This window comes from Megalobrama amblycephala, linkage group LG24, assembly GCF_018812025.1.
Source record: "Megalobrama amblycephala isolate DHTTF-2021 linkage group LG24, ASM1881202v1, whole genome shotgun sequence".
Lineage (NCBI taxonomy): Eukaryota > Metazoa > Chordata > Actinopteri > Cypriniformes > Xenocyprididae > Megalobrama > Megalobrama amblycephala.
The window spans coordinates 32221467-32365645 of NC_063067.1; the positions used below are offsets into that span (position 1 = coordinate 32221467).

The window sequence follows — 144179 nt, forward strand, 5'->3', positions numbered from 1 at the left end:
TGTATAAATTAAAGGAGAGAGGTTCAAAGACAGCTGTTTTCCCGGTCTTGCGACCAAAGATAGCCTACAATCATTTTCTGACAGTGTCAGAAATTCAGCATGATCATCGCACAGTGTGTTTGCTGCTATGACTACGTCTACTGACCAGCCAATAAAAATGCGACATGAATCAAAGCGACATGGCGCTAAAACTTAAAACTGCTAACCTCAAGCTCTTTACCCTTCTTCTTTCGCCGCTTCCTTTTATTTTACTGCCAAAGTGTGATTCAACATGTTTTGTTTAACCAGTAGTGCATGCTGATGATGTTTTATTGTTCTATAGAAAGTTGCATCGTAGCCTACAAGTCAACAGGTGTCATCATCGTACAGTCTACATGCATGTCGTACCCAAGTTTAGTAGATCCATGTCGCACAGTGTGATAAAGTAACAATCTAATAGGACTGCTAAAATCGCGCAGTGTATCCAGGGCTTAAGACCTAATGGACGGAGACAATATGCTGTTACATGTGCTGTTCACATTCACGTAACCAACGCGAATATACGCCAAGATGGGCATTTTGACATAACTGTGTGTGTATTTGAACGTTTATGTGTAATAAACCGAGAAAATGTGATACTCTCGAGAGGCGGCTATGTGTGTGCGCTTTGGCTGACTGAAGACAGTCTCTCAGAGAGCGGCAGTTTTTTCTCCGCTAGGACATATATAGCTTACATTTTACCGTAATGTTCTTGCCTACCTCTGTCAAAAAAGTGAAGTAATTGTAATATTTCTATTCTGAAAACCATCCACTCGCTTCTGCCAACATCTTCAGACAGCGACTATGCAGCCAACTGGTGTGAAGTTGCGAACTCACGCGCAACTGCACTACATACGATTTCAAAGAGGCAGCGTTCACTTACCTTTAGACGACAAATTTAGATTTAAAATTCAATATTGATTTAAACAGAACTGTTGAACTAATTTACAGTATGTAACGCAAGTACATTATAATTCACTGTAATTAAATTACCTAAAAATGAACAGTAATCCCTTACTTTACTATTTCAGTGGATAAGTAATTTAATTACAGTAACGCGTTACAGTAACACGTAATACCCAATACTGATCGGAAGAACACACAGGACCGGTTTCAAAATTAAATGTGGGGGAAAAAAAAGTGCTTCTAAAATTTGTGAGGGTGCTCTAATAAAGTGCAGATGTAATGTGTAAGCACTCAGCAACACCATAACAAAAACAGCGATGTACATTGAGAGATGAACACGATTTACAGTTAGGCCTATTACTTTAAAAAATAGCCTAGTTGCAGCAGAATTTAAAGCTGCTGTCTGCGATTTTTGGCCATCTAGCGGTTAATAGACAGAACTGCACGCGCCTTGCGGAGGAACACACACTTTTCTCCGTGTGTGTCTATGGCGAGTCACGCAGTTACTGTGATACTCTGCGGCGAGTCCTACCAGTCTGGTCTGAAATAGTCCGAATATAATCACTTATTATAAGTGTACCATAATGATTCAGGATAAGACAAAAACACGGTTTGGAAAATGGATTCATGTTGTATTCTCATTGTATAATTTTTGTTAATTTTTAACACAAAAAAGTGTTTAACACAAAAAAAGCTTTAAAAAATATTTTGATACAAAAATTCAAATATTTTAATCTATTAGTCATTTACACTGGTTAATACACATTGACCCATTAATGTCCCTTTGATTGCTATGGTTATCACTGTTAACCACTGCAATTTCGAGAGTGAATACCGGGGAGACTGTCCTCCAACAAATCACCTTTTCAACCACATTATTACGACCTATATTTACCTTTTAAAGTACGCCCTCTAGCCGGCGTAAAAAATAATGACAGTGTCGTATTATGTCTGTCGTCATGAAATGACGTATGACTGTCATTACCAATCAAAATGTGTGTTCATTTAAAGGTGCCCTAGAACTTTTTTTAAAAAGATGTAATATAAGTCTAAGGTGTCCCCTGAATGTGTCTGTGAAGTTTCAGCTCAAAATACCCCATAGATTTTTTTTTAATTCATTTTTTTAACTGCCTATTTTGGGGCATCATTATAAATGAGCCGATTCAGGGCCACTGGCCCTTTAATTCTCCTGCTCCACGCCCACGGAGCTCGCGCTTGCCTTGAACAGTGCACAAAGTTTACACAGCTAATATAACCCTCAAATGGATCTTTACAAAGTGTTCGTCATGCATGCGTCGGATTATGTGAGTATTGTATACTGTTATATTGTTTACATTGATTCTGCATGAGTTTGAGGCTATGCTGCGTGGCTAAAGCTAACATTACACACTGTTGGAGAGATTTATAAAGAATGAAGTTGTGTTTTTGAATTATACAGACTGCAAGTGTTTAAAAATGAAAATAGCGACGGCTCTTGTCTCTCGTGAATACAGTAAGAAACAATGGTAACTTTAACCACATTTAACAGTACATTAGACGAAACATTTAGAAAGACAGTTTACAAATATCACTAAAAATATCATGTTATCATGGATCATGTCAGTTATTATTGCTCCATCTGCCATTTTTTGCTATTGTTCTTGCTTGCTTACCTAGTCTGTTGATTCACCTGTGCAGATCCAGACGTTACTGGTTGCCCTTGTCTAATGCCTTTTATAATGTTGGGAACATGGGCTGGCATTATGCAAATATTGGGGCGTTCACCCCGACTGTTACGTAACAGTCGGTGTTATGTTGAGATTCGCCTGTTCTTCGGAGGTCTTTTAAACAAATGAGATTTAAATAAGAAGGAGGAAACAATGGAGTTTGAGACTCACTGTATGTCATTTCCATGTACTGAACTCTTGTTATTTAACTATGCCAAGATAAATTCAATTTTTCATTCGAGGGCACCTTTAAATGCAATGTGTTGACTTTTTACACCATTTGTCCTTTTCCATTTAGCAGAACTCATTTTTTTATTAACAACTACACCCACCCCACCCCTCACTTCTGATTGGCCACTCCACTGCATTTAAAAAAAATCGACAGATATGTCTGTTTGTCACGGTTACTATCTGTCTCACCGTCCCTAAACTCCATTTTCCAGCATTCCTCCTGATCCACACCTGCACCCAGTCAGCTCATCACTTCTCCTGCACTCCCTTGTCTGGTCTCGTCAACCTTACCATGTTGTTTCGCCTGACCCGCTTACCTGTTGTTCCTGTGCTACGTTCCAGTTCTCCCTCGCCATTGTGCCCCACCGTCTCCACGCTCCTCAGCTCCCTCCGGCTCGCCTGGGACACACAAGACTTTCCCATTCCCCGCCCGCTTACTGTCCTCTTGCCTGTGTTGCTTCCTCAACTGTTGAATAAACCTGCAGTTATTTGTACCACTTACCTCAGAGTCCCTTGTGCTGACACTGTTATTGGCTACATTGTTCAACGCTGCAAAACACAAAGCAAACCTTTCATTTGAGTTGCGTATAGAGTACATCAGAGATGGCGTGTTTTTGTAGGCCAACCCGGAAGTTAGCGGTGCACGGGTTCCCTCGATCGAAAGCCTAAGAATGTTGTTCCTGGATCAACATGTCTTACTTGGCAAAATCACGGTGACCAGACAAGACTATAGTTTGAATTATTCAATTTCTTTGCATGACACATTATCCCGAACCTTCCTTTGTGTCATATAGAATGGAAGAAACGGGAGCTCTCAGGAGCGCGCATAAACATCACGTCCTTTGTCTTTAAAGGGATAGTTTACCTGAAAATGAAAATTCTGTCATTATGTACTCACCCTTGTGTTGTTCCAAACCCGTACGACTCTGGAACACAAATAAAGATATTTTTAATAAAATCTGAGCCAGTTCTGTACTCTCCATTGGAAGCTACACAACTACCACTTTGACGCTTTAAAAAGTTCATAAATCTAATACATATGAATTGAGTAGTTTAGTCAATTCGTGATCGCTTTATATGATGAACAGATGGATTTAGACTTTTATTCGTTCATTTTTATTCCTTTATTTATTTGTTTTAATTAAAATAGGTTTAGAGGTTAGGGGAACGTTCTGGAAACGTTAGAATAACGTTGTGAGAACGTCAAAATTACTTACAAATTAAAAAAACAAACTAATGTTCTATTTCCATTAAGAAAAACGTCCTGGCTAACCAAAAACAAACCTTAAAAAAGAACATCTGGGAACCAAAAACTAACGTTCTGGAAACGTTCTGGCCGGTTACTGTATGAGCTGTAAAATATACAGGTGCAACAAATGCCTGGAATTTATGACCAGCTAAACTCTTACGTGTGTTTGTGTTTTCTTTAATGTAATATGTGTAGCATGGACACTAATGCCAGTTTTAAGCGTTCCCCTTTTAAAATAGTAATAAAATCCTCTCACAACATTCTCGTTTTATAGTTTCATTCTAGTCTGTGGCATCGCGTTCCTGCCAGTGCACGTAGATGTGGCGCGCGCTTGATCAGGGGAGGGTGACGCGCTCAGTCAGTCACAGAATGCGTGAAAAAGTTTCTGAGGTTTGCGTGTTGTGTCATCCTGTTCATCTCTTGTGACAAGAGCCCGCTGGAGCTTAACGCTGACTGAAATCAGGTAAGACACTTTTAATTAACAGGTGGGAGAATGAATAATGCAAAGCATTGATTATTTGTTGCGCAATTCTTGATTTTAAAAGCGCTTGTCGCTGCTCTAACTCTCATCCATCACACACGGGCATGAGTTTAATTCAGAGTTAACTGATTTCATGTTAAGTCATGTCTCGAGAATCCACATTTGTTAAACCCAATTAATTACTTTTACAAAAAGAAACATGCCAGTGCACTTGAAGTTAGCTATTTGAAATAACTGCAAAACACCAATATGTCAGTCTTTTCTTTACTTCTTTACCAGTTAGAAAATGAAGAAATAGCTCCTTAAGGTGTACATTTTCTTTTTTTTCTTTTCTTTCTTTTTTTTAAAATGTGAAATAGCTAAGAAATATCAGCCTGTTACATTTGAATAATAATATTGAAATAATAATGCAATATTGAAATATAATTAAATACTAGAAAACAAAACAAATAATTTACATGTTACTAATGGTGGCACTCTTTTGGCATTTTACTCCTATATCTGCAATAATTCAGCCAGTTAGAGTGAAATAATTTCATTTGAATTCATTTAGTGTTAACTAGGCTGGATGGCAGAGCAAAGCAGTGAGCGTATTGTGAACGTTTGGGCTCTTCTCAGGCACACGAGAAAGAAGAGGTCACTCAGGGCAGGGGCTATAGTTTGTTCTCTGAAGTCTGTCTATTCAGGCTGCTGCAGCTTTTCACAGAGAAATAGGTCGAACCTCTTTCATTGTGACCCAACTTGACTGGGAGCGGGTAATTGGCAAATCCAGAGACACTCAAATACCCTGCTGAGACCCTAATATCAGACACAAGCTTTACATGAACACCACAAACATGCTGAAGTACAAATAGATGTATAACACTTCTTCTTTTTATGCATGCAGCACACCAAACCCCTACATTTGAAAATGAAATGAGATATGAGATGAAAAAAATGGGATCCAATCTTTATTTACGAGTTTTCTTTTTTGCAAAATCACCCCTGTAAAAACATGTTTTGTTTGTTAACCTAAAATGGGCTTCAGGTGGTAAAAACTGAATATAAGTCAGAAGTATTATTTATTTACTGATCAGATAAGAACTATATAATATATTATTAAAGGAATACTTCACACAAACATTAATATTCAGATGCCACTTACACATGTTTTTCCAAACCTGTCTGACTTTCTTCTTCAGACATTTTGAAGAATGTCTCAACTGTTTTTGTTTTTTGTTTTTTTTGTTTTGTTGTTTTGTTTTGTTTTGTTTTGTTTGTTTGTTTGTTTGTTTGTTTCATTTGTGCTCCGAAGCTTCCTGATCAGTGTTTTGAAATCGGCCATCACTAAATAAGTCGTTATTTTGTTTTTTTTTGGTGCTCCAAAAATATTCTCGTCGCTTTATAATATTAATATTGAACCACTGTACTCACATGAACTGATTTAAATATGTTTTTAGTACATTAATGGATCTTGAGAGAGGAAATGTCATTGCTGGCTATGCAGGCCTCACTGAGCCATCGGATTTCAACTAAAATATCTTAATTTGCATTCCAAAGATGAACGAATGTCTTACGGGTGTGGAACGACATGAGGGTGAGTAATAAATGACTGAATTTTAATTTTTGGGTGAACTAACCCTTTAACAGATCAGTGATAATGTTTACATAGCTGAGACGCAAGCTCAGAGACGGTCGTTCTTGAGTGCTGCCGTCCTGCAGAGTTTTGCTCAGACCCAACTCACCTTCCTTCATGTAGCTTTAGTAATCCTGAAGACATTCAAGTGTGTTTGATCAGGGTTGTAGCAGGACAGCTGCACTCCAGGACCAGTGTTACTGGTACACCATTGTCACTTGCGAAAACAAAATGGCAGCACCATGGGTGGGTGATCGCAAATGTCATTAATCGGCTGTCGGTGAACATGTCAAACTAGCGATCAAAGACTACAGATTTTAGCCTAGGATTATAGGAATCTTTTAGGATTCTCAAAATTTGTCTCAGACGACCAAATCGTGGCCAAAATCGCACAGTGTGCACCTGCCTTAAGGGGCAGTAATATTATAATAAGATCCCCTTTTTATGTCACAATGGGAGCGAAATCTGAGTGTCTCGTTTTTTCACATGCTTGCAGAGAAAGACTTACCAAAACAAAGTTACTGGATTGTCCTTTTCACATTTCCTAGGTTGGTAGATGCACCGGGGACCCAATTATAGCATTTAAACATGGAAAAAGTCAGATTTTAATGATATGTCCCCTTTAATGCACATGAGTGTGATAAACAGTGCAATTTTTTCTTCATATTTTATTTAATAGGGACAAAATTACACAAATACCACAAATAAGATTTTTTCACTCAAAAACTGAGGTGTGTAAGCTCAGATAAACAAGGCCTACGAACGATCTATTGCAAAAATAAGTAAAAAACCTGTCCTAATTGAAAGAAAACAATTTGACAAAAATATTGAATCCAATATTTGGTGATGATGTAGCATAGTGAGAGATTTATAAGCTATTTTTTGTAGGCCGGTCATTTTTGACCGGAAACATCACAAGTGTTACAATGTGGAAAAAAGCCCACAAAAAAATTACAAAAAGTATTATTTTTTGAGGAAGTTATTAGACTCCCAAAATTTTAGTTCAGTGCAATAACATTAACTATGCAATGCAATAGCATGCAATAACATTTTCGGCAAAATGACTCGAACACAACATGAGGGTTATGGAACCGTTGTAAGTGGACAGAACAAAAATCTGATACATGTTTGGAACAACGTGAGGACCAGTTGACTGAATTTTCATTTTTTGGTAAATAATTCCCTCAAGACAAGAGAGTAATAAAACAACAAAAGAATTCTCAAAGAAAATGTTCTTTATCCATCCAAAAGGTGAAGAAACAACTCAGTTTGTTGGGTTCATTCATCATTAATCTCTATCATTATGTCCTGAAGCCATTCAACTGCCCAGATGCACATAAAAACCATATAACCCTGTAATCCAATTTATCAACATCTATCTAAACTCCACATTTCTCTGTACGTCTGCCGCCACCGGCAGATTTTCTCCTAGGTAATGTCTGTGTTTGGATTCTTGCACCGTCTTAGGGATAAACTCCTTTGTGTGATTCCTGCTGTGGCGAGAATGGATTTGGGGTGATTTTGTAAAAGTCAGTGGGCAGTGGAGACTGTGCTGTTCTCAGTAAACACAGAGTTAATCCCATGAGGCAGTAGGGCTGAGTGCCCACTTAATGTCTATTTAACATGTAGCCGGTCTCCAATTGCACAGGCTATTAATTATGGACCCAACAATCTTTGAGAATGCTGATAAACATATAAAGATGTTGTGGGTCTTTCAAGCACATTATTATGAAATTGTAAAGGAGTTCAGGGTGGTTTCTAGGGCGATAGGTGGTTACTTAATGTCCCACATCACAAGTGAAAGTAATACTGTTTGTATGTACTTTACAGCAGGGCCAGAACAGGGTGTGGGATTGTTTTGCACACAATTTGAAATGTTCATGAAAGTACTTGTAAGTACTTGTAACAAATTACATTTGATATCTTGTGCTAAAAAAAAAAAAAAAAAAAAAAAAAGCCCATTTGGGATAGTAAAAATCCATTTGCAAAAGCACACATAAAATAACATTTGATAAGTTAAAAAAAATATTGTTCCCATTTTTTAATTCATAGATAATAAGTGAGATATCGGTTATATTTGACCACTGAATAGGATTTGTCCCTAGTAGATCCAGAAATATTATACAATGTATTACCTAATGCCAGGTTCAGACTGCAAGATATTTTTGACTACTAAATTCTTGTCGTGGTCCCGACCAATCATCACTTGCCTTCTTTAATGACGTGCATGATGTCATTGAGAAGGTGGAACTAGTGACTGACTTCCAGAAACATGAGCATAAACAAACAATGGCAATGGAGCTTAATGCTAACACCAACCTTTCCTCCATTGCTTAATTCCACCCAGCAGCACAAATATCATCATCTCTCTTTCGTTTCACCATGATGGAAAGTTGTCACAGAAGAGCTTTTCACACATTTGTCAACTTCACAAATGTGACAGAACCCCTCGTGGAGGGCCGAAAAAAATTAAACATGCTAGTTTTTCTGTCGGGACATCGTGATGCATCGCAGACACTGTGTTGGTTGTCGGCCACTGTGACACTATAAGATCGTGCCAAAATCTGGCTGATATCATGTAGTCTGAACCCGACATAAGACACCAAGTGAGCCAGGAAAAAATAAAAAGTTTAATTAGCTTGTTTAAGTGTAAATTCAAGCTCAAAATGTCCTTAATTTGTATAAACCAAAAGAGTTTCCTCTAGGCTGTGTTGTGATGACAAGCATTAACAAATGAAATTCCTAGCTTGTATCTGATATTCAGACAATGCAAGTATTCCATCTTGTTAGTATTCCAAAGTTAGTAAAAAGGAGGGATTTTTGAGCAAAAGCTTGCTTTTACATACGGCTTTCTCTCAGACAGGTCTGGTGTATAGTGCTGACAGTGTCCTGCTGTGGGTTTCATAGTCAGAGCTCTGTGTCCACTGGGGCCTGTTAGGGAACTCTTCCCTCCAGGACAGTGAATGCTAACAATGAAGAGGTTTTTCATTCTTCAGATGAATATGAATCGTCACTGAGCCTCTCTTCCAGACTGTTTGTGAAAAGTGGTTCTTGAGATCTGGTAGAATTAGTTACTTAGCATGGTCTGCATGTTCTGTAGAAATCTGCTTTTGAAATTCTGGATGCTTTGGATATCAATAACACTTTTGGCTAATGTTGGACGTTCTGAAAGCTGGTCTTGTAGCATTCTTCTGTCACATCTGAGGTCACTAGCTTCCTTGTGCAGCTTGATTTATCCACAAGATCTCAGTATATTTGTAAGTATTTGTATGTAAAGAGTTGTACTTTTCTGTTCAGTTCAGTTCAGTTCAATTTATTTATATAGCACATTTAAAAACAACCATGGTTGACCAAAGTGCTTAACAATGTCCAGAAAATAAAAATAAAGAGTCACTCACAAATAAGACAAATACAGTAAAAAACATCACAATGTCACAGCTCAGCTCGATATAAAAGCCAAGGAATACAAATGTGTCTTGAGTAATGACTTAAAAATTCCAACAGTCTGAGCAGTTCTTATGTGTACAAGTAAACTATTCCACAAATTAGGTGCCACCACTGAAAAAGCTCGGTCACCTTTATTTTTTAACCTAGTTCTTGGAACATTGAGGAGCACCTGATTGGATGACCTCAATGCTTTAACAGGAGCATGGACATGTAAAAGCTCTGATAAATACTCAGGCGCCAACCCATTTAAAATCTTAAAAACAAACAATAAATAATAATAATATTTCTGACGTAGTAAACTTGGTTGGTAGCCCAACTGGTATAACACTGCATTTGCAATGGATTCCTGAGAAACTTGAGTCACGATAGAGATCAAAGACTTGTAGAAGCAAGCTAAAATAACATGTTTTTTTTATCTCACATTTGCTTTGGTTAAAGTGCCCCTATTATGGATTTTTTTTTTAAAATTAATTTCATGTAGTGTGTAACATAGCTCTAAGTGAATGAAAACATCCTGCAAAGTTTTAAATCTGAAAGTGCGGCGTATATAAGGTTATTGTCTCTCAAAAGTAAGAGTTGACTCTGAATCAATTAAACGAGTCGTTTGTAAAACAAATCCTAAGCTGTTTCGTTGTGACGTCAGAACGAAACATTAGCATATTGCCCGCCCACTTATTGCGTGTGCAGACACCAGGGAAAATTAATTTTGTTCAACAATACCACAGCAGTATAATCATCCCAGTATAATCAACTGTTTCTCAATCCTCGGGGAGTTTAACGCAGGATTCACAGAACGCTTGGTCTCAAAATATGGATCAATGCCCAGTTTATTTGGACCAGCTTGCTCCTCTGAATCTCAACCTGTAAGTATGATTAATAATTGATGTTTATATTTTCTAGCGATCGTTCAAAATTCGTTTTTGTATGCTATGTTGTGTAACGTACACCCTAGTCTGTATGTCTCCTGCTAACTAGCTAACACGTTTCTGTAGTTCTGCTATTCAGATGTGGGTCCAATATTGTCTAAAAATGTGTTCGATTAATGCAGCTCTTCTGTCTTATTACTTGGAGTAATGATCAAGGATGGAGCATGACTTTTGTTTACAGAGTGCAATGCATTATCAGCTATTCATGTTTGTGCTCAGATAACGTGGAGAGTTTACAACATAGCTGTGGGATCGGTTCGCTTACATAACTTTAAAATAAACAGTTTTTTCCTCTATGTTTTTATTATTACAGTAGTATGGCAGCTCTATCTGTATTGTAATAGGATGTTAAGATGCGTGCACTGTCCACGCTAACTAGTTGAAGTATTCTCTCTGTAAACAGTAAACACCCTTTGTAATGTCAAACAATGATATAGCCATTTTTCTTTGTTAATAGTTATGGCGAAAAAGTCTGTACACATCTGGCCTAAATGTTTATCTTATGTTAGAGGTTTTCAGCTTCGCTTGGCATTTGATACAGCATCTACATAAAGTATAACAGTGACTCTGCTATCTCGTCTTAGAAATAATGCAAACTAAGGTGACACTTATCATAAAGAGCCGTCCTGCTCCAGTTGTGATTGGTTTCTGGTTGATCGAGTACTTCAGATGTTTCATCATCGGACTTGGGCTCGAATTTATATGGTAAAATCGATGCCATTTTTTCGGTCCATACATTGTATACAATGTCTTGCGAATTGATAGCGAAAACGCGCTGCACGCAGTAGAACCAATCACAAAGAATTGGGCCATCTGACCAATCAGAGCAGTGTAGGTCCACGGAAAGGAGGGGTTTAGAGAGACTGATTCTTTAAACTGCTTCTAACGAATCATTTATGAATCATTGAGAACTGAGATGAAATTAAATGTATATTATGAGAAAACAAAAGTGTTTTTTGACCTTGCATGCATGTAAACCTGTTGTAGGAGACTCCCAAAACAATATTAGGAACCTTAAAAAAGGCATAATAGGGGCACTTTAACAGTGTCGGTTAGGTTTGGGGTAGGGTTTAGTGTAGGTGGTAGGTTATTTTCAAATGCAATAGAGTATTAACCTTTTAGCACCACTCACAGGACATTTCCTTTCTGAACTTCTGAACTAAGATACATATGTACAACAACCAACATAATAAAATCGGATGTAATTGAACATGCTTTTAGTGCCACTCACTGTAACATTTCACTTTGAATACATCGCAAAATGTGTAAGAAGCAACATATTATCATTTTGCACAAATGTCACATTTTCCCAATGAAAAGTCTGCATAGGTTGTGATATCCAAATAGCAGTGTGGCTGACAGTATCACGATATATGCAGGTTACCGAACGAAGACAGAAGAATCAGATTCCAAAAACTCCAAAAAGGTTTAATTCCAACTCAAAAAGCAGGCAAACAGGTAGTGCAAACACATAACATTGACTAGACAAAGAGTGCAGGCAAGGGTGCAGTTTAAATAGGAAACAGAAACAAGATAATAAATTAAACACAGCTGAACTGAACTAACTAATAAACGTAACCATGGGGACAAATGAGTGGCGGGAAACTGAACAAAGGAACACAGAAACAGAAGACACAAGGAAAAGACAAACTGAAACTGTGACATTACTCCCCCTTCCCGGAAGGTGCATCCTCACATCATAAACATTGAAGTTCAGAGAGCCAGGGAGGTGCAGGCAGTTCAGGGGGCCACCAGGGCGGTGCTGGTTCAGGAAGCCAGGGAGGTGCTGGCAGCTTAGTGGGCTAGGGCAGTGCAGGTGGCGCAGGGGCCCATGGTCGTGCAGGTAGCCCAGGGACCCATGGTGATACAGGTATCTCAGAGGCCCATAGCGGTGCACAGCTCAGGCCCATGGCAGATTGGCCTCCATGGCCTTGACACTGGGCTCAGCCATTATGGCTGGAGATATTTACTCTGGTCCGGGGCTGGAGCCTTCACTAGACTCTGGTCAGGGGCTGGAGCACTCACTGGACTCTGGTTAAGGGCTGGAGCCTTTACTGGACTCTGGTCAGGGGCTGGAGCACTCACTGGACTCTGGTTAAGGGCTGGAGCCTTTACTGGACTCTGGTCAGGGGCTGGAGCCTTCACTGGACTTTGGTCAGGGGCTGGAGCCATCACTGGACTCTGGTCAGGGGCTGGAGCCTTTACTGGACTCTGGTCAGGAGCTGGAGCCTTCACTGGACTCTGGTCAGGGGCTGGAGCCATCACTGGACTCTGGTCACGGGCTGGAGCCTTCACTGGACTCTGGTCAGGAGCTGAAGCCATCACTGGACTCTGGTCAGGGGCTGGAGCCTTCACTGAACTCTGGTCAGGGGCTGGAGCCATCACTGGACTCTGGTCAGGGGCTGGAGCCTTCACTGGACTCTGGTCAGGGGCTGGAGCCATCACTGGACTCTGGTCAGGGGCTGGAGCCTTCACTAGACTCTGGTCACGGGCTGGAGCCATCACTGGACTCTGGTCAGGGGCTGGAGCCATCACTCGACTCTGGTCACGGGCTGAGCCATCACTCGCCTGGTCACGGGCTGGAGCCATCACTCGACTCTAGTCACGGGCTGGAGCCATCACGGGACTCTGGCCAGTGGCTGGAGCCTTCACTGGATTCTGGTCAGGGGCTGGAGCCATCACTCGACTCTGGTCACGGGCTGGAGCCTTCACTGGACTCTGGTCAGGGGCTAAAGCCATCACTGGACTCTGGTCAGGTGCTGAAGCCATCACTGGACTCTGGTCAGGGGCTGGAGCCTTCACTGGACTCTGGTCCGGGGCTGGAGCCTTCATTGGACTCTGGTCAGGGGCTGGAGCCATCACTGGACTCTGGTCAGGGGCCGGAGCCATCACGGGACTCAGGCCAGTGGCTGGAGCCTTCACTGGATTCTGGTCAGGGGCTGGAGCCTTCACTGGACTCTGGTCACGGGCTGGAGCCATCACTGGACTCTGGTCAGGGGCTGAAGCCATCACTGGACTCTGGTCAGGTGCTGAAGCCATCACTGGATTCTGGTCAGGGGCCGGAGCCTTCACTGGAGTCTGGTCACAGGCTGGAGCCATCACTGGACTCTGGTCAGGGGCTAAAGCCATCACTGGACTCTGGCAGGTGCTGAGCCATCACTGGACTCTGGTCAGGGGCTGGAGCCTTCACTGGACTCTGGTCAGGGACTGGAGCCTTCATTGGACTCTGGTCAGGGGCTGGAGCCATCACTGGACTCTGGTCAGGGGCCGGAGCCATCACGGGACTCAGCCAGGGCTGGAGCCTTCACTGGATTCTGGTCAGGGGCTGGAGCCTTCACTGGACCCTGGTCACGGGCTGGAGCCATCACTGGACTCTGGTCAGGGGCTGGAGCCATCACTGGACTCTGGTCAGGGGCTGGAGCCTTCACTGGACTCTGGTCAGGGGCTGGAGCCTTCACTGGACTCTGGTCACGGGCTGGAGCCTTCACTGGACTCTGGTCACGGGCTGGAGCCATCACTGGACTCTGGTCACGGGCTGGAGCCATCACGGGACTCTGGTCAGGGGCGGGTCTGGAGCAGGGGCTGGAGCCATCACTGGACTCTGGTCAGGGACCGGAGCCATCACGGGACTCTGGCCAGGGCTGTAGTGGGTTTGCCTGTGGCCCAGACACACACAAGTGTTAAAACCATTATGGACATTTTGATGTTTTATGGGTTGTGCTCTAGAATTTCTTTCACTGGAATGGTCTCAGGAACATTACTCACAGGAACAGACTCAGGGATTCTCTCATTGAAATGGACTCAGGAATTCTTCTCACTGGAACAGACTTGGGAACATCACTCCCCGGAAGCATTGTGGCATTAGCATTGGCATGCTGTTATCCTTGAAGCAGGATTTTTTCTCACAGGAACAGACTCTGGAACTCACCCGGAAGCATTGTGACCATTGGCATTGGCAATGCTGTAATTCATCCTTGAGTGCTTGTTATGGTCTAGTCATCTGTCACGATCTGTGCAGGTAACCGAAGAAGACAGAAGAATCAGGTTCCAAAAACTCAAAAAAGGTTTAATTCCAACTCGGAAAGCAGGCAAACAGGTAGTGCAAACACATCTTAACATAACATTGACCAGACAAAGAGCCCGTCCACACGGAGACGCATTTAGCTGTATACGTAAAAATGTTGTATCGTATTGGCGTTTCGTCTAGATGGATCCAGTGTTTTGGGAGCCTTGAATCTGCTATTTTTTGAAACCGGGTCCCAGAGTGGATAAATCTGAAAACGACACCCTTTGCGTTTTCATGTGTACAGCCAATACGTATATTTTGTGAAACCAGTGGCATGTCGACCCTAGTCAGACACCGCTACATCACATAACAGCAACAACAACAACAATGGCGGACTACATGCTTGTGTTCATGCTGCAGAAGCTACTGAGCCTATTAGCTTTACAAATGATTCATGATTCATAAGCTTTATTACTAAGCTTTACTAAAGTTTGTATACAGCGCGCAAAGTTTATGCACATGCTCAAGTCTTCTTCTCCATTTTTAGTGTATCTCTGTGGCAGAATTACAGCACCACATACTGGTCTGGCATGTATACTACATCGTTTTGAGTCAGTTTCAGTGGTTTCGTGTGTACATAGATATTTCTTTTTTTAGATCGAGGAAAAAAAAGATTGGATAGGGAAAGCTCTGGCTTTGTGTGGATGTGGCCAAAGAGTGCAGACAAGGGTGTAGCTTAAATAGGAAACGAGATAATAGATTAAACACAGCTGAAATGAAACTAACTAATGACGTAACCATGTGAACATATAATGCTGATTGATAGAATTAAAATGTAATTCACAGGTAAAAAAATATGTACACAAACCTGTTAAAATTAAATTTGTTCACATTTTTTTTCTCAGATTTGTTTAACTTGGCAGGGAGTGGGCAGATAAACTTCTTTTAATCAGTAATCAACCAATGTCAGTAATTGCAAAATGGTTAAATATTGGCCCATCAATGGGACTGACGAATATTGTATATCAGTCTGGCACTACAGTCTCAAGACTAGATTGAATTATTTTTAACTTGACAGGACGCTAAAAAACAGTTTGTAAGAAAATGCCAATACTAGTCAATGACTAGTCAGTCGATCATCATGCCCTAATCATGTCTTTGCATGTAAAAGTTACAAATTCCTACAAATGCTAATGACATCACCCTGGATTTACCATAAATTTCACTTCTACTGTACCAACAGTCATTTTTACTATATAACTCCTTGTAGTAAGTGTTACACTGATTTTCTGTCATCAAATTGAGTAGATGGAAATGGGGTTGTGACTTCTCCCGCTGACCGCAGCTAATGTAATTACCATCTCACATGGTTTCCGCGGCTTTGCATGGCACTTCTGAGGAGAGGAAACAATATTCTATAAAGATGCCACCCATTGAAGCGAGAGGACAAGAAAGATCTGAGCTCGAAACACACATGCAAATACAAATACACACACATACAAAAGACACCCACTCCCAAGCGTCCTGTACACTCTTTGCTACCCACTTGAAAAACGTCCTCCCCATTGACAGGCACAATAGCCCACATTCCTCCAAAGTGCACATAGACATGGTTTGCTGGCACTTGTAGTGTACTTCAGTCCAATTCAGCCCATCTCACACGGCTCAACAGAGCTCTCACTGTGTCCCGATATAGAATAACCTTTCTCGCTCACACTTTCCTCTGAGGCCACACATCATGGTCTCAAAATAACACCCCCTTTAACCAGCCACCCATCTAACCATATTGACAGTGTTTCTCTTACACTGGAACATGAAGTAAATACACTTTCCATTCGTCCCAGAGACATCCTCCTTCTCATCTCCTCTTTGGCGTGATTCATATGACTCAGTTGAATCCATTGAGGGTACAGAAACAATCATTTGACAGTCACACTCTGGTTCAAATGAAAGACTGTGGATTCAGATGCTATTTATCTCACATATTGCCCAATGGGAGCAACAAAAATGTCAGTCATCACAGAACAGGAAAGTATGAGGAACATGGCTGCTACTATGAGATGTTTTTACAGGTCAGTGCAGGCTGTTAGGTTTGACACGGTTTATATTAGCTCAAGAAAGCTTCAAATTGCATTGATGTTTTAGTGTGTGAAATGAGCCGAATGTTGCTTTTTATTCCTTTCATGAATCTTTTTATCATTTTGGGGCTGTTCCCCAGATCTCTTCCTTTTCTATCAAGCTGAATAAGATTCATATGCTAATGAAGCCCCTCTCTGGAGTCCCTCTTCTCGATCTAATCTCACTAGCACCTCCTGAAGTGTGTGTTGCTCGCAGCCTCTCAACACCTGTATTCACTTTCCTGTCGGATGACAGGCCTCATTCTGGGATAAGCAGAGGCAGTTATTAAACTTTTTTTTAATATGTTTTATTGCTTAAAATTCCAAACAAAATATATGCACATCTAAAATGAAGCAGGAAGAAAACACATTTACAGTGCTTTTACCACAGTTAAGTGTTGTTCTTTGGCGCAATGCAAAGCCAAATAAATACATTTTTCAGCCACATTAAAATATAATTTATGCAGCTGATGTTCAATCATAGCATTTTTTTTAAATATATAAATAAATACTTTTATTCAGCAAGGACCAGATGCAGATCAGATTAAAAAAAATATGTTTAAAAAAAAACCTTAATATTCATCAAAAAAAATCACAGTTTCCATAAAAAGCAAATCATCATATTAGAATGATTACTGAAGGATCATGTGACACTGAAGACTGGAGAAATGATCCTGAAAATTCAGCTTTGTCATCACAGGAATAAATTACATTTTAAAATATACTATAGCAGAAGTTATTTTAAATCTTTCCCAAACCTTTCTGAATGTAATCTATTTCACTTCGAACATGGCTCATCTGATCAGATTTTAGAGTCAAAATAGTTTTTTTCCCCCTTTATTAAACCTTATACATTTAGACATAGACATTTCAAGATGCAAATATGCAAAGAACAGAAGATGAAACTCGTTAAACTTTAAATGTTCAGTAAATCTTCTCTTATACATGCACAAAATGTTAAAAAACAACTTCCTGTCTAAAGCTTTTTTCAGTCATTAAAATAAATATGTGCTAAAGGCAGATAAAGACCAGACTTATCACAACATTGGACCTTTTCATAGTTTAGCTGCTCATTAACTCCACAGACCCTTATGAGGGTCTGAAACTACATCATAATAATGTTTACACATCCATTTTAAAGGCTTCCCTATATGGCATCACCCCATACTGAGAATACCATACTTTTGTTTTTATGACACATAAAGCAGTAAGATTGAGCTTACATATGCATTGGTCCCAGACACAAATTTCCACTTGATGATATGTATTTTTTATATTTTTCACAAAACAGTGAAGTCATATATCACAAGAAAGCTCTTACTCTAAGATATTTGCCCATGTAGTTTATAGTTTATCGGATAATCTTCCAAAGAATCACTCAGTGAAATATGATCACTCTGAGAAAACAAAGAGAAGCATCACATTCCAAATCTGATGACTGCTTCAATCAGTCACAAACAGCTACAAATAGACAACATATACCATAATATATATAATTCTCAGCAGTGTTTAATGTAAGTTAAAAGGGTTTTCTGTAAAATGACACCAGGATATTGCATTTATACCACTGTATATGGGTATGGGAAGACTTTAGATTTGGGTAGGTGGAAATTACATTAAAAAAAAAAGGTAATATTCTTCCCTTAAAGTGCATTTGAATAACTCTTGCATTCAACATGATAGAGACTAAATTATTTTTTCCAGAAATCGTTGCAGAAACAACAAAAACTGTCTGCAGGGTGCTTTCAAAAATAATTTATAAAATAAATAAATAAATAAAATCAAAAAGCGCCTCTTTTTTGGGGGGTTTATTACAGCACAGACAACATATACTATAATTTTTTATCACTTTCAGCAGTGTTTTATGTAACTTCAAAGGGTTTCCTGTAAAATGACACCAGTTTTTTGTATTCAGAGCACTGTATGTGGGAATGTGGGTAGGCCAATTTCAGGCGGAAATCTCCAAAATGGTCCCCGAGCTTAAGGATCACGCATCTTAAATACACTCCTTTTTATCACCTTCATAAATAAAAACTTAATATAACTTATAAATCTCTTCATTTAATTTGTTTTAATTTCAAATGGATTTATTTTGTATTATAATTACAATATTAAACTGTATATTTGATTTAGAATCATAGCATTCCGCAGAACTTTATGGGAACAACATTACACAATAAGTGTGGATCCTTTTTTGCACAGTCCTTGCCTCTCTAAGTCCTCTTTAGGTGAAGTGTGGATGTTGTTTGGCAATATGGTTGCTGGGCTGGGTGTTTTCCTCAACAAGCTGTTACATGTGGCAAAAATGATAACGCTGCTGTAAAGCCTCAGGGATTTCTGATTACTCACCACTCTCATTCTCTCCCACAGAGACTGATGAACGCACGCAGACACACACCCTTTGCATATACAATGCATGCAGATACACGCTGACACACACGTGCATTCAAAGTCAATTTTAAGACAAAAGTAAAAAAAAAAAAAAACCTTTTGAGTTGGAGCGTGTAACATATTCTTCCATTGTCTGAGTAGAATGGTCACTGAGCTGTGCTATTCAAATGCAAGTTTCTGTGATAAAATGAAAGGAAGATTCCAGGTGTAGTGGTGAGCAAATGTTCAAGCTTCATTCATAGGTTTGTTGTTTTGTTTTTTAACAATCGCTAGGAACATTTTCTCAATAGGTGAATCAGGTCACTTTTTCAAACCTCTTCTCACTGATCACAACAGCAGTGGGATAAACTGTGCATCATTTATCATTGCTTTGGCACAAAATGCATTCAATGACTGCATCTTTCAAATGACATTAATTCATTTCTCACTCAAATGCAACCATATTCCAAATCTAAAAAATAATATCAAAACAATTAGATGTAGCTGAACACCTACACAGTGTTTTACCTTTGCATGTGTTATGGAAGCATGAGTTGATTTAATGCATAAAGTGTTTTAGTTTTAGTGCAATTTGATTGTGAAATTAACTACTGTACCAAGATGAAAATAATGAGAATGAAGTATAGTGAAATATGCCTTACAACTGTAGAAAAAAACCCAAGAAAACATGTAGTACTAAACTATATACTACTATACATAACTATGTTTTCAGTGGTGTAGAAAGACCTTACATAACGAACCGTTATGTATTTATTACCTTAGAATGAGCCATTTCTATCTACATACTGTACACCGCAGGTCCCCCTCCATGTCAAGTTGTCATTTTGCACCGGCATGTTTCTACAGCAGCCCTAAACGGACAAACTGCAGAGTGTGTTTCGTCTCTATGTTCGTTGGTGCTTTTAGAGGCAGCTCGCATCGTCACTACATTGAATATGCATGAAGAAGAATAAGTAGTAGTAGTAGTAGTAGTCGTCTGGTTTATTAGAAGCAGACACCGTTCTTTGTTAGAAGTAAGAGGAAACCTCATTGCTTGATTGACTACTCTCTTTTGTCTCAGACGATGATATCTTTGTCTTTGTGTCGGCCACCGTAGCTTCTCTAAAGTGCTTGAAAGGAAGGGGTGAGCACGGTGCTGAGCCGTTGGTTGCAATTCGCAACCTCACCACTAGATGTCGCTAAAATTTCCACACTTCTTTAAAATTAGCTTCTGAAATAAAAGTGAACTCAATGCTTTTGCTTCTATTTTGCTTGCTTTTCTTCATCCCAGTAGTCTTGAAGTTTATACTGACACCCACTGTCCTGGATGCTTGAAGTCTGTTTACTAACTGCTGCCTCTTCACACTGAAGCTGTTTGTTTATCTTGTGTTTTGTTCCTTTTCGTCTACAGTATGCATTTCTTCATCTCATACTACACACCTCATAATGGACATATTCAAGAACATTTTTTGACAAAATTAGTTCTGTCATGACAACTCTCAGGAGATTGGTATGGTAATAGAGATTGGCATGGTAATGGATATGCCTATGTTAATGTATTTTGGTCTAGATCTGCTGCTGCTGCTGCTGCTGCTGCAGAGCCAAGTACCGAGACTTGCTACTGTCAGTACATTCACAGACATTGCTGTGAGCATGTAAGACATGCTGCTGCTGCTGCACATGTAACATACATGAATTAACCACTGTCGCAGATCTATACAGGTGGAGCTGGGGAAGGAGGAGTGTGTCTGAAAACCGTGCTGCAGACTGCTAAAGGCAAACACTGCCTCTATTTGTTTGAATGTTGAGCTGCAGCTCATTGGCCGCTGATGCAACAGCAACCAATCAGCTGTGCTATGTAGATAACGATGTGATTGCTACCAAATGAATTAAAGACCCATTAGCCTGCACCTTCTAGAGTTTTATGCCAGAACTTGGTAATTATTAGAACGATTGGTCGTTATCATAATTTGGTGCCGACCCTTTCCATGCAAACAACTTTTACTAGAAGGCTGATATATACTGAGTCTTCATCTCATGGGAGTATCATTTTATCACTTTAATAGATGGGTTAAATTACACTACTGACTTTTATGGCTCTATTTCAAGTGATCATTTTAACTTTACACCTTCATCAGCTTCTCCTTCTCTATTCATCTTGCTTTATTTTCTTTCTTTTCTCTCCCTCTCTCTGTGTTCACTTTCGGTCTGACCTGACACACTGCAGTCCTTCTAGACCTGCAGTTAATGGGGTCTTTCAGCAAACCTCACAGACTAGAACAAACACACTCATTCATGCGTTTCCAAAATGCTAATGTGGCTGGTTCCCGACACATTTTCAAGGAGTTCCCATGTCATGGCACGGTGTAATTCCTCACATAGAGAGCCATTAGTGCAGGCAGCCTACAAGCTAACAGTGGCCAACAAGACCCTGACATACACTGGCCCTAGTGGCCCCTGGTAAACAGGTGCCTAAATGCTTTTGGCACAGACGAGAAAATGCAGCTCTATTTCTTATGTGCTTGAAGGTTATATTGGTGCAGGGTTTTTTGTTTGTTTGTTTGTTTTAGTAGTTGCTGTGTTATAGTAGAGAAGTCACTACTCTAGTAATTATTCAGCATTTAACTGCCAAAATGACAACCAGTGGTGGCTCGTCAGCGAAGGCAAGGGAGACACAAAATTCACTTATTCATTTCATGTCTCAGAATGTGATTTCTTGTTTGTAATTTCACCATTGTAGCACCATAACATATTACTTAAGTCCAAACCACCACTGCTCCTCCTCTGAACATGCCAAATCTGCTATTCGGAAATCTTCTAAGGCGAGTCTGAGGGGACAGAGAAGGGGAATTTTAAAATCCACTGATGGCAACACATAATTTTCCTTCTCTTTCACATTATTCGGAGAAACTGCAAGAAATTACATTACAAGGGCAGTAGCCAATGATATGCTTTTTTTCCTGTCATTATATTTATTTTACTTTTTTCCAAGATTTTTCTGGAAGTTACTGTATATTGAGTCTGTATGACATCTCTAATTGGTTAGCAACTCTTATATATAACAATTCTGAACCACAATTAAACCGCAAATATGCATTGCCTTATCAGGACTTTTAGAGACAATGCAGCATCACTTATATTAATGCAGTTATTTATTCACTTGTAAGTGTTTACAGAATTTCATATAATTACACTTTTGCATAAAAAAACAAAATACAATGTTATGTGTTCATAAAAAGTTAATAAGTTCTATTCTTCAATAAGGCCAAGGAAAAGATTGCACGCATTAATGATTTTAATATTGAATTTTTAATCAAGTTGAATTCTAAATGTTTAAATACAGCAATTCATAAAAGAAGCATTCCTTTTATTAGAGCAGAAATTATTACTATAATTTAAAATACACACAAAAAATGGAATTTTCTTTTAAACAATTTTTACTCAGAATTTCTTAGTAAATTTCACAAATAATCTGAAAGAAACTGGAAGTAACACATTGAAGTGAATAGGAAATTTTCAAGTAGAGAAACTTAAATTTTGGCAAGACCTTTATTGCTGTTATTATGGGGTGGGGTGGTTAGAGCATAATGCATACCATATTCAAATATTTTATGTACTGAATTAATCATTCTCTTCAGTGTTGGAGATGTATCAGGTTTTAACTCTTGCTTCTTGAGTGAATTTGATTGACAGGCAGTGGTTTCCTGTTTATTTGCTGCACGGATCTGTCACAACATGTTGTGAAGATTATAAGTGAAAAAAAAAATTGTTTGGGTAAATCAAAATGAAATGCTCAGCAAGTTGGGGCAGAACACTCATCCAGATTTTTACAGCTGATGATCTTGGTTTTATCTCGGAATAAGTGTGAAAAATACCATCAAATTCCTAGTATATCTGAGTCACAACAGCACATGAGCACCTAAAATTTGGCAACAATGGAAGAGCTTCTCTGGAAATCAATCCTTGAGGAGCACATTTACCTACACTTCTTTACCTGTATGAGATATGAACCAAACATTCACTGAGAAATCTGATTCTGACCTCCTCATCCAGATAAAACTTTTTTTTTTATATTCTTGTTTTGTCTATGCACACAGTTCAGACCCTTTTAATGAAAAAGGAGAACTAAGAGTTTCTTTTATTGAGTCAGGTTTCATAACCTCTAGCCAAATCTGATATTTCTGCTTTTACGGTTCACATTCTTGTTTCTAAATGCATGTCTGTCATCAGTGTGAACACAACACACACATGCATTGACAAAAAAATAACATCACATGCACACAAACAATGACAAAATGTAAGACAGTCCATCAAATAGCATGCTATGCTTGAATAAAATTTGATAACTCATTTGTGATATGTTATTTGTACTTAAACTAAATATTTTTACTTACCCTGTACAATTATTAATGATATCTATGATGATAAATATACACAATTCCAGTCTGGTGGTGTTGCATTGCCCCAAATCTGATAGAAATTATATTTGAAAATAGGCCAAATCAGATTGTAAAAGATACATTATCTTTGGACTACTTCCACCTTGTAGTGAACATATCCTCAGGGACATGACAGTGCTTGTCTACAATATTTTCATATTCATTTCATAAATCAGGTTCATTGTTTTTCTTTTACTATTATTTTTTTTTTAAAATAGTCCTTCCAGATTTTTGGAAAACATTTCATAAACTAGCTTCATTTAGTTTATGTAAAACAAGACTATCCTTTGCTCCACTTCAGGGTTATCTCAATTTTAGAGGGGCTTTTCCCCTCTACTAAGCCAGAGATTTTGCATTTTAATATTGACTTGCATAAAATAGTATGGAAATGACAGTAGCAGAAAATTGCATAAGAGAGTTTTCTCTTTTCTGGCTGTGTATTACTGGAATGATTAAAGCAGACGAGGTGCAGTGCAGGAGTGCTGACGGCCCAGGATGTTTCTGAATGGTAGTGAGATGAATGGGAGGTTCCGTCACTTTCTTCCTGTCTGTCCCAGATACTTCCAAACTTTCACAGCGTTGCTGTGAGGCACAGATTAAGCCTTCTCTCTCTTTCTCACCCCATCATCTCTCTCTCCATCCTGCCATCCTAAATAACTGCATACTGATAGAAACGTTTGATGCGGTTCACGGAATTTTGAACTTAGCATGAAAAGTGATGTGTTGACTAAACTGTATGTGAACGGAAAGATGTGCTGCAGCAGAACTAATAAAGAAAAATAATACAGGCGGGCAGTTTTAATTGTGCTTTTGGATCTGTAATGTAGCACAGTGGGATTCCAAAGGTTTTGATTCAGGATCCGACGTTTTCTGTTCTGTTAACTCTCAGCAGCCAATATTCAACACAAAAAACACTATGGTCGTCACAACCCTTGTTTTTTATTCAAGTTAACCCGCATGGATTATTTATTCTTTTATCTGGAATTGTTTTGTTCAAGGTCTAGAAGGAAGAAAACATGTCACTCTCCATGATGGCATCTGCATTTTGTTTTTCCATGCATATGTTTAAGGCACGTTCAGCTGTGGTGCTCATGTGAGTGTCGCAGGTTCTAGGCTGTTGTGTACTATTCCATCTTTCTTCCAAACAATCTCTTCTACATTACAATTTATAAGAAGCTAGAATCAAAAATTGAATTTACCTTGGCATAGTTGAATAACAAGAGTTCAGTACATGGAAAAGACATACATTGAGTTTCAAACTCCATTGTTTCCTCCTTCTTATGTAAATCTCATTTGTTTAAAAGACCTCCGAAAGAACAGGCGAATCTCAACATAACACCGACTGTTACGTAACATTCGGGGTGTACGCCCCCAATATTTGCATATGCCAGCCCATGTTCAAGGCATTAGACAAGGGCAGCCAGTATTAACGTCTGGATCTGTGCACAGCTGAATCATCAGACTAGGTAAGCAAGCAAGAACAATAGCGAAAAATGGCAGATGGAGCGATAATAACTGACATGATCCATGATAACATATTTTTAGTGATATTTGTAAACTGTCTTTCTAAATGTTTCATTAGCATGTTGCTAATGTACTGTTAAATGTGGTTAAAGTTACCATTGTTTCTTATTGTATTCGTGGAGACAAGAGCCGTCGCTATTTTCATTTTTAAACACTTGCAGTCTGTATAATTCATAAACACAACTTCATTCTTTATAAATCTCTCCAACAGTGTGTAATGTTAGCTTTAGCCACAGAGCACTATCAAACTCATTCAGAATCAAATGTAAACATCCAAATAAATACTATACTCACATGATCCAACGCATGCATGCAGTATGCTTGATGAACATCTTGTAAAGATCCATTTGAGGGTTATATTAGCTGTGTGAACTTTGTAAATGCACTGTATTATAGTCGAGAGCTCGGGGGGCAGGGAGCGCGCGATTTAAAGGGGCTGCGCACTGAATCGGTGCATAGTTAATGATGCCCCAAAATAGGCAGTTAAAAAAATTAATAAAAAAAAAATGTATGGGGTATTTTGAGCTGAAACTTCACAGGCACATTCAGGGGACGCCTTAGACTTATATTACATCTTGTAAAAACTGGTTCTTGGGCACCTTTAAGCATGAATTCCACAATTTTTTTTAAACTTTTTATTTTTTATTATTATTTTTTAAAGCATTTTCCAGGGGAGTAATAAAAAAATAATATATTTTAATGTAGGCCTATTAAATAAATAAATAATTGAATATTTTCTCAATCATGTCAACTCTCAATAATTTTAGCATGTTCTTGCATATGGCAATGTTAATGTATTTGGTCTTGGCGGACTAGATCTGCTACACTGCTGCCTCTGCTGCTGCTGTTGATTATTGCTGTTGCTGCAGAGAAATGATGTTTTATTGTCAAAGTTCGGGAGGAGCAACGTTCAAATAATCCGTCTAATCACCACATCTTTTCAGCCAGCTGTCAACAATCAGTAATCAATACATCTACCCAATCAGCATGAGTGAAGGCCTATATATAAACACAGTCGACCCATATTCCTCAACAGTTTTTCAGCATCCCTCCACCACCCCGTCTTCTCACACTCGCCTGGTTACTTTCCTAATTAGAAATACGGGGGAAGTGCTCTGGGTTCATACTATTACGCATACTATTTGCTATCTGATTATTTGTAAGTGTGAACTCGTGAAAGTAAGGACTTGCTACTACTAATAGATACTAGGGGTTGCACCAACTAATCGACTAATCGACTTTAATAAACTGCCGTGATGTTTTAAGCATGACATCGGGCCCTATTTTAACAATTATGTGCGTGGTCTAAAGCGCACAGCGCAGGTGCACTTAGAGCGTGTCCGAATCCATATAATTTAACAAAAGGAAAAGTTGTCGACGCACTTGGCACATGGTCTAAAAGGTTTGTTCCTAGTCTCTTAATGAGTAATGGGTGTGTTTTGGGTGTATTGTGCAAGAAACCAATCAGAGTCTCATCTCCCAATCCCTTTAAAAGCCAGTAGCGCTCGCTCCATGGCAGATTCGCTATTTACATGGTGTAATTTGCAAGCAAAAAAACTGAACGCTTCTCTAGCGAGGAAACGGATCTGCTCGTGAGCGAGGAGACTATTCTACGGGACAAGCTGGATTCCACCAAAGCATTTTATTTTTATGCACACAATAATAATAGTTTACATTGTAATCCTTTTATTTTTAATATTTGGCAGGTTTGTGTGCTGCTGCGCTTCCATAAGCAGAATGGAATTGGCATATTGGCACATATTACTAGTGCGCACTTTAAATAATAAAACAAATATTGCGCCTATCTATACTACTAAACAAATATTGTTGATCATTGGCGCAGTCTATTTCAGTTGCTTCAAAATAGTAACATGCCAACAATGTGCCTGAACACACCTCGTTTTCAGACCATGCAAGGTCTCGAGATGCGAGACAACTGAACTTGAGCTCCGCGTTTTCAGAATGCCATGTCATGTGCAATACGCTGCAAAAGAAGCAAGACATGAGCGCAACGGTCATACATGCCTGTCTAGCGCGTTTACATAGAAAAACTATGGAAAAGTAGCGCATTGGAATGGAAAAGTGCATTCTGTGTGAACGGTCCCTTATTTGTTTATTAATGACGACTAATCGACATCGACTCGACTTTAATCACATAAATGTCGACTTTAAAAAATCTGAAGTTGTTCAACCCCTAATAGATACAGACACGCTTATGTGAGCATGTAAAGGCCTATTCACACCAAGAACGATAACTATAAAGATAATGATGAAGATATAGTTCTAAATATAAAAGAATAGCACTGTCCACACCACAGCTATAATGATAATGATATAGAGAAATGATATCATTGTGATCACTTTCAGAATGTTTTATTTTTCCAGCTGTTGAACGATAAAACACTGACAGACATTCAGAATTTATTCTTATTTAGGGCTCGCGCATTTAAAATGGCAGACATCATTGCGGAGAAGTTATTCGCCACCACTGTTTGACAAGTCAAACCACTTATTCAAGGATACTTTAAAGAAAATGGATACAAACAATCGGCCATACCTTCGGAATAAATGGTGAGAAGTATTAATGATGAGATCATTATGCCAGGCTAGCAAACTGTGTAACATAAAATTACCTCAGTGCTTGTTTCGACAGCATTGTCTTGCTTCCTTTGAAGTTGCAGTAAAAAGACTCAGCGTTGTTTTTATATTTCGCTATATTGACGTTGTCACCTAAACTCACTGTTAGATTAGATCAATTACACTAGCTATTCACTCGAAACATGAAGACATCTGAAGACATCTGCTGGTTAAAGCCGTGTAAATGCAACAAGTACAGCAAAAACATGTTGTACACACTTTGAAACCACAGCGCGTGAGCTTAGAATAAACAGACCGTTATCGTTCGTTGGTGTGAACGCAAATATACTTTTATAGTTATTGTTCTTGGTGTGAACGGGCCTTAAGATATGCTGCTACTGCATAAATAGGCATACATAAATCCCGTAGCAGATCTAGGCAGGTGGTGCTGGGGAGGTGGAGGGTTTCAGAGGAACTGAACTAGGTTTTTTTTGGGGGGGGGGGCTGTGTTCTCTTCGTATTATTATATTTAGATGGACAGTGTGCCTAACATCTGGGAAATATTGTATTTTTTTAGCCAATTGATGGGATAATAGGACACACCTCATGAAATTGGGATGTTTGGCCTCCCAACCCGACAGTAAACCATTATAATTATTATTGTAATTCCATTATAAGACAGAGAAAGCCATTAATGTTTTTGGATAAAGTTGCACTGGTCATGTCAGACTTAATGAAAATGAATGAAATGGACTTTTGTATTCTAAATGCTTCTCTATTATGTAACCCACTATAGCGCTTTGTGATTCCGTGGTATTCTTTCTAGAAACAGGATAGGTAGCCACACGCTTTACATTGACTTGCTATGCCTCTGTGTTTGTTTAGCCCTCAAGTCACCTCCCTACTTCTGGTATTACTGGTTCTAGCTTTCCTGTGAGTTGTCAGAGGTCTGGATTAATGTACATGAGTGTTTGTGTTCCAGTGAGTGAGTTCAAGCTTGTTTGATCTCAGTGTTTTGGTGCAGGTGAGAGGGACAGTAGCGTGAGAGGAGGAGAGTGTCTGAAGGTAAGAGTGTCTTTTTTAATGCAGTTCCTAGAATTGTTATTTTATTGTATAAATATATTTTTTGCTTACTATACAGAAAGTATGTATTTTAGGTTTTTTTTTTTTTTTTTTTTTTTGTGAAACTGTGCTATGACACTTATGGTATGTCAACTTTGGAATTTTGGAAATAAACAAGCACATGCCGATTATACAGATGCATAGATGCCTGAAAGAATGTAAAAGGTTAACCAAAAAATGTTCGGAATCTAACATATAGAAATCATTTGCATGTTGAAACATGCAAATGATTTCTATATGTTAGATTCTGAACATTTTGCATATACATACATGCACACACAAACATATTTGTGTGTGCATTTCAACACCTCTGTGCTTCAGGAGAAATGCTGTAAAAGTTTGGAGCTGCACGTACGCAGGATTCGTGACTGATTTGCTTTGACAGTTGATGAACAATATCTGCAAGGTCTGCTAATTAGTTTTTGATTTGTTTGCATTTGTTTGTACACAGAAGTATTTGTATATGTAAGCTTATACACTTTACAAATGTAGTTTACAAAATGTGTGTGTCTGCAAACAAATTATGTAAACTAAAATTAGCTAAGAAAAGGCAAGTTAGCATAATTATTTAATTTACTGTTAACCATCTGTTCTCAAGGTGATTTTAGTGGATGTTTGAAATCAGTTTACACAGTTCTTTACAATATTAACTATGACATTGATAATGAATCCATTAATTACTCAAAATCAGAAAGTTTTGTCTTCATCTTAAAAAGTAGGTCTATTTTTCGCATTTAAATCCTATAACAAATTTTGTAAATTGTTTTGATTGAAAAGTGTGGTTGTCTTTATTTAAAATAAAAAGCACTTAGTTTGGTATTTTGTTATATAACTATAATGTAATGACACTACCATTCAAAAGTTTGTGGTCAGTATGGTTTTTTACTAAATAAATTAATACTTTTATTCAGCATGAATGCATTAAATTGATCAAAAGTGACAGTAAAACATTTATATTGTTACAAAAGATTTCTATTGACTTTCTATTCATCAAAGATTGTTGAAAAAATGTATTGTTTCCACATAAATATTAAGCAACACAACTGTTTCTTGAGCATCAAATCAGCATATTATTAAAATAAAATTATTATTAAAAATTATTCAAATTAAAAATGATTTCTAAAGGATCGTGTGACAGTGGAGAATGGAATAATGATGCTGAAAATTCCGCTTTACCATCACAGGAATAAAGTGAATTTTAAATATATTCAAATAATATGGAAAACAGTTATTTTAAATTGTAAAAAAAAAAAATTGTAACAATTTTTAATGTATTTTTGATCAGATTAATTCCGCTTTGGTGAATATAAGAACATTAAAATAATCTTACTGACCCCAAACTTTTGTGGCTTACATGTCCATATATATTAGTGAGAGACAGACCGAAAGGAAAAGGGAGAGAGAGTGGGAATACTCGCATGGGTTGTAACTTGTCTAAAATGCCTCAAACTTTTCACAAGCAAAACCAGCCAACATGACGAATCTCCCATAAATGGTTTCATGTGTGACAGGTGTATGTCTTGCGTACAGGTTTTCAGTGGGTCGACATACCTGCTTCTATAATTACAGGTACTTGTATGTTGTGGCTTCCACTGTGAATGAATGTTTCTGTGTCAGTGCTAATTAGTTGTCTTTCCAGGCTGCTTGGATTGTCTTTGCTTCCTCTCTGGCATTTTTAAAGCTTTGTTAGTCTAGTCTAAATGTTTTGATGATGTCGTAAAAGATCCAGATCACAGGAAAAGAGTTATGTTTTGTTTGTGAATCATGAGGAATTAAAGAGCATGTTTGCTGTAGACAAAGGTCAAAAGACAGCTGTCACGGCAGGATGTGCTTTGTTTGCAGGGACTGGCATGCTATGAACATGTTGAAGTTGTCAAGTCTTTGGAATTCAGAGATAGTATGCTGGCATGATATTACTGGCCACTTAATGAGAGACTTGTCTTAATTTTATTTGAACATCTGCTCATCATTAAAAGATGTCATGTAGGAGACAATCTATCTAATGCTATTTTGCTGTAAATAAAACAAAAATTACTGGAGTACATTTGACAAGAAAATTCTATTTTAGTTTTTCTATTTCAAAATCTATAGCTTAATTTAATGTTTCTTGTTATTTATTTGTAATTGTGAATTTTACTGGAAATTTCTGAATGAAAATTGTTTCTACACCAATTTTTTATCCATCCATCCATCCATCCATCCATCCATCCATCCATAATTTCTTTAACCATCATCCATCCATCCATCCATCCATCCATAATTTCTTTAACCATTTATCCATCCATCCATCCATCCATCATTTCTTTATCAATCAATCAATCAATCAATCAATCAATCAATCAATCAATCAATCAATCAATCAATCCATCATCCATCCATCCATCTATCCATCATTTCCTTATCCATTCATCCATCCATTTATCCATCCATCCATCCATCCATCATTTCTTCATCCATCCATCCATCCATCCATCATCCATCCATCCATCCATCTATCATTTCTTCATCCATCCATCCATCCATCATTTCTTCATCCATCCATCCATCCATCCATCCATCTATCCATCATTTCCTTATCCATTCATCCATCCATTTATCCATCCATCCATCATTTCTTCATCCATCCATCCATCCATCCATCCATCCATCATTTCTTCATCCATCCATCCATCCATCCATCCATCCATCCATCCATCCATCCATCCATCCATCATTTCTTTAACCATCATCCATCCATCCATCATTTCTTATGTTTTTCCAAACAGTATGTCAGTGTTTATTATTGGTGTGGATTTTTAAGTGACTCTTTCTGCAGGTTACTTCAAAACACCATTAAGTGGCAACAAGACTCTTTATGAGTGAGTCATTTGAATCATTTACCCAACCATTTTGTTAAATAAGAACACTGAATCACTCAGGAACGAAACACTACTGCTGTATGTTGCAGTGGTTTCACTGTTTCTTCATTTGGAACAATTTGGTGCAAAAACAAAATAACTGGCAATACTGTATCTATATTGTAAAGCTTACAGAAAGTTACTCAAAATCAGCTTTTTGTTTATTGAACTGTTGTATAAAATCAATATCTCACAATTGTTTCCTCCTTGTTACTACAATAACTTTTGCTATGCTGTAAAAAGAGTTGTTGGTTTAACTTATAAAATTAAGTTACCTGGTTGCCTGAAAATTAAAAAAAAAAAAAAAAAAAAAAAATGCATTAATGCGTTAAACAGAAACTCAAAATATTATGTTATCTGAACTATATTAATTATCTAAGTTGATTTGACAAAAGAAAAAATGTTATGATATAAATCATGAAAATACTTTTTTACAGTAGCTGTAAGGTGCACTTATCCGTGTAATGTTTACATTGCAGTGTACACCCTATATGCAAAGTGTAGAATGTCATATAAAGTTTGTCCATTGTGTACACTTTGCTTGCTTCGTGTGTACAGTTCACAGTCGAGGGTCATGTGTTGTTGCATTATATATGTTCAGCTGTACTGATGCATACTGTAAGTGAGTGTGTCCTTCACCTTGTTTGCACTTTCTACATGCCATATGGTGGTACAAAAGCATTAAGTACAATAGGTTTACATTAAGTCAAACAGACCACAAAATGACACAAAGCACTAAAAAAAATTATTATACTCCACTCATTAGTCATCAAATGGAACATAAACATAAAATAGCCTTATATGATTGTGACTTTCAACACATGCTTTTTTTATCAAGAAACAATTGTTTCGTCTCAGCACGACACAATCAACATGCATCTGCCGACCCTATAAGACAGCATTAGGAATTAAGACAATAGTCTTCATTATACTAAGAGGATTTTTACTGTTGACACTCTACACGCTATCACTAATCAAAGCAGTTTCCTACTTGCCTGCTTATCAAACCACTCTTTCCTGTTTACTAATGATTATAGAATAATAAAACGATTCCAAGGTTCGTTTTCAATCAAATAGCTCAGTGTCAAAGTCTCTTCAGGCTACTGTGTTTTCATGTCATCTCCAGGCGTGGAGTTGTGTAGGCAGGAATTCCAGCACTTCCCGGACCATTCTTTAATGGTTTGTGAATAGCTCGGCAGATCAAGCTTTATTTGAATCTTTGTCAAAGGTTTAGCAAGCCTCGTATCCCGGCGAGAGGCTTTGCCGACATATGTCTCTTCACTGAATCCCCTTTAGTGCTTTACTGGAGTGCCGGGGTATGTTTTTGGACTCTCTCGCTCTCTCTCTCTGTTCTGTGTGTGTGTGTGTGTGTGTGTGTGTGTGTGTGTGTGTGTGTGTGTAGGAATTAGAGGAGCATGCTGAGAGTTTGGATGCTCAGTCTGAACGCAGTTTAATACTATCACTTCTGCCTCTTGGAATTACTGTCTTGACTGCATGTGTTTGAGTGTGACTTGTAAGTAAGTACAGGGTTTCCTTGTTCTGTTTAGTTGGCTATTTGTTTAATGGATTAAAGTGTGCAGTTGTGTGGTGACAGTGAAGCAAATGAGAAAGGTGTAACCGTGAGCCTCAGCAGTTCTCTCTGATGTTAGTCAAGGATATCGTTCTCTATATCCAGCCTCCGGGATTAATGGATGATGTATCCAGTCATGTGTTTCAGTGAGTTTATCTTACTCAGGCTCATTGTTTGATGAACTTGCTGCACATATTTTTAATTTGTTCATGCGAAATAGATCTGCAAATAATTACAGTATGATTTGCAGTGGATGTATTTGGTGCTGTTGCAGATGATAGATTTAAATGTGACATTTCTGGCAGAATTATAGCTTGCAGTGGTTTTATGGATTTATGCTTGTGAATGGGGTCAGAAGTTTACTCCATGTTGTCTTAAGAAGCATCAGGCACTTGTTAGGGTCTGCAGAGGTCATCGGACTACATCTCTTTAAGCAACGAGATTTGCAGGTCAAAGGTTTGCTATTGACTAGATACAACATTGGAATTCAACAGGGCTAAAAATGTTGATTTTTTATTCCCTTGTCCTTACATATATTGAGAATGTTAAAATAGATTTCTTTCTATTGAAGACTGATGCGTCATGACTTGTGTAAAACAAGACCTAATAAAATAAGAAATGTATGCAAATGCTAATACTTTTATATATATGGGTCAGTGTCATGACGGGTAATTTTTTTGTCCAAAGGCCAAAGCAAAATCTTATTAAAATTATGCGTAGAAGTCGTTGATTTTAAAGTTTCAAAAGGTCATTCCACATAATTTTTTGGTTCATTTGGGAACATTTTAATTAAAAAAAAAAACGTCCAAAGGCCAATACAGCCATTTCATTTGTGATTAAAATATCTTAAAATGCAATATAATGTACTTCAATGATTTCACTCTATGAAATACTTCTTCTCTGCTGTATTTTTTTATTCTGGCATGATCTTCCCTTTTTATAATTGTTGCCAATGTGAGGTATCACCTCCTCACCCCTTATCGGCAACAACATATTTCTGTGCAAAATCGCTTCTCTACACCTTCATACACACACACATATTTTTTAAATTATGCGTTTTAAATAAGTAGAAGTCGTTACTTTCAGAACAGGACGTCCCACCTTTAAATTATGAGACTCCAAACCTTACTGGTACTTTCTGACCTTTCTAATTGGTTGTTATCATTTAAAGAAAAATGTACTAAAAATGAATTTCATTGAGGGACGCTGTGCTGTGTTAATTTCATTAATCATTCAGAGTAACCAATATAAAGGGACCATTTTAGATCAAGTCATGCAGTCAATATCATGTGACAGGATGTGACATCATTCAGACACCTGCAAAGGACCACATGGTCTTGAAGCAAAGTAACTAACTCTCTCTTAACTATTTGTAAAATTCATGTTTTCTCTTGCTCATATGCATGTCCCGAAACATCAGGTCATTCGGTGCAACCGCTATAAAACATGGAAAATGTTGTAATATTTTAAAAACTTGTACTAAATATAAAATGTTTGATTGTCAAAGCTTTTGTTAGCTAGCTAGATATCAGCCTGTTAGCATTGATTGAAAATATCGTCATTCGGTATAACCAAAAGTGTCATTCGGTAAAACCAAATTTGGTTTTACTAAATGACTTTTTGGTGACAAATTTTGTCCATTTTGTAAAAACAATGACAAAAGCAATGTTAATTGATTATAAAAAACCACATAATCTCATTGTTAAGAGCAGAATTTATTAAAATGGCCCCATTCAAAGTTTGTGAACCATTGGTATTTCAGAAATATCCTCCAGGTCCTGCAGATTCTTTGGTTTTCAAGGATTTTTTGCATATTTGAACCCTTTCCAGCAGTGACTATGTGATTTTGAGATCCGTCTTTTCACACTGAGGACAACTGAGGGACTCAAACACAACTATTAAAAAAGGTTCAAACATTCCCTAGTGAAAAAAAAGTATACTAAGTATACTTGCAGCAAGACTAATTATTAGTATATTTCAAGTGTGTTAATGATTAGTTCATTTAAAGTGTGCTATTTTGAAACAACTAATTTTGTACTAAGTATATTTAAGTTGAAATTAAGTAGTATTAAAATACAACTTTAAGTATATTTAGTATACTTATGTGTACTAAATTGGAACAACTTCAAGTATACTTAGTACACTTTAAGTATATGTCTGTGTAGGGACTAATTACATGCTTGATTTGTGATATTAAAGTGTACTTAATTTGTGTTATAAGTATACTTCATTTGTGTTAAAAGTATAATTTTTTTGTTATAATATACTTTGCATTATAAGTATACTTTATTTGTGTTATAAGTATACTTTTATTTGTGTTATAAGTATACTTTATTTCTGTTATGAGTACACTTTATTTGTGATTTAAGTACATTACAAAGCACAAGCAATATACACTGAATATATTATTTTACAGGTAATAGTATATACTGTATGCTCAGTACCTTTGGCTTATTCCAAATATTAAACATTACACACTTTGCAGTCAATAACAATACACTTTGTTATTACTTCTACTTTGTATAATATAGTCAACATTTGAAGCGGATCAAAACCTTTAATCAAAGTTGTCCTAACTTTTTTGATCCACTTCAAATGTTGACTACTGTGCTTTGAATTACATAATCTCACACAATACAGTTGTGCTACTATTTAAATACAGTTTAACACATTTTCCCAAAGTTGAATGCATTTGTTTTCAAGGCCATTAAAATAAATAAAATGTAACAACGTCACTAATGAAGAGACATATTTCATTGACAAATCGAATAGTTTTTATTTAAACTTAGATTCAGCAAAACTTACCATGTTTTTCATTAAAGAAAAAAAAATATTGGACCATGGTGACCCTCTATACACAAATACAAATTACACATTATATTCCATTTTCTGATGAGCTTCTCATTGTGTCTGATGGCACAATGATGACCGCAGAGACTCGTGAAGAACAGCATCTGTTGACAGAATATACCAAAGATATAAGACAGCATGTTCAACACTTTATTCACGTTTACAATAGTCTGTCTAAATCCTACATTGAACCAATGCTATTTCTGAACAGTAAATGAGGATTAGCAGCAGGGAACTGTATCAGTATGGCATGTCGATATTGTTTTCGGTACATAGTCAAGCATAAAACACTTTATGAATTAATATCGTACAGAATACGGGCCGATTTGACCAATCATATGAATGTTTTGGTGCTGCATACAAACATGTGCCATAAACCACCACACACAAACTCAAAAAGGAGATATCAAGCTGAAATATCGCTCTCCGTTTGTTAAAGAAAATAAAATAAAGTTTGTTAACTGGTAGACTACAACTCACCTCCCAATAGCAGCACTTTTCTCCGGTTCTTTCAGGATCGCGTAGGCCATTAGATTAGCCGGTTGTCGTCGCCATCACGGTCAGGCTGCGATGTCACTTGATTGAACTGGTCAGAATCCCCAAGATTGAGCGATATATTGCGCTTTCAGTGTTTTATTAAATAAATTATACATTGCGACAATATACTTCACCTGAGTGACTGAGCGAGGGGATTCAGACGACGACCGTGACGTCAGCAGCTCTGATTGGCTCTGAAGGCAGTGAGCAACAAAATCTGATTGGTCACAGACCAAGTTGAAGAGACATTTGAATTCCGATAAGTTTAACCACTCGACATATTTTTTCGCATTACTTGTGCTGCTGGTGTGTTGTTTAATATAGATTTGTGTGTACGATTGTAAAATGATTCTGCCAGTGTAAACTTAAACATTTACACATATTTGGAAATTGTATAGGCTACACTGCATATACTAAATGGGCTTGTAATGCATTAGTCATACTGAAATAAATAGCACAAGTAATATAATGAATTCCAAGGATGAAGAAGTAAACTTAAAAAATATACTCAAATTTAACATTAGATACACTACAACTTCAGGATATTAAATAATGTATTTTTTAAATATACTTTCAGTGCATTGTTACAATGATCATTTTCAGCACACTGTTAAAATATACCTCAAATATATTTTTATAAAGTGCAAATAAATACACTTTTAAAAAATAAACTGAACTTACACTTCAAGTATATTTTTCTAAAATATATTTTTAGAAAATATACTAAAGTACAATTATTTTAAAGTGTGTTAAAAGTTGCATTGTGAAAATATGATACTAATATACTTTTTATATATTTAATGATAGTACATTTTTTGTTAGTATATTTGCAGTGTACTATAGAAAAGGGGAATATATGTAAAATACAATAAAGTATACTTTTTTTTCACTAGGGTTCACTGATGCTCCAGAAGGAAACACGATGCATTAAGATCCGAGGGGTGAAATTTTTTGAATTTGAATATCAAGGTAAATTGTACTTAATTTTTCTTTTGGGAAACATGCAACGTATCTTCTGTTGCTTCCGAAGGGCAGTACTAAATTGAAAAGCAATGATATTTCAAAAAAATAAGAAAAATCTTCATCCTGTTCAAAAGTTTTCACCCCCTGACTCTTAATGCATCGTGTTTCCTTCTGGAGCATCAGTGAATGTTTGAACCTTTTTTAATAGTTGTGTTTGAGTCCCTCAATTGTCCTCAGTGTGAAAAGATGGATCTGAAAATCATACAGTCAATGGAAAGGGTTCAAATATGCAAAAATGCTTGAAAACTGATGAATCTGCAGGAGCTGGAGGATTTTTCTGAAGAACAGAGCTCAGTTTAACTGCTCAGGACAAACAAGAGACTCATGAACAACCATCACAAAACATAAAAACAGTCATGGATCATCCAGGTAACCACACACAGTATTAAGAACCCATATTATTAATATAAACATCTTTTATGCAAAATATCTTACTCAGGACAGTACTAAACAAAAAAATAACATGCATTTTGTATGAATCTCTCTTATTTTGTTAAAAATATTCACATTTTCACAGGATTATATATCTATATTATATATAATTACATTAAAGTACATACTGTCACAGACACAAACTCCATGATTCCCTCCTCTGGCCATCAGAGGGCTCCCTCACCCAAATAATGACTCTTATGCTTACACACTACATTTCCCATCAGCCCCGTACCTGGCACTGATTATGTTTCTCAGCTGCAGCTCATTTCCTGGCCTATATAAACTCTGTCTCTTCACCAATCCTCTTTGTGAGGTCTTGTATTACTCCGGTTTGCATTTCTGAGTGTTTATTCCTGTTTTGCCTGCCTGTTGTGACCCAGTTCGTTCCCTGTTTATGATTCTCTGCTGCCTGCCTTTTGGACTATTTGCTTTGTTTCTGATCTGTGATTGTTCTCCACCTGCCCCAATCTACAGCCTGTTTATCAACCATGACTGTATCTGCTCTCCGTTACTGCGTTTGCTGGTGTCTGAACATTGCCTGTTTGACCACGATTCTAATAAAAGCCTGCTTATGGATCCCACTAATACACTGTCATTCAGTACTACTATTTGGGATCAGTACGTTTTTTTTTTTATTTTATTTTTTTTATACTTTTATTCAGCAAGGATGCATTAAATTTATTAAAAGTGACAGTAAAGACATTTATAATGTTATAGAATATTTCTATTTCAAATAAATGCTGTTCTTTTGAACATTTGTTCATCAAAGAAAAAAGAAAAAGTATAAAAAATTAAGCAGCACAACTGTTTTTAAAAAGTATTTTAAATTGTAATAATATTTCACAATATTACAATATTGCTTGATGAGCATAAGAATGAATCAAAATGATTTCATGACTTAAAAAATATTCAAAAGAATCTTCCCAAACTTTTGAATGTGCTCTTATTCAAAATAACTAAACCAGGAAATGATGCACCATTTGTCATTTCCTTAAAGGGTTAGTTCACCCAAAAATGAAAATTCTGTCATTTAATTACTCACCCTCATGTCGTTCCACACCCGTAAGTCCTTCGTTCATCTTCAGAACACAAATTAAGATATTTTTGATGAAATCCAATGGCTCAGTGAGGCCTTCATAGGCCAGCAATGACATTTCCTCTCTCAAGCTCCATTAATGTACTAAAAACATATTTAAATCAGTTTATGTGAGTTCAGTGGTTCAATATTAATATTATAAAGCGATGAGAATATTTTTGGTGCGCCAAAAAACCCCAAAATAACGACTTATTTAGTGATGGCCGATTTTAAAACACTGCTTCAGGAAGCTTCGGAGCATAAATGAATCAGTGTATCGAATCATGATTCAGATCGCGTGTCAAACTGCCAACAGCTGAAATCACGTGACTTTAGCGCTCCGAACAGCAGATTCGACACACTGATTCATTTATGCTCCGAAGCTTCCTGAAGCAGTGTTTTGAAATCGTACATCACTATATAAGTCGTTATTTTGTTTTTTTGGCGCTCCAAAAATATTCTCGTCGCTTTATAATATTAATATTGAACCACTGTACTCACATGAACTGATTTAAATATGTTTTTAGTACATTAATGGATCTTGAGAGAGGAAATGTCATTGCTCCCTATGAAGGCCTCACGGAGCCATCGGATTTCAACTAAAATATCTTAATTTGCGTTCTGATGATGAACGGAGGTCTTACGGGTGTGGAACGGCATGAGGGTGAGTAATAAATGACAGAATTTTCATTTTTGGGTGAACTAACCCTTTAAGGTCATATATTATTTTGCTTTTAGCGCAGTACAATTTACATCTTGGAGCTATCATTTTAATAATTTCACAAATGAGTCTCCAGCGTGACTGAAACACTCCCCGGTACAGTCATTATGAAAATATATGGGATTTTAGGGTTTATAGCTCATTATAGCTGCCTAAAATTGCAACATTTAAAAATGTTTAAAATCAGATAAATATATTATTATTATTATTATTTGTATTATTATTAAATGTGGCTGCATGGTAATTTATTACAGTTTTTATTTCATAAGTATTCATCTAAGCTTATGAGTCCTTGAAATTTTTGTACAGAACCGTTATCATTCTGAGGGCACATTTTCACCTTTTGTAAAATCTCAGCAGTTCAGGGCATCACTGTTGTTAGTGCATATAGTGTGCTCATTCCTCAAGTTCGTCTAGGTGTTTTGATTGCTCAAGAATTGCTCTTCATGACAAAGGGGAAGACCTCAAAAATTATGAGCCAGGGGCAAGAATGTGAGATTCTATCACCTCTGGCCACTCTGAGATAAGGAGAGTTAATCTGGGTTGATGCTGATCATTTGTGGAGGCGGCTTAACTCTGTGCATCTTGTGAGTGTGAACGATATTGTGTGGAATGAGCCTGTGGCGCGAGCATGCTCACGGTTCATCGGCCTTCATGGAGGCGTGAAGGCAAACAAGGCACACAAGTCAGCGAAATAAACAACGTGGAATTCTTTTCTCAGCTGATGTCTTTCATTTTAGCCTTGGAACCTTTGTGTCTTGACTTTGCACATGCTGTAAAGTTCATATTTTCTGAAGCTTTTTTGAAGCTATTAACGTTAACTCCCCAGTTCATGTCATTTTAAACCTTTTAGCATTTTCAAGAGAAGTTTATATTTAATGACTCTGACAGTGTCATGTGGTGTAAACAAGTAAAAATAAATAACACATTTTCAGTACATGTGAGCAGGGCCTAAACCTAACCTGCCAATGACTGGTGACTTAAGAAAATTTACTGGACATAAATATTTTTTACCAGCCATGAAACATAGATTAATCCTTACTGAAGTTACAAAAGTTATTCAGTCAAGAGCAGTGAGTGATTGTTCTTTATCTTTTTGTTGTTTGATTAAAATTTTAAACACAGACAGCGGCAGAAATATTAGGCTGCTCTCATTTTAAGACCAAATGCACTGATCCAATATACTGATACACGTGTTTTATTTCTGTTTAAGAAACGATGTTGATGTTGATGTTGATGTCTGTTCAAGCATAAGAAGTCGTGAAAGAGAACTCAATTCAGTATTTGTGTGCTGTCTGAGGCGGGGCTTTCTGGGAATTGAGTTCCCTTCTGCATCTTGTGCTTTCGTGATGATGCAGCACTGGCCTGTCATCTGTCCCGAGTGTTGTTCACAATGTTGTCACAACATTGCATTGCTAGAATTCATAAAAATGTTAACGGCCATCTGGTGACTGACACTGTTTCATATACTCACCAACAGCATTATGTTTATGCTCATTTGGTGCTTGAGTTCATTTTAGGCCCTGCATGTGAGTGTATAGGGGTGTGCAATACTGACAGAAAAAAAAAAAATGATATCTCAAAATTTTCTTGGAATTTGATAATAATTTGACAATATTTTGCTGAGTGTTCTCTGAGCTGGTACCTTAACTGGTTGAGACATGTTGTGGACAGCTGATTTTAAAATTTTCATATTCTTCATATTTGTTGTGCATGGTTGGCTCACAGCAGTGAAAGAATTTAATTTTCCATGAAGGGGCGATTTTTGCCCCCCTAAATTGATTTTCAGGACTTTTTTCCCTAATTCAATAAACAATAAATTCAATGGCACAAAAGCTGCATTTGTAGTGTTTTTACATACATTTGGACAGACTGTTTAATGCAGCTCAGAGGTGTCGTGAATGCATTTATACTGTGATTGTAATTGCATAAAATGCTATGAGTGGAAACACTATTTTTTTCGTTTGCTATTAGAGCTAATGGGAATCAAAAATTATATTTCCTCTCATCTCCCGTTCACCGGAAATGTGATAAGGGCACATAGCTGGCGGAAAGTCATTGTATTGAGTGAGTCAGTCAGTCATGAGTGAGTCACTGAGTCATTTAGCTGATTCGTTCAAAGGCATATTCATGCAGGAATGAAGCAAGTGACTGTCTACACCTGCTCCACATCACATTTTACAACCCAAACTAACATCATCTAGTCATAAAATGGTCAAATTTTGTGATATTTTAAGAAACAAAACACCCTGCAACCCTGCACATGAAGAAAAGAAAAAAAAAAAAAGTATTATGCTATGCTTCTTAATGAGGTTTTCTTTTCAAATATTTTATTCTTTTAATGGGGCATTTTGTTCATTAATTAAGATATCTTGTTGTATCAACCTGGCATTTTTGCCCAAAAAATATCAAAATTGATTTTAATACAGAAATTAAAAACACTAGGTGTTGCATTGTATGCATGAATTTAGGGCTGTCAAACAATTAATCGCGATTAATCGCATACAAAATAAAAGTTTGAGTTTGCATAATATATGTGTGAGTAATGTTTGTAAATAATATGTATAAATACACACAAATTAATGCATATATTTAAGAGAAATATGTTATTTATGTACAAAAAAAATTATTTATATATAATGTAAATTATATAAAAATATAAATAAATACATATACTTGTAAATATTTCTCAAATATAAACATGAATGTGTTTGTATTTATATATACATAATAATTAGACACAGTACACCCACATATATTAGGCAAACTCAAACTTTTATTTTGTATGCGATTCATCGTGATTAATCGTTTGACAGCCCTACATGAATTGTATGTTTAATGTATTTTTAAATAAATAAATACATAGGACAAAAACAAAAAGTCATTAACCTAGTTCCTGGATTTTATTGCAGTCTGTGTTGATGACTTGTATCAATATAATCTCACTTTTGAGGTGAAAATGTTTTAAAAGGTTCTATCTGCTATATCCAAAATACTGCAAAACACTTAAGACTACAAAGCAAACTTCAAAGAAAACAGCTTGCTAAATCTCCTCTCAGTTTCACTGTAGAAGGATTTATGACAATTTGTTCTCTGTTCTGACTCTTGTAGTCATTTATGTCTCTTTAGATCTTTTCCTTGGAGGAGTCAGTGAAGAGCTCTTGCTAAAAGAACAACTTACCAAGGGTGTTTTCGGCGTTTCCTTCACCTTTGTCCTTATCTGCTGGCTGGGATGAGGGGGCTCAGGAGCCTAAGTGTCGGGCTCCTGTCGGCCTTCTTCTCTACTACCTTTGGTCTTTATTTCCCTCCTCACGGTAAGAACCAGGACAGTTAAATTGCTTTCGTATGCTTGCTCTTATAAGTGCAACTTCAACTTGAGGCTATGGTCATTACTCAACACCATTACATGTTATTATCTGGTAAACTCTTCCAGAAAGAAGCTTCCTTTTAGCATAAATGACAATCTCAACAGCTCTTTTATCCTATGATCCTGTTTCCTGTAGTGGAGCAGCTGCCGACCATCACCGCTCAGACCTCGGGCTCTCTCATTACCTTGCCATTTGATGAGAAGTTCCTGTTCAAGTGTGAAGCCAAAGGCAACCCAAGACCTACGTGAGTGATATATCCTGCACTTAAAGGGTTAATTCTCCCCAAAATGGAAATTATGTCATTAATTAATGAAGCTCAAACGTCCTGGTGTGACACGCAAGAATGAACCTCATTGGTTCTCGCTCGTCAAGCAGTTTCCGTTTACCAAATGAGTGCAGTCTATGTAAGTTCGCTGATCAATAGTTATGACGCTTTTCCACTGTGTGGTATTACTTGGCTCGGCTAGCTTTACTTTCGGTTTGCTTTTCCACTGCAGTTTAGTACCGCTTCAAAGTGCGTATAGACTGATCATATAGTTGCGCTGCCTTTACTGGCGTGGATCCGCTCCTTGTCTACCAATGAGTCTATACCTTGTCTACTGGCCACGATACAGCCATTTCTTTTTTCAAGTTGCAAGCGACGGTCATTTAAAGCAAGTCATTTTGCGACCAAATGATACTGCGGTGGCTGTTACCGAGTATTTAAAGGAACAATCCACTTTTTTTGAAAATAGGCTCATTTTTAGTTAAACTGTTGAGTTTTACCATTTTCGAATCCATTCAGCCGATCTCCGGGTCTCTCACTGTTTACCACTTTTAGCATAGCTTAGCATAGTTCATTGAATCTGATTAGACCGTTAGCATCTCGCTTAAAAATGACCAAAGAGTTTCGATGTTTTTCCTATTTAAAACTCGACTCTTCTGTAGTTACATCGTGTACTAAGACCGACAGAAAATGAAAAGTTGTGATTTTCTAGGCCGATATGGCTAGGAACTATACTCTCATTCTGGCGTAATGATCAAGGAGCTTTGCTGTTGTACCATGAGTGCAGCAGGCGCAATGATATTATGCAGCGCCTGTGATCCCCTGTTTGCACAGGGAACATGCCTTACAACCATGGAGACATTTGTGATGGGCGCTGCTTTTCATTTTCCGAGCGAGATGCTAACGGTCTAATCAGATTCAATTAACTATGCTAAGCTATGCTAAAAAGTGGTACCGCCAGACCCGGAGACCGGCTCAATGGATTCGAAAACGGTAAAACTCAACTGTTTAACTCTAGGGGAGTTTTAAAATGAGCCTATTTTCAAAAAAAGTGAAGTGTTCCTTTAAATCTAGCATGTTTGGTGTCTCGTGTTTCAAATCCAATGATAGAGACAGAGCACATTTAGGCCACGCCCACACCGGGGGGGAAAACAATCCAACAGTCTCCATTGACTTTGTATTGCGTGAGGCTGCCTCCTTGTCATTTCTGACTTATAACGAAAAACAGAACAATGCCTTAAAGCTGTTGTGTGACAAGGTGTACAGCAAACAAGCTAAAAAACCCAGAACTAAGTTTTTATAAGCTACCGAACTGTAAAAGTCAGTCTTTAAGGAGACAAAAGTGGATATAGGCAATAAGACGTGAAGCATAAGCAGAAAGAATGGGTAAATTTTAGGATCCTGACACTCTGTATGCCTCAGTAAGCCTATGTGTGCAGTAAACATTTAGTCACTGATAAGTCAAATATCCAAATGTCAGTTTTATATATTATATTTCCTATTGCTGATTACGTTCCCCTCCAGTGGGCATAGTTCTCATAGTAATATGACATGTAGCGCTCTGTCTCAATTGCCTGTATCCACTTTTTAGTCCTTAAACGCTTGTTTTTTGGGTCGACAGCTTTTAAAAGCCAGCAGCCATATCACCCTGTAGCCCAAGACTGGTTGCCCACTGAAGCTAAGCAGGGCTGAGCCTGGTTAGTACCTGGATGGGAGACCTCCTGGGAAAAACTAGGTTGCTGCTGGAAGAGGTGTTAGTGAGGCCAGCAGGGGGTGCTCACCCTGTAGTCTGTGTGGGTCCTAATGCCCCAGTATAGTAATGGGGACACTATACTGTCAAAAAGCACCGTCCTTCGGATGAGACGTTAAACCGAGGTCCTGTTTGACTCTCTGTGGTCATTAAAAATCCCAGGATGTCCTTCGAAAAGAGTAGGGGTGTAACCCCGACATCCTGGCCAAACTTGCCCATTGGCCTCTGTCCATCATGGCCTCCTAATCATCCCCATACAGTGATTGGCTTCATCACTCTGTCTCCTCTCCACCAATAAGCTGGTGTGTGGTGGGCGTTCTGGCGCAATATGGCTGCCGTCGCATCATCCAGGTGGATGCTGCACATTGGTGGTGGTTGAGGAGATTCCCCCTTCAATATGTAAAGTGCTTTGAGTGCCCAGAAAAGCGCTATATAAATGTAAGGAATTATTATTATTTTTTTATTATTATTATTATTAAAAACTTCAGGCTTTTTGTTTTTTTTTTTTTTTTTTTTTTTAGCTTGTTTGCTGTACACCATGTTTTTGTCATTAGTCAGAAAAGACAAGGAGGCAGCCTCACGCAATACAAAGTCAATGGGGATGGTTGGATTGTTTTCCCCGGGTGGGCGTGGTTTTCAGATTATGATGCGTGTCACTCTGTCTCTATGCTGGTAGCTAAGATTGTCTCTGGCCAATCAGTGATCTGCATGTTTACACGTCACGTTTAGTATCGGTAGGGTACGCTTGGAACCTCCTAGGTGGGCTATTTAAGCGAGCCGTACTGTGGAAAAGCGCTAGTAGAATGTCTGAAGTGGACTATCACAGGTAACACAGGAAACGTTAATAATTTCTAATATGACACTAATAAGAAATACACCAAACATACTAAGACCATCTCTCTCATTTGGTGAAACAACCCCCCCCCCCCCCATGTCTAATAGGTGGAATGAAAGTATTAGTGTTACTAAAAGTTGCCTTTTGTGTGATTTTAATTGAACAGGTACCGCTGGACAAAAGATGGGATGGATTTTGACCCACATAAAGACCCTCGGCTCATTAAAGAAGAAAGTAGTGGGACTTTTGTGATACCAAACAATAAAGATATAGCGAAATACCAGGGAAAATACAGATGTTATGCCTCAAACAAACTTGGAACTGCAATATCAGAGGAAGTAGAATTCATTGTGCCTAGTAAGTCACTGCACACATAAATATCCCATCTCACACATTATCTTTGCTGCTTATCATGAAACAAATAGTATAATTTCAGAAATTCTAGTATTATGAACAGGGTTGGGAATCGTGAGAACTTTTCCGGTTCTGGTTCCATTAAAACAACTAATAAAAAAGTGAGGGAAAAATGCACAATACTCAACTCAAACAGTTCTTTTTGTGTTTATTATTCTTGTAAAATGAATTTAACAGACTAATCTCAACAAATTCACTAACACTTTATAATAAGGTTCATTAGTTAACATAAGTCAACTACATTAACATGAACTAATAATGAACTGCATTTCTACAGCATTTATTAATCTTTGTTAATGTTAATTTCAACATTTACTAATACATTATTAAAATCAAGAGTTGTATTTGTTAACATTAGTTAATGCACTGTGAAGTAACACTTCGCCCACCCATCACACCAGAACCGTTTTCGGAACCGAAACTTAGAAAGCATATTATTGGACTTGCACGGTTCCGGTTCTTTACAAAAAACACTACTGGTTCCGGATGAGAACCGGTTCTCAGTTCCCAACCCTAATTATGAATTTCCTCAGATCCGTTCCAGGAAATTTGCATATTCCATGTTCCTTGGCACATTAGCATGATGTTGCTCAACTTGTCTTTAACCCTCTATGGTACGGTGTTGCCTCCAAACATGGTCTATTTTAGTTTGTTTTTAATAAAATAAGCCACAATTAATTGTTCAAACGTTCCGGAATAACTCAAATACTAATCAATAAAATGCAAAAAAGACCAAAACAGACCAACGGGGTCCATTTTGTGTCCTGTTCAGCACATGTGCACAGTCACATCCCAATTTTCCCTGAAAAGTGCTATTACTTGTTTGTAACCATTTAATCACCCACAAAAAATAATCACCTTCCTCAAGTAAAAAAGTATTTTTAAGACTTTCATTATATATCATAAAATGTAGAGAAAATAAGGCCCAGGCAACAGCTGGAATAAAATTACTTTTTATTAAATATACTTTTTCATTAAAAACTAGATAAATTTGTTTGTATCTAGTTAAAGAAATTAATGTTTTCAATAAATATATTTATTTTTTCCTGAAAATGCCAAAGTTTAAATTTTTCCATCGTGGTACATGTTGCCTCGAGGCAACAAACTTATAAAAAATAAAATAAAATGTTTATTGATTTTGTTAGCATAAGCAGGAAAAACAACACAAATAATTTTTTCCTCAGATATCATATTGTACCATAGAGGGTTCAACCTGTCTTTAATCAGGCAGTTTCAATAGTAGGCTACCTGTCTTACAATTAGGTAAGAAAGTGACCGAATTTAAATGCAATTTATTAGTTTGTGTTTATGTGCTTGATCACAGTGTTACCCAAGTTTCCCAAAGAGAAGACAGAGCCAGTGGTGGTCACAGAGGGTGATTCAGTGGTTTTGGAGTGTAACCCGCCACAAGGGACTCCACCATGGCAGCTGTACTGGATGACCAATGGTAATTCAAGATACTTTCCTGCACATCAGTTAGTCAAATATAGAATCCAAAGGGATAAATTGTATGCACTTGCCTGTGATTTTTTTGTTAGTTTGAATATTACTTCTTCAAATCTCATCAGCTGTTACAGCAAACATTATTCTTTCTGATATGTCAATCAACTCCTTGGCCACAGTATAAACAGATGCAGACATATATTTCAGCCAACTATATAACTAGCATTTTACTGGCGCCAGACTGGAGTTCTTAAACCGCCTGCGCTAATAACAGGCTGTTGATGATAAACATGTTACATGTTGCAAATAGTGAAGAATGCTGTTGTTAATAGCCTACTTACTGTAAGCACGAGATATGTGACATTTGAAGAATTTCATCATTTCAGTCAAGCCAGTAAAAGAGTAGATCAGTCGATCTAAACTGGTCGCAACTAAATGCAGAACAAAATGATCAAAGTGAACAAAAATATCAATAATGTATTAAAATGATCATAGTCTGCAATAATCTGGCCCAATAATATACTTGGTTTCTCTTACTTTTTGTCCTAAAACGCAATAAAATCCTTAAGGATTTAAAAACATGATAAAGTTATTTGAGAAGAGAAAAAAATTGATTTCATAGTAATCTACTGAATTTAATCAAGTATCATATACATGTTTTTTTTTTTTTCATTGTTATTACTGTACATGTCTTCACTTCCTGAGCTGAAGATTAATCATGTTGATCCACCTACATCTGATGTAAGGTACAAGAATGTCTGAGCATTCAAAGCTCTACCCATGATGCCTGTTATCTGCTGTGCAGTCTGTCAGATGGGACTATTTCTGGGCGGGTTGCCCTCTTTGATGTCCTGTCGCTCATGTTAATCTAACAATCCTCTCTGTATTATTCTCAGATCTTCATCACATTGAGCAAAATGAGAGGGTGTCCATGGGCCTCGATGGGAATCTGTACTTCTCTAATACACTGGTGTCAGACAGCCATGATGACTACTGCTGTTTTGCCTCCTTTTTCAAGATACGCACAATTGTTCAGAAACCCCGCATGGTCCTGAGGGTCAAGCCAAGTATGTGCCAAGAATCTCTGTAGGGAGTACAAGTAACATGATATGGATTAAAGAAAATTAAATAGAAAAGAGTTTTCTACTATTGTGTGTATACACTGCCATTCACAAGTTTGGGGTCGGCAAGATTTTTTAAAAGAAATTTCTTATTTAAAGAAATACAGTAAAAACAGTAACATTGTGAAATATTATTATAAACTAAAATAACTGTTTTCTATTTGAATATATATTTTAAAATGTAATTTATTCCAGTGATGGCAAAACTACATATTTCATAATCAACTAATCAGTTGGTGGAAAGACCTGTTATGCTGGTTTTGACGAGATGAAAAGATTTTTGAGAAGTGTTTTTAAAACTATTTTTAGTTTGGTACATTGTAATGAAAATGCAATGCAAATGTTCATGACTCTGAAAACCAACTGTGAGATGCACAACAACAGCTGAACAAAGTGTACACGTATTAATAATTAATTAAGTAAACAATTAAAGGATTAGTTCACTTTCAAATGAAAATTAGCCCAAGCTTTACTCACCCTCAAGCCATGCTAGGTGTATATGACTTTCTTCTTTCTGATGAACACAATTGGAGTTATATTAATAAATATCCTGACGCATCCGAGCTTTATAATAGTAGTGAACGGGATCAATGAGTATGAGCTGAAGAAAGTGTCTCCATCCACATCCATCCATCATAAACGTACTCCACACGGCTCCAGGGTTATTAAAGGCCTTCTGAAGAGAAGCGAAAATTATCCATATTTAACAAGCTATAAAGTAAAATATCTAGCTTCCGCCAGACCGCCTTCCGTATTATACTTACAAAGAAAATGTAAAACTCTCGCAGTTCAAAAAGCCTACACTACATCCTACGCCTTTCCTATTCAACTTACGGACAAAGCTTAACTGACATGACGCCAGTTCATTTTTTTTTATAACTTGAATACGGAAGGCGGTCTGGTGGAAGCTAGATATTTTACTTCATAACCTGTTAAATATGGATTTTTTTTTTTTTTTACACAAATGCATCGCTTCTCTTCGGAAGGCCTTTATTAACCCCCCGAAGCTGTGTGGAGCACATATTTATGATGGATGGATGTGGATGGATGCACTTTCTTCAGCTCATACTCATTGATCCTGTTCACTGCCATTATAAAGCTCGGATGTGTCAGGATATTTATTAATATTTCTCCGATTGTGTTCATCAGAAAGAAGAAAGTCATATACACCTATGATGGCTTGAGGGTGAGTAAAGCTTGGGGTCATTTTTATTTGAAAGTGAACTAATCCATCAATTAATTAAGTAATTGCTTATTTGAAGCATTTGTTTTCATATTCATGTATATATATATATATATATATATATATATATATATATATATATATATATACACATATTTTAAATATAATTAAATATATAGAATTTATCAGTTACAGCAATAACAGCTACATTCATGTAAGTGTTTGCGTGTGTCTGAACAGCCACAGTAAGTTCACAGACTTGCATAAACACATTTTGGTATGCTTTGAAATGTTGCCTTGCGAAAGTGAACTGAACCAAGAAGAAAATGCAGCATTGTAAAATTAAGTTCCTGTCTCGGAACAAAGCAAATGATCTACAGGTCTGAAAACGTCCTAAATTTATTGATGATGGTGGTAGATTAGTTCCAAAAACAGTGCTCAGATAGCTAGAAGCAATTCATTAAAGTGGATGTATATTTAAAGATGCACTTGGTTTAAGTGTGCTTTAGCATGCTAATAGTATAACCTTAAAGGTGCCCTCAAATGAAAAATTGAATTTATCTTGGCATAGTTAAATAACAAGAGTTCGGTACATGGAAATGACATACAGTGAGTCTCAAACTCCATTGTTTCCTCCATCTTATGTAAATCTCATTTGTTTAAAAGACCTCCAAAGAACAGGCGAATCTCAACATAACACCGACTGTTACGTAACAGTCGGGATCATTAATATGTACGCCCCCAATATTTGCATATGCCAGCCCACGTTTCCAACATTATAAAAGGCATTAGACAAGGGCAGCCAGTATTAATGTCTGGATGTGCACAACCAAATCATCAGACTAGGTAAGCAAGCAAGAACAATAGCGAAAAATGGCAGATGGAGCAATAATAACTGACATGATCCATGATAATCATGATATTTTTAGTGATATTTGTAAACTGTCTTTCTAAATGTTTCGTTAGCATGTTGCTAATGTACTGTTAAATGTGGTTAAAGTTACCATCGTTTATTACTGTATTCACGGAGACAAGAGCCGTCGCTATTTTCATTTTTAAACACTTGCAGTCTGTATAATTCATAAACACAACTTCATTCTTTATAAATCTCTCCAACAGTGTAGCATTAGCCGTTAGCCACGGAGCACTATCAAACTCATTCAAGAATCAGAAGTAAACATTATAACAGTATACAATACTCACATAATCCGACGCATGCATGACGAACACTTTGTAAAGATCCATTTTGAGGGTTATATTAGCTGTGTAAACTTTGTTAAGGCACTGTTTAAGGCAAGCGCGAGCTCTGTGGGCGGAGAGCACGGGATTTAAAGGGACCGCAGCATAAAATCGGCAGGTTTATAATGATGCCCCAAAATAGGCAGTTAAAAAAATTTATTAAAAAAAAATCTATGGGGTATTTTGAGCTGAAACTTCACAGACACATTCAGGGGACACCTTAGACTTATATTACATCTTTTAAAAACATAATCTAGGGCACCTTTAACTATTGGAAAAACACTTGCGTCACTCATATTTTTTTCTTTCATCAAAATTTGTTTATTTCCTTCCTCCAACCACTTTTTACAATCCAACCAATTCCCGGTGGATAAAATCAAGTTCCTGCCCTACACTTTTTTCACTTAATTTCCTTTTTCACTGAGAAATTAAGATGTTAATTCAGTATGTTCAGCACAGCTAAAAATATTAGCACTTAAAAACCCTAAACCTAACTTATTCTTATCAGCTGTTGGATGACCACTCTGACCCTAAGTACAGTTACTTTGTATTTGCATGTTTTTTGAGTTCTTGTGCTGTGCATTACCATTCGAATGTGTTGAAAATGCCCTTTTCTTTATATTTCTTTTTTTTATAGTAAATTCAACCCAAGGCGATGATGGCATCAGGAGTGGTAAGTCACATACTGTATAAGAAGGTCAAATATTTTGTAAAAATGTTCTGTGTATCAAATATGCAAAAACATTAATTGATCTTCTTTTTGAAGGCTTTTCTTTGTGCCTGCAAGAAGTTTAGGATAAAGCTTTGCCAGGCTTCAGGACTTAGTTTGTCTGCTATTTCTAGAGTTTAGACTGTAGTTCTAGACTTTTCTTCAGTTTAAGTTATGCACTTTTCTAAGAATATCTGTCACTCTGCAAAAGATAATGCCATGTTTTCTGTGAACATATCTTCAATTATGTTTATTTTTCTTACCTCTTTGGCCCATTTATCTTATTCAGACATAGAGGTAGGTTTCTTTTTTATCCATGTCAAGGCCATTTAACATCATTTGTTCCCATTCAGTTCAGAAGAGGAAGCCGAAAATGTTGGTTCCCTACAGTCATTCAACGACTTACCTAAAAAAGGGAGACGAGCTGGAGCTGGAGTGTATCGCAGAAGGACTGTGAGTTCCCTTCTCTTCGGCCACTTAGAGCTTATAAACTCAACACAGCAGCAAAGCATTTCCACTGACAGAGAGAGTGACAGCAATTTATTTTGGACTTTTCTCAGGCCTACACCAGAGGTAGAATGGATCAAGATGTTGGATGATTTACCAAAGCGCTCACATATCAAAAACTTTGGAAAGCTTCTGACTATACCTGCTGTCACAGAACTGGATGAAGGGAAATACATGTGCAAAGCCAAGAATGATCTTGGTGAAGCTGTGCATCATTTCAACGTTGTTGTGGAAGGTATGTTTACAACGTTTACAAGATCTTAAAGGGATAGTTCATCCACAAATGAAAATGATCCCATGATTTACTCACCCTCAAGCCATCCCAGGGTGTACATGACTATCTTCTTTCAGATGAACACAATCAGAGTTATATTATAAAATATCCTTACTCCAAGCTTTATAATGATAGTAAATGCTGCTCATGATTTTGAAGTACAAAAAAGTGCATCCATTTATCATAAAAGTACTCCACAGGGTTAATAAAGGCCTTCTGAAGTGAAGTGATGGGTTTTTGTTTGAAAAATATCCATATTTAAATCTTTATAAACTAAAATATCTAGCTTCCGGCAGACAGCCTACACAAGTCAACTTACACCAAAAGAGTAATCTCTGACCTGACGCATATATATATATATATATAAATAACTCTGATTGTGTTTGTCTGAAAGAAGATATACTGTACACATAGGATGGCTTGAGGGTGAGTAAATCGTGGAATAATTTTCATTTTTTGGGTGATCTATCCCTTTAAGCCTGAATTTTATTCAGGTATTTGATGATTATCAGTTATTCTAGTAAGTAAATCTGTTTGACAAAAATAAATATTCTAGAATATTTGGAATTGCCAGAGAATTTTAAAATTGTGATTTCCAGAAACTGCTCCAGTTGAGTGCAGTTCCTATAAAATTAGTTTAAATATCCAATTATCCAGTAATCACAAACAACAAGAGTCTATGAATACATATTTTAATAGTCTGTTTAAATATATGCAGTTTATATGAAGTCTGTTATCTATTTTATTATATATTTCTCATATTGTTATAACTGTTTAAGTTCTTTATAAATCTTAAAACAATTTATTTACTGCACTAACACACACACACACACACCTACACACACACACACACACACACACACACACACACACACACACACACACACACACACACACACACACACCTAAAATCATTTTTTTAATTAATGCTCAGTAACATAAGAACATTGTCAAGGAATTGCCTACAAATACACATGTACAAAAAACAAAAAAACAAAAACAACAAGCGTTATACAAAAAAAAAAAAAAAAAAAAAAAAAGAAAAGAAAAGAAAAGAAAATGAAACACACACAGAAAATGCTGGGTTAAAAACAACCCAAGTTGGGTTAAATATGGACCAACCCAGCAGATTGGGTTAAAGCCAAGGGCACCTACTATGCCCTCTTTCACAAGATGTAATATAAGTCTCTGGTCTGGTCAATGTTTCAGCATAAAATACCCCACAAATTTGCCCCTATTTGGGGGTGAGCAAAAACATGCCTTTTACTATATTGCTATATTGCTGGCTAAAACAATAAATCCAAAATTGGTTGAAAAAAATGGCTGGGTGAAAACAACCCAATCCCTGGGTTTGTCCATATTTAACCCAGCATTTTTTTTTTTAGAGTGAAAGAAGACTAGACAAAGATACAAGAATGCATACACTATCATTATTGGTACAATAATATACAGACATTGATATATAGGGAAAGCTTTAAATATATGTATTTTCTTTAAACATTTCTTCATAAACACCTAACATCATCAACACTAAATAACATTGTGAAATTGATGTCACTTCCAAACACAGGAGGGCAGTATTGATCTAAGTAGGAAGTTGTTTTAATCCGTATTCACATGTTGTGTGTCCCAGAGCCGCCCAGCTGGCAGGAGGAGCCAGTGAAGAGTCAGTTAGCAGAAATTGGATCTGACATCCACATCAAGTGTTCTGCTACAGGAAAACCACAACCCACAATCACCTGGAAGAGAAACGGCCAGCCCCTTGATGGTGTGTTGAACCCCCTCCTCCCCCACCCTTATCATGCCCATTTGACTGAATTTGTCGGCTCAAAGCCTCTGCCAAATGCTCAATTACTGGCTGTGTGAACAGTCTGTTGTTCCTTTCTGGTTTTTCTCATCATTTAGTCTTTACAACAACAACAGTTGTATTTGTACATTATTTACATGCTCTGGTAAAAAGATAAATTGACAGTAGATCAGTACATAATATACAGCAAAAGTCAATGATGTATCATCCAAATATACCTACAAATATATCCAAATTTACACTGTTTGGTGGCTTTTCAGCAAAATGTAAACCTCTATGACAAACAAAAACACAGAAATATCAAACCATTGTTACGATTTTTTTAAAAACAAATTCACACTTTTAGGGGACATTCACACAGATCGCATCTCTGCATCTTAAAAACGTGAGATGCAGCGCTCAGGAATGGTTTAAAAAAAAAAAAAAAAAAAAAAAGCGCAGTGCAGAATGTGAGGGTCTCGAGATGCCCTTTTGAGATGCGATGCAAGAGAAATAGCCAGACAGCACCTCTCCAAGCTCTTTTTTTAAGAAACAGGTTGTGATAATCGCTTTAATAAAAGTTATATAATTCAGGGTATCCGGACACAGCCGCTATGAGTGCCTCCTCCTCCGTGTTACCGTTGTCATGACAAATCGGGTCCTCCCTCGAAATCGGGTCTCCCAAAACTGTCAGTTAATGATTATTTAAAATACCCAATATCTATATAATGCGTAAGAAAACAAATTAGTACATAATAAAACCAATTGAACGTAATTTCTTACACTTAATTAACTGTTAAAAAATAATAATTTTATTTATAACTGAAATATTTGGACATTTAACACATAATTACATTAAAGGGTTAGTTCACCCAAAAATGAAAATTATGTCATTAATGACTCACCCTCATGTCGTTCCAAACCTGTAAGACCTTCGTTCATCTTCAGAACACAGTTTAAGATATTTTAGATTTAGTCCGAGAGCTTTCTGTCCCTCCATTGAAAATGTATGTACGGTATACTGTCCATGTCCAGAAAGGTAATAAAAACATCATCAAAGTAGTCCATGTGACATTAAAGGGTCAGTTAGAATTTGTTGAAGCATAGAAAATACATTTTGGTCCAAAAATAACAAAAACTACGACTTTATTCAGCATTGTCTTCTCTTCCGGAATCCTTTCCATTGAACTGATTCCATTTAATTGATTCTATTGAATCCTTTCATCTGTCGGCGTTGGTAATGCACTTTTACGTTGCCGTGGTTGTTTTTGGCGATTAGGACATCCTTGTGTCCTGTGTGTCCTGTGCCCTGCGACATGCACACTTACGCACCATTTTTAAAAATATAGCAATACCAAAATACAAACAATGTAGAATAGCTTGAATACAGCGTGCGTCTCCCTCAGACTGTAAACGAAGCTCTGGCGCACCAGATAACACGTCAGCAGCGTCTTACATCAACAGAATTACTGCGGAGTCGTGAACCACACTCCGGAGCAGAAGGGGGTGGTAATGCACCAATAAGCTGGATGCCAACCGCCGTAAAACAGGAAAGAAGAAGAAGCGGAGTCGTGAACGCGGATTGACAACAGACCCGGAAGAAAATACAATGCTGAATAAAGTCATACCCTGCGTTCCAATGTCCATACTATCCATCCTAAATAGTATGTGAGATTAAAATAAGTGTGTCCCAAAGCATAGTATGTTGAAAAGAGTATGCCAAAAGTCCCCGGATGGTCTACTATTTCCGGTAGATTTTCGAAGTGTGGATCCGTGCACACTATAAAGGCTAATATTGCCCACAACCCATTGCGCGTTGGACGAGGATTCAGTTCAGAACTACAAACACGAGTAAAAAGTGTTAAAAAACTACAAAACATGGCGGATATACGCAATCGACGCTGAGAGATTTGAGTGACTAATAATCAGTTTAACCTGATAGAAAATATATATTTAATGTTACCCGTGTTATTTTTCATCTGCAAATACCAATGTGGACTTTTATAAAGATCCGAATGGCCATTAACTTTTAAATGCATCATTATGCATTAATATGAGGAGAGTTCTCCACATGAAAGACCCGCGACTGCAGATCAATGTGCTGCATTTCTCTCCGATACGGTAGGAAATTAACTAAATGAAATGTGGAGGATGTAAGATGATTGACAGGCCAGTTTACGGTGACAGGATGCGACAGAGAGAAAAGACGCGATTGTATGACGTGTTAGTATGTCCCAAAGCTTGTCTACTCTTTTACTACACACTCAAAAGTAAGTACTTTTGTTCACAGAAAGAGTACATACTTTTAGGGCGTAGTATAAGTAGGCGAATTGGAACGCAGCAATAGTTTTTGTTATTTTTGGACCAAAATGTATTTTCGATGCTTCAAAATGTCATGGATGTCCTAATCGCCAAAAACAACCACGGCGACGTAAAAGTGCATTACCAACACCAACAGATGAAAGGATTCAATGGAATCAGTTCAATGGAATCAATTCAATGGAAAGGATTCCGGAAGAGAAGACAATGCTGAATAAAGTCGTAGTTTTTGTTATTTTTGGACCAAAATGTATTTTCGATGCTTCAACAAATTCTAACTAACCCACTGATGTCACATGCACTACTTTGATGATGTTTTTATTACCTTTCTGGACATGGACAGTATACCGTACATACATTTTCAATGGAGGGACAGAAAGCTCTCGGACTAAATCTAAAAGATCTTAAACTGTGTTCCGAAGATGAACGGAGGTCTTACAGGTGTGGAACGACATGAGGGTGAGTCATTAATGACACAATTTTCATTTTTGGGTGAACTAACACTTTAAAGATGATTGTGAATACATAGTAAGTGCAAATGCACGTATAAACTAAGCTATCAGCTAATCAGCTATCTGTATGCTATGCTACATAAGCTAACTAATACAGACATAAATTTTTTGGTCATTATAACATAGTTGAAACAACATTTATCATAACAGCTAAAGCTAAAGAGAGTACCTATTAAAAACAATTTGAACCAATGGGATCGCATGGGGAGACCCAATTTCAAGGGGGACCCAATTTCAAGGGGGACCCAATTCGTCACTACACCGTCAAATAAAACATTTCCCTGCCAACTTGCTACTGTAAACAAAAGCTTGCAACTCTTCTGATTGGTCCACTGTTTTGGAACTGACATTGATGAGTGGCGTTGCGTGCAACTTGACACGACGTCTTAAAAACACGGCGTTCATGTGTGAGACGCTGCAAAAGATGCAAGACATGAGCGTAACGGTCATACACCTCCGTCTAGCGCATGTTTACATAGACAAACAATGGAAAAGTAGTGCATTGGAACGGAAAAACGTGTTCTGTCCCCTTATTCAACAAGGATGCATTACACTGATAAAAAGTGACAGTAAAGACATTTGCGTATAACGTTACAAACACTTCTATTGCATATAAATACTGTAAAGAAAAAATTATTACCGTTTCCACAAAAATATTAGATGGCACAACTGTTTTTAACATTGACAATGATAGGAAATGTTTCATGAGCATCAAATCATCATATTAGAATGATTTCTGAAGGATCATGTGACACTGAAGACTGATGCTGAAAATTCAGCTTTGCATCACAGAAATAAATTATATTTTAAAGTATAGGTAACACTTTATTTTACAGTGCCGTAGTTAGACCTTACTACATGTACTTACTATAGTAATAACAGTAAATTATGCATAATTACAAGTAGCCCTAAACCAGACCCTAACCCTAACTGTAACTCCATAGTAAGTACATGTAGTTATTTGAGTAATTACAATGTAACTACGGCACTGTAAAATATAAGTGTAACCAAACTTATTTTAAAAGAGAAAATCATAATTTTAAATTGTAATTGTAGTTTTGTTTTTTTTTTGTTTTTTTTTTCATTCAAGAAAATGAGCAAAATATGCATCTTTCAAAACATTAAAAAAATCCAACTAACCCCAAACTTTTGAATGGTAGTGTGGGTTCAATTCAAGCCTGTTTCCCCCCAGATTTCCCTTCTACCAATCACAAAGTGCTTGATAACAGAATAATCATACTCGGAGCGGAGCAGAGAGACACTGCAGTGTACCAGTGCGAGGCCTCCAACAAACACGGGACCCTACTTGCCAATACTAACGTGCTTGTCATGAGTGAGTACTTTACTTACCTGTAGACAATGAAAATCATATTGTGATGTTTAGAATGCGATAGCAAGTCAGAGCTATTAATGTGCAGCCCACATAATTTACATATATCAATTAATCATAGCACAAGAAGTGAAGATTGTGCTCCTCACTGAAGCTTTCTGTGCTTTGATTATGATATGACGCTCTTGCTGACATGTAATGGCTTGAGGGTTTCAGCAGCTGTTCATTCGTAATTGACGCAGAAGACAAATATTAAACGTGTGCATGAGTGTGTGTGAAAACTACTTCGGTCTCTGTTTTCTGTTTGTAGCTCTGGCAGAAGAAGAGAGCTCTTTTATATGCTAATAGATTTTTTACAGTTTAATTGTGATTTTGGGAGTGTGCCTCGGCCATATGCCACGCTGGCTGTTTGATGTTTGTCTGTGTGAACTTTTAACTAATGGTCTGTCTTTCTCTCAGATCATCCTCCTTTGATTCTGACGCAGAATTATCTGGAGTACGCAACCATGTTAGGCAAGAGTTTGATGATGGACTGCAAAGTCTTTAGCTCACCACCTGCCACCCTTAACTGGTGAGTTTGGTAACAAGCATTGTGATTCTAACACCGTGTCTTAACATGAAACACGATAAGCCACGAGTGAGGGGTCTCTTTTCTGTTCATCGAAGTCCTAACTAACTGTGAGAAATAATGAGTGGTGCTACATTTTGTTCGTCTCTTGGTTTATATATCTGTAATGGGGAGCACACTGAAATCTTGTTGAACTGAAGTATGTATGCACATTTTACATCAAACTTGCGTTGCGTCGTGCACCAATTTTTATGTTCAGTGAAGACAAAAACTGCACTGTACAAAAAATCACCTTAAAAAAATTGTTCATGCTGACTTGAAATGTTAAGTTTAGTCAACTCAAATATCCAAGTTGTCACTTATTACAACTTCACATTTCAAGTTGTCTAAACCTAAAATTTTAAGGCAGCTTCAATGCTTTATTTTTATTTTTTTTAAGTTGAAACAACTTTTTTTTTTTATGTCACACCTGGTTAGGACATGTGAACGAGTGTTAATTAAGTCAATTGATTGTACATATCATTTAAAAATATTTAGGTCTATCTTTAAGCTTTATGTATTTTTAATTGCATTAAAAATTCAATCCATACAGATATTTCATAGTTTTAACAATCTTATGAACTTAATATGATGCATATTTGCCAGTCATACATAAATGAAATGGGTAAAAATGAGATTTATGTGTTATTACTAATAAACCAAATGTGACCCTGGACTACAAAACCAGTCATAATGGTCATTTTTTTGAAATTGAGATTTATACATCATCTGAAAGCTGAATAAATAATCCACTGATGTATGGTTTGTTAGGATAGGACAATATTTGGCTGAGATACAACTGGAATAGGGAATCTGAGGGTGCAAAAAAATCAAAATATTGAGAAAAACACTAAGAAAAAGTCCTTAGCAATGCATATCCACTCACAAGAATACATTTTGTAAATATTTACGGTAGGGAATTTACAAAATATCTTCATGGAACATGATCTTTACTTAATATCCTAATGATTTTTGGCTTAAAAGAAAAATCAATAATTTTGACCCATACAATGTATTGTTAGCTATCGCTACAAATACACACCCCTTTTCATATCAATTATATTGTAATAAATGCAAGTATTCCTGTATAACTGCCAACCCTGCCGAAAAAAAAATCTTTTTAATTTGCCTAAAATTTGACATTTTTGCTGACCTAAACTAGTCTTCACTGCAATCAATCAATCAATCAATCAATCAATCAATCAATCAATCAATCAATCAAATAAATGTTTTACATATTACTTCATCTAAACATCATATTATATACATACATTTATTAGATGCTAAAGGATTTTTGCAGGGTTTTCAGTACGGTATTATCATTGGTCCTCAGATTATGGCTGAATGCAAACCCAATAGTGTCGAGTGAATTAAGTGAAGGGAAAAAGGGACAATACATTGAGAAAAGACACTGCAAGATCTAGCCCTTTTGAAATGTCTGTTCTCTCCAGGGGATCCTCCTTTTGCACTCATATTTATACTCGTTTTCTTCTTTGAAAAGTTTCCTTTCAAAAACCTTTGGTCAATTTTGAAAGTCATGTTAAAAAAAGGGGGGGTAAAAAAAAAACTAGGCTACATTGGATTCGGTTTTATCAACACAGCATCTGTAGTCATTTCAGTAAAGGCCCTTCCCATGGGCCCCTATTTCAGAAGAACTGTGAAGGGTTCAATGTTTGTTTTGTAGGAGAAGAGAAGACCCCGAGGGCTCTGTAGATGGAGAGAGATATTCTCTCCTGAAGAATGGCTCCCTACAGATTCACAAAGTGGAGATGGAAGATATGGGCCAGTACAAATGTTTGGCGAGCAACTCCGAGGGCACCGCCAGCATCACCACTGAACTTTTCATTAAAGGTTAGCCACCTTCCTTAATCAAAAAGCTTTCTGTTTCCTAGTCATTACTGAAACTAAAGGCCTGCTGTTGATAGATTCAACTAGGATTGTAGAAGCTCCTCAAGACATGAAGGTCAAAAGAGGATCAAATGCCGAGCTGGAGTGCCAGGTGGAGTGCGACCCTACCCTCAGAAGAGAGCTGGAGATCTTGTGGCTGAAAGATGAGATAAATATCCTCTCCAACTTCTCAGAAAGGTGGGCGACCTGATTTCCCAAGCTTGTCCATAATTGTTCAACTTTGAATTCATTGAAGCCATTCTCCATTTAAGTAAATCCTTATTTCAGTAAGGGTTGTGCTGTCAAAACAGGAAGGATTAGCATGCGCTGTGATATTTCTGAATTTTATTTATAGTTTTATCAGTGCTGGAATCATGGATTAAGTACTTACACTTTGTAGTCATGTAACAGAGCGGAGCTAGATTTAATTGTAAGCTTTTATCAGTAATAGTATGCTTTTATGGGGGAAATGTCTCTCCTGAAAATCAAAAGGTACTCCAGCTAATGAGCAGGAGCTTTAACCTTTTTCTACTTGGCTAGAATATGAAGCCCAGCCGGATCTTCTGTGTAAATGCTGTGCCATGTTTTGTTATTGTGGCTACTGGTTATTTGCTTCCAGAAAAATTAAATTGACATTTTTACCTCAGGTCACCAATTAGCAGGCTGTGAATCAGATCCACACCGATTAGTTCCACCCCAACCGCAAATTATTATTGTTTTATTAATTAAAACATTGCAGACAAACACACACAGCGAACAGAAGAGTCGTACATTGATTGTCATGACAACATTTAGCGCCACTCTTATTTGGCATTTCGTACAGAACAAAAGCCACAGAGCTGCCTCTGACAACTTTGTCTACACCGTCCTGAGACACACTAGATCACTTCCATTATAATCAATGGAGATGTCTTCACTATAAGTGGCTGTTTCACTTGACGGATGCCTGGTTTCTATTTTTGTCAAGCTACACAGCAACTTGAGCAACAGCCACTTTATTTTTCCTGTATTTTGAGGGAATTGATTGCTTTGAATTTTGCTTCGAGGTTAGCAAACCCTCATGATATTAAAGTCAATGAGTCTCTTAAAATATCAGATAATTTGACCTTCAGTGATAAAAAAACCCAAGGATAGTTCAGGTTGTAAAATGTCATGTGGTGCAACTCCCTCAAGAATTAATGACTATTTATGAATTAATAATTCATAATACAGTATATATATATATATATATATACATACCGCTCAAAAGTTTGGGATCGGTAAGATTTTTTATGTTTTTAAAAGAAGTTTCATCTGCTCACCAAGGGTGCATTTACTTAATTAAAAATACAGTAAAAAAAAGTAATATTGTGAAATATTATTACAATTTAAAATAACTGTTTTATATTTGAAAATATTTGAAAATGTAATTTATTCCTGTGATCAAAGCTGAATTTTCATCATCATTACTCCAGTCTTCAGTGTCACATGATCCTTCAGAAATCATTCTAATATGATGATCTGCTGCTCAAGAAACATTTAATTGTGTACAGATTGTACAAAATATTTGTGTACAATATTTTTTTTCAGGATTCTTTGATGAATAGAAAGTTCAAAAGAACAGTGTTTATCTGAAATCTAATCTTTTGTAACATTATAAATGTCTTTACTGCCACTTTTGATTGATTTAATGCATCCTTGCTGAATAAAAGTATTCATTTCTTTAATTTCTTTTCAAAAAAATAAAAATAAAAATTCTTACTGACCCCAAACTTTTGATCGGTAGTGTATAATGTTACAAAAGCTTTGTATTTTCAGATAAATGCTGTTCTTTTGAACTTTCTATTCATCAAGGAATCCTGAAAAAAAAAAAAGTACATGCAACTGTTTTCAACATTGAAAATAATAATAAATGTTTCTTGAGCATCAAATCATCATATTAGAATGATTTCTGAAGGATCATGTGACACTGAAGACTGGAGTAATGATGCTGAAAATTCAGCTTTGCCAACACGAGAATAAATTACTTTGTAAAATATATTCAAATAGAAAACAGTTATTTTAAATTGTAATAGTTTTTCACAATATTACTGTTTTTACTGTATTAAATAATTAGTTCAATAATTAATTAAATAAATGAAGCCTTGGTGAGCAGACAAAACGTCTTTTAAAAACATTAAAAATCTTACTGATCCCAAACTTTTGAGCGGTAGTGTAAATATATATAAATACAGTTTACCTTGAAATTTTTTTTAAAAAACTTTTTGAAATTTTTTTTAAAGGATTAGTTCACTTTAAAATGTAAATTACCCCAAGCTTAGCTTTACTCACCCTCTAGCCATCCTAGGTGTATATGACTTTCTTCTTTTTGATGAACACAATCGGTGAAATATTAATAAATATCCTGACACATCCCAGCTTTATAATGGCAATGAACGGGAAACAACGAGTGTGAGCTGAAGAAAGTGCCTCCATCCAAAGCAAAACATACTTCATGCGGCTCTGGGGGGTTAATGAAGGCCTTCTGAAGCGAAGCCATGCATTTGTTTAAGAAAAATATCCATATTTAACAAGTTATAAAGTAAAATATCTAGCTTTCACCAGACCGCCTTTCATATTCATCTTAGGAAGAAATTGTAACTGACGTCACATCAGTTACACTCTTTTTCATATGTTGAATACGGAAGGCGTTGGATGTATTGTAGCGTAAACGTTTTGAACTGCGAGAGTTTTACACTTTACGGAAGGCGGTTGGAGGGAAATTAGATATTTTACTTTATAACTTTTTAAATATGGATATTTTTTGTACACAAATGCATCACTTTGCTTCAGAAGACCTTTTATTAATCTCCCAGAACCATGTGGAGTATGTTTATGATGGATGGATGGATGCACTTTCTTCAGCTCATACTCATTGTTTCCCGTTCACTGCCATTATAAAGCTCGGATGCGTCAGGATATTTATTAATATAACTCCGGCTGTGTTCATCAGAAAGCAGAAAGTCATATACGCCTAGGATGGCTTGAGGGTGAGTAAAGCTTGGGCTAATTTCAGGGTTCCCACTCGTCCTGGAAAACCTTGAAAACCTGGAAAATTGATGACAAACTTTCCAGACCTGGAAAACACATGGAAAATTAGAGAAAATGAAAAATGTTGACCTGGAAAATCTTGTTGTTGTCCTTGAAAATTATTTTTTAGAAAGTTCTTCAGCTGAGAACAAAGAGTTTATCACTGGCCCAAAACAATTACTGTTAGTTGCAGAAAATGCGATGTTCAGGAATGATGAGTTTTGACGTGAGAGTAGTATTTTCAATGATGAAGTTTAGTCTTGTGTTGCCACTTGCAGCAGTTAGCTAATTCTATTAACTGCTCAAATGTATGCTGTAAATAGTAATTGGCAAGCAGCTAATTCAGTAACTTGCTAACTAATATTTTTTATGCAATATAAGGTCAATAAGAGATTCATATTGCAGTGTAGCCAGCTTCATTGATTATAACAGGAGTTTTCACAACAGTGCAGAACTTTGAGTTTCCGCTGAAGTGATTGACAGCTGCAGTGATTAAAAAGGGTAAATCTGTATATAACCCATTTGCAAAGTTTTTCATGCTGCTAATTATACACACTGCAAAGTTTTGGGAATGACTAACTTATTTAAATGCGGGATTGAATCCAAAATTATATTGATTGACATGATGATAACCAGCATTGGATCGTGTTGTGGATGTCTTTGTTGTTCATCGACTTTGTCTTTGACTAATATTTTTATTTTCAAATAGTTAAACAAAACATTAAAATAGTTCCAATATTTTTTGCTATGAAAAGGACACTGGTAACGAGAACAATTTGTCATAATGTATGATTAAGAGCTTATATTTAAAACTGATTTCATAGTTAAGTCATGGCAATAAACTATGGAAGCTTGTTTCTGCCACCAAATAAAAAAAAGAAAAAGGTAATTGGAACTTTTATCTCAAAATTCTAAAAAGTTATTGCAATTGCAGGCTTACATAATTGTGATATAAACTCACAATTGCATGTTAAAGTCAGAATTGCTTGATATAATTGCAATTTATTTGATATAATTTATATAATAAATATATAGATGCAATTTTTTGTTATAAAGTCAGAATTATGTGATGTTATAAACTCGCAATTATGTTAAAAAGTCAGAATTATAAATCGCATAATTGTGATATAAACTCGGAATTGTGAGAAAAGTCAGAATAGCGAGATAAAAAGTCACAATTAACTTTTTAAATTTTTTATTCTGTGGCAGAAACAAGCTTCCATAGACATAATGTATGATTGAGAGCTCATTAAAAACTGATTCTATAGTTAAGTCATGGCAATAAACTGTACGCCTTTTAAAGTCTTGGAGAGCAATATATTACTTTAGGGCGTGATACTTGTCTTTTATTCCTGCCATAGTAAAATTGAAAATGTCCTGGAAAAGTCCTGAAAAATGATCGCTGAAAAAAAATTTTCATTTTATTAATTTATACTTGGCTACACCCAGCAATTTTAGAGGAATTAAATATACACTTTTGAAAAATTGTAAAAGTTTTTCAGAACCAAATGAAACCAACATAAATACATCTCCAAGAACTTTCCACATATTTTTAACTAGATTTTTGGACACTCTTATATTTCAGCAACTCATTATTTCTTAACTTTCGTTTTACCATTGACTATGGCTGCCAACATAGAAATATCCAATAAATATTCCTGGAATGCACATTGGTTATTTCATAGCCATACAAGATATTTGCTCCTAAAACAATGTATGTTTCATTGTGAAGTAAATTTTGAGACTTGGAACTACTACATGAAGCAATTGTGAGTCTGATGTCTAATTTATGAATTCCTAAATTTTAATTTGACAACTTTTTTTTATCAATCAAATACAGCTACAGCTAAAACTATTATTTTATATTACTATTATTTTAATACAACCTGTTTTGGGTTATTTGCAGATATTTCACAGATGATGGAATTCTCCAGATTGTCAATGTGAGCAACAGCGATCAAGGGAATTACACCTGCATTGTTCGAACATCACTGGACCAAGATACAGCTTCTGCATACATAACCGTGTTAGGTACGACTGAAGGACCTTTTGAGACTAGGCTGATTGACAGCTAGATTGTGTTGTTATGCTTATATATTACTTTAATACCACAATAATAGACCTGCTTGAAAAAATGATATTCAATAGTGGTGCAGCAATCTCCACAAACGATTGCAAAGAAAACACATGAAACATAGCGGAAAAGATGTGCTGTTTTTGTGATCATTATTGCACTAGTTATTTCCTGAAGCGATTCTGTTTCTCTTACTAATGGTCTTCAGATACAGTTATTTTGATATGAAGCTTGTTCACAGTCTTGTGTCTGAAATGTGACATAGACGTCCCTGATCCACCGGTTCAACTGACGCTCACTGATCTGAAAGACCGCAGCGTGAGGGTCAACTGGGCAGCCGCCAGTGATCATAACAGTCCCATAACAGGTAAAGTCATTTAAAAAAATGTACTGTAATATCAGTGCTACAGAACAAATGCAAAACTCTTCCATTAGCGTACCCTTCATGTGTAATGGTACACATTTTCAGTGTATCTGAAGTAGGCTTTTGCTTTAAGCAGATTTCTCTGAAGTCGTTTTCATGGATGTTGCTCATACTCAAACATTGCTCTACAATATTTCAAGGGGGCTCCCACTGCGGCAGCACCACAGTGTATTGAGAGTGTACGCTTTGCATATTCAATCACCACTGCTCTGTTCCTATGACTAGAGTTCATAATCCAGTATGAAGAGAACCACTGGGACCCACGGCAGTGGAAGGAGCTTCTACGAGTGGCTAGCAGCCAGTTCTCAGCCCCCTTGACGCTCTACGGCCACATTAACTACCAGTTCAGAGTCATCGCTGTCAATGCTATAGGGAGAAGCCGTCCCAGCATGCCCTCTGAAAGATATAAGACACCTCCTTGTGGTAGGGATACCTGTGATCCTTGAAGACTTGCTTTCAAAACTTGTTTCCATCCCAACATCTAGGCTGTCCTTGGTTCACCTTGGACTTGTTTAAAGCGCCTGCCTCTGTGTCTTTGTGGGGATTTACCCTGAGAAAATTATACAGATGTCTATAAAAGCTCCATAAATTTTAAAGCTCTTTTAAGCGAGCGCTGTCTCGGACTATCAATGACTGCACGCTCGTCATTATGTGTGATACACATTGGCAGTGTTGGAGGGCAGTGGTATTATTGACTGAGACAGATGTTAAATAATTCATATTCACATTTGTACAGCTCCCGACAGGAACCCAGACAACATTAAGATTGAGGGTCACCTGCCACATCAGATGGACATCAGCTGGGAGGTAATAAAATGCAAACAGCATTGTCAAACAATTTGAATTCATATGCATATATGCATGGCTTGGAAGCAAAAAAAAAAAAAGGCAAACACCGTCACGCAAGGAGGTTTGGGAACTAAATGTTCCTGGAGCTCCTATGAAGTCTGGCATCTTGTCGTTTTAAAGCCATAACAACTTCATTTGCACTGGCAGTCAAGTATATGAGCAAATCTCCATTCACGAGCCAATCGATGCTCTATTTATGAGTCAAAATTCCTTCGGATTGCAATTCTGAAGGAAAGCCAAGCGAGGCACCCCAGAAACTAGGTTCCCACGCCAAATTTTGCAAACCCATCAGCAAATGTCTCTTACATTCTTCCACTCTTTTCAAATGTTCCAAATGCTCAGTAATGTTTGCAGTGCACTGACCCACTTTTCCCTTTAATCACCAGCCGCTCTTGCCTGTGGAGCACAACGGTCCCGGTCTGGAATATAAACTGAGCTACAGGCTCTTGGGTGTCGAGGACAGTTGGAAAGAACAGATGGTGAAGAGACACACATTTGTGGTGCGAGACACCCCAACGTTCGTCCCCTACGAGGTCAAGATCCAGGCCTTCAACCTCCATGGGTGGGCACCAGAGCCCAGAGTGGTGACTGGTTATTCCGGGGAAGATCGTGAGTGAAACAGCACGTTAATGCATTCATCTCACAGTCGTGTGACACTGCCACGATTAGCCAATAATAAACACTTAAGATAGGAGATTAGTCGGGAGAGTGGTTTAATCCACTCTTTACCAGGATCAGCCATTTCTGCTGAGCTTTTACATTGTGCTTTTAGGGATCAGACATCTTTGCCAAACACTTACGCGATTATCTTTTGTTTTATTCAATTTTCATATTTTTCATGCCCTTGTCTCTAGTCGACATTTGGCATTGTCTAGAGGATGATGCAACAGGTTGGGCTGACTTTGTCCCTGTTATTCCTGCATCAAAAAGGTTATCCCTGTTATTCCTGTTGCACAGTGCAGGGATGCAAACTTGTCATCTTTCAGCTTAAAAATGTTTCTGAATCCAGTGTTATTCATGTAGAACCGATGAGTTTTTGAAGTTCGAAATTCAAAAGCCATAGGGCGGCTCATAAACACAGGAACTCCATCACTGCAAGCGCTATAAAGTTTGAGTAATTGATAACGTGCATTTTAAAATGCAACCATCTTCCTAAATTTGCATTGAGAATGGTTCATAAATCTGCTGTCAACATAAAGGTCTCTTCATTTTTCTGGCAAAATAAAAGCAAAGAAAATTAAGACCAACATAAATATTAGTATTGTAATTTTACTATTGTTTTGTAAAATAATAGTTATGATAATAATAATAGAAATTATTATTATTACTATTGTTTTTATTATAAGTTTTTATCACCTTTTTCACCCCAGATGAGTTTGCATCCCTGAAAGAGCATTTCTCCTACCCTCATTTCTCTGTGGATAGCTTCTCTGTGTGTTAGCATGTGTGCTTCTCCTGGAAACAGTCAGTGTGTCATCCAATTACCATTTTTTTTCACCCTCTCTGGCTTTAGTTGCTTTAGGAAATGGTTGTGCATGTGTAAATTTGTGAAATTTTACCCTCTTACATCAGTTGGGAAAGTTTAGCCTTAAACAGATGTGTGTCCTGTTACCCTTTCTAGTGCCCTTGGCACCTCCTGAGGACGTATCTGTTGAGGTGTTGAACTCTACACTGCTGAGGGTCAGCTGGTCACCAGTGCCTCAAACCACCCTGAGGGGACATCTTGGAGGATACACTGTGAGTTTCTGACCCCTCCAGCTCAAAAGTCTCGTGGTGCTACTCTACTCTGTCTTCTCAATGCTTTTTATATTGCTTATATATTGCTTATTTTGCTATCCTCACTTACATAAATGAACTATAGTGTCCTGCACCCACTAGTAAAAATATATCAAAAATGATATCTAGTGTCTGAATAATTGTTGGTTTGACTGTGTATACGTATATATCTCAACACCCTCTTCCTCTTCCTTCCGTCTTTTGCTCTCAGGTGCACTGGTGGCAAACTCAAAGTCTGTTGACCTCTAAGAGAATTCCCTCAGAGAGACAGTCTCTCACCATCCCTGGAAACAGGAGTCACACCATGGTGCTGGGACTGAAGCCATTCTCTGAATATAGCCTGACTGTCAACGTCTTTAACCGGAGAGGGAATGGGCCCAGCAGCAGTCCCATCTCTTTCACAACTCCACAGGGAGGCAAGAACACTTTGACAGTAGAAACGTTTTAATATTCAGTAGTCTGAGCATTTGCTAAGTTCTTGTGTAGATTCGGTCGAATTTTGCACACGTTGTTGTTCACACACGCCCAAAATGTACTGCTGAACATAATATTACTAATTTACATAGAAAGGAGGCGTGAAAAGAATGACAGTGGGTGCTTCTCATTTCTAATTTGTGCATCCTCATTTCCTTTCCTCACGTCCCAGCTCACCCCCTTTGAATGCGAGGGAAGGCTGGCAAGGAAAGAAAATGAGGACGGAGGAATCGAAGGAAAGCTTATTTGTGTATTGGAATATTCTTGATCACTCGAGCGTCACTTCAAAGTGTCATCAGTTATGCTCAAAAGATCTGCCCTTGAAGTTTAGTTATTTGAGAAATTCATAATAATACTAAAGCAAGATGCAAATATTGTTGAAATATGTGAGATATATGGTATTTAAACTAAAAAGGTAAAAGCATAAATTAAATAATTGTGACAGATGTGAAGGGGGAAGAGGATTTATACATGCGTCTGGTTTTTCCGACAAGAAAGGCTTCCGCATAGGATAGACCTGTGCATCCTCGCTCATAGCTCCTCTGGAAGCTTCCTCACTCCTCGTTCCTCGTTCCTCACCTCCTTTCTTTGATCGGTTTCCGGGTCACAGGCTGGATGACGGAGGAGCAAGGAATCAAATTTGAGTATTGAGAAGCACCCAGTGACTTAAATGAAATCACGATACAATGTTATTTCATTAGCTGAACTAAATTGCAGAATAAAGATACTGGTTTTTGCACTGAAATGACGTTCACAAAAGTGGTGCAAGTTTTTAATGAGTTTCCAAGTTTAAGGTACATACTGACCAGTAGCGCCTGACATCTTCCCACAGTTCCTGAGAAACCTCCCATCCTGAGAGCCACAAACTTCCAGAAAAACTCAATCACATTGGTGTGGGCTCCTCCGCACAAAACTAACGGCTTTCTCACGGGATACTTGCTGCAATACCAGACAGGTATGACATTCGCAGATTTATCTGTCTCAGTGAATTGTATATAAACCATGTTGCTTAACTGTACTAGATATATACTTTATATAAGTTTGGGGTCAGAGTATTTATATGATTTTAAAAGAAGTTCACCAAGGCTGCATTTAAAAAAAAACAGTAATATAATAGTAATAAATAATATTAGGGATTTGTCTTGGTGGACTAGATCTACTACACTGATGCTGCTGCTGGCATGACAAAGGCATACTGCTAAAACATGCCCAGAATTACAGAACCCTATAGCAGATCTAGACAGGTGGTGCTGGGGAGGAGGAGGGGTAAAGCAAATTCTCATGGCAAACAGTACTGAGCTGGACAAGGTCAGGATGGGAATAAATAAGGTTGCATAGATTGTGAGATTTATGCATTTATTTAGAATAGAAATGTTTTGTCACATTAAAAATGTCTTCACTGTAATTTCGATCAATTTAGTGCATCCTTGATGAATTAAAAATGTTACTGGCTCCAAACTTTTTGAATATTTTAAATTTCATTTTTTCATTTTTCTTCTAGTTAATGATACTCTGGGTGAGCTGAACTCTGTGAACATCACTGCACCAGATACGACACAGTGGGTCTTGCATGATCTACGGGAAGAGAACTCGTACGAGTTCTACCTGAGAGCGTGTACGCAGGTGGGCTGCGGGTCAGCCATCAGTGAGGAAGGAAGCACCATCCCTGAAGCATGTAAGTGTGCCTGGAAGCAACTATAAGCAGAGTCCCAGGAGCTATAATGGATCTGTTGTCAGAATCTGAATTGAGGTGCCCATGCTGAGATGCAAACATCTGATACAAGAAAAGTTAGTTGTGTTCTAATTAGCACAGCCGCAAGGTGTTCGAAAGTGATTAAGCAGCAGTTATGGAACTACAGAAGCTGCTGTTGGCAAGATCTTGTTGCATAAAGGAGAATGATTAGATTATTGCTTACGTGCTGTAATGAACGATAGGGTGGAATAATGTCTACATCCTAGTGACCAATGCATTGACCGATCAATGAGGTGCCTTAGTAAAAATAGTTGCCTCTAGATGGGTTTTTACTTACTGGGTAACTGATTTTGCATTATCATCATTGCTTTTCACTGTAGGCCACAGTTTTGTTATGAATTGCATGTTTCTTATTGTTCTCATACTCCATGGGTTTGTTTAAACTGATTTGTCTTCTAATCAACCAACTTTTGTTTGAACTAGTTACTATGCCCGAACATTCACTTCCTGAAGTTTCTACAGTCTCAGCTGAGACTTCGACAGAGAGCTGTATGTAATCACATAGTTTGTAGCATTTTGCAACTTAGTAGTTAGTTAGTAATTGCTATTTTTGACTTTTACAGTGTTCTGCCAAGACATCTGCATTTTCAGAGACCTTTAAATGCAGATAGATACAAACATTTTAAAGTTGTCAGTAAAACATGTCAGCTTATGGACAACATACTACATGGGTTTGTTTAAGCTGATCTTGAACTGATTCTCATCAACCAACTTTTGTTTCTCATGAACTAGTTACTATACCCGAACATTCACTTCCTGAAGTTTCCACAGTCTCAGCTGAGACTTCGACAGAGAGCTGTATGTATCATATACTGTAGTTTGTAGCATTTTCCATCTTAGTAGTTAGTTAGTAATTGTTATGTTTGACAGTGTAATTTTTGCTGTGTCCTGCCATGACATCTGCTTTTTCGGAGACCTTTAAACGCAGATAAATACCAACATTTTAAAGTTATCAGTAAAACATGTCAGCTTATGGACAACATACTACATGGGTTTGTTTAAGCTGATCTTGAACTGATTCTCATCAACCAACTTTTGTTTCTCATGAACTAGTTACTATACCCGAACATTCACTTCCTGAAGTTTCTACAGTCTCAGCTGAGACTTCGACAGAGAGCTGTATGTATCACATAGTTTGTAGCATTTTGCAACTTAGTAGTTAGTTAGTAATTGTTATTTTTGACTTTTACAGTGTTCTGCCAAGACATCTGCATTTTCAGAGACCTTTAAAGGTACTAAAGAGGATCTTTTCGTCGACTGAGAAACCAAAGACTGTTACTGAGTTTTTGAATTGAGCGCATGTGTAAGAATTTCGAGGGAACGCCTCCAAAAACTCGTGCACGAGTATTGGAACACGAGTGTTTACCACCGGCATTCGCTGTGTCGTGTTTTTTGGATTCATTATGTCGGAGTCACCGCAGGTAACTCATAATCTGCAGTTGTTACTCCTGTCTCCTGACAAAAACATTGCATGCGGCGCCTGTGGAGTGTGGAAAGTTACTGGAGCGCGCAGCCGCGCTCGTCTCTCACAAGGAACGTCACGGCAGTGATTGACAAGCCAGAGGGCCAATCGTTTACGCGATGATCGCGTAAACAATTGGCTGATGTTTTTAAGGCCCTACCTCGTGCACAGATGATGTATATTAATATTATTCCTTTAAGTGCACCTAATAAATAGTCTTTTATCAGTTAGTAAAGACAGTTTCAAGTAATATTGCAAAAATGTATAAAACATCCTCTTTAGCACCTTTAAATGTAGATAAATACACAAATTTTAAAGTTATCAGTAAAACATGTCAGCTTATGGACATACTCTATGGGTTTGTTTTAGAGCTGGGACAATACACCGATTCTCGATAAAAAAGAATCTGGATCGATTCTGATATTTTCCGATATATCGCGATTCTCTCTCGAATCGATTCTGAGCTTAGTTTTTAGTAGCAGATGGCACTACATGCTTTTGGTCTCATTTAAACCGATCTGAGAATATTGTAATCCATGTGCTTTTTTTTGTCTTGCTTACACATTTGTGGGTCATATCTGATCTGTGCCACATGGGAGGAAAAAATCAGAATAGGGTCACTTGAACCATGCTGTGTAAATGCGGCCTTACTCTGTTTGCTTCCAGTTCCTTTACACACACCACTTAAACCTAAAATAATAATTCGTAAAGTTCAAAAAGGTTGAAGCAAATTACAGTGGTGTTTGCATATAGCCGAGGTGCTGGTATATTTAACCACTTACATGACTCAGCCGAATGTATGAGCGCTGTCCAGCACTCTTCTTTGTGAGCACTTGAGTGTGCAGTAAAAAAGAAAAAATCCTAGAGTGCCATCTGCTGTTAAAAAGTAAGCTCAGAATTGATTCGAGAGAGAAAATTTCAGAACCGATTCAGAATCATTGTATCGCGAATCGAGAATCGATGTATTGTCCCTGCCCAAGTTTGTTTAAGCTGATCTCTTGATTCTTATCAACCAACTTTTGTTTCTCATGAACTAGTTACTATACCCGAACATTCATTTCCTGAAGTTTCCACAGTCTCAGCTGAGACTTCGACAGAGAGCTGTATGTATCACATACTGTAGTTTGTAGCATTTTGCAACTTAGTTAGTTAGTAATTGCTATTTTTGACAATGTAACTTTTACAATGTCCTGCCATGACTGCATTTCGGAGACCTTTAAATGTAGATAAATATTATCAGTAAAACATGTCAGCTTTAGGACATAAAACTTGAAGTGATTTTGAAACAACTCAGTGAGATAATGTCAGTTTTATGAAGTTTGATTGTCTGTCAGATAGTCGAAGCAGTTTAAATATCTAGAAAATAATCATTTATTTTAGTTAATTACTTATAATAATAATAATAATACTATATATATATATATATATATATATATATATATATATATATATATATATATATATAGTATAATATTTATTAGGGGTGTAACGGTTTGGTACCGACGAATACAGAGTTGTATAGCCCATTAACCACTTTTAACCACCAATAATCACAAATAAGCTCTGTGTTTTGTTACTTTTGATAAGAAACAAAGTCCCTCAAATTCTGTCCATTTTATCACAAAATTCAAACAATAAATGCCGCTTTGTCGCTGATGTGGCGCGACAGATCGCTCTTTGATGTGCGCGTGACAGATCACTGTATAGGTGCATCAGATCGAGTGGTGGCGTGAATGAACGCGATAATCTCTTCCTCTTTAATACCAGTTACAGAATAAACTTAAATGAACACTGAAGGTATGTTGAAAGACCCAGTACAACTTAATGAAACGTATCTCATGTGTAATCGCTCAATCAGTGTTTCAGCCACACAAAGACATAAATGAAACAGCTTGCAAACAATGTCCCATAGCATTTACCTCAGAAATGCCATTCAGTGTCCACAGCTTTATTAGTTTGCTAGAGAAATGAACTCTTTTGCTACATATATGCACTATATTAGCCTATATATTCATTATATTTTACTTAACCTGTCTTGATTATTTATGTATGTTTAATGTGTGTTTAAATAAATCATGAAAACAAGTTATGACGGCCACTGTGTAAATGAATGTATTTTAACATCGAACTGGAGTAGAAACAGATTAAGAACTTAATGCAAAAACTGCCTTATATGCAGTTTTCATGTTTGCATACAAAAGTCTTGATTCAAAATAAATAGCAACTTAATAGCAACTTAATTTAATATTTTTTTTATCCTTAAGAAAACTGTAATTATAGACGACAGAGACACAATTTGTCCAGTAAACCACAGTTCAATAAAAAAGAAAGAAGCAATTTTATGTTTAGTTTTTACCGAATCCGTACCGAACCGTGACTTCAATACCAAGGTACGTACCGAACCGCAATTTTTGTGTACCGTTACACCCCTAATATATATATATATATATATATATAAATATGTGTGTAATATATATATATATATATATATATATAAATATGTGTGTGTGTGTGTGTGTATATATATATATATATATATATATATATATATATATATATATATATATATATATATATATATATATAATATACATACAGTATATATATTTAATTTGTTTTGTTTTTTATCTGTACTGTCTTTTTAAGATGAACTGTCAACATCTGAAGTGACATCATCTGAGTTGAGTATGTACCAGAAGATTTGTAGCTGTTCTTGTAACTTGAAAACTTAGTATATTTAAAGGGATAGCTCACCCCAAAATGAAAATTATTCCATGATTTATATTAGAGATGTTCCGATACCCCTTTTCCATTCCCGATACCGATTCCGATACCTGAGCTCAGGGTATCGGCCGATACCGAGTACCGATCCGATACCTGGGTGTGTATCTGTATATATATATATAGCCCTGTATGAATTGATAGAATTATTTATGGTGTGCTTCAGACTTATCCCTTAATAAAACAAGAACAAAAACATACAGTGAACTAGAGTATGTTTATTATCTGACATACATTTGTCAGTTATATTATTTATTTATTTTAAGTGAAAAAGAACTTCAAATGCAGCCACAAATCTAACACTGTAAACTGAAAAAGGTATATTAGTTTTACAATATAACTATAAAAACAGTGCAACAAATAAATCTAGGAATATAATTATATAAGAAAATAATCTCTTTAAAACTTGAAGTCCAGAAACAATTTTGTTAAATAAAAAATCTCACGTTTTCGACGACTGACAGCAGCTGGTCATCCAGAACAATAAACAATTTTGTCGGTTATCTTTATTTGTCTTTTGAAAACTTTTCTCTTTGTTTGAATGAAGCTGGCACGCCTCATCCTTCTCCATCTTAAGCGCGTCAAACGCCCGAATCGCTCAATTCGCACCGCGTCATTCACGCGAATCGCGCCGCAGGGAGTCAATTCGCGTCTTTGCATTGACTTAACATGTAAATCACTCGCGCTTATCGCTTCATTCGCGTCTGGTGTGAACGCAGCATTAGCCTTTATGTAACCATCGTGTTGCGCGGGGTGACGCGTCTTCAAATGCTTTATTAAGTTATTTGTGTTAAAGTTGCCAATACTTGTGCCACTCGAAATTGCAGCATTGCATATGAGACATGTCGCCGTTTTACTGGTCTGAAATACTGCCAAACAACAGACATACTGCTAGCGCGTTTTCACTTCTCCGCTGCTCTAAACAGTGGTTGCTTGTGGCAACACAGCACAACTTCCTGTGTTTGCATTCTGAGCCGCGAAGAAGAATTGATTTCCGATTTGCTGCGTTAAGCAAAGATAGCGGGCACAACTAGGTATTGTTTAAGAAAATGGTATCGGATCGGTACGTGAGTTTAAATACTCGCCGATACCGATGCCAGAAATTTTTGTGGTATCGGTGGTATTTCCGATACTAGTATCGGAATCGGAACAACCCTAATTTATATACGAGATATATTTAAAAATATCCTTAGTCCAAGGTTTATAATGGTTGTGAATGGTAGGCCAAATTCTGAAGACAGAAAAAATACATCCATCCATAAAAAAATGAATCCATACGACTCCCGAGGGTTGCGTTTTTGTAAGAAAAATATCCATATTGAAAACTTTATATATTCAAACAACTAACTTCCAGCGAAAGACCGCACACAGAAGGTGCATGTTGACTTGCGCCAAACGAGTAATCCTCTGACGTGATGAATGACGCAGGATGCAGGAGTATCGTAAGGTTAGACGCTTCTCGCAGTTCAAACAAATACGGCTGGGCAACAAACTTAAGCTCCTCTTCTCTTATATACATTTCTCTTTAAGATTTCTCATTTTAAACTTCTAATTTGAGACCAGTGTTTTGTTTTGCTCTATCCTCTGCATATGTCATTGCGTCAGGTCAAAGGTTGCTCTTTCGCCCAAACTGACGTGCACAGTATGCGTACGGTCGTCCGCCGGAAGCTCGTTATTTGAATTTTAAATATGAATATTTTTCTTACACAAACTCATCCCTTCATCTCAAAAGGGCTTTATTAACCCTCTGGAGTCGTATGGATTCATTTTTTTATGTCACAATTTGGCCTACCATTCACAACCATTATAAACCTAGGAGGACTAAGGATATTTTTAAATACATCTCGGATTGTGTTCGTCTGAAAGAAGATAGTCATGTACATGGCTTGAGGGTGAGTAAATCATGGAAGAATTTTCATTTTTGGGTGAACTATCCCTTTAACCCCTATATTAATTATGTCTAAATTAACTAATAAATGTTATTAGTTATATTAACTCATACCGGCATGGGAAAACGTTACTCTTAACATTAGTCATAGTAGTAACAGTACTAATTTTAGCCACATAAAAGTTAGTTATAAATAAATAATCAGTTTTTGTTGTTGTATTAGTATTACTGTTGTATCAAAAGTCCCTGAATAACTCCATATTTAATGTAGGAGTTAATTCTGCACAATTGAGCATACTATTCCATCAAAAATGCACCTAGTGACAGCTGATTCAAGTTTGCTTTGTCTTTTAAGAGCTGCTCTGTGAGGCGGTGGTACTGTCCCTGAACCCCTGCTAAAGACAGCAAAAACATGATGTCTTTATCAATGTTGACAAAACCAGTCTGGCTGCTGACAGGAACACATCATTCAACAGAGTTCATTTTGTAAAAACCAGCTGTATACTCGTAGTCCAAAAGCACACAAAAAAGGACTTTTACCTTGATAGGCCCATTTATTTTGCTATCTTGACTATGCACGATTCTATTATTATTTGCATTTGACATTGTTTTTTCCCCCTGCTGTTCATGACCCTTTCAGACCCATGGGCCATTCTGTGTTCCTATATACACACCTGTTCAGCACCACTGATATAAACAATACTAATTATTTATATAGTTCCTGTTCATGTTGATTTGAAGCTATAAATAATGATTTAATGGCATGCAGACTGATAAGCTTTTTTTTTTTTTTTTTGTATGAAGTCTGGACAAGCACATTAAATAGGTTTTAAAATTTTAAGTTTTGACTGCTGCAGTCCATTCTACTGGGAAATATATGTGGTCTGAACTCTCTCTCTCTCTCTTGCAGAGCAACCTTTCTCTTTCACCTCACCTAATACAGACACTCCTTCTGTAAATGCCACCTTTCCTACCTTAGGTATTCATCCATTCATCTATATATACAGTTAACCATCATTTTCATAACTTCATATTTCCATACTTGAGTGAAATTTGCATTTAAAGTCAACATGAAATCAAAATGGACACTATTTACTACATGTTCTTGGTCTTTTTGAGAATTATTCGTCAGTGCATGTTATTGCAAAGAAGATGTTTGTATTATAATGTATTTAAATAATATATTCAGATAATATAATATAATACCAGTCCCTCAAATAAGAGCTGTTTCATGATGACTTTAACAATGTTTCATTTAGATGAAGCATTTCTGTATAATTCCTTTAACACAATATGGTAATGGGTGTACTGGGTTTCTTTTGCTGAAACTAAACTTTTGAGAGTTTTTCCTGTCTTTTGTTCTCTATCTTCTTCTCTGTATATTTCTCTCAGTTGTTCACAACATATCCACCTTTGTAAGTGACACCTCTGCAAGAATCAGCTGGAGAACCAGTGGAGAGCGGTCTGATTTACAGCTCTATGTTACAATAATGAATCACCGTAAGAATGTCACTCCACAATCTGCTTTGTCAGGATTCATTGTTTACAACATTGAACTTTGTGTAAATTGACTTATTTGTAGTGCATTTTGGAAAGCATCATCTAGGGCTGCAACTAAGAACTATTTTGATGATCAATTAATCTGTTGGTTATTTCTTAGGTTAAGTATTCAACATTTTGATTGATACAGATCAGAGTACAAAGTCTGTATAATGTACAATATTTCATGTACGATATTTTTTTATAATGTGCAAACGTAAATAGAAGTGTTACAATTTAAAGTACAGACAAAAACAACAAAAGCTCTCAGTTTGAAAGCAGCAGTTTAAAGTGAATAAACAAAGTAGAAGTAATATTAAAGGAATTAAATTATTTTTCAGTATTTTTTTAAAGTATTTTATTAGTTCACCCAAAAATGAAATTTCTGTCATTAATTACTCACCCTCATGTCGTTCCAAACCTGTAAGACCTCCGTTCATCTTCAGAACACAAATTAAGATATTTTTGATGAAATCCGATGGCTCAGTGAGGCCTCCTTTGACAGCAAGATCATTAACACTTTCAATGCAAGCTACTAAAGACATATTTAAAACAGATCATGTGACTACAGTGGTTCAACCTTAATGTTATGAAGCGACGAGAATAGATATTGTTGAATAAAGTCATTATTTTTGGCGAACAAAAAGTAGTGATGGGTGATTTCAAAACACTGCTTCATGAAGCTTCAAAGCTTTACGAATCTTTTGTTTCGAATCAGTGGTTCAGAGCATGAATCAAACTGCCAAAGTCACGTGATTTCAGTAAACGGGGCTTCGTTACGTCATAAGTGTTTCGAAACGTATCAAAATTTTTAATGGTTCACATGACTTTGGCAGTTTGATAAATGCTCTGAACCACTGATTCGAAACAAAAGATTCGTAAAGCTTTGAAGCTTCATGAAGCAGTGTTTTGAAATCGCCCATCACTAGATATTGTTGAATAAAGTCCTTATTTGTTTTTTTTTTGACGCACAAAAAATATTCTTGTCGCTTCATAACATTAAGGTTGAACCACTGTAGTCACATGATCTGTTTTAAATATGTCTTTAGTAACGTTACCTTTCTGTGCATTAAAAGTGTCAATGATCTTTCTGTCAATGGAGGCTTCACTGAGCCATCATATTTCATCAAAAATGAAGGTCTTACGGGTGTGAAACGACATGACAGTGAGTAATTAATGACAGAATTTTCATTTTTTGGGAGAACTAACCCTGTAATATATTTTTTTAATAATTCATTATGGTTAAAAGAGCTGTGTGCTGTATACTGTAATAAAAATAATAATAATAAAAAAAATCTCTAGAAAAACAGATAATGTCCTGGCAGAAAAGTCTGTTTAAAAAGTGAATTTGATGTACAGCAGTGATGTGCACCGTTTGATTGACATACATGCTTGTGCATATATCAAGTTTTTAAAGTTTAATGATGACAGCGACATTTAATTACTTGCTTACTTATAAATAAATCAGCGTATTAAAAATATAATATAAAATGTGAGTAACATCCTGGTGAAAAACCTCTCGATGATGCCGAACAGCCCAAAAATCCAGACTAACCAATAATGAAATTCATTCTTGACTATTTTCTTTACAGATTTTTATTTGCAGCCCTAGTATCAATCTTACTCTGTCAACTTTTCTAACCTTTCAAAATGTGGCTTTTCACTATCATAGATATCACCTCTTTATGCTGGGTTGTGGCCTAACGCTATCTGGTAATGCGGTTGTTCCTTCAGGTGATGGTATCTGGCAGCTTTCAGAGGCTTTAAATACATCTAAAGGTTTCCACGTCATTGAAGGGCTCAGTCCAGGAACTGTGTACACAGTCCGGCTGCAGGCTTCACGCAGGGTTGATGTCCCTAGCATTTTTGAAGAGGTTTTCAAGACTAGGAAAGGTGAGAAGTTAGAAAATTTAGCTTGGAGAACAGCATTAGAGGTATCACTGACATAGTATAGTATGTGATAGTCTTTCTGTGGGTGCATTAGCTCTGAGGACATTCAAAGAAAGTTCTCCCATTCCTTTGAACAAGCAATGTTTTAAAATACTATACTTCATTATTATAGGTTTACAGTAAAATAATTTTATATTTCATTAACTGATGAAATGTTAAAGAGGAGCTATTATGCCTTTTTTTTTACATTTTCAACTTTCTGTAGTGTAATATTGCTGTTTGAGCAAAGAGGTCTGTAAAGTTACAAAGTACAAAGTCACTCAAAAGTAGTTATTCTCTATTTTAGTACGCAATGTTTCTGAACTCCCTGAAATGTCTCCATTGTAGTCTTGAGTTCTTCTGGGAACAAACACGTCACAATATTCCTCACTGAAATAATTCCTGCCCAAGACATACGCAAAAAAAGGGGAGAGGTCTGGTTAAGTTGCGTTAGTAGCGTGTTGTCGCCCATATTCAAGAGATACTGTTTTTTTCCTGCCCGGATCTAACGCGGTTATGATAAGGGGTGTGGCATTTCCCAAACACGCTCAAAGCAGTTGACCAATCGCAACACACTGGTACAGCCGTCCAATCAGAGCACATTGCGCTTTTTGGAAGGAGGGGCTTCATAGAGACAGGAACTAAACAGAGCATTACTGACAAGAAGTCACAGTGTTATGCACACAATCACAAAACACCATCATGGTAACACAAGTGACACTAAAATACTGCAATAAACATTAATTAAACAACATCATAACCTCAAGATCCACTTTTCTGCATTGCTCCAAACCTAATAATACACACCTGAAAAAGCTGATCAATGTCTTCAGGATTACTAGAACGTTACAGGCAGGTGAGTTTGATCAAAGGTTCTACAGGAAAGTTGACCTGGAGGGCCAGAGTTGAGATCTCCTGATGAGGTCTTATCATGAGGAATTCATTTTCTTCATCTTTTGGGATAAAATAATTCATTTTATTATGAACAAACTGTGGCTTTCAAAACTTCCGAAAGTTCCATTCCCAGAATAAACAACCTTTTATTGAAACTGGGCTGTAAAACAGCTTGTTCTCTACATCCACAACTTTCTTATGTCAGACAGATAAATACATTTGGACACATGACAGCCAACCTTTACTCGTCAATGATGCCTACTCTGTATTTGCAGAAACTTCAGGTAATACTGATGGGAGAGTGTAGATAATGTTATTCGCAACACCAGAGGAGCTAATGATAATGCCACAGAGATATGTATGACTGCTAGATGTACCTACTGCTCTGAGTATCCTTCAGACAAATCAGAGTATAAGAATGAAATTATTAAAATTTATTTGCAACAGGATCATTTCATTTTGCAGCAAACCCACAGGCTGTGAGACAGCAGCAAAATAAAAACAGCCCTTTTAAAGGAATAGTTCACCCAAAAATGCAAATTATCCCATGATTTACTCACCCTCAAGCCATATTAGGTGTATATGAATATCAGGCAAACACAATCAGGGTTATATTAAAAATATCCTGGCTCTTCTAAGCTTTATAATGGTAGTGAATGGGGCGTCCATCATCATATTTATAATCCATACAGCTCTACGGGGTTAAAGGATTAGTTCACCCAAAATGAAAATAATGTCATTAATTACTCACCCTCATGCCGTTCCACACCCGTAAGACTTTCATTAATCTTCGGAACACAAATTAAGATATTTTTGATAAAATCCGATGGCTCCGTGAGGCCTCCATAGGGAGCAATGACATTTCCTCTCTCAAGCTCCATTAATGTACTAAAAACATATTTAAATCAGTTCATGTGAGTACAGTGGTTCAATATTAATATTATAAAGCGACAAGAATATTTTTGGTGTGCCAAAAAAACAAAATAACAACTTGTATAGTGATGGCCAATTTCAAAACACTGCTTCAGGAAGCTTCGGAGCGTTAAGTCGTTATTTTGTTTTTTTGGCGCAACAAAAATATTCTTGTCGCTTTATAATATTAATATTGAACCACTGTACTCACATGAACTGATTTAAATATGTTTTTAGTACATTAATGGATCTTGAGAGAGGAAATGTCATTGCTGGCTATGGAGGCCTCACAGAGCCATTGGATTTCATCAAAAATATCTTAATTTGTGTTCTGAAGATGAACGAAGGTCTTACGGGTGTGGAACGGCATGAGGGTGAGTAATTAATGACAGTATTTTCATTTTTGGGTGAACTAACTCTTTAATAAAGGCCTTCTGAAGCATAGTGATGGGTTTTTCTAAGAAAAATATCCATATTTAAAACTTTATAAACTATAATAACTAGCTTCCGGCAAACAGAATTACACAAGTCGAATTACGCCTAAAGTGTAACCTCTGATGCAACGTATGACGTAGGATGTAGGAGTAGCGTAAGCTTAGACGCCTCTCGCCATTCAAACAAATAGGGCTGGACAACAAACACAGTTTCCTCTTCTCTTATATTGAAATCCTCTGACATTTCTGTTAAAGAAATATTTCATTTTAGACTTCTAATTAGTGACCGGTGATTTGTTTTGCTCTATCCTCTGCGCTTCCGTGTTCATCAACACATCATGCATCAGGTTAGATGTTACTCTTTCGCCGTAAATCGACTTGTGTATGGCCATCTACCGGAAGCTAGTTATTATAGTTTATAAAGTATTAAATATGGATATTTTTCTTACAAAAACCCATCGCTTCGCTTCAGAAGGCCTTTATTAACAATTAGTCTTTATTTTTGTATTCGCAATTTTCATTTTTGGGTAAACTATCCCTTTTAGTCAGCAAGTAGGTTGGAAATTTTCCAACAATTTTCCAAAAATTCATTAAACATTTCAAAATTAACTGAACTATTTTTGCCACAGACACACACACAAAGTCACACACAAAAACAAACATGCAATTAAAAATGTGAACTATCCACAAATGCTCTTCTTAGAGTTCGGATTGTTCTCATTTGACAACCCACATCAGAAGTTGCCACAGGAACCGTATTTAAAAATGCCATTAGAGGATATCATTGTTTTTTTTATCTTCTAACCCAACAAGACAGTATTTGTCAATGTTTTCCAATTGGCATCAGTGTGATCATAATCATGTTCATGTGCTCATGAATGACATTTTCCCAAAAACAAACTTTCCTTTGTCCTTGCAGTGTCTAGTAAACAAGCGGGGGGAACTCAGGAGTGGTTTGTGGGTATGATGTGCGCAGTGGCTTTACTAACTCTGCTTGTCCTCATCGGCTGTTTCGTGCTGAAGAACAAAGGCGGCAAGTATGCAGGTAAGACACAAACAGCTTTAGAGGTCACACAGAGCTCCCACGCCTCTGTCCAAGCTCACAGTAGTCTGTAGTCAAAGCGTCTAGACCAAGGATCTCCAAACTCAGTCCTGCAGGGCCACTGTCCTGCAGAGATTAGCTCCAATCCCAATTAAACACACCTGAACCAGCCAATCAAGGTCTAATTAGGCATTCTAGGAACTTCCAGGCAGGCGTGTTGAGGCAAGTTGGAGCTAAACTCTGCAGGACAGTGGCCCTGCAGGACTGCGTTTGGGAGATCCTTGGTCTAGACCTTAGCTTGGTGCTTTTGTCTGGTTCTGTCACACAAACCCATAGACTTATTACTAGCTGCGTCAGACAGATATCTTGAGATCAGTTAGCTTTACTGACCTGTCCTCATCGACCCCTACTGTGGTCTTCCTCAGCTTTTTGTTCCATATATATATATAATTTAACCAATATGAAAAGGTTTTTAATGTATTCAAGAAGTATGTCCTGAATGGATTATTATACAGTTTCATAAGAATGTAGTGTATGCTATTGAGCCTAAGGCATTGCAAGATAGCTTTAAACACCTTGTTCTTTCACTGTGGCTGTTAGCTATACTTTACATTTTATTATAGGTTATATATACCTTACCAAGCTGAAAAGAATCTCAGCTTGAATCTTACATTCAAGCTGAGCTTACACAGTAGTTTATCTAAAAGGCAGTCAGTGTCCTTGATTTGCTTCTAGATAGAAAAATTAAAAAAAAAACAAATTTGTGAAGTATTGAATGTTTACTCCGCATTTGCAAGAAAACAAGTGGATATCAATATTGTCGCTTATGAACAACAATGTCCTTTTTGAAATTATATCAAGGCCAGAAGTTTCAAAAGCAAATGAGAAATATCAGAAAAAAACACTCTCCTTGAATGTTGTAATTTAATTACAATCAAATCCTCAAAGGTAATACAATGTTACTTTTAGAATAAATGATCTTTCCGTTTTTTTCTTGGCAGTGAAGGAAAAGGAGGATTCTCCTGCTGATCCGGAATCTCACGGCATGGGTGAAGAAACCCCTGGCGAGTACAGGTCAGAGAGCCACACTAGTTCTGTTATAGATCTCAACACAAGTTCTTCATCTCACTGAGTTCCTGCTGTAACATCATTTCTTAATGCCTTTATCTCCTGCAAACAAACCCTACATGCATGGCATTTACTTGGAGCCACACGGAAAGCATTACTCTCACTAGCCTACACACACAGGTAGTGAACGGCAGCTTTGTTTAGTTCAAAAGTCAGATCTTTAGTGTAGTGGTGTGTAATTATAGTTGTCGTATTGTGTTTAGACTATAGTACCTCTTCAAAAGTTTCCCTCGGTTATAGAAACATTCAGCATTGATAATAATAAGAAATGTTTCTTGAACAACAAATCATCATATTAGAATGATTTCTGAAGGATCATGTGACACTGAAGACTGGATTAATTATGCTGAAAAATCAGCTTTGCATCACAGGAATAAATTACATTTTAAAATATATTTCTGTCATGACAACTCTCGAGTGTTTGGAATGGTAATGGGTATGACAGTGTTGATATGTTTGGTCTTGGTGGAATAGATCTGCTACGCTGCTGCTGCTGCAGAGCAAGTACGGTACTTACTATTGCCAATACATACACAACATGCTGCTGTGAGCAAGTAAGACATGCTGCTGCTGTACAATATAGCGTACATGAATTACCCATAACAGATCTATACAGGTGGAGCTGGGGAAGGTGAAGTGTTTCTGAAGCACGCTGCACTGCTAAGGCAATGCTACCAAAGTATTTTGAAGGTTGAGCATGCAAGCTCATTGGCTATTGTTACAGCAGGAACAAATCAGCTGTGCCCTACAGATAATGATGTGATTACGAGCAGGTTGAGTTAAAGAACCTATTAACCTGCGCCATTTAGAGTTTCATGACTTTGTATTAAAATACAAAATAATAATATTTTACTAATACTATATAATGTAATATTACTTTTTTACTGTATTTTTGATCAAATAAATTCAGCCTTGGTGAGTGGTGACTTGCATAAAATCTTACTGACCCCAAACTTTTGAACATAAATAATCAGAAATGGCTGGAAAGGTCATGGAAATTTGGTAAGAAATGGTAAGAAATTGTGAAAACCCTATAAAATGTGTAGTTAATGTTGGAACATCAACCAGTCATAGCCATGACACTGTGTCACAACCAGGTGCAAACAAGCAGCACATTAAAAACCTGTGTGGAAAACAGACCAGAGGGGAGCGAAAAGGGGGTTGTGTGCAGTTAGCTTGTACAAACCCGATTCCAAAAAATTTGGGACACTGTACAAATTGTGAATAAAAAATGAATGCAATAATTTACAAATCTCATAAACTTATATTTTATTCACAGTAGAATATAGATAACATATCAAATGTTGAAAGTGAGACATTTTGAAATGTCATGCCAAATATTGGCTCATTTTGGATTTCATGAGAGCTACACATTCCAAAAAAGTTGTGACAGGTAGCAATAAGAGGCCGGAAAAGTTAAGTGTACATATAAGGAACAGTTGGAGGACCAATTTGTAACTTATTAGGTCAATTGGCAACATGATTGGGTATAAAAAGAGCCTCTCAGAGTGGCAGTGTCTCTCAGAAGTCAAGATGGGCAGAGGATCACCAATTTCCCCAATGCTGCGGCCAAAAATAGTGGAGCAATATCAGAAAGGAGTTTCTCAGAGAAAAATTGCAAAGAGTTTGAAGTTATCATCATCTACAGTGCATAATATCATCCAAAGATTCAGAGAATCTGGAACAATCTCTGTGCGTAAGGGTCAAGGCCGGAAAACCATACTGGATGCCCGTGATCTTCGGGCCCTTAGACGGCACTGCATCACATACAGGAATGCTACTGTAATGGAAATCACAACATGGGCTCAGGAATACTTACTTCCACAATCCACCGTGCCATTTGCCGTTGCCGGCTAAAACTCTATAGGTCAAAAAAGAAGCCATATCTAAACATGATCCAGAAGCGCAGGCGTTTTCTCTGGGCCAAGGCTCATTTAAAATGGACTGTGGCAAAGTGGAAAACTGTTCTGTGGTCAGACGAATCAAAATTTGAAGTTTGGAAAACTGGGACGCCATGTCATCCGGACTAAAGAGGACAAGGACAACCCAAGTTGTTATCAGCGCTCAGTTCAGAAGCCTGCATCTCTGATGTATGGGTGCATGAGTGCGTGTGGCATGGGCAGCTTACACATCTGGAAAGGCACCATCAATGCTGAAAGGTATATCCAAGTTCTAGAACAACATATGCTCCCATCCAGACGTCGTCTCTTTCAGGGAAGACCTTGTATTTTCCAACATGACAATGCCAGACCACATACTGCATCAATTACATCATCATGGCTGCGTAGAAGAAGGATCCGGGTACTGAAATGGCCAGCCTGCAGTCCAGATCTTTTACCCATAGAAAACAGTTAGCGCATCATAAAGAGGAAGATGCGACAAAGAAGACCTAAGACAGTTGAGCAACTAGAAGCCTGTATTAGACAAGAATGGGACAACATTCCTATTCCTAAACTTGAGCAACTTGTCTCCTCAGTCCCCAGACATTTGCAGACTGTTATAAAAAGAAGAGGGGATGCCACACAGTGGTAAACATGGCCTTGTCCCTACGTTTTTGAGATGTGTTGATGCCATGAAATTTAAAATCAACTTATTTTTCCCTTAAAATGATACATTTTCTCAGCTTAAACATTTGATATGTCATCTATGTTGTATTCTGAATAAAATATTGAAATTTGAAACTTCCACATCATTGCATTCTGTTTTTATTCACAATTTGTACAATGTCCCAACTTTTTGGAATCGGGTTTGTATATTTGCACATGGAGAAGCTTGAATTTGTAAATGTGTTTCCATCTCATTACACTTAGACACAGAGATACCCGTTTTATTCCTCCCTCAGGAAAGAAATCCAGCAGAAGCTCGGAGTCTGATCTGTACGCTACCCTTGTTTGGGGAGTTAGAGCACCAGACACACTCAAACATCTGCTAACTGAAGTAACTAGATAGGGAAGTGCGTCCCATACCAGCTGTGGAGTATGACGGTAGCCTCAGAGGCTTTCAAAACTAAATTACTCTGGCTTGCACAAGGAGGCCACTGATTTATTACACTTTGGGGAATAGAAGAGCTGGTTTATCATGTTACGCCATTGATGATTTTCATTTGATGCAATGAAATATGATATAGTGCACTGGATTCTAGGATACTGAGATTTTAGTAGATCGAAGATAGAAGAGGTGGACTGATAAAGGGTAGATTAGATGGTAAGCAAACAATCAGTTCTCGTAATCAACGTGTTGGTTGCAGGAGAAATGGGCAGGAATAAAGATCTGAGTGACTTTGACAAGGGCCAAATTGTTATGGCAAGGCGACTGGGTCTGAGTGTCTCTGAAACCGCAAGGCTTTTGTGTTGCTCCCAGTCAGCAGTGGTGAAAATTTACCAATGGTGGTCCAAGGAGGGACAAACCACAAACCGGCGACAGGCGTGTTGGGCACCAAGGCTCATTGATACAATGAAGGCTATCACGTCTGGACTAAACCACAAGAAAGTCTACTGTGGCACAAGTCATACAACATTTTAATGATGGTTATGGGACGGATACAGTACACAGTACACAGTACACAGTGCATCACACTCTGCTGCATATGGGGCTGTGTAGCCTCAGACCAATTAGAGTGTCTATGATGACCCCTGTCCACTGTCGAAACCAGTTACAATGGGCACGTGAATGTCAGAACTGGACCATGGAGCAGTGGAAAAGGTTGTCTGGTCTGATGAGTCTCATTTCTTTTACCTTTTACATCATGTGGACGACCGTATAGCTGGGGTCTGTAATGGCACCAGGATGGACTCTGGGATGACAACAAGCCGGTGGAGGGACTGTGATGCTCTGGGCAGTGTTCTGTTGGGGAACCCTGAGTCCAGCCATTCATGTGGGCATAAATTTGACATATGTCACCTACCTACACCTACCTACCTACCTACATGAAGGGTACACCCCTTCATGACAATGGTGTTCCCGGTGGAAGTCAGCAAGATAATGCACTCTGCCACACTGTTCACATTGTTCAGGAATGGTTTGAGGAACATGATGAAGAGTTCAAGATGTTGCGCTGGCCCCTAAATTCCCCAGATCTCAATCCAATTGAGCATTTATGGAATGTACTGAACCAAAAAGTTAAATTCGCAGCACCTTGCAACTTACGGGACTTGAGTGATCTGCATATACATACACGAACATTCAAAAGTTTGGGGTCAGTAAGATTTTTTTTTTGAATCCTACAAAAGACTTTGTAAAAGACAGAAGATTTTTCTTATGAATTATAAATCATGTCATCAAACAAATGTCATGGTTTCCACAAAAATATGAAGCAGCACAACAGTTTTCAACATTGATAATGATAAGAAATGTTTCTTGAGCAGCAAATCAGCATATTAGAATGATTTCTGAAGGATCATCTGACACTGAAAACTGGAGTATGATGCTGATGATGCTGAAAATTCAGCTTTGCTATCACAGGAATAAAATACATGTTAAGATATGTCAAAATAGAAAATGTATTTTAAAATGTAATAATATTTCCTAACTTTTTCTGTATTTTATTCAAACTTTTGATAGGTAGTGTGTGTGTGTGTGTGTGTGTGTGTGTGTGTATACCAACAGATGATACAAATATTTTAGTTTTTATCTGCACCAATTAACCAGCAAAAGATGACACAATGCAGTCCCTATTGTTCAATGTTCTACCGTGGTCAGCAGGACTATTATTTCTAAAATTAAAAGAGGACAAATGTCAGTTTATCCTAATAAATGTTCTGTCTGGATTTATTTTATCGCTATCCAAGATGTTGTGGCATCTCATAGTAATTGGGAGCTTACGAGGTGACCCCCCATCTCCTTCACAGACACCTGCTTCCTGGCAGTGTGCCTGCTCTCAAATTGGCAGCTAATTTTGGTTTGTCCCATCATTCCTTAGGGACTAAAGTAACCTGACAGGCTGTTTGTCGACAGGCACACAAAGCATCTCTTAAGTCAGTCCTGCTCATTGGCTGGCGTGACCAGTGCTCTGTGATTTTCTCTCTCTATCTCTAGTTTTGAGAATTGCTATTAGGCTTTGAAGTCTTTGCAATTAGTAATTAGCAGAAAGCAATGATTGCATCCTTCCCCTACACCCCGCCTTACCCGCACTGTCTGCCAGCTTTGACTAGTATCATCTTCTTAGTCACTCTGAGCTGAATTTGACTCATTTTTCTTGGTGTTTGACAGTGACAATGATGAGAAGCCGCTGAAGAGCAGCCAACAATTGTTCAGAGACAAAGAGGATGATAGCAGTGAGGACTGCTCTATGACATCAGAGGACGAGGACTGCGAGTTCAACGAAGACGGGTCGTTTATTGGCGAGTATTCGGGATACAAGCGCAGGGAGTCAACGGAGGTGAATGGACACGCCCCTGTAACTTCCTAATGCTGGTTCAATCTTATGAACTTTTATACCGTTTTAACAGGGAGAAGGAAATGTTTGTTTGTATGATGTGCCTTGAATGTGCCTATGTTTTGTAAGAGTTTTGCACAAATAGCCACTTCTTTACAGTATTAATATGAAGGGTGATGACAGTTTATAGTTCAGCACAACATGAAAATTATGCCATTATTTACAGTACTCATCGCTGTGTTGTTTCAAACTCAAATAATGACTTTCTGAGACGTTTAGCAGATTATTCAAGATGCTCTTTCCATACAAAAATTAAAAAGTAAATGGTGACCAGGGGCGGCAAAGCTCCAAACATATGACTCATTAGCTATATTCAAAAAGCCTTTCATATGATATGAAATTTAAGTCATTACTTGCTGATAATCTGCTGCAATTCTCAAATTCTCATTCACATTTGTGCCATATTTGAATATGTGCAAATGTGAATGAGATTTGTGAATTGCAGCAGATACCATGTTGGTATGGGTAGATTTAAGGGTGGGTTACAGTACACCTTAACCCACCCTTAAATCTACCCATACCACTAAATCTGTCCTAACCTTACCCACCTCAATAGCAGCACAAGTGTTTTCACAATGAACATGAACACAATAAGTATACATTGCACATTTATTATTATTTATGTAAATACATGGTAAAATACATGGCACATAAAAGACACATAATATAAAGTGTGACCTGAAACATTATTTGCAGGTTGGCCCACCAACAAAACAAACAGGTTTGTGCACCTTAGAATTAATGTGGATTACACGTTTATGGTCGGATTAGAAAACGCTTTCACTTTTTCTGCTGAAGAAAAATAAATAATTCATGGCCTGTCACAAAACTGATATCTTGACAGCACAATTTTCGGTTACATGTTCGCTTGTGTGGGCAATCACGTAACCTCTCTGCACGCCTCTCAGCAAGATACTGACACAATGAAACAAAACAATTATGTTCTGACTCTTCAGTATATCTACAAAAACATATTTCTGTTTAACAATGTATTTTATTAAAACTGACATTGGAGCTGCCATGGGGAAAAATTCTTAGATAAAGGTCACCATTGAGTGGTTAGATACCATATATTTATATATTATATATAATATGCAAAAATATGTTTTAGCGCATGTAAGCTACCGCCATAAGGGGGGTTTCGTTATCAATAACATGCTAAGATTGCTTTATTAGCTTCTTGAAACTCTAAAGCTCAAGTATGATCAAGTCAGTATACTTTTGGTGTCTTCAGCAAATCTTTTACATTTTTTAATTATGTTTTGCCTCCAAAATGAGATGATACAACAAGAAGGGTTTGTGGATCATCAAAATCCATGTTTCTAATAATATATTATGTCCAGGCCGCAATCCAATGTAATGTCAATCCAACTTCACATATTTATCATTAATTTTCAAAAAAAAAAAAAAAAAATGTTTTTGCTTTTTTTATAAAAAGAATATTTAGTTGAGAGATTTCACTGTAGATATGCTCTTCTGTTCTTGCACTGTACATATCTGTAGATACTGTTTTGTTTGTTTTTGTAAGTTTTTCTTTCTGCATTTTAGTTTTGTGCATTTTATTCTGCCTGAAAACGTTGCTTATACTAAAGACTCAGGAGATTTTTTGTTCCTTGCAAAAATGTTCATCTTTATGATATCTTCAGACCTGAGAAATGTTTACTCCCACGTTTTCTATATTTTGTATTCATGCACAATACTATGAAATGTTGACTATCAAGACACATTTTGTTACACTGAACCTTCAGGTTTCACCACAGAAACACATTGGACAATAAAAATGACTATTAAACTGTTTTTTTTTTTTTTTTTTTGCACATTTTAATTATGTATGACCTTATATTGAGTTTATATTTCTATTAATAATAATAATAATAATAATAATAAACAATTTCTGATTCCAGCACAACTGGAAAAAATGCATTAGAAATCCAGATAAACCATTTCCATAAACTGTAAGAGAGTTGTAGATAAAGGCTTTGTAATAAGCCATTACATGCTCTTGTTCAATGCGTGTCTCCTTCTGAAGATCCCAAAGTGCATAACCAGGTACACTTTTGTAATATTGTATAGATGAGAAGTCTTCAGAGAGGGTGAAAAAAAATGAAAATATAAATTTAAAAATTAATCATTTCAACCAAAGCTACATTATAGAAGCTAAAGTTCAGCAAAATGTCTCATTGTCCCTCTCACATGAAAATGTATAATAGTGTCTCTATTATGCTACATTAAAGGTTTCTAATTTTGTTTTGGAGGTCTTCTACAATAGATATACATCCAAGGTAAACAAAAAAAAAACAAAAAAAAACAACATTAATAATTATTTATCAAACTCATTATGATTATTAATTATGATTAATTATGAATATGTAAATCAGTTAATCAGATTAACTGGATGTAGCTACATTAAGATTAATATTACAATCAATTAACCTGTTCGTCCAGTGAACACTCAGCGTTGATTGTTTGTTAATTCTAAGAAATGTTCATTTCCAGGTTATGGAAAAACAACATTCTTGTACCGTACTACTCAGAGCATGTAGTCAGGATCTAAATCACTTAAGAGGCAATTTATTAGCAGACGGAGTCAGAACCAAACATGTATTGTGCACAATCTTTATTAACTAACTCACAAACACATAACTTATCTAATAAACACATAACACACACATACGTAGGTAAGAATGAGCAATGATAGAGTTGAACCAGAAGTGGAACCGGGAATGGAGCTATAGGAAAAGTCAAAGACAATCTGGAAAAGACTCATCAGTTTCCTCAGTAAAAAAACACCTTTGCTGACAAAGGTAATTTATACAAATCAATACTAAATCGCTGTTTAGTGTTCAAATGTACAATACTTGCAAGATGCCTTTAGGCTGAGGAGCATCGGATCTCCAGGCTGAGGAGAAATCTTGAAAGATTCGGTCCGAAGTTGTTGCCAGTATATTCTGCGTACTATGAAGCACCTTAAGTTCATAGATGAGCACATGGCTGGGTTGTAGGCCGAGGCCTGCAGCAAGAAGGGGTCTCTTCAGTCGTCCAAGAAGCAAGGAAAGAGAGGGAGGGGAGTTGTGCTCTAGCTTTTAACCTCTGGTCAAAGTCCAACCTCTTAGGGTTGACGTGGCCAATGAAGATGTTGTATTTCTGGGCGACAACACACCTCCTGTCAGGGCTTTTAGGACCGAGCAAGATTAACTGGCTGAGTTTTTGAAGAAGAACTATTAAAGATTCTTGTAATACTGATGTGTTGCACAGGTATGGATATACCGCATACACAAGCATTTAAATCTTCTCGATACGAACCCATAGACACTAAACATGACATAATTGAAGTTACCTTAAATGTATCATAAAACATGTGAATACAATGAGTGCAATACAACAACAGTAATAATGGATTCCATTTCCTGGGGATGTGCATGTTCATTTATAGAACAGTCTGTCTATAAATGAATGCAGGAAAGTCTGTCTTCTGTGGGGATAATGCAGGTAAGATGCATGTTTCCTGTGTCTCTTCTCTGCTCTCAATGTAGCAACCACATTCTTTAGCGTAATAAAACTTGTAACTAAGGTTGCTTTCACACCTGCCTCATTTAGTTCGGTTGAATCGTACCAGAGTTCGTTTCCCCCTTTGGTGCGGTTCGTTTGGGCAGGTGTGAAAGCAGCAATCGCACTCGGGTGCGCACTAAAAGCGGACCAAACAAGCGGACCGAGACCTGCTTGAAGAGGTGGTCTCGGTACGCTTTCAAACGAACTCTGGAGCGGTTCGCTTGAGATGTGAAAGCAATCCGACCCAGTTAACGGACCAACGAACCAAATGACATCATAATTCATAACGGAAAATGCGATATAAAAAGCGGTAGTGTCTAATTCTGTGAGTGAGCACATTATTTAACACAGATGTAAACCAACGAGCGCCGCTGTTGTGTAATTGCACTTCTCCGTGTGAGAATACTGTCCCGACAAAGCCTTTTTCCTGCTCTGCTTCATTATAAAATGTAGCCTATATAGTCTCTCTCGACACGCTGACAGGTCGCCTACTACACAGCGCTGGGAAACCAGAGACAGACCGAGAGAGAGAAAGAGCGCGCGTTTGAATTTGCCGCAGTATTAATATGAATGTAGTATATAATTTAACAGCGGGAAAGACGGCTACATTTATAAAGTGTTTGCGTGTGTCTCGACAGTTTCAAATAAAGCCACAATAATCTCATGGAGCGAACTTGTCAATCATTATTTTGATGGATGACGCAAAGAAAACTCTGACCAATAAGAGGGCAGTTTTACTCGCATGTGACTTGCCTAAACACATTTTGGTACGCTTTGAAATGTTGCCATGTGAAAGCGAACCGAACCAAGAAGAAAATGCAACATTGTAACAAATTTAGTCCCTGTTTCGGACCAAAACAAGCGATCCATAGGTGTGAAAACACCCTAAGAACTTCTTGGGGGATGGGGGACAGGCCCCAGAGTGCTTTAAACAATTATTGGTTAACTATAACAAATAATTGTGTCTGATTTGTCTCAGTGGTTACACCTACCAAGTCTACTCTGCTGTGACTGGTCAGATGGTCCCGTCTGTTGTGATTGGTCTACTCTGCTCTGATTGGTCAGATCACCCAGTCTGTTGTGATTGATCTCCTCTGCTTTGATTGGTCAGATGGCTCAGTCCGTTATGAGTGGACTACCGCTTACAGCATGTTTTATCATAAATTTGAGTGTGAGTCCATGCAAGTCCATGCAAAGTGGATTTGCTTTTGCAGCGCAGAAAACTGCATCTTCCTGACATGTCAACAACACAAACTCTTCCAGGCCTCAGCTGCAACTACAGTGTTTAAGGGTCAAAGCAGATGGCTGGCATTATGCAAATGTGTTACAAACCTAACCAAAGTTTGTACAGGAAGTGAGACTGGAATTACTGACAACTCGTTCCAGGCAGTCCAGGTTTGGTTCTTTAATTTGGGCATTTTGATCGATAAAACTTTGCAGACATTTTACATTCACAAACAGCTATATTACACACTACATTAAAGTACCCCTATTATGCTTTTTGAATATTACCTTTCATGCAATGTGTAATGAAGCTGTCTGTGAATGAAAATGATCTGCAAAGTTGTGAAGCCGAAAGTGCAAGATAAATAAAGTTATTGTCTCTCAAAATAAAGAATCGACTCTGAACCGCCTAAACGAGTAATCAGAATTCGAACCCCCACCCCAACTTTACCCGCCCTCAAACACTGTGGCTGCCTGGTTCGTATTGTGTACATGTCAGGAAGATGCTGTTTTTTGCTCTAAAAAGCAAATTCTCTTTGTAAACACAATGTTGTGCAATGTAAATATGAGAAAATGAAAGTGTTTTTTGACCTTTAATGCATGTAAACCTGTTGTAGGAGACCTCCAAAACAAAATTAGGAACCTTTAAAATAGCATAATAGTGGGACTTTAAATCTAATGTCAGAAAAGCATAATATGGGCACTTTAAGTGAAATTAAAATAAGATGCACTGTATATACAGTAACAATGTACATTACTGAAAAGGCTTGGAGACCTAGGTATAGATTATGCAATATAATATAGAGCTATACAATATTATATAACATAAATGGTACCAAGTTGAATACAAAAAGTCACATTCAAGTAAATTTTGAGTCTAGGATGAAAAATTTTACTGTGTTTCAGAGTATAAATACTGGATTTACTGTGTGAAGCTATCATTGTAGCCTCTGCCTACTACATGGTTTTAGACTTTCACTTTATGGCAATTTAATGATGTTTATGACAACTGAAATAAGAAGAGATATCTTCTATGACCCGTACTTATTTTTTTTAAAAATAAGAAAGCCGTTTACCTTCATCACAAACCCCATTTCCAAAGACATGTCCTGGGCAATTTTGCAATGTTCTTGTTACCTTTAGAGGTGACTCATTTCTCTAACAAATTGGATATGGTGGATATTGGAGGGGGAAGCTGTCAACAGCAAATCCACCCTTTGCTGGAAACATTCCTCCGAGATTTTGGTCCATATTAACATGATAGCATAAGTTGCTGCAGATTTGTCAGCTACAAATCCATGATGCAAATCTCTTATTCTTATTTCAAAGGTGCTCTACTGGATTGAGACCTGGTGACTGTGGAGGCCATTTAAGTATAGTGAATTCATTGTCATGTTCAACAAAAACCAGTTTGAGATGATTTGAGCTTTGTGACATGTTGGAAGTAGCCATCAGAAGATGGTTCACTGTGGTGATAAAGAAATGGACATGGTCAGCAACAATACTCAGATAGGCTGTGTCATTTAAACTATGCTCAATTGGTATAAGGGGCCCAAAGTATGCCAAGAAAATATCCCCCACACCATTACATCACCACCTGTTGTTTACGCCAAATTCTGACCCTACCATCTTGAATGTTGCAGCAGAAATCGAGACTCATCAGATCAGACAATGTTTTGCCACTCTTCTATTGTCCAACTTTGGTGAACCCTTGCATACTATAGCCTCAGTTTTCTGTTCATAGCTGACAGGAGTGGCACCTTGTGTGGTTTTCTGCTGCTGTAGCACATTTGCCTCAAGGTTCAACGTGTGCGTTCAAAGATGCTCTTCTGCATATATCAGTTGTAACAAATGGTTAGAGTTACTGTTGCCTTTCTATCAGCTCGAACCAGTCTGGCCATTCTCCTCTGACTTCTGGCATCAACAAGGCATTTTCACCCACAGAACTTTCACTCACTGGATATTTTCTCTTTTTTGGACCATTCTCTGTAAACCCTAGAGATGGTTATGTGTGAAAATTCCAGTAGATCAGCAGTTGCTGAAATACTCAGACCAGCCCGTCTGGCACCAACAGCCACATTAAATAAGTCACCCCCCCCCCCCCCCCGATTAGATATTGCATTAAGGAGCAGTTGAATAGGTGTACCTAATAAAGTGGCCGTTAAGTGTATATGTAGGCTATATTTCAAAGAATATATCTTGAATAGTTTATTTGTCTTACCCTTTTATCATTGTTAACTATAACTCAAGCAAAATGCTATGAGGTTTATGCTTAGAACAACAAACAATTGCCAATGAGGTAACAAATAAAGTTTAATAAACTTGAAATGAAAATAAAAGTAAGGTAAACTAAGATATATTCTCTAAAAATAAGACTTAATTTTGTAAGAAAAAAAAAAAAAATGTTGCATCAAGTACATTTATTTTGTCCTACGCAGATGTCAAGATGACAAACCAAGAACGGTATACTGATTAACAGTATTTTTCTTGGAATGCAAAATTAGTGTTTTGTGATGTTCTCAGTGAAATTCAGTTATTTAGGCCATGTGAGAATCTGATCTCATGCAGATTGTGCAGGTGAATTGCCATTATTCCATCCAAAGCTCTTTAAGATTAAATAGGCATCTAGCTATAATCAGATGACTCCATGGCTAAAGCACTTGAAAAGCACCCAATGCTTAGTGCTGAAATAAAGTCATTCACAGCAATAATCCCTGCTTCGTGCTGGATTATTCTTTTATCCTTTCTAAAATTGCTTTCTCTGTAGAGCAATGAAACCCACTAAACAACAACAAAAGATTACCCACCCCCCATCCCCCCCATCAGCAGACCTTGGCCTTGTCAGAAATGAATCGTCTTGTCCAAGGCTATCAGATTCAACATGTAACACACAGGTAAGAGCCCATAGTGAGCATCTGAGGTCAGTGCACCTGAATTATACATGACTGAGGTTTCATAGATGACATACAATTCTATTTTGTTGACCCTTGTTTTTATAATATTCATCCAGCCATTTCCAGTTCTTTTGTTGATATGCTGCACTCACTTGCTGCCAGTGTAACTGACTACTGCAGGTGCGTGTTTAGAATTGAGATGGATGATAAAAATAGATTTCGATTTTTTCTGAAGTAAATATGAGTCGTGATTTCCAGCGCATAATCTCTCCATCACAAAATCTCTCCATCACAAAGTCTATGGGATTATTTTGCCTGATTATTTTCCTTTGTCAGGTGAAAATCTTCAGAACATTTTCTGACCCCAAACTTTAGAACACTATTGTAGCTTAGTGTTAATAGCTACTTTCTCTGAAGTGTATCTTTTAGCTTAGCTTAGCTATTGTTTACAAGTAACTTGTATCTTAGGTAGCTACATTTTAGCTTTCCCAGGAACACTCACTAGAACAAACAGCGCATGCAAGTTTAACACTTCTATGCTAAGTGTTAGCAGTAGTAAGAGTGACACTTATTCCTGTTAGATCTGATAAACAAGGACATGAAATCACAAAAGCACAGGCAAACAAGTTTTTTTTGGACCACAAGGGTAAAATTAAAATCTCACTGGATTGTTTGCTTAAAGACCCCCTGTGGTGAAAATCAAGTTTTTAATGTTGTTTATAATGTCTATGTACGTACTGTTTTTAATATGCTTTAAGACAAACCATGTGCAAATTCATAAGTCAGCACCATTGCTGAGTATTTTGTGTTTGAAACTGCAGTAAACCAAAAACCCGCGGTTTGAAATCGTGGGTGTTTGTGACGTCACAGACTACCTTGTAACCAATCACAACAACTTGCCGGCAGGCTTTAGCATATCATTAAAGTCCCTGTAAAGTCATTTTAAAGTATGTGTTCTGAGTTTGTCACACCACAGAAAAATGTGTCATTAACCACCCAGCCAAATTTGAATGATTAAAAAAAATCTGCAAGTAAATGAAATAAGTTATCAAAATCTCGAAAAAACACTCATTGGGCACGTAACTGTCGGACTGTTGTCGAGTCGACAAATGACGGTGCCGCAAGACGGGAGGATGAAGGCCGGGACGGGAGAGACTCATATATAGTATCGGTTATCGTTGGGATGGTAAGAAGGCCAAGGCCAAGGGGGGGGTGGGGGGGCGGTGTTGGGGGGCGAGGTCTGTTCAGTCACATTCACCAAAAACAGCGGATTACCTGTGAATCCCAGCTGTTTAATGAAAGTTTGTAAAATTATCCGGTGTAGAACGATCCCTTTAGAATCCTTCATATCATCGTTTTAGGAAATTTAAATAAGGAGACTGAGCATATTGTATATTATAACAACCATGTAATATGCATTTGCGTGACGAAGGCATTACTAGCTAAATGTGCAACGAGTGAACCGCTGTAGAGGCGGCGCCACGCTCGGTGCGTCATTGACAGTTATATAGTGTTAGGGGAGGGGCTATGCTCGGTGTGCGTCATCAGATCCCCGTTATAGCTCCGCCCAAAAAATCCTGAGCAGACACTTGGTGAAAAACTGTTTAACGCTCTAACTTCACAATTAAGAATTACACAATTCACAGACTTTGTAATGTGTTTCAGCAATACATTTGTAACATTTATAAAGTGTTTAGAAAGAATTCTCAGAATTGACTTTACAGGGACTTTAACTATGACTGCTCTGAAGCAGAAAAGTCTCGAGAGAAGCCAGGTTATCCCGGTAAATTTTCTGTTGATATGAAAAATTGTGTAGATTTATCAATATAGCGAGTCTATTACGATGTTATGATGAACTGCCTTTCTCCACTGATGTTCTGAGATGTTCAAAGCGTTTGTAAGGATACTGATTGTTAGAAGGCAGCTGTCTGACTCTGTCTGAGATGAAGAACAGGAACAGGTGTGTGTAACATTAGCAACACATTATTAGCTGTTTGATAACGTAGTCAAGCAAAAGGCTAATCATATTAATTCATATTAATTAATGACAGAACCGTCGCAAAGGCTGTGCCAAGTGTGCAAGCGCATAGCGGCTCACGCCAAAGTAAAGTGACAGCTGACTTGAAGTAAAGCCAATAAAGTTCATGTTTTTGTCCTTCGAAATATTTTAATACTATAAAACATAGCTAAAACACTATTGCTCTGAGCGTGTGCGTGTGACCGTGATTCATATTCAGTCAGTGTGGAAACGCATGCCAAGTTCTGAGAGAGCTTTATTCAGTAGCTTTATTCCGCCTCTGGTATGGATCAAACCATAGATATTAGTCTACCTGATGAGTTCAAGTAAATACGCTGGAAATCCGCGCTCATTCAAGGATGTGCTTTTATTTCATGTAGCCACAACACAAACAACAAATTGCTTCGTTGTCACTGCAGCAACAGTAGGCTATACTCTCCGAGCTGGCGTGAGCCAGTGGAGGCGGGGCTAATTTGCATATTCATTAATCTGTGTATATTAAATGAGGCAAGGTTGTAGAGTTATATTCAAGCTATTTTAAGGCATGAAGAATTTTTTTTCAGTTGATTTTTTTTTTTTTTTTAAATATGACATTTTGGTGATCAAAGATGAGTTTTAAGGGATGAAATAATTGACTACAGGGGGACTTTAACTACTTTACTGGAATACATGGTAAAGCTAGAGATTTTGCTCTAAAACGATGCCATAAAATGTAAAAGTCCTTTAAAGTAAGCATACCTTCTACTTTCACTGCTCCCTAGCTGTCTAAAAAGAAAGCACCAAGGTTGAGGAAACGCATAGACCATTCTCTGTGAATCAATGCTGTGAAAGTCTTCTAGAAACATTGGGTACAGGAGGTTATCGTTACCATTGATGTGTTGTATAAAGTGTTTTAGGAAGTACCTCAGTAGGTGATCCTGAACCAGTGCACAGTGACCCTCTCTTGGGTCAACACAAACACTGTTTTCACTCATCAAACATAAACATGGACCCTAACCCTGGCCCAAACCCCATTAGATTTGGACGCAGCAGCTCTCAAAGCCTTAATAAAGAAAGAAATCAGACTGTAAATAAAAACACCAGGGTTCACTGAAGACAAGGTTTGATCTACCAATTATTCCAGAGAGCAGTGACGGCGTCACAGAGTGTACAAGAAGGTGGAGGACACGTGCTATGGAGTTTTATTAATAATGAACGTGTGGTTCACGGGGAGGTAAAATATGACAGGTGTCATATTTCAAGATTCCTGGGTTGCTTTGTTAATAAACAGCAGATTTTTAAGAGAACTACTCTCAAACAAAACTGTCAAGTTGTCAAGTTCAGTGAGAAAAACTTAGTACAAGTTCACAGCTACAGAATACGGTTGCCAGTACAACACACAGATTGGTTATAAACAAGAATAACAACCAGATGAGTGTCTTAAAGTTTTAAAACTCACAACCGCATTTTCTGTAATGTGTGACAGATGAACTCGTGCCTTGATGGAACTCATTAAATAACATTGTGTCAGCTATAATAAGATTATAGAAGACTAGTGTTATGAAAGTTGGCATCTTTGATATTTATTATAGTCATTATGGATACAGGTGATATTCACCAGTCACCACTATCATTTAAAGGTGTACTAAGCTTCCTGTCCCCCCATTGACAGCTTAGGTAACTACCACTTTCAAGGCCCAGAAAGGTAGTAAAGACATCATTAAAGTAATCCATGTGACCCCAGTGGTGTAACCTCAATTTTATGACATGACACTAGTATAAAGAGGTAAACATAAATTTACCACTTTATTTAAAAACATTAATCTCCAATGTGTGTTCACGCAACACCGTATGCTCTCGCGTCAACACAACGCGCATGAGTCGTGGTGCTCTCGTGAACATGCATTTGTATTCCAAAGATGAACGAAAGTCTTAGGGGTTTGGAATGACATGAGGGTGAGTAAAGGATGACAGAATTTTCGTTTTGGGGTGAACTAACCCTTTACATACTGATAACACAAGACAAGATTTTTTCCGCAGTGCTTCCCACAGGTTTGAAATATACTTGCGGTGGTAGCCGGGCGAAAAATCCTCCTATTACCCACGGCACAAAAATGGTCTACTACATGTGACAAACAAATAATGTGTGATTTTTAACAGTATTTTTATTTATTGAAATTAACTTTAATTACATAGCATATTACATTTTATTACATACTAATATTATGCATTATTATGCATTGTAAATTATGCAAAATTACAGCATTTAAATGGTTCACCTTTTCGTATGTTCTCCTTGCTGTCATATAGTGTCTCTCTCAGTGAATGGGACACAGATTTTACTAGTAAAATTTATAAAATGAATAATATATGTGTCAAATAATGTTCTTAGTCTTTTCTTCCTGTGGGGGAGACTACAATAATTTACTATGAATTAAATGGAAATCAAATTAAATACAATTTATTGTGTAACCAAAATACCAATAATGCCCAAAAGAAAAAGAAAAAACTTAGCGTGAGACTTTTAATTATAAACAAGCCCGAAATACACAGGTACTCTTATTTTGAAATGTCTGTACTATTGCAGGCTGATCCTTCAGATTCTTACAATCGTCTAAAACATTTTATATAAAGGCCATAAAGTAGACTTTGTAATAATTCATCAACTTGAGTTCATTAGCAATCGCTTGGCATAAATCTGCCCTTTTCATTGATTGAGAATCACTTTGAAGCAGACTGAAGCGCTGTTGCGCGAGCTTGTAGAACGCGCAACAGCGCCCCTTGTGACTTTGCAAAATGAAGCGCCTGTGGGAATGTCAGCGGGAGTAAACAGTTCTGACGCACGCATAACGAGCAGGTATGAAACGACTAGTTTATCGATCGCGGATGGTTTCATTATCTTGCGTGGATATAAAAGTATAAGAGGATAAAAATAATAAAAGCAAAAATGTGTCTCCAAATATACTTGGGCGGCCGTTATTATACGTGGGCGGCCCGCCCAAGTAAAGTCTATGTGTGGGAAGCACTGTTCCGTCATCAAATCTTTCCACCTTGTGTTTGTCATACTGATGTTTACGCTCATTTTTTGTCTTTCGCTGTCTTTACAGGTACCAATTCTACAATTTTTTTCAACAGGTAAAGCACGATAACGGTTTTGCACTGCCTAATTTTTTTTTATTCACATCACTAAACAACACTACGCTACTAGCGTATAGAGGCGGCAGCCAATGAGTGTGATGATTCTATCTGACATTTAGTAAAAAAAAACACCACGGATCATGTCATTTCAGCATGGTGAAATACACTGTGATGTTTTTATAGAAAACTATTTTCAGTACTGTTTTCATCTAATGTGAGTGTACACAGTTCAGAGGATTCTTCACAACGCACCTTTAATAAATAAGTTAGAATAAATAGATTTTTAATTTATTTCAATCACAGCCAGTGGCCACACTGTTGGCATGCAATCTCTATAATCTATATAGTGAATATAGTGAAAAATCAATGATGGTGACAGTTGTGATGATAAAAATTAAGACTATCAAAATAAAAAAAGAAAAGACAGAGAAAGAACAGAAAAAAAAATGAAAAAAGAAACATTGAGGGAGGAGAATTTTATAGCTATGTTCCAAAAGCTAGTGAGCTGCCTTGCTGTCTGCTGTACAGGCTGCTATATATATATATTTCTAATATATATATATATATATATATATATATATATATATATATATGTGGTAATGTCTCAGAATTTGGTAGAAGGCATCATCCATAAACTTCACATGAGGAGTACATCTTAAAATGAAGTTCACAAGGTTTTAGAACAGAGTCAAAAGATTGTCTTAAAAAAACATCCACGTCCTTTTGTGATCTTGGTTTCTCTGTTGTTCTGCTGGTCCTGTTCTCACACTAGACTGAAACTTCATTTGTCTCACTAGAAAGGCAATTATGCAAAGACGCCTGTTAGAAGTCATTACTTCCTGGTACAACGCTTTAGATAGTGGCTGCGCGATCACACATGTCAGCAAGCCAATCAGAGCAAACGCTGTGGCATCAGCAGGAACAAGGAAACTCTCAGCCATGAAAGAAATAATGAGAGCCGAGCGATGTTAATAAGCTTACATAGCACGACAGGGTAATGGAGTGAGAACCTCTACTACCTTCTACTGTTTATCGCTCATTCAGTATTCATGAAGTACACAGTATCATAAACAGGCATATGTTGAATATCTTTCAATGCTTTAGTACACACTAAAAACATAAAATTATTATTATTATTATTATTTTTTATTTTTTTTGAGAAGACAAATAAACGTACACTCAGTAATGTTTAAAATAGAAAAGGTTTACAAATACACAAGGTGAACAGTGAAATTAAAATGATCTACATTTAAAGGTCCCGTTCTTCGTGATCCCATGTTTCAAACTTTAGTTCGTGTGTAATGTTGTTGTTAGAGTATAAATAAAATCTGTAAAATTTTAAAGCTCAAAGTTCAATGCCAAGCGAGATATTTTATTTAACAGAAGTCGCCTACATCGAACGGCCAGTTTGGACTACATCCCTCTACTTCCTTCTTTAATGACGTCACTAAAACAGTTTTTTGACTAACCTCCGCCCACAGGAATACACAAGAGTTGCGTTTGTAGACTGTGTTTGTCGCCATGTCGTCGAAACGCTGTTATTTTCATCCCACAGTCCAATCACCGGGTCTGATTCCGGCTCAAATTGATAGGGTAAAATTAAAGACATGTTTACAATAACACTGAGCGCGTGCATCTCCACATTATGGTAAGAGGCGTGACCTTTCCGGGCGAGGTTCGCTAAGCTGCTGTTGAATCACAACACAGGAACCGCTGGCACAATCAGAACTCGTTACGTATTTCTGAAGGAGGGACTTCATAGAACAAGGAAGTCATCAGCCCGTTTTTATGACAGTGGAAACAACGGTATACAGATAAGTAAATACTGTGTTTTTTTACACGCGAAACATGAACACATGTTATATTGCACACTATAAACACAATCAAAGCTTCAAAAAACCACGAAAAACGGGACCTTTAAGTGTACAGAGCCTTGCACGTGACATACGGGAAAAAAACAAGATATTGTGGCCACTAATTTAGAATTTGTTTCTTTGTTTTACTTCACATTTAATTCACATTTGGTTTGGTCCCTCATATAAAACATGGCCACAATTGAACTAAAAAAATTAGGCATTAAATAAATAAAACATGGCCACAGAGTTGTCGGAAGTGTAATCTGTAGCTGCAATATCTTTCTTTTTCTTTGTTCTTTTAGTATCATTGATATACTATTATAGTTTTTGCTAATATTTTGAATTAATTTATTTTTTATTTTTTTTATTTTTTCATTTTAATTTTAGTTAAACTATTTATTGTGTTTTCCTTGTTTTCATTAGAAATGTTGCTGAAATAAAAAATAAGTTTAAATTTATTTGAATTCAGTTAATGTTTATTTTATTTCAAATAATGGAAATTTATGGTTCTGGTTTTAGTTAACGATAATAACACTGCAGTACACATAAGACAAGTCTTCTGGAAAAAGCTAGGCTCACAGCCAAACCATGACCCTTACAAGCTGCACACCAGCACAGTCCACCTATATGTAAATATTTGTTGGGATTACATCCAAGAATGTCCATTTCATATACTGTGGTATGAGATGAAGAAAAACAGACATAAATGAACAAAATCAACGATCAACAAACAGCTTTGTGTGAAGCAGCAGCAGTACATCCAGGCCAGTAGGTGTCAGTATAAAGTGCATTACAGCTGGAATGAAGAAGTGTCAGTGAAACAAATGCTTTAAACCTTTAAACATTTATTTGTCCTGGCATTTGAAAATGAGCTCAAGCTAAGGAAACGAAATCTCATTTTTTAAGTATTTGTAGCAGATTTTCACAGAGCAACTGCAAGCACATTAACAAATACGAAAACTGCCAAAATGCGTTCGGCTAATTAGAAATACTCAACAGCAAAGGGGCTGGATGGGAAAGGCAGTATTCCATTTAATATGGTCTCTCTTAACAGGACCTAATGAGATCTGACGATCAGTCATTACAAGAAAAGGAGTTTTCTTCAAAGCACCTCAGACACTAATGAGGGAGGAAAACATTATGCTACGATAGTAGCCTACAATGAGGTATGAGTGTTGAAGTCTGAATACATGCAGGCTTTCTGATATATTTCATGCAGCGCTTGCAGATAACATTCATTAAAAATGCACGAAGGCATCAATAAACACGGTCATTTGCATTTGATGCAAAGCACAACTTTTGATCATTTTATATTTAGGTTTTATTTGACATGGATGTGGTTTGCAAGGTAAATGGGGAATGCGAGTAGAAAACAAAATGGCAAGACTGAACATAAAACGGAAAAGACAAATAACCAAATAAATAATTCTGATATGATTAAAGAACTGTAATGTGGGTTTTTAGTGTCTTCAGAATGCTGACTGGATTTTTCTTTTTTATTATTTTTTTTATGAGCATACTGTACATTACTTTCAAAATGCTCTCTATTTCAGTTTTAGTATTGCTAGAGTATGTCACCATATTTAAGTCGTGGTCTAGTTTTCTAGATTCTGACTAGCAACCTTTAGGTTCAGAACGGTTACTGAATAATTTGTTATATATTGGAGGAATGCCATGATGATCAGAGGGGGGAAAGGAAAACAGATTTAATCAAAAAGACTAATAACAGTTTGGCCGGCTGTGTTTAAATCTACTGCACCCCAGCAGTTTTAATAGGATCAGAGACGTGGGGATTCACTGCTTGTAATGTTGAGGTAGAATAAAATGCAGTTAATTGCACCACTGTCACCCATTAAAACGCAGTAATGGGGTTCTGTACAATCTTCCCCGCAAAGCTCTCTCCGTCAAAAAGCATTTACTTTTTCAACAACATTGAAACACAGCCTTTATGGTCTCACAATACCACCTATAAATGATTCAGTCCTCTGTCTGACACTAAAATACCCACATGAAATGTCTTTACTCTGTGAAACTCATTCACTGGACATGATCTGACAAATTTCTTTACAGTATTGCATTGTGTGTCAAATAACATGAGTAAACATACTAAATATTGCGTGGGTCATTGCTCTTGCAGTACCTTTTGAACTAACTTATGTAGTAATAAAAGGAAGGATATTAACATACAGTAAGAAGACTGTTCCATCTGTTCCAGATGCTACAGTAAATAGGAAAAGGATCTACCACCTGCAGTTGATTTTGATATTTTAGGTATTATCAACTGGACAGTATTTTGAGAACGCAATAGACGTGAAGGACTTTAATGCGTTAAGAGCTTGCTCAAGTACTAGGGAGCTAAACCATTTAGTGCTTTGTAAGTAATTAGCAAATTTTTTTAAATGTATACAATGTTTAATAGGGAGCCAATGCAGTATTGACAGAACCTGACATCCTTCCTAGTTCTATTAAGAACTCTAGCTGCTGCGTTTTGGACCAGCTGGAGTTTGTTTATTAAGCGTGCAGGCAACCTCCCAGTAGAGCATTTCAATAATCTAGACTTGAGGTCATGAATGCATTAACTAACTTTTCCGCATTCATCATTGAGAGCATATGTCGTAGTTTAGATACACTGTAAACTCTAACACTCAAAATACTTAATTGGTTTGAGTAGGACAAACTTAAATTGAACAAATCAACTTTTGAACAAAAAGAACTTTTTTCTTTTGAGTTCACAGCACTGACATATTTCAAGTAAACTGAACTGTATCGTAGTCTTGAGTTGTATGAACTCATTTCTTTTAAAGGGTTAGTTCACCCAAAAATGAAAATTCTGTCAATTATTACTTACCCTCATGCTGTTCCACACCCGTAAGACCTTCGTTCATCTTCAGAACACAAATTAAGATATTTTAGTTGAAATTTAGTTGAAATGGCTCCGTGAGGCCTCCATAGGGAGCAATGGACACTTCCTCTCTCAAGATCCATAAAAGCCGATTTCAAAACTTGTATTAATATTGAACCACTGTCCATTGCTCCCTATGGAGGCCTCACAGAGCCATCGGATTTCAACAAAAATATCTTAATTTGTGTTCCGAAGATGAACGAAGGTCTTAAAGGTGTGGAACGACATGAGAGTAAGTAATAAATGACAGAATTTTCATTTTTGGGTGAACTAACCCTTTAATTTAGACTAACTTAAGTTTAAATGAATCTGGGCTGGGATTTCTGTTTCCCAGCATGCTTTGCCCATGGCACTCGAAAGGGAGAGTAAATGCTAAAATTAAGTGTTATATAATGTTTGTTTGTGCAAGATTAATGGTAAGGGAGATTTAGTGGTGATTAATGTTTTGTTATGCTAATTTAGAAGAGTTTCTGTTTTTGGAGAGTTACCATCATGGTGACGAGCGGCGCATGCTGCTTGGTTTTAAGAGCAGGTAAGTTACATGTTTTAAGTTGCTGTTCTCATTCAGTAAGTGCTATACCATGTTATTGTTAACATGTTAGCAAATTAGCAAGTTGGCATTTTTTTTTTTTTTTTTTTTACATTTTCTTAGAGTTTACAGTGAAGTAAATAACTCATTTGATTTGAAAGAACTCAAAATAAAAAAAAGTTAATTAACTAAATATTTTATGTGAATTGCTATCAAAGTGTATGAGTTAGCTAACTCAGTACTTCAAGTTAGGAGCGACTAACATGAATGAGTACTACAAACTCAAAACTTGATAGTTCTACTTACTTAAAATTATAACTCTTAAAATTAAAATTGTAACTTGATTACCTCAAATTTTTTGAGTTAACTCAACTTATACTAAACTACGACACACCCAAGAGCACACCCAGGTTCCTAACTGACGACGAATACTTAACAGAGCAGCCATCAAGCGTTAGACAGTATTCTAGGTTATTACATGCAGAGGTTTTTGGTCCAATAATTAAAACCTCTGTTTTTTCAGAATTAAGTAGTGGGAAATTACTATTCATCCAATTTTTCATATCAGCCATGCATTCCATTAATTTTGTGAATTGGTAAGATTTGTGAGGGCGCAAAGAAATATAGAGCGGAGTATCATCGGCGTTACAGTGAAAACTAACGCCATGCTTCCTAATGATATCTTCCAGGGTAGCAAATACAGGGTGAAAAGCAAAGGTCCTAGTACTGAGCCTTGCGGTACTCCATACTAAACTAGGAATGACATGTCTTCATTTACTGCTACAAACTGATAACGGTCAAATAAATATGATTTGAACCATGCCAATGCAATTTTACTAAATGTCAACATAATTTTTAAGTCTATTTGAAAGAATGTTGTGATCGATAATATCAAATGCAGCACTAAATCCGGTAACATTAATAGAGAAACAACCACAATCAGATGATAAGAGCAAACTCTAATGAGGGCAGTCTCAGTACAATGACACGGTCTAAATCCTGACTGGAAATCCAAGTGATACCATTGACTACATGTTTTACATTTGTAAATATAATTACACCGTTGACCCTTCTCTTACACATTAACCTACCCTTAAACCTACCCATACCACCAAACCTGGCCCTACTGTAAGTTACCTGTATCTCATCTCATTACCATCACATGTGTTTTGCAATACAGCATGAACACAATGAGTACTTTTTCATTTTAATTTATTGACAAATTAACATTTAAATGTAGTAATCATTCTTAATCATCTTGTCTCCCTGTGAAGATTAATAAACTAACCCAGAGACCTTTAGAACTAATCAAGAATTTCTACAACAGTTCCAGTTAGTTTCCTTTAATCTGATTGGTCAAGATTTGATTACAGTTTGATTAGTTGATACCAGTTTGATTACAATTGGTCTGATTACAGTTCCACTGTTCACACAGATTTTTTGAAAATACGTAGCTATTGAAATCATTGTAAATGGTGTGTGTGTTAATAACTCATATTTAAATATTCTATGTTCTGTACACCTACTCTGCTGCAATGAATTGGTTGACTTGCCTTGGGCACTTGTATGTAATCATGAATATTTAATGATCTTTCGATGGAGGAACCACAAAAGTGGCTGGAGTGAGGTTCAAAATATATGATTTGATGAGCATTCTCTGGTTAAAACACATGTGGGGGAATAAGAAAAACATTACAGTAGTGACACACCATACCTTATGGTAGGTTGACTCATTAAAAATGAGTCACTGCTGTGCATCTGTCTCTGAACACATGCTGATCTTAAAGCAGAAGGCTAAGACTTTTGAAATCTTCCACCTTTGCTCATGGAGCACCATACTTGCAATATCAACAGACTGTGGCATCATAATTATGAACCTGCCTTTTTACAAAGAATTGTTTCGGGCAAGCAGAAATACTGCAAATCAGATCAAGGGGTCAACGTTTGACAGGTTAGCATGACCCAGTTAACCACAGATGCTATAAATATACCATCTGAAGTCAAAAAGTTGTGTCAAGCAACATATACTGTCCATTGCAATTTATTTATTTATATTGTAGTGGATGTTTTAAGTGGATGTTTTACTATTTTGTTCATTTATTTATTTACTTTTTTTCCAAAGTATCATTTGTCCATCTTTTTGAGTTTTCTAAAGTCACATGATGGTCAGATTGTAAATTGGGGTAACATTTAGATTCAACTGACTGTACTAGAGTTTCTGTTCTGTTCAGTCTGTATAAGTGCTGAGTGCCAGTTTTATCAAGCAGAGAACCAGACATGTGGGCTGCAGAAAGGCGTTTTGAAGAAGCATTCAGTTTTCTCTCTTCTTCTGAACAAGCCGTACCATGAGGCATTTTTGAAAAGCTTTTAGTGATGATCAACCCACTGGAGCTATTTATTCACAGTGCCATTTGCTGCAGGCGTCTATTTGAATACACTATACATTTTCATAACTGACTATAGTTGAGCATAAATGTGGGCCAGCATTTGTTGCCTGATGTAACTTACAGCCACAATTCATGATGGTCACCATAAGCCACAACTGTTTGGTTGTTCACAAACTACTTTCCCACAGATTTACTCTGGAACACCCAAAGCTTGCCAGAATAAATCTGATATGTGCTCACTTGTGTTGCTAAAATTGACAAGATTTCTTATGCGTCCTTCTAAAGAATCCGGGCAAATTTGTTTTGATATCTGCTTAAGGCCCCAATATACTCTTTCTTATTCGCACTTCACTTAGGAGTAAAAAGTTTGAAATACATGACCAGCATTATAATATTAGAAAACATCCCAACACCGTTCACACTGTTGAGAGCGACATTTAGATGAATATGTTAAAATGTGATAACATGCAATCAGCGACTACATTTACATGTGCATCAATAATGTGATCATTTCCGATAATCAGAGTAAAGATTTAATTACAGTTGGATGACACGAGCAAAACTCTTCACTCCCATTTACAAGCAATTTTCATTATTCTGATTATTAGCTAATTGTGGTTATTTTTACCAACATTATTCACATAGCCCAATGCAGAGCACAAATGATGAACTCACATACATTATACACTGGCCACTGTTTTAATCTACTTGTTGTCAAATTTAAAGGGGTGGTTCAGTGGGTTTTTTCTAGGCTTGATTGTGTTTTGGGGGCACAGTTTCAACATGACTTATTGCTTTTTTTTTTTTTTTTTTATTTTTTTATTGTGTCTATTTGCCTTTTTTTTTCATATATTTTATCTTTATTCTACACCTCTGTTTCCATTGTTATTTGAACGGCTCGTTTGACTTCCTGGTTCTATGAAGCCACTCCCTCCGAAATGCAATGTGCTCAGATTGGTTAGCATGTTGGTGGCGGTTCGACTCAAATGCATTAGTAAACTCTGCACCCTCTGACTAAGATCAGAAACTGGCGAGTTTGTGTCGTGAGATCCGCGCAAACCCGGGGCGTTATGGGTCCGTAATGAACGGATAATTGAAAGTATGGGATACCCAGAATAATCAAATATCTAAATTAATACATAACCAATGATTACTTTCTAATTGGAAACACAACCTAAGAGTAATAATCATTTGAAATTGGAGTCAGATTAAATGAGTGAAAATAAGTGAACTTCACAAGGGGCGCTGAAAAGACATACACGCATTAAACCTTCGCCCAGGCCATCGGATTCCATTTTTGGGCCTGATGGGGGGTTTCTTACATGTTCTTCTGTAACAAAAGATGATATTTCGAAAAAAAAAACTTGGGGGCCAAACAACATTGGAGCCCACTGATTTTAATCAAATGGACCAAAAAAAAAAAAAAATCACTGAGACATTTTTTTAAAAAAATGTTCATATCTTCAAACTCATCCAACCCTTTTCTATTTATTGATGTAAATTGTGTTCTGTTCAGTGAAGTTGCCTGCTGAGCATCTGTTTCTCTGATGTGTTTGTCTTTTTCATCTAATGAAAAAGTTGTGCATCTAGTTTCTTTTGCTGCTCTGATTAAATCCAATTTGCTTTCTTCTTTCAAGACACTGTTACTTACACATGAAAATAGCCTTCATTTCTTAAAAGTACAATAACTTGACGAATTAGAGAAATTTGTTTGGGGGGGGGGGGGGTTTGTCCATCTTTTTTAAACAAAAATGATCTTTTGAAATTCAAAATGTACACAGTACTTCATCAGCTAAAAAGGGCTTTGTATTGCGATCTAACACTTCATTAGCACAGCTGTGTTTAGACGATACGAAAAGTCTCATGAGAACTAAATTAGCACATGAGAATGATTATGTAACATTGTTATTTTACTACACTGGAGTCATTGTTGCTGAAAATGGGGCTGTAAATAAATAAATAAATATTATAACATTTGTATTTTACATTTATATCAAACATAATAATAATAATATTCACTGTATTTTGATGAAACAAATGCAACTTGCAATTAATTTGCTTTTGAAAGCATACAATAGTGTTTCTAAACTTTTGAAAGGTCATATATGCCTCCGTTTACCCTTCCAAAAGTTTAAAAAGCATGGTACTGTGATGCATTCACTTAAAGACACAGTATGTACGTTTATATATATATATGCTTATTCAAAACAATAACAAAAGCGAAGCTTGATGACGACATGAATGAGAGTGGAATCATGGGAGCTTCACCTGAAATGGAAAGCAATCCAACAGGACTCATAGATCAGAAATCATATTCATGGATGAGCTAATGTATTAAAGTTTTATTAACGTTACTGTGGTATGAAGCCTGGGACATTTTACATTCCTGTATTTATTATGATTATATATGATGCAGTCGGTCACTGCTGCTCCTTTCGTTTTGTTGTTTATGTGTATTTTACGATTAAAGTTATGTTTAATGATTGCCTCCTTCTTCCCTGAACTTGAACTTTGTTACAGTTATGTTTGATCACTTAAATTCACATTATTTCATTTCATTGTAATGAATACAGGTCATTTTATTTGACAAATTAAAATTGTGGGGTAATGCGGCACTGTTTTACTTGATCACGAAACAATCATAATAAAAATACATACAAGTGTGTTTAACCCTTAAATGCATACCTCGGGTCTTTAGTGACCCGGGACATCATTCACTACCCTCCTCCTCATTCATTTTTTAAAGTTTGACATCAACCTTCTTGGTATTCCTCAATCAATTTATTATAAAGAATATAACAAGAAAAAAATCATAAAATTATAAAAGAATGCCTATTTTTGTGTTCATTTTGTGTAATAATTGTATAGGGTCGCGAACGACCCGAGGTGTGTATGAGTGTTCGTATATTTTTTCTGCACAACAATAATTGAATCTTAGATGACAGAAAAGGTGCAATTCACCTTTATTCCACAAGGTGGCAATGTCTGATACACAATGCTGAAGTGACGACTCATTCAGACAGAATAAAACAAACATGAAATGGCTCAGCGATTTATTGCAGAGCAAGTACTGAATGCAATTAAATATGACTGTAACTCTTACTGGATGGATCTGGTGAAGCTGTTAGCGATCGAAATATTGATTTGGAAGATGTTGAAAATTATATAGTTTTGAGAATACGTTTGAGATCGCGAATGGGCTCATATTCGTGACCTCAAACATAAAAATAGCTTATTATTTGCTGAATTTACTGAGAAATGAGCTCTGACGAGGACAGTGGTGATGGCATAAAACATCTGCTCAAACTGAGCCCTTTCAAGCTCCAAAAGGTAACAAAATATGCTTTATTTTATTATTCTGTAATTTTTACTCAAATATCAGAGGAGTTTTATATTATCGCAACAGGTAGAGATCCTTTCATGTTAGATATTGATCCGGGTCGATAAAGACCCGAATATGTAAGAATGATTGGCGAAACAGTCATGCATTTAAGGGTTAAAGTTATGTTATAACGTTATATGCTTTAGCTCTGTGGCTGGTATGAGACACTTGTTGCACACTGCAGCAAACTAGATCAATATTATAATATATTAATACAATCTGGATGACTTGTGTTGCTAAATGGCAAGCAATTAATTTCAAAATACACTGTATGGTAGAGGAAATGCTATATTACTGTTACTACAAATAAAGCCTTTTCTGATTATGCTGTTTTTAGCCACTTGACAAACTAGTGTTGTCTCTGAGGAATGGAAGAAACATGTTACTCGCGGTAAATCAAGAAAATATTCAAACAATAAGACTAACCGTGGTTATCTATATAACAATGATTAGTCTTCTGCCGATAAATGTATCCAAACAGTTGCTCACCTCCCTAAATAAAACACAATGTATTAAAGCGTCTTTGGTGATTTCATGGTTTCTACGGAAGTAAAATTGAGGGTAATGTGGATATGGCGTCATTGACAAGCAACGCAATGACAAAGGCTGTTACAATGGTTAAAATCGCTGATTTCTCATTTGGGATAATGTAAGTACACAAGTCAACAAAATATATAACATTGTTCTAGTGGTCTTTGAATATTTTAAACCAAAAATCTTACATATTGTGCCTTTAATGCAATGAATAGTTCTCTTAGCAGACTTAATAATGTTACTTTGTATAGCCAGTTTGATCATTGCAAAATGCAAAATGTCTTATAAATTGTCACTGCAACTAGATTTCTAGTTCCAATGACCAATTAGCAACAATAATTTATCACTTGCCATTCTTGAGCAATTAATATGACGTGAACTCTACAATCTTTGCTTCTGAAGAAAAGAATATAAGTGCATTAGCATTTACACACATAACCTCAGCAATCAAAACACATCATTTCATTGTGGTTGTTGTAGCGCTGTGCTGCTACAACAAGGAATTACCGTTTTATTTTACCATCCCAAAAAAAAAAAAAAAAAAAATAGAATAGAAAAACAAAAAACTCCCAGGAAAAAGCATTCATTGACTACAACATAATTAGTTATTAATATTTTGTTGATTCTCTCTTGTTCATAATTTCTGACAGCCTGGCCAAAAATGATGTCTGCACAATTTGGCATGTTTCATTGTGTTATCACAAATTGTTTAGGACATTAATGTATAAAATCAACATCCTCCTCTCAGTTACTGCATGAAGATAGTGCCTGGGACCGAAGAGAGCCTGTTTGCTTATATCCTGCAGAGGATTTGCAATCAGTTAATACTATAGACAATAGCTGGGAAGACAGAGTTATCTGAGCGGACGGGACGGAGACCTGTCGAGACTTACTGCAGGGGGTTCAAAGTGTAAATGAGGTGCCAAAGCCGCTGACTGCAGCAGAAGGATTCGCTCTGTTCTGGGAAGATAGAGCCACGGGAATTAAAAGAGCATCTGTCAGACGGAGTGAGACCCGAAAGAAAGCTCTTAAAGCTGGCAGATGATTGTAAATATCCCTGCAGGTTTATGCCACTCTGGGCATTTTAACCCAAACTTTTAAACCAAGAGCAAAACCTGGACATACAGAAAGTTTAGCTGTACGCTTTAAACATGATGAGGCAATGCTGAACAATATCACAACATATATTTCATGCAATAAAGTATATGATAATGACAGAAAAATAAATACAGTGACAAGACATCTTATTTGTTTGTAAGACCTTCCTTCATAAGCAATTACAATTTTCACAAGTGATATTAATTTTAGCTGTAAAATATATATTAGAATTAGCACAGAAAGTAACCAAATAAGCATAAGGAATTGAGACATGCGTATGTTAATCAGAGATATGTTAAATGAAAGAGGCTGGGTTTCTTGATAACATTGTTCGTTCTCTTAAAATACTCTTCGTTAAAGTTTTGCGTTATTTTAGCCAACACAAAGATTAACTTAAATACATCACTAGAGAAGCTTTAGGGCCCAAAGTCCAAAACTAAGACCAAGTAAATCTCTAGTAGTTTGTAAATAAATAATGCAAATATACATAATAGAACTGACAAACAGAAATTGCATGGGGTCTTTTTAAGTTATTAGACAGTACTGTATATTATAAGAAAAATAATTTCTGTAGACAAGGTTTCAGAAACCTTAATGCTCTACACATAGATAAATGCATTTTATGTCATATGCCACGGCATGTTGATAAGGGGTCTGCAGTTTTCACATGTAATTCTGATTGTCAGGTTGGACATTTCATCTGTAGTTAAGGTTATAAATGCATGTGATCATTTAATGCAGTCGCTCAAATCTGTTAACGTAGGCCCGTGTGTGTGTGCGTGTATGTAGGTATGCATGTATGTAATTATTCATTTAAAAAACTGTTGCACAGTCTCATATTATTGGAAATATATTAATATTTATATAAAAAGTATCTTCAAATATTGGTATATTGGTAATATTGATACTGGTTCATGTTAGCTCAAAGTGTAACCAAAATATTAATGTAATATTATAATATATCAGCTCTTTATTGCCTTTGTTACAGTGTATTTGTACATGTGAAATTAATTAAGATGTACTTACTATATAATTAGAGTTAGGGTTAGGTTTTTAATGTCAGTTGCTTGTAATTATGCATAATTTACTGTTATTAGCACATATATGTAACATATGTAACAAGAACAATAAAGTAATACAGTGTTACCCAATTATGCTTATAAACATTTGCTCTGTTGTCTATGATATAAATTCAAGCCTAAGATGTTGCATTTGAAAGGTGATTGTAAATGACTTTTTTTTTTTTCATTATTATTATTAAATATAATGTACAGTGGCTTTTAAATAATAAAAATGCATTAATCATTTATTTGTGTCCCACAACACATTGTGAAAGCAAGTGGAACAAGTTGCTCTCATTAATTTATAAGCGTTTTTACTGTTGGGAAAAGTGCCAGATTAAATAAATCTTAGGCGCACAAAATTTCTACCAACACTGTAATGGTCATAATATAATATAATGCAGCATCTTTTTTACAAAACATAATTCAACATACAATGCTCTTTTAAAATAAAGGTTCTGAAATGGGGTTTTCACAGCAATGCCATTTTTGATTTCCCAAAGAACTTTTCAGTGAACACAAAAAAGAAACAAAAAGTTTCTCTGGATGTTAGAGGTTTTTCGTGAAACCATCAATATGCCAGAGCTACATGTACAATGTAAAAATATCCAGTTGTCATGATCACCAGTTGGAGTGCCCTGGTTGGTCACTAGAGGGCACTCCAACCCGGACTGTTCCTCACCACACTTTTGGACTTCATTTCCCATAACCCACTTCCCGGACTCATTATCCCGTTCATTGCACCCAGCTGTTTTGTGTTTCATCATTAGTGTCTGTCTATTTATACCTGGTTTGTTTCTGCTTTTGTTAATGTGGTTTCATTTACGGTCACCGGCTTCTGTTGTTGTTTTCTTTGTTTTTGTATGGACTGTTCTATGGAGTTTGACCCTTGCCTGTCTTTGGATTACGTGTTTGGATTACCCCATTAAAGCTGCATGTGGATCTTACCTTCTTGTCTCTGTGCCTGACGTGACAAGTTCTATCTACTACGAATGGGGGAATCCTGAAATCTCAAAAACTGCTTGGCGAACTCCCAATTAAATAACATAATTCAAATCGGCAACAAAAACGTTCCCATAAATGTTTCTTATGCTCAAATAGCGTTAAAAAATATATATATATATATTTTCAGGTTAGACGGGCCAATGCGCATGTGCAGTTCTATGCGCGAGTCTCAGGTTTCTATGGGAACCAGAGCTTCTAATGGCAGCTGCAGTGACACAATGACTTTATCAAACAGTGATTGGCTCTTTTACATAGAAGGCGGGACGTATTCCGCCATATTGCATCTATTCATAACTAAAGGAGATATCTTTCTATATCTAAAGTCTTTGATGGAAGTCAATGGAAGGAAGATTGTAGTGTGAGTGCTCCTTTACACTTCACTAACTTTCTTTTAGTGCTTCAGGAAACCCATCCAAAAGTGGTATTATTTGTAAGTTCATATTGGCACATTGCTTGGCACGGCATAGAAAACTATATTAGAAAAAAATATATATTTGTTTCAAATATATTTGTAGCTCTTTTTTCAGATTCATTCAATTCTAATCATGTAAAATAGTAGCCATATGTGCCTGCAAATCCAAGAAAAGTGGTGATTTGAGTGCTGCATCACACTGAAAGCTGTGGGTGTTTTTATTTGGCAGAGAATTGCTGTGGCAACAAGAATTGAACCGCTTGATTTGCTTGCACTATGAGGATGGTTTGGAGACCCGCAAGTCGTGTCCTGGGGTTAGAGCTCAAAACACAATGCTACAAGATTCAAAAGTTACTTATAGATAACATCTATCTACAAAATCCTACAAATCCTTTATTTTGAGCTGAATTTAAAGTCAAATCCATCCCAAGCCAACACAAAAGCTGACCTCCCACCAGTGTTTCTCTTTAGTGTCTAGTCTGAGTGGATTCACTCCTGGTTTTATTCTCCTCAGAGATATCTGCAGATAATGTCATCTCTCCCTGCATGTGAACATCTCGCCATAAGTGACACATCTATATCAGGATGTTGTTGTTGGCCGTGGTTCTTTCTTTAACACCAACACGGGTTCTGTGGTCGTCATCAGACTCATAGATCTCGGTGTTCGCAACAGTGTCTAAACAGGATTGTCGGACGGGAAGCCCATAAGCGGTACTAAATGGGTAATGGGTAATAAAGTCTCATGGAAGTGATTCAAAATACTCAACATCCTCCAGGCAGTTTTTAACACCCTGCCTGTATTAACTCTTATGACTGTACACTCAGCAGAAGCACACTAAACCGCTGATGACACCGCTGTTATCATCTACAATAATGACAAACTCCACACGGAAAGCAGTCAGAAGATCTGACCGCGAGGTACAAATGTGCAAATGAAGAATAAAGTTTCGGATTCGGATTACATTGGATGTGATGTACAGCAGCAAACTCGCTGTGAGTTTAAGGACACGAGTTAAGCCTTGGCCTGAAGGAAGGTGTTCTTCTGTCCTAGTGGATGTGATCAATGGGGTGGGGTGGGGTGGGGTGGGGTGGGGGGCGGTTGGCACAATTGAATATCAGTGAAAGTGCAATTTCGTTCATGAAATATTCATCAGCAGTATTGGAAAGAATGTACAAGTGTTGGATGATTTATACTCTCAAGCAAAATGGTAATACAACTCCCAGCATGTCTGCGGCGCCCCAGAGGAAAGTATCATTTTGGTACAAAACGAACCCTTTTCATTGATTATGCTTAAAGCTCTAGAACTTTGAAAAAGGTGGCTTATATGGAGGCAAGATATGAATTTACATCAGCTAGCTCTATGTGAAATACTTTTCCAATATTTCCCATTTGATCAAGCAAACGTAGAGCTTTTCATGTTCTTGTTATGAGATCCAAGAAATAGCAAAGTATTGAATTTAAGGTGTTTTAAAATTCAACCGCAGTTTATTTTTGTGAAAAAAACACTGTTTATGCCTGTTTATGATGGGAAGATATAAATGATGGAAAAACGAGCAGGGAAATGTGTTTAAGTTGTTAGTAATTTTTCTGCCACAATCAAGTATTAAAAATAGCCTGTCTTGTCAAAACATCACAATACTTCATTCATTGTCTTCATCAAAACTGTTTTCAGCAAAATGGAGTGACCTCCACATTTTTGGTAACAGGCAGAATGAATAAACTAATTTGAGGAGCTCAGCATGAAAAAGCCTGTTGTGCTTTTGTACTCACTAGTCTGTGAAACCGCCCTCACAGTTAGTCATTGTTGCTATTGCAAAGCATAACGCATCTATCAGGAGTAATGACCACATTATAAACAAAGCACGGATGCACCTACTAGCATTAAGTCGGCCAATGAAACGAGCGGACGCTAAGGAAGACACAAACATATGAACCTAGCGCAGGATACTGCAGTATAAATACCATTACTGCACAAAGCCCCGCAAGTGCCATTTCCACTTTCACAGTAAGTCAGCTCTGCTGTCTGTCGAGGTTGAGTCACAGCTCCTTAGAGTCAAAGTAAATGAGAGCGAGCTGCACTTAAATACAAATAAGACTGATGTCCATGGACACAAGCGGTGGACTAAGGCAGTTTTATAGCACACTGAAATGCACTGTTCAGCGCAAATGCAACACAAGTGCTTGTAATGGCTTCTGGTCTTTAAAACGCCTATAAAAGCACATTTCAAACCAGTTGTTTTAGTAAACCATAAAAGTTATTAACTTGTACACAAAGACATATAAATGCTGCTTAAAATGATGCATGCTGTACCAGGATTGGGCAAAAGTCATAATTTAAGAATTGATATAAGAATCAATAAGAATAAGAATCCTTAAAGGTACACTATGTAACTTTTTTGTTAAAATTTTAAGGAGACATATCATTAAAACCTGACTTTTTCCATGTTTAAGTGCTATAATCGGGTCCCTGGTGCATCTACAGTACCAACCCAGGATATGTGAAAAAGGACAACCCAGTAACTTTGTTTTGGCAAGCCTTTCTCTGCAAGCATGTGAAAAAACGAGCAACTCAGATTTCGCTCCCATTGTGACGTAGGATTGTTACCGCCCTTAATCTGCACATTTTCACCCATGGCGCCATCATTTTTCAAAAACGGTGTACCAGTTCTAAGGCCATGGCAAAAGTTTGAGAAAAGCATGCTAACTGTTCTGTCGTTGGCTGCACAGACGAGAATACTAGAGTCTCATTAGCTTGGATAGCCTGTAAGTTGACCCTGGCAAGCTCGATTGCTAAAAAAGGAGTGTTTCTGTCCGAGCGATATTTTGGAAAAAAATATTAGACCATTCACAGCATTTGATAGCAATCATAAATGTTAGCCTGGTGTGTATGGCTCTGTTTGGCAAGCAGGTACACTAAGTATATTGGGCCTCCATACGGTTTTTGCACAAAAGATTAACATGACGGCACATGCTAGTGGATGAGTTGAATCAACTCCACAGCAACTACATAAATTTATCCATATATTCTGAAACGTCCAGTTTCATTCTAAAAGTTGTAACTTCTTCCTGAGTCTCTCCATCAGTGTCGACTCCGGTTTGAGCAATGTAAGGCTGAACACCGTTACTGACAATCCTCATTTTGGCTGCATGAGATTCTCCATATTCTCTTTGCTGTTTTTGAGAAACCGAAGCGTGAGCTGTTAAAGCTCCGCCCTCTTTTGGAAAGGGGGTCGGGAGCAGCAGCTCATTTGCATTTAAAGGGACACACACCAAAACGGTGTGTTTTTGCTCACACCCAAATAGGGGCAAATTTGACAAGCTATAATAAATGATCTGTGGGGTATTTTGAGCTGAAACTTCACAGATACATTCTGGGGACACCAGAGAACCATATTACATCTTGTGAAAAGTGGCATAATAGGTCCTCTTTAAAAAAACTCAAATAATACATCAGTCTTTCTTACAAAACATGTTTTTGTCTTACCCTAATCCACCATGGTAAGCCTATTATGTGTTTATATTTTAGAAGTGTATGGTGTGGGAGTGGCATAGGTTAGGTTGACACGGAGCAGCTAAATCTTGAACCTTCAGGGAATCACCCGTTAAAAAAAGAAAAGAAATAAAAAGCAGAACAGAGGAGAGTCTGCTGGCAAAAAGAGAATGCAAAAGAGCTCGTAATAAAACAAGAATCAACATTGGATTGGCTTTTCAGAGATGGCGAAAACAGAGATTTGAAATGTTGTAAAAGTGACACGGAGATGCCGTTTTTATTTCTCAACAGATGAGTAAGTTTTATTTAAAGAGAATAAATCGCCATATGTAGCTTTCTAGCAGAGTTCATTGTAAAGCATTATCTATTGTGAAGGGTCATTTCCCTTTCAAGGGAACTCGCGTTGCGTCGAGAGATTGACGCTGTGGGAACACAACGCGTAATGTTGTCATGAAACACATGTGAAATCCCTCTAATGGCGTGACGAAACGTCAGAGGCGGGTGACGTCACGACCAGGAAACTATAAAGCACACTCAAACAAAGCAATGCTAGCTTCGAAGTGTCTTCAGTAGCGCTTTATGTGACTCGTCTGTCTTATTTGGTGTTGTTTGTGACTCTTTATTATTATGGCGGAAAAGCAGTTTAGATCATGTGTGCATCCCTGCCCACGTTATATCATGAGTGGGGACACACACAATCTTTTTGTTGCTTGTTTGGGAGCGGAGCATGCACGGTCAGCACTTGAGGGTGCTGGCTGTGAGCATTGTGAGATGCTTCCTTTACGGACGCACCGCTCCAGCCTGGCGCTCTTCGAGGAGGGCGCTCAGGCTCGTGTTCCCCAGGGCTCTGGTCCCCCTGCTGCTGACGCACAGGGGAGTTCTAGATCTTGGGGATTGCAGATGGATCTGTCAGAGGGGTTTGAGATGGGCCCAGCCTTATCTCAGCCCTCACCTGATAGATCCAGTGCTTTTTCTCAGTGTTTGGAAGCACGCACTGCGGTTCCTTTCACACTGTGTCAAGCACCGATGCTCAACGTGTCCAGCTCCGAGGAGTTGGATGTGGAGAGCCTTGATACAGTTGAGAGTGAGGACTCGCCATCCCACTTGCCTGCTTATGAGGAGTTGGTGGAGGTTGTATCTCATGCTGTTGCTAGATAAATTTTGACTGGCCAGCAGAGAGGCAAGGACGTTCGTTCGAAAAGTAAATTAGATGAACGTTTCCTGCACTCGTGAGCACAACCTCCGCGTCAGGGTCTACCGTTTTTTTTACAGATCTCCACACCGAGGTGTCGAGATCCAGGAAGAAACCAGCCACCTATCGAGTGCATAGTGCTCAGACCACGCACTAAGCATCAATAGTGGGGCTTAAAGAGCATGGTTACGGGGCGATGCCAAAATTGGAGGAGACGCTCGCGAGCTATCTCTCTCCACAGTCAGCATCGTCCCTGAAGGCCCCGACGCTGCCCACTAAGCCAGTAAGAGTCACATCTGGTTTAGTGGGCAAAGCTTATTCAGTGTCTGGTCAGGCTGCAGCATGTCCCGACGTAGTCAATTCAGTCGCCCCCTGCTGGTGCGCCGCTTCAGGGCACCGAGTTGGTTGTTCAAAGTACACCAGAGGCCAGTCTCGAGAGACTGGTTCCCTTAGTAGAATATCTGACAGCGTGGAAGCTACTGCCAATTATTTCTCAATGGGTCCTGTGTACAGTCGAAAAGGGTTATGCTATTCAGTTCGGGTCTCGCCCACCCAGGTTCATGGGGGTCCTGCCCACCGTGGTGGGCCCCAAGCAGGCTCTGGTTATGGAACAGGAGATAAAAACTCTGTTGGAGAAGGGAGCCATAGATTATGTACTCCCGCCCGACAGAGAGAACGGTTTCTACAGCCGTTACTTTATCATACTTTATCGAAGGATGGGGTGTTGCATCCCATTTTGGATCTGCGTTTACTGAACCAGTCAGTTATGAAGCTCAAGTTCAAAATGTTAACTTTGAGACAAATCGTGTCACAGATCAGGTCCGGGGACTGGTTTGTCACGATTCGATCTCAAAGACGCGTACTTCCATATCTCCATCCTTCCACACCACAGGACGTTTCTGAGGTTCACTTTCGGGGGCAAAGCTTACCAATATCGTGTTCTTCCGTTCGGCCTAGCATTGTCACCCCGCACTTTCACCAAATGCATGGATGCAGCCTTGGCGCCACTTCGTTTACAAGGCATTCGCATTCTCAACTACATCGACGATTGGCTAATATTAGCACAATCACAGCAGCTAGCGGTTAGGCATCGAGATGTCATTCTCGCTCACATGAGAAAGTTGGGGTTAAGGTTAAACGCCAAGAAGAGTGTTCTTTCTCCAGCTCAGAGAACCACTTTTCTGGGCATGGTTTGGGACTCTGTTGTGATGCAGGCGCGTCTTTCACCTGCTCGCATAGAATCAATCCTTTCTACCATAAACCGGATAAAGCTAGGCCAGTCACTCACTGTGAAACAGTTTCAGAGACTTTTGTGTTTGATGGCAGCAGCGTCCAACGTGATTCCCTTTGGCCTGCTGTACATGAGACCCTTGCAGTGGTGGCTCAGAACCAGGAGGTTTTCTCCAAGGGGGAATCCATTTTGCATGATCAAGGTCACACGGCGATGCCTACATGCCCTCGACATGTGGAAGAAACTCTGGTTTTTATCCCAAAAACCGGTGGCCGGGCAGAGTATGGTTTTCGGACCTAGTATCTCTCCTAGACGGCTCTCCTTGGGAGATCCCGATCAGGAGGGATCTTCTGTCCCAGGCAGGGGGCTCAATATTTCACCCTCGCCCGGAACTCTGGAACCTGTGGGCTTGGCCTCTGAGGGGGCTCAGCTCATAGACTCTGGTCTCTCAGCCGAGGTTGTGGGTACCATCCTTCACTCTAGAGCTCCCTCCACGAGGAAGTTGTATGCTTTTAAATGGAAGCTCTTCACTTCTTGGTGCAGTGGTCGTCAGTTAGACCCAGTTATCTGTCCAGTTGGTGCAGTTCTGGAATTTCTGCAAGAAAGATTCACTGCAGGGTTATCTCCTTCCACCTTGCGGCGGCCATTGCGGCTTACCACACACCTTTGGCTGGTGTCTCTCTGGGGAGAGACCCTCTCATCACTCGCTTCCTTCATGGCACTCTGAGGCTGAGGCCTGCGGTACGCACGAGGGTTCCGGCTTGGGATTTGGCCATGGTGCTCCAGGGCCTTTCCTTAGCTCCCTTTGAGCCTATTGAGGAGGTTCCTGTCAAGTTCTTGACTTTGAAGACTTTGTTCCTCCTCGCTATTTCTTCTCTTAAGAGAATAGGAGATTTGCAAGCTCTTTCAGTTGCCCCATCGTGCTTGGAATTTGCACCCGGTATGGTGAAAGCTTTCCTTCATCCCAGACCTGGGTATGTTCCTAAGGTCCCCACTAATGTGGTGAGGCCCATAGTACTGCAAGCCTTCTGTCCTCCTCCCTTCAGGGATTCAGACCAGGAATGCCTTAATCTGCTCTGCCTGGTTCGGGCGTTGGATGTTTACGTCCACAGAGCTGCCCTGTGGCGTAAGTCAGAACAATTGTTCATTTGTTTTGGGTCTCCCAGCAAAGGGGCCCCAGCATCAAAGCAGAGAATGAGTAAGTGGATAGTTGAGGCTATCTCACTCCCTTACGAGTCGGCCAGACTGCCTTCTCCTTTGGCGGTTCGAGCCCACTCTACTAGGAGTATGGCGGCCTCTAAAGCTCTGCTCTCTGGAGTATCTTTACTGGACGTCTGTGATGCGGCAGGCTGGTCCTCGCACCATACATTCGTGAGGTTTTATGACCTTGACCTGAGCTCCACTCCTGGGGCCAGGGTTCTGTCTAGTGCTGACGAGTCACACTAGACAGGCATTGGTCATTATGGTGGCGTGGGTATTAACGTTCCCACAGCGTCAATCTCTCGACGCAACGCGAGTTCCCTTGAAAGGGAACGTCTCGGTTACGGCTGTAACCTTAGTTCCCTGAAGAAGGAACGAGACGTTGCGTCGTCCTGCCATACTTCCTGCATGCCTGTCAAGCGGCCACTTCAGACACTTCGAAGCTAGCGTTGCTTTGTTTGAGTGTGCTTTATAGTTTCCTGGTCATGACGTCACCCGCCTCTGACGTCTCGTCACGCCATTGGACGGATTTCACATGTGCTTCATGACGACATTACACATTGCGTCCCCACAGCGTCAATCTCTCTACGCAGCGTCTAGTTCCCTCTTCAGGGAACTAAGGTTACAGCCGTAACCGAGACGTTCATTATGGTTGTTGTAACACTGTGCTGGAATTTATTTTCAAGGAAGTACCATGTCAATTAATGGGTAAAGCTACAGTAACATCTTCAGCTAATCAGCTTGAGATCCTTTCCATCTAAACTGGTTATATCTCTTAAGCATAGTAGTGAATATTTTATGAGCAGTAGGATAACCCAGCCTGGTCTCATTGTTAAGGTATTAATACGTAACTTTCAAAAACACAAAACGTACATTATTGTACGTTTAGAAAGGTGCTAAAATGTACAATATTGACGTAGTTATAGCATTAAAACGTAAAAATACATTTTTACAGTGAAAAAAACGTAAAATATTTACAAATCTTTCATGCCATAAAGATTTATGTATAATTTCCCTTTTATAATTTTGTAGATAAATATAAGATCCCTAAATCCCATCCCGAACCTAAACATTCCCATTTTATACAGAATGTTAAAAGAATAAAACAAAATGGACAGAACGGTTTAGGAAAATGACAATTTTAGCAAAAATATAACATTAAAACGATATTTTGAGCCACTAATCCTACACCTCTCCTAAACCTACACAACCATTTCTTAAAACTATACTGTTACAAATAAAAGAATAACAGACATACAAGTGTAATCACAATGTCAAAAGTGGTACCAAAAGTAGTTCAAATGATGATGAGTTGAGGTCGCAGTCCTCTCCGGTAATAGTTTTTTATAGGGTACAGAGGAGAATTTAACTTATTAATCCATGAAAATATGAATCCGGCTTCTTTCTGTGAAGGCGCGCACTCATTTCAAATTTCAATCTCAATCTTCAATTAAAATTTGAATCATAAGGAGCGCAGGCTTTGACTGTGACGGTCGCTGCTGAGAATGAAGATGAAGATCGCCAGATAAAGGGCTAAATTTGGATATGTTCCGTACAAACACGTGGATTCTAAAGATAGTACAGTGAACAAATAAAATTGATGTGATTTGTGAATTTATGTTGTGCTTTGGCGTATCTTATGGTTGTATTGTCAGTCACTGAATAAGAGAAAATGTCTTGTGTCACACAGCAAACAAACTAAATATTACAAAATGGTTAAACAATTAAAGAAATTTTATTCATTTTAAGGTTTCAAAGTGTAGTTTTGTTTAACATTATGTAATCCTTCAAAATGAGTTTGCAGCACATTTACTCACCCCCGTGTCATCCAAGATGTTCATGTATTTCTTTCTTCAGTTGAAAAGAAAGGTTTTTGATGAAACATTCCAGGATTATTCTCCTTATAGTGGACTTCAACGGCCTCCAAACGGTTGAAGGTCAAAATTACAGTTTCAGTGCAGCTTCAAAGTGCAGCATTCAAGTTACAGAACGAACGCAGCGCCAGTTCTGTTTTTTCTGTAAGTTGAATAAGGAAGGCGTAGGACATACAGCGTAAACTTTTTGAAGAATATGGAAAGCGGAAGCACATGCAAAGGTGATCATGTGTTTATAAAGCATATACAGTTGTATTTTTTTCGAAAATGACAGATCGTTTCTCTATAAAGACCCTTATTCCTCGTCTGGTATCGTTTAAAGCCCTTTGAAGCTGCAATGAAACTGTAATTTTGACCTTCAACTGTTTGGAGGCCAGTGAAGTCCACTATAAGGAGAACAATCCTGGAATGTTTTCATCAAAAACCTTCATTTCTTTTTGACTGAAGAAAGAAAGACATGAACATCTTGGATGACATGGGGGTGAGTAAATTATCAGGAAAATTTTATTTGAAAGTGAACTAATCCTTTAATCAGAATAGTAAACTGCATTCAATAAATGTCACTAAAAACATGTATTGATATGACAATTGAATACAACAGATTTAAAACATTAATGCCACGATTTTAATATTAATACATGGGAATTCATACACATTCACACTTGGATACGTAATGATTTATGTTTTATTGAGCGCAGCGTTAGTTCAGTCAGGCCACGTAGGCATAGTGCTAGGACAAGCTGATGCGGTCAGCGGTCAAATCGCTCCAATCACTACCATTCTCCTATTAGACACGGGACATATATACGTGGCATTACTGCTCGGTAAGTATGCTCAAACTGCTCGCAACCCTTCCTCCCTCCCCATTATAAGCGTGAGCATATTACTGTGCACCTTCTAGCTGTCGTCTTCTTTTGTTTCAGATCACTAAGGCTTTCAAGTCCCGGCTGGCATGGACCTCACTGCTGAGAGACACTCATCCTCATAACCAAGCTACAGTCGTTCCCACTGCCACATCTACACGATTACCACTGTTCGCTTTTAAAGACATTCATTGTCTTTCCAAGCTGATGGTTCCAGGGGGTTCATGTTAAAGCTCTTGTATATTCAATTAATTTTGGAGCAAGAACCCCCACAAGGAACCATAAATTTCAATAAATTCAAGTAATTTGCCAAAGTGATCCTGTCTGAAATTGCTGTTATTTTATACGTTTTAGTGCTATAATATGTCAATATTACACGTTTTTGTGTGTATGAAAACAACAGTAAATGTACATGTGGTAGAACCACAATTTATGTAAAAATACACAAGTATTCTCATGAGATCACAATGGATAACCATATTCATCCGCACAGTCACGCAGCGGCGAAGCACAACCAAAACAATGTTCTTCCGCAAAGATGCATCAACTTTTGTTTTTAACCGCTAGAAGTCCTAAAGTAACACTGTACCTTCAAATTCAATGATTCAATCTCAATTCAATTATGAATGTAGCACAAGGTGTATTACAAGGCACACATGCAACTCTGCTGGTAGAGTTTCTGTTAAAGATGGCAAACTAAAAACATCCCAGATCCCAGAAAGAATGATCCATGAAATTGAGTTTCTTAGTTTCCCATTATGATTGCCATTGTGCCCTTAAGTGAAGCACTTAACACCAAGTTGTTTTGGGAGAAATGTCCCTCTAATGTCCCTTTCAAATGTCACTTTGGATAGGAAAAAATAAATAAATTACTAAATAATCAGCATATCATTACATACATACAGCCCATATACTTGAGCATTACTGATGCATTCATCAATATAACACATGCATTTCCATGTTCGTTTCAGAATAATCTACAGTTTATATTAAAGGTTGACAGGTTCATATTAAATTTGAGTGAATCAATACTACAAACACTGTGAAAAGAGGGCACCGGGGTGATCTATTGTAAGAAAGCCCTTGAGTGAGGAAGCTACGACAATATTTCACTGGAGCATGAGATAAGTGTTCGCTCTTGGGGCCCTCTTTCACTGTGCATCAGCTAAACCACTCCACAGATGCGATAAGCTACTTAAGTGCTATCAATGTTCAGCCCTGCTCCCATTTTCTCAATGCACCATGAGATCTTCTAACAACAAAGGGCCCGATACACCCTCAATCACTGCCATAGATGCCAACAAAAACTCAGCAGAGCCTTCACCCTGGGGAGCCATCACTGTCCATCAGACGCCCTCAGCTCAGTTCATCATTACCGCCCTTCAATTTATAAACCTAATGTGCCGTATCTGCTTCTCAATGCTTATTTAGCTCCTTTCACTGCATCCCATCATACTGAGCAAATGACTGCATCACAGGTAGGGCCTTTAAAAAGGCTTGTCGTAATCTGCTCCAATACCGCCAGTTATCTGAAGAGCCCATTACGGACTGAGCCATGATTGTTCTGCACGCAGGTCAGTTATCTTTGATTACATGGAGGGAGAAACCAACACCCACTCTTATTATGTCTATAATTCCTAAAAGAGTAGTAGAATTTCATGTGCCTGCTGTATAAAGTTATGATAGATCTACAAATAAGACTTTTACTCAGTCACACAAATATTGCCATAGGCAAGGAGAAAACACTAGGCAGGGCGGCCATTTGCATGGGATTCATGTGTCCCTGGGGTCTCGGTTTGAGTCGAGTTGATTTGTATGCATGTTTGTTCTCTGAGCTCTGCAGAGGAGAATGCTGGGCTTTTTTTCGCCGCTGGTTCACATGTTGCTGAAGATCAGTAGATCTCAACATGACGTGTCCCTGGAGGCCATGCAAAAGATACAAAAAACTCCAGAGCTTATTAAGCCAATTTCTAAATCGGCATTTCAAATCTGTATTGTACATAGTTTTAGTTTTTCTTTGTTAATAATAGAACAAGTACCTTTCGTTTTGCCTTAAAGTTATTTAAAGTCATCCTGTAGTCAATAATATTATCCCTTAAAACTCATCTTTGATCACCAAAATGACACATTTAAAAGTTTTTTTCCTTTAAAAACAATTCCTCACGCCTTAAAATAGCTTGAAGGGCACTCTACAACCTTGTTTCATTTACTATTTAGTTTGCCCCGCCTCCACTCGCACGAGCTCAGAGATCCACTTGGTCAACTTATTGAGGTGAACGCTGCACAAAGGTATCGCTTTTCACAACGTCGGACACATAATGGAAATTAAAGGATTAGTTCACTTTCAAATAAAATTTTCCTGATAATTTACTCACCCCCATCCCAGGTGAAAAAAAGTACATTTCTATAATGTACTTAAAGTGCTCTATTTTTGTGCACTAAATTTGTACTTAATATACTAAAAATTCTTCTTTAGTACTTCTTAAGATCATCTTAAGAACATCTAAGTGTGCTCAGCTGTGCTATTTTGAGACAGCATGAAATATGAAATAAAATGTGTTTTTAATACAGCGTAAGCTTTTTGAAGAATACAAAAGTGCGGTTTTGGCAGAACCACTTGGAAGGCGATCATTTGTTTACATAAAGCATATACATTTACATTTTTTTGGAAAATGGCCGATGGTTCCCACATGGAAAAAACCTATATAAACATATATGTTTCAATATAGGTTTTGATATAGGTTTTACATATATGTGACATATATAAAATTGGCAGTTTTCCTATATTATATGTACATATATGCACACATATATGTACACATATATGCACACATATATGCACACATATATGTACACATATATGCACACATATATATATATATACACATATATGTACATATATGTACACATAATATCGGAAAACGGCCAATTTTATATGTCACATATATTAAAACCTATATCAAACCTATATTGAAACATATATGTTTATATAGGTTTTTTCCATGTGGGACCAATTTCACGTGTTCGTGTAGCGGTGTGTTTTCTGCGTTGTGTCGTAATCAAAGACAGACTGCGAAAAATCTTGCCATCAGGTCCTCACTTTATTCTGTATAACACAAATGGCAATATATGAGGACTTGTGCAGCATACAAACAGCATGCGGCAGCAACGCACAACGCTGAGAAAGAGAGATATTAAAAGTAACTTAAGTAAAGAAAAATAATCAACGAAACATCTGAATGTACATCACAGAGGGGTTTTGGATTATAATCATACAAATATATCATGTGAATTCAGCTGTTACATGAAACATGGCCTTAATTGAATCACCGCAAAAACTTTGTGCGACCTACCGCTGTGATGTCTCATGCAGACTGGGAAGCAGCAAAGTGCGTCAACACCCCAAGTCAGCATGGCGGCAGGAAACCCCAAATATGGTCATGGCAAGTGGAATCACAAAATAATTGTCTAAATACATAACTGCTACATTCGCACATACATAAGTTCTTGCATAATTTTTTTCGTTAATTCTTAGTTTTTGCCTTGATAATAGAAAATATGAGCTAGGCATCATGTATGACAGTCAAAAATGAGATATGAGCTACAAAATGACCAGATCCTGCCATTAGCTATATAGAAGACATATCTTGTATGTATAGGGCATATATATGGATATGAAGAAGCAATACAGGAGACCTATATTTCCTGTATATGCACATATATGCACCTCAATTTTGCCTATATGTGGCATATATACACATATATGCAGTATATATACGCATATATGCAGCATATATATAGCATATATGCAGTATATATGCGCATATATGCAGCATATATATTATCATATATGTGCATATATGCAGCATATATGTACATATACACTGCATATAGGTTTCATATATGCGCATATATCCACATATAGGTTCTTTCCATGTGGGTTTCTCTAGATAAGACTCTTATTCCTCGTCTGGTATCGTTTAAAGCCCTTTGAAGCTGCACTGAAACTGTAATTTTGACCTTCAACCGTGTGGAGTCCATTGAAGTCCACTATAAGGAGAATAATCCTGGAATGTTTTCATCAAAAACGTACAGTTTTGGCAGAACCACTTGGAAGGCCATCATTTGTTTATATAAAGCATATACATTTACATTAAATTCTTCTTTAGTACTTCTTAAGATCATCTTAAGAACATATAAGTGTACTCAACTGTGCTATTTTGAGACAGCATGAAATATGAACTAAAATGTGTTTTTAGTATACTATCTCTGTATTTAAAAAAAATTATTTAGATACCACTTATAGTTGCATTTGAACCCATAGTGTACTAAGCGGTAATTAAATGTTTTTTTTTAAATACAGAGATAGTATATTAAAAGCACATTTTAGTTTATATTTCATACTGTCTCAAAATAGCACAGTTGAGTACACTTAGATGTTCTTAAGATGATCTTAAGTACTAAAGAAGAATTTTTAGCATATTAAGTACAAAATTAGTGCACAAAAATAGAGTATTTTAAGTACATTATAGAAGTGTACTTTTTTTTTTTCACCTGGGATGTCATCCAAGATGTCCATGTCCTTCTTTCTTCAGTCGAAAAGAAATTAAGTTTCGTTTTCTCTTAAAACGTTTACGCTGTATGTCCTACGCCTTCCCTATTCTACTTACAGAAAAAAATGGAACTGGCGCCGCGTTCGTTCCGTAAGGTGAATAGGGGAGGCGTAGGACATGAAGAATACAAAAGTGCGGTTTTGGCAGAACCACTTGGAAGGCGATCATTTGTTTACATAAAGCATATACATTTACATTTTTTTGGAAAATGACCATTCGTTTCACTAGATAAGACCTCTTATTCCTCGTCTGGTATCGTTTAAAGCCCTTTGAAGCTGCATTGAAACTGTAATTTTGACCTTCAACCGTGTGGAGTCCATTGAAGTCCACTATAAGGAGAATAATCCTGGAATGATTTCATCAAAAACGTACAGTTTTGGCAGAACCACTTGGAAGGCCATCATTTGTTTATATAAAGCATATACATTTACATTTTTTTTGGAAAATGACAGATCGTTTCACTAGATAAGACCCTTATTCCTCGTCTGGTATCTTTTAAAGCTTTTTGAAGCTGCACTGAAACTGTAATTTTGACCTTCAACCGTTTGGTGCCCATTGAAGTCCACTATAAGGAGAATAATCCTGGAATGTTTTCATCAAAAACCTTAATTTCTTTTCAGCTGAAGAAAGAAAGACATGGACATCTTGGATGACATGGTTGTGAGTAAATTATCAGGAAAATGTTTATTTGAAAGTGAACTAATCCTTTAATATGATTAGCCCTTTGCTTGATTACGTTATAAAACAGCTAATAATGCGTTGCTAATGTTACACAAACCATGTTACAGTTCGCCATCTCAGTCTGCCTTCTAAATATCAGCATCTTTAGAAACGCTTTGAACAACTCAGAACATCAGTGGAGAAAGGCGTATATTTCATCATCACATCGTAGTATACATCATACACCCGCTATATTGCAAAATCTACCCGATTTGTCATATAAACAGAAAAATATGCTGGGATAACCTGGCTTCTCTTGAGATTCCCTTACTTCAGAGCTGTCGTAGTCAACGATATGCTAAAGCCCGCCAGCACATTGCCGTGATTGGTTACAGGGTGAAGGTAGTTTGTGATGTTTTCAAACCGCGTTTAGATCACTGCAGTTTTAAAGAGAATATACTCAGCAATGGTGTTGACTTTTGTGATGAATTTGCACACGGTTTGTCTTAAAGCATATTAAAAACACCACTTAGACATATAAACAACATTTAAAACACCACAGGGGGTGAAAATGAATTACCTTCATTAGGAAACTAAACGAGTTAAAGAAAAAAGAACTGAGAAAACCAAAAAGTGACATTCAGAAAGAACATCAGAAAAGGAACCTGTCATGCTTTGTTGCTCATAATGAGGTAAATGTGCAGTGTATCCAAAGGTTAATTAAGTCTGAGAATGACACTTTTGTTTCTTCAAAGAAGAGCTGGGCTGAGTCATGTACTATAATTACATAGGGAAATATCAAAGCCACATGCCCTTGAGCTATGCAGCGACCCTTTTGACATAAGGGTCGGAGAGACGGTATGTTGTCATCATTATTTCTGTTACGGTCTGATTACCTATAAAAATGCTTTAATGCTAACAATAAACATTTTAAAAATAATTTAACTCACACTAAAGCAATTTCACACAAGTTACATCAACAGTTCAACAATGGTTACAAATATGTAAATAAGTAAGGAAAAACCAAGGAGTGTTCCAAATTCCCTTTTGTGTGAGGAACTACTTTCTTACATTACTGATTCAGAATCAAGCCTCTGTTACTCACTATATGTGAAAAAGTAAGACAATTACAGATCTAGGGGAATTTCAGTGTAAGCCTTAAGTTCATATTTTAATCTTTTTTTTTATATGATTTAATGGGTAACACTATACAATAAGGTCTCATCTGTTAACAGTATTTAATGCATTAACTAGCATTTATTAACCTTAAACAAATCACTACAAATCAAATTCTGAGGCCTCTACACAACCGGTTAGTTTTCTAACCAACTTCAATGTGGTTAGCATGCAACTTCATGTTTTAGTCGTGTATGAAGTATATTGCTTGCTTCACATTGTTTTCCTCACCTTGTTCCCTGTGTATCCGCAGCTGTAGTATGAAGTGCTTCTGTGCTTGTTGGGCACACGAATGCTGCTGCTGTAGTCAGACACGTGCGGACCAACCAGTGTCAACAATATGCTGTGTATTCACTTGCAAAAAAAAAAAAAAAAAAAAAACTGTTGGACGAATCACTTAATGACCAATTTTGCTTTTAAAAAGGGATCCTATTATGCTTTCCCACTTTTTCAACTTAAGGGGCTGTTTACACGACACCTGTTTCAGCTAAAAACGTAAAACTTTTTATGCGTTCATTTACACGACAGTGGAGTTTTGGTGGCCTGAAAACGCAAACTTTTAAAAACGTTTTTAAAGTTGTTTCAAAGTGCAAGTTTTTGAAAACAATACCGTTGTCATCTCCACGTAAACGTGAATCTGTGAAAACGGTGACGTCTTGCACATTGGTATTACGTGTTTAGTCTATCCACCTTATTTGTCAACACGGATATTTTATTAAAGGTGCCCTAGATTCAAAAATTGAATTTATCTCGGCATAGTTAAATAACAAGAGTTCAGTACATGGAAAAGACATACAGTGAGTCTCGAACTCCATTGTTTCCTCCTTCTTATATAAATCTCATTTGTTTAAAAGACCTCCGAAGAACAGGCGAATCTCTACATAACACTGACTGTTACGTAACAGTCGGGATCATTAATATGTACGCCCCCAATATTTGCATATGCCAGCCCATGTTCCCAACATTATGAAAGGCATTAGACAAGGGCAGCCAGTAACGTCTGGATCTGCACAGGTGAATCATCAGACTAGGTAAGCAAGCAAGAACAATAGCGAAAAATGGCAGATGGAGCGATAATAACTGACATGATCCATGATATCATTATATTTTTAGTGATATTTGTAAATTGTCTTTCTAAATGTTTCGTTAGCATGTTGCTAATGTACTGTTAAATGTGGTTAAAGTTACTTTATGTATTCACGTTTCTTACTGTATTCACGGAGACAAGAGAGCCGTCGTTATTTTCATTATTAAACACTTGCAGTCTGTATAATGCATAAACACATCTTCATTCTTTATAAATCTCTCCAACAGTGTAGCATTAGCCGTTAGCCACGGAGCACAGCCTCAAATTCATTCAGAATCAAATGTAAACAATATAACAGTATACAATACTCACATAATCCGACGCATGCATGCCGGATGCATGACGAACACTTTGTAAAGATCTATTTGAGGGTTATATTAGCTGTGTAATCTTTGTTTATGCTGTTCAAGGCAAGCGCGAGCTCCGTGGGCGTGGAGCACGAGAATTAAAGGGCCCGGTTGCATAAAGCACCTTAAGTGTAATTTCCCCTTAAGATCGCCCTTATGTTTCCCTTAAACTTAAGGGTGTTGCAGAAAATAACCGTTAAGTATTACTTAAGGGTTTCTTTAGGTGAAACGTCATAAACCCTAAGAATTTCCCTTAAGTATGTATTTTTCACTTAAGTAATCCCTTAAAAAACCGTAAGTGTTGCATAAAGCCCCTTAACCGTCATTTCCCTAAGTATAACATAAGGTTAGGAAAACTTCACCTTAAGTGTTACACGGAGTGAGCAGGTTCAATCCAAGTCTTCTAACGAGACACGATCGACTGTTTTAATAATAATAATTCCTTACATTTATATAGCGCTTTTTCTGGGCACTCAAAGCGCTTTACATATTGAAGGGGGAATCTCCTCAACCACCACCAATGTGCAGCATCCACCTGGATGATGCGACGGCAGCCATATTGCGCCAGAACGCCCACCACACACCAGCTTATTGGTGGAGAGGAGACAAAGTGATGAAGCCAATCAGTGTATGGGGATGATTAGGAGGCCATGATGGACAGAGGCCAATGGGCAAATTTGGCCAGGATGTCGGGTTACACCCTACTCTTTTCGAAGGACATCCTGGGATTTTTAATGACCACAGAGAGTCAGGACCTCGGTTTAACGTCTCATCCGAAGGACGGTGCTTTTTGACAGTATAGTGTCCCCATCACTATACTGGGGCATTAGGACCCACACAGACCACAGGGTGAGCACCCCCTGCTGGCCTCACTAACACCTCTTCCAGCAGCAACCTAGTTTTTCCCAGGAGGTCTCCCATCCAGGTACTAACCAGGCTCAGCCCTGCTTAGCTTCAGTGGGCAACCAGTCTTGGGCTACAGGGTGATATGGCTGCTTATATGATAAACAAATTGTAGGCCTACTTTAGCCGTTTATTCACATAAACATTGATGAGATCACATATGTAGCACATATCTTATGGACAACGGAAGCGCAAACGTGCGTGCATCACACGCAAAAACAAACCTCATTGGTTCTTGCGTGCACGTTTGAGCTTCCGACACAGCCGTAATCATATGGATGTTTTTCAATAAATGGACATAAATGATGAGAGAATATTAAAAACATCTTTATTTGTTATCCAAAGATGAATGAAAGTCTTATGGGTTTGGAATGACATGAGGGTGAGTGAATGACGGCAGAAATCTCAATTTTGAGTAAACTATCAATTTGAGTTTCTCGTCTGGTCGTTCTCTTTCATATTTGGTTTTCTTTTTTGTTTTCCTTATCCATCTTATGATGTTTTCTGTGAAAACTTACCACGATATGTATTAACAAATAACGTGTCCATGGCAACAGTAGAATTTTATAACGGCAAAACCTGGGTTGCTGTCGTGAAACACTTAACGGTTTCCCTTACCTAAGTGAACAGTTTAAGATATTATATGCAACACCCTTAAGTCATTCCCTTTGTTAAGGGGAAATCACGCCTTAAGTGTCATACTTAAGGGAAAAACTTAAGGTGCTTTATGCAACCGGGCACAGTAGCCCTGAATCGGCTCATTTATAATGATGCCCCAAAATAGGCAGTTAAAAAAATGAATTTAAAAAAATCTATGGGGTATTTTGAGCTGAAACTTCACAGACACATTCAGGGGACACCTTAGACTTATATTACATCTTTTTAAAAAAAGTTCTAGGGCACCTTTAACAGAACCCACATTTCAAGAACTTCAACGAACGGCTCGTTTGGACTACAATGCCTATTTTCTGGATCTTGTGAAGTCACAATATTACACATTTAAATAATCTCCGCCCACAAAATTCACAAAATTGGGGCAAGGCCTGGTTGAGTTGCTCTAGAGAAGATGAAGAGTGTTGTCGCTGGTTTTTTCCATCCCGGAAAAAGTTTGTCCTAAGGCGGACAACTTTAGAGTGGTTAAAATTTATTTTTATCACTGTTACTGAACATTATAACCCCAGCGTTTGTCTGCGCATTGCACATTTTTATGGAGACCAGCTTCCAGAACCTAACAGAGTACAATGCAGGCTACGCACAAAAGCTTCTCCTGAAAGACGATCTGTTGTTTATGGATCACAACATGTAAGTATGTCTTATTTATTTGTAGTTGTGTTTTCTATCAGTTCCAATTCGTTTTATGTAGTTGCTATGATGTAAACAAAGCTTTGCCTCAGCTAGCCTGCTAACTGACATTGTAGTACTGATGTAGTGTTTACTGTAGCTTTTGTAAGTTCTTGCTTTTTTAAGACTGTTCACCACCCCAAAGGAAAATTATCCATGATTTTGTGATCGATTACTGTTTGTATTACCATAGTTTTCAGACAAATATGATTAAATGGTGGATAACATCATTTCTGTAATCTATAAGAAAATTGCAAAAAAATCTGAATCAGGCTCGAATTCATTTGAAATTGATGCCATCCTTAATTATTTACACCAGAGTAGAACTCTCTGTTATGAAAGGGTTTGACATTTTGTGAACACGCGCTAAGCAGAGCCAATCACAACACACTGGGCCAGCTAACCAATCAGGAAGGAGGGGCTTTATCGAAACAGGAACTAAACAGCATTTTAGAGACAGACTGGGGAGAGAGGAGCTGTAATAATGTAAAATATGTGAAAAATACTGCATTTTTTGGACAAACAAGCATGAAAATATTGTAGTACACCCCCCCAGAAAAAATCAAGACTTCTTAAAAGGGCATAATATTACTCCTTTAAAACAGAGTGTTGCTGGTAACTGTGGCTTGGGCTGTTTTAGTGGAATAACAAGAAGACAGCACGTTCGTGTGCTACTGCTTTTGTACAACAGTTCATCTAACCAGAAGTTAATACTTATGTACACAGCACAAGATAATCGGGCTGACCTTGGGCCAATTTCTCCCCTTCCGACAATCCTAGGTAATATCCCGATTATCTTGATGATTCTACAGATTATTTTATCAGATTTTCCTGTGGTATGAGGTGTGTTAAGAGTGACTGAATCCTGCTCGGAAGAACATCGGAGGCGCTCGATCGCGAATCGTCAATATTCAACATGTTGAATATTTACGATCAGAAATCCTGATGTGTGGGGGAACCCCGAGGACAAATGCGAGCACGCTCTGGAGATTATGACGTGAAACGAAACAACATCCAATCAGAAAGCGAGCTGACAGAAGACAGAAGCATAACAAATGCAGTCGCAGCACAAAGTTAAATGGATTTGGACGGCAGCACAAGTGTTTATACAAAGTGTCCAGTAAAACATACCAAAATCATTCCAAACACTATCAACGCAATTTCTTCCTACCTATCATCCGTCATGTTTACTCTGAGTCTGAAGTCTTGAGAGATTTTGCGAGATTTCCCATGTTCACGGTCGGGACTCTGGTTGAAAATCTGTTTGTGTGTGGTATGCTGTCTTTATCAAATCACGGCACACAATACACTATAGGAGCAAAACGGTTAAGGCAGGAACACACCAAGCTGACGGTCGTTGAAGTTTTGAAGTTTTCTCAGTGTGTTCCGCACCATCGGCTTACAGTTTTTTTCATTTGCTAACAAGCGTTTAGCAATACTTAAAGTACTTTTTCTAAACTCTTAACACAGCAACACACAAACATCACACAGTTAGCCAAATAGTTAATTTTCTGCCCAAAACCATATTTTGTTATATAAACACAAACTCCACATTTCAAAATGCTAAAAACCTTTTTCAACATATACTAACTCTATCAAAACACAGCAAACCTGATTCAAAATCGAGTCGTTCTGTCAAAACATAGCACTAGTTTTCTATTCAACATGAACATATAGTCAATCAAAGCACAATGACTGTCCAAATACTAACAGTTGATGGCATTATGAAAAATGCATTACTTGTCATGTTTCGGTTCTAACTGGAGAAAATATGAAATCCATTGTTTTTATAATTCAGTTTCCTTTTACTGCAGTAATAGTATAATGCATGTAAGCCATTCTACATTTTTGGTTGAGTGTTGAATGTGTGCATTCTTGGCAACAGAAGTGAGTCATTATTTTATATAATGTGCAGTAGAAAAAAAGAAGAAGAAAGTAAAAGAATTGCTCAGGGCAGCTACTGGTCAGATGAGTCCCCTATGCAGAACTTCAATTGCCCCCTTGGTTGAAATCTCTTTCTGGGGTTGGGTGTGTGGTGTTGATGTTGCCCTCATAGATGGTGTCCCCTTGGTAGTTAGTGCCCTATGCAGACCACATATTCTGCATATATGGAACACTGGTAGTGGAATTGTTGCAGTAAAAGCTTTATATGAAGCTTTTACTGAAATGAAAACATGAAATTGCTGCCATTGATCAACAACAAATCCAACATACATGGCCTTTGGTTACTGTTGAAGCTTTTTTCCACCACAGAATAAAAAAAAGTATAAAAGGTAATTGTGACTTTTTATCTCACAATTCTATTTTTTTTATTATTTTATTTTTTTTATTTTGCAATTGTGAATATACATCTCACAATTCTGACATTTTCCCCTCAGAATTGTGACATATAAACTATAGGAATTGAGTTTAAAAAGTCAGAATTGTGAGATAAAAAGACATAATTACCTTTTTTATTTTCTATTCATGGCAGAAATAAGCTTTCATAGGTTCCACGTGTAAGTGAAAGCGAGATGCACAGTCCAGCACACATTCTTCCTCCTCTCCCATACCTCTTCTTCTCCCTTGTCCTGATCCAACTTCTCCTTTCCTCCTTCATCTATTCTTCTCCCTTACCCAGATATTATTTTCTCTCTGCTCCTCTGTGTTGTTCTTCATCCACACTGAACAAATCCAATTCAAAGAGTCCTATTTTACTGTGTGTCCATGTAATGGAAAGAAGTTCAACCCCTGACTATGCTTCCAACTGAGACTGGAATCTGCTATTTCTCAATATTTCAGTGATCTGCTAATTAAAAATGCTTATCAGTTGTTTCAGTATTTGTTTTATATATTTTTTTCAATACTTTTGAGCTGCTGTTGTTGCAGAATTAGAGGTTTTATCCTATATTTAAAGATTGGAACACTGGGTCTTCATTTCTGACTTGCTGTGTTTAAGCATTTGCAAATAAGATGAGAAAGATCCATGATTTTGGTATGAGGTAAGCTTATATGAAAAGAAAATTTAAGCATTTAAGAAATGTGTTAATTGATTGCATTTTGTGTGAAAACGACATGAATTGTGTTAATGGTATGGCCACAACAGACGGATGTTCTGCTAAATGTGTTTAGAGTTTTGAAAATGTGACTAAAGAATGGACAAATGTATGTTAGCAATTGAAAAAAACTGTAAGTTGGTCCTCGTCGGCTTTTTTTCGGCCGATTCGAAATGTTGAATCGGCGTCGGAGCTCGTCGGTCAATCGGGCCATCTGATCATTCTGATTCAGATACTGCCACCTGCTGGTTTGGAAAGGCATTTCTTCTAGTTAGCTACTTGGCCGTCGGCTGTCGAGCGTTGGTTTGGTGTGTCAGGCCAACTTTGGACACACACGCTGCCGACGTGAGCCAACCCCGCAGTCTGCTTTCATCGCCACTAGTTCGTCGGCGTCGGCCTTTAAATCTAGGATTTTTTTGTCCTCATGTTTGTGGTCTCTCACATTTTGAAAATCTTATAAGTTTTCAAAAATCTTTTAGTATGTACCCAGCATAAGACACAACATTGCCAGTTTGTTTTCGCTCTGCCAATGAAGTCACAGCAGATCCTTGCATATTTGTGTTTCATACCTGAATAATTCAGTGGACTTTGAAAAAAAAAAATTAATTATTCAATGATTGAATATGAACAGATAAATCATTTATAACAAATACTGCAATATTCCATTAAAAAATATGATTTGTCAGCTGCACTTTATTTTGATGGTCCCCTTTAGACATTCTGTTGACTACAAGAACGTTGCACCTACACGTTGTCACAATAGGCCTGGATACAATGACGATGGCAGAGAGTGAGGAATAACAGACCGGTAAATGAATAGATTGTAATATAACAACAATGGAGACTTTGACGATGATAACTTGTCTTACTGGGTCCAGGGACACACACACAAGGGAGCAGACAAGACAAGAAGATGACTTGGATGACTTTGATTGACATGTAACAAGTTGCATTGCATAAAATCATAGACGCTTACAGATAGCTATTCCTAGGTAAGTTTCCAAGTAAGAGTCCGTGTTCTCTTGACGAGGCCAGACAACTGGTGATGGTGTGTGCTTTATAGTGCTGGTGATGAGAGCTGATGAGTGGCACGTGGTTAGTACTCTGGTGACTGTGAAGGCTGAGTGAGTAAAAAAAAAAAAAAGCCTGGCATGATTGTGACACGTTAACTAAGGCCACATCCACATGAAGCCAGAGCTTTCCCTATCCGATCTTTTTATTTCTCATTCTAAAAAAAAAAAAAAAAATCCGTAAACACAGTATCATCTCAAGAAATATCTGCGTACACACAAAACCACAATGTAGTATACATGCCTGACCAGTACACTAAAAATGGAGAAGAAGACTTGGAGCATGCGCATAAATCTTGCACGCTGTATACAAAGATTGTTTATATACATGTATATACATACGCCATATACATTCGCCATTGTTGTTGTTGTTGCTGTTACGTGACGTATTGGTGTCTGACTAGGGTTGAGATATGGGGTGATGACATCATCATTTCACAAAATACATGGATTGGCTGTACGAAAACGCAAGGATGTCGTTTTCAGATTTATTCACTCTGGAACCCGGTTTCAAAAAATAGTGGTTTCAGGCTCCCAAAACGGCAGATCCATCTGGACGAAACACCGATACGATACAAAATTTTTACGTATACAGCTAAACGCGTCTCCGTGTGTACGGGCTCTAACTCTCATTAGAGTATTAGGGGCTGTTTACACGACACCATTTTCAACTAAAAATGGAAAACTTTTTAACTTTTTATTTTGATCATTCAATTATATGACAACAATGTTTTTGGGGCCTGAAACCGCAAACCATTGAAAACGTTTTTGAAAACTATACAGTGTAAACCACAAAACACAAATTTGTGAAAACGGTGACATCATGCATTTTCTTTACAAAGTGACATTGCCAACTACTGCCCTGACATGCATAACACAGCTTTTTTTTTTATCGCT

At 37.4% G+C, this 144179-nt stretch overlaps 1 protein-coding gene across 16 annotated transcripts; it reads left to right on the forward strand.

The window, feature by feature from the left end:
* Nucleotides 1–4449: 4449 nt before the first annotated feature.
* chl1a (cell adhesion molecule L1-like a) lies at nucleotides 4450–93029 on the forward strand. Of its 16 annotated transcripts, none has more exons than XM_048178092.1 (34): nucleotides 4450–4573; nucleotides 42972–43156; nucleotides 43346–43454; nucleotides 46227–46417; nucleotides 47799–47921; nucleotides 48814–48984; nucleotides 52098–52133; nucleotides 52523–52622; nucleotides 52730–52911; nucleotides 54584–54718; nucleotides 58760–58900; nucleotides 59357–59468; nucleotides 61189–61355; nucleotides 61430–61589; nucleotides 66346–66470; nucleotides 66779–66880; nucleotides 67163–67360; nucleotides 67674–67744; nucleotides 68173–68395; nucleotides 69408–69523; nucleotides 69774–69978; nucleotides 70869–70991; nucleotides 71538–71711; nucleotides 72213–72278; nucleotides 72522–72587; nucleotides 72843–72908; nucleotides 74289–74354; nucleotides 75898–75936; nucleotides 78831–78899; nucleotides 79313–79420; nucleotides 81194–81352; nucleotides 84548–84673; nucleotides 85672–85744; nucleotides 91007–93029. In XM_048178092.1, the coding sequence occupies exons 2-34, from the start codon at nucleotides 43075–43077 to the stop codon at nucleotides 91203–91205; spliced, it is 4083 nt and encodes a 1360-aa protein (XP_048034049.1). In that variant the 5' UTR covers nucleotides 4450–4573; nucleotides 42972–43074; the 3' UTR covers nucleotides 91206–93029. The 16 variants fall into 16 exon arrangements, 15 of the variants coding, with proteins under 15 accessions (XP_048034049.1, XP_048034062.1, XP_048034063.1 ...); XM_048178093.1 differs by lacking the exon at nucleotides 4450–4573 and adding an exon at nucleotides 28520–28677 and having other exon boundaries at nucleotides 42954–43156; XM_048178091.1 differs by lacking the exon at nucleotides 4450–4573 and adding an exon at nucleotides 28520–28677.
* The last annotated feature ends 51150 nt before the right edge of the window (nucleotides 93030–144179 follow it).

Bases quoted from the DNA above. Each gene is read 5' to 3' on its own strand.
- chl1a (XM_048178092.1), top strand. From the start codon at position 43,075: ATGAGGGGGCTCAGGAGCCTAAGTGTCGGGCTCCTGTCGGCCTTCTTC. The intron at 61,590-66,345 runs GTGGGCGACCTG...GGTTATTTGCAG, and splicing joins CTCTCCAACTTCTCAGAAAG to ATATTTCACAGATGATGGAA. The intron at 79,421-81,193 runs GTAAGAATGTCA...TTGTTCCTTCAG, and splicing joins TGTTACAATAATGAATCACC to GTGATGGTATCTGGCAGCTT.